The sequence below is a fragment of the Oncorhynchus masou genome, unplaced genomic scaffold (genome assembly GCF_036934945.1).
Source record: "Oncorhynchus masou masou isolate Uvic2021 unplaced genomic scaffold, UVic_Omas_1.1 unplaced_scaffold_528, whole genome shotgun sequence".
Lineage (NCBI taxonomy): Eukaryota > Metazoa > Chordata > Actinopteri > Salmoniformes > Salmonidae > Oncorhynchus > Oncorhynchus masou.
The window spans coordinates 370,998-515,176 of record NW_027011687.1 but is presented as its reverse complement, the minus strand read 5'-3'; the positions used below and the strand labels follow the sequence as shown (position 1 = coordinate 515,176).

Below are 144,179 nucleotides of genomic sequence, written 5' to 3'. Positions count from 1 at the left end.
GGGCAGTATAATAGTAGTGCCCTATAGAGGGAACCCTAGGGCAGTATAATAGTAGTGCCCTATAGAGGGAGCAGGGCAGTATAATAGTAGTGCCCTATAGAGGGAGCAGGGCAGTATAATAGTAGTGCCCTATAGAGGGAACAGGGCAGTATAATAGTAGTGCCCTATAGAGGGAGCAGGGCAGTATAATAGTAGTGCCCTATAGAGGGAACAGGGCAGTATAATAGTAGTGCCCTATAGAGGGAGCAGGGCAGTATAATAGTAGTGCCCTATAGAGGGAACAGGGCAGTATAATAGTAGTGCCCTATAGAGGGAACAGGGCAGTATAATAGTAGTGCCCTATAGAGGGAACAGGGCAGTATAATAGTAGTGCCCTATAGAGGGAGCAGGGCAGTATAATAGTAGTGCCCTATAGAGGGAACAGGGCAGTATAATAGTAGTGCCCTATAGAGGGAACAGGGCAGTATAATAGTAGTGCCCTATAGAGGGAGCAGGGCAGTATAATAGTAGTGCCCTATAGAGGGAACAGGGCAGTATAATAGTAGTGCCCTATAGAGGGAACAGGGCAGTATAATAGTAAGGGATTTCACCCCCGTAGTGGACAAAAATGAATGGCAAGTTATTGGCATAGGCCAAACCATGCACACATTGGCCAATACCACCCAAAGCGGCGTTGATTCATGCAAAGTTTACTGCTATTGCCATATGGGTATTGCCAGTTGTAACACTTCAAAAATCCAACAGGTGGCGATTGCACTCCACCATGGTTTTTCATATTGGTATTGGACTCCAAGTCAACATCCAAAAGCCAAATTTTTTGAAAAAAACGTATCACCCCTTAAAAAAGTGCTTTCTGGACCGTTTTTCGAAATTCTTTCGCTTTTTTTGACAATTACACATGTATAAGAACTGTATGAAAATACTTTTGTCCAATTTTATTAACATAATTTTTTTAATTTTTTTACTTGCGCATATTGCATATGTTTTGTCCATTTGCAATATGATTTCATAGGAAGTCAGAAGTCAAAAGTCAAAAATTCTTAAATTTCATAAAAAACTTCACACACCCCTAAAAAAGTGCTTTCTGGACCGTTTTTCGAAATTTTTTCGCATTTTGTGTCAGTTACACACGTATAAGAACTGTATCAACATACTTTAGTCATATTTTATTATCATAATTTTTATTTATTTTTTTACTTGCGCATATTGCATGTGTTTTGTCCATCTGCAATATGATTTCATAGGAAGTCAGAAGTCAAAAGTCAAAAATTATTAAATTTCATATAAAACTTCACACACCCCTAAAAAAGTGCTTTCTGGACCGTTTTTCGAAATTTTTTCGAATTTTGTGTCAGTTACACACGTATAAGAACTGTATCAACATACTTTAGTCATATTTTATTATTATAATGTTTTGTTTTTTTTTTTGCTTGTGCATAAGGCATATGTTTTGTGGGGGCCAAATGTCATAAGAAATTTGACATGCTCAAAAATCCTTCAGAAATGCAAAATTGACTGGCCTGATGAACTCGGGATGGCCGGGCAGTGATTGTTGTTCCTTTCAATCACTCGTGGTGTTGATTGCATCATGTCCATTTGTTTATGTTTTCTCACTTTTGCAAAGTCACTGTGCATTTGCCATATGGTTAACTGGGCATTCACCATCACCAATTTGTCATGCCATAAAAATCATGCAGGAATGCCAAATTGACTGGCCCGATGAACTCGGGATGGCTGGGCAGTGATTCTGGTACCTCTCCATCGCTCGTTTGGGTTGATTTCAGAATGTCGCTTTTGGTGATGGTACCTCACTGTTAAAACATATTGCAAATGTTCCTTACTTTTGCAAAGTCACTGAAAATTTTGCAGGAATGCCAAATTGACTGGCCCGATGACCTCGGGATGGCTGGGCAGTGATACTGGTACCTCTCCATGGCTCGTTTGGGTTGATTTCAGAATGTCGCTTTTGGTGATGGTACCTCACTGTTAAAACATATTGCAAATGTTCCTTACTTTTTCAAAGTCACTGAAAATTTTTGCAGGAATGCCAAATTGACTGGCCCGATGACCTCGGGATGGCTGGGCAGTGATACTGGTACCTCTCCATGGCTCGTTTGGGTTGATTTCAGAATGTCGCTTTTGGTGATGGTACCTCACTGTTAAAACATATTGCAAATGTTCCTTACTTTTGCAAAGTCACTGAAAATTTTGCAGGAATGCCAAATTGACTGGCCCGATGACCTCGGGATGGCTGGGCAGTGATACTGGTACCTCTCCATCGCTCATTTGGGCTGATTTCAGAATGTCCATTTGGTGATTTTTCTCACTCTTTCAAAGTCACTGTGCATTTGCCATATGGTTAACTGGGCAGTCACCATCACCAATTTGTCATGCCATAAAAATCATGCAGGAATGCCAAATTGACTGGCCCGATGACCTCAGGATGGCTGGGCAGTGATTTTGGTACCTCTCCATCGCTCGTTTGGGTTGATTTCAGAATGTCGCTTTTGGTGATGGTACCTCACTGTTAAAACATATTGCAAATGTTCCTTACTTTTGCAAAGTCACTGAAATTTTTGCAGGAATGCCAAATTGACTGGCCCGATGACCTCGGGATGGCTGGGCAGTGATACTGGTACCTCTCCATGGCTCGTTTGGGTTGATTTCAGAATGTCGCTTTTGGTGATGGTACCTCACTGTTAAAACATATTGCAAATGTTCCTTACTTTTGCAAAGTCACTGAAAATTTTTGCAGGAATGCCAAATTGACTGGCCCGATGAAATCGGGATGGCTTGGCAGTGATTCTTGTACCTCTCCATCACTCGTTAGGGTTGATTTCAGAATGTCCATTTGGTCATGTTCTCACTTTTGCAAAGTCACTGTGCATTTGCCATATGGTTAACTGGGCAGTCACCATCACCAATTTGTCATGCCATAAAAATCATGCAGGAATGCCAAATTGACTGGCCCGATGACCTCAGGATGGCTGGGCAGTGATTTTGGTACCTCTCCATGGCTCGTTTGGGTTGATTTCAGAATGTCGCTTTTGGTGATGGTACCTCACTGTTAAAACATATTGCAAATGTTCCTTACTTTTGCAAAGTCACTGAAAATTTTTGCAGGAATGCCAAATTGACTGGCCCGATGAACTCGGGATGGCTTGGCAGTGATACTGGTACCTCTCCATCGCTCGTTTGGGTTGATTTCAGAATGTCGCTTTTGGTGATGGTACCTCACTGTTAAAACATATTGCAAATGTTCCTTACTTTTTCAAAGTCACTGAAAATTTTTGCAGGAATGCCAAATTGACTGGCCCGATGACCTCGGGATGGCTGGGCAGTGATACTGGTACCTCTCCATGGCTCGTTTGGGTTGATTTCAGAATGTCGCTTTTGGTGATGGTACCTCACCGCTTAAACATATTGCTAATGGACAAGACAAGAGTCACCTGCAAGTCACTGTCCATCAGTCAATTTGATATCATTCAAAGCTAACTATTGGAGGCACTGTCAGTCTCTACGCACCCCAATGATACGTCCCTCCATCCATGTTGTGTATCTGTGTGATTTAGTTTTCCTTTGAATTTTTATGGGAAAAATGACTGATTTACAGTTCATGGGGGTTGCCTAATCATATATATGAAGTTTTGGAAAGATCTGATATTTTTAACCCCTCCAAACAGCCCATGAGAGACCAATTATGGCACTTCCGGTTGGCACAGGAAGCTGTAACTCAACATACATCCTCATTGGGCTATTCCATTAGAGAATCCTGAGTTTTAAGTCTTTACCATGAAAACTGACTGATTTACACAGGGTTCAATGCACTATGTCCATCAAATTGCAGGCAGTGTATGGGTACACACTTTTAGGGCGATTTGGACCACTTCCGGTTGGTCCAGGAAGCTTAGAATCGACACAGGTAGACCTTATAGTGGTCTGATGGACTGGTACCAAAGACAGGTTCATACAACATTCATAACCCATATAGACTCCAGGTTGTATTTAGTGGAGCAGCCAATATATTCCTATGGGGAGAGAAGTCAATGAACACTGTTTTTATGTAAACACCTTCTTTTGACTGTGAAGGGTTAATGTCACACGGTCAAGGATAGGCTTGGACAGATCAGGAGGACCTTAGGAACAGTCCTGTGGTTGAATTGTCTTTCTAAACCTAACGGTTCCGCCGCTGTCACCCAAAATCAAATGACGTACTGGTGAAGGCTTCATATTGGGCCTATTTTTCTCATGGTCGCTGCGCTCAGACCGAGCGAGCTACGGTCAAGCGGGGCACCTCGTTGGACTCGGCACAGTCTGGACACTATGGTCATGCCATTGTTTGTGTTGATTTCAGAATGTCCATTTGGTCATGTTTTCTCACTTTTGCAAAGTCACTGTGCATTTGCCATATGGTTAACTGGGCAGTCACCATCACCAATTTGTCATGCCATAAAAATCATGCAGGAATGCCAAAATGACTGGCCCGATGACATAGGGATGGCTGGGCAGTGATTTTGGTACCTCTCCATCGCTCGTTTGGGTTGATTTCAGAATGTCGCTTTTGGTGATGGTAACTCACCGCTTAAACATATTGCAAATGTTCCTTACTTTTGCAAAGTCACAAAAAAATTCTTGCAGGAATGCCAAATTGACTGGCCCGATGACCTCGGGATGGCTGGGCAGTGATTTTGGTACCTCTCCATCGCTCGTTTGGGTTGATTTCAGAATGTCGCTTTTGGTGATGGTACCTCACTGTTAAAACATATTGCAAATGTTCCTTACTTTTGCAAAGTCACTAAAAATTCTTGCAGGAATGCCAAATTGACTGGCCCGATGACCTCGGGATGGCTGGGCAGTGATACTGGTACCTCTCCATCGCTCGTTTGGGTTGATTTCAGAATGTCGCTTTTGGTGATGGTACCTCACTGTTAAAACATATTGCAAATGTTCCTTACTTTTGCAAAGTCACTGAAAATTTTTGCAGGAATGCCAAATTGACTGGCCCGATGACCTCGGGATGTCTGGGCAGTGATTCTGGTACCTCTCCATCGCTCGTTAGGGTTGATTCCAGAATGTCCATTTGGTGATTTTTCTCACTCTTTCAAAGTCACTGTGCATTTGCCATATGGTTAACTGGGCAGTCACCATCACCAATTTGTCATGCTATAAAAATCATGCAGGAATGCCAAATTGACTGGCCCGATGACCTCAGGATGGCTGGGCAGTGATACTGGTACCTCTCCATGGCTCGTTTGGGTTGATTTCAGAATGTCGCTTTTGGTGATGGTACCTCACTGTTAAAACATATTGCAAATGTTCCTTACTTTTTCAAAGTCACTGAAAATTTTTGCAGGAATGCCAAATTGACTGGCCCGATGACCTCGGGATGGCTGGGCAGTGATACTGGTACCTCTCCATGGCTCGTTTGGGTTGATTTCAGAATGTCGCTTTTGGTGATGGTACCTCACTGTTAAAACATATTGCATATGTTCCTTACTTTTGCAAAGTCACTGAAAATTTTTGCAGGAATGCCAAATTGACTGGCCCGATGACCTCGGGATGGCTTGGCAGTGATTCTGGTACCTCTCCATTACTCGTTTGGGTTGATTTCAGAATGTCCATTTGGTCATGTTTTCTCACTTTTGCAAAGTCACTGTGCATTTGCCATATGGTTAACTGGGCAGTCACCATCACCAATTTGTCATGCCATAAAAATCATGCAGGAATGCCAAATTGACTGGCCCGATGACCTCAGGATGGCTGGGCAGTGATTTTGGTACCTCTCCATCGCTCGTTTGGGTTGATTTCAGAATGTCGCTTTTGGTGATGGTACCTCACTGTTAAAACATATTGCAAATGTTCCTTACTTTTGCAAAGTCACTGAAAATTTTTGCAGGAATGCCAAATTGACTGGCCCGATGACCTCGGGATGGCTGGGCAGTGATACTGGTACCTCTCCATGGCTCGTTTGGGTTGATTTCAGAATGTCGCTTTTGGTGATGGTACCTCACTGTTAAAACATATTGCAAATGTTCCTTACTTTTGCAAAGTCACTGAAAATTTGTGCAGGAATGCCAAATTGACTGGCCCGATGAACTCGGGATGGCTTGGCAGTGATTCTGGTACCTCTCCATCACTCGTTAGGGTTGATTTCAGAATGTCCATTTGGTGATTTTTCTCACTCTTTCAAAGTCACTGTGCATTTGCCATATGGTTAACTGGGCAGTCACCATTACCAATTTGTCATGCTATAAAAATCATGCAGGAATGCCAAATTGACTGGCCCGATGAACTCGGGATGGCTGGGCAGTGATACTGGTACCTCTCCATCGCTCGTTTGGGTTGATTTCAGAATGTCGCTTTTGGTGATGGTACCTCACCGCTTAAACATATTGCTAATGGACAAGAGTCACCTGCAAGTCACCGTCCATCAGTCAATTTGATATCATTCTGACACCAAACTGATACAAACTGACACCAAACCCACTTTTCCCAACTCATTTAGGAGCCAAGTATAACATACTTCAGAGCTGGCCCAAAATTCACAAGGCCTTCGGTACAAAACATTAAAAAACCATAAAACACATAGTTACTTTCTAGCTGCGGGGCCAGTTCGGACATTATGTGTAGTCCTATGTGAGGCGACCCCGAATCCCGAGTTTCGGCCCGATAGGTCATTTGGTGTCCGAGTAAAAGCCTAATTGGTGCTGAAAATCCACTTTTTCAATGCCTTGCTACGGGGTCCTTGAATGAGCTATCGGACCGAGATGTTGGGTTCTGTCTCTATGGGCCGAGACGGTCACAATGCACCTAGTCTTGTGTCTCTGGGACATTTCTAAATGTCGCCATTTTCGTAATGGTCAAAATGAATTGAAGTCATTGCAAATGTTCGACGCTGTTTCTCGGTCCGAGAACATTCTATAGCGCCGTAACTCACCACGCACTATCTACCTGAGGTCTAGAACAGGATTCTAAAGTTTCGGAACTCTAGGTCTGACGGTTCTTTTTTAGCTCGAACAAAGCTAACTATTGGAGGCACTGTCAGTCTCTACACACCCCAATACGTCCCTCCATCCAAGTTGTGTATCTGTGTGATTTATTTTTCCTTTGAATTTTTATGGGAAAAATGACTGATTTACAGTTCATGGGGGTTGTCTAATCACACATATGAAGTTTTGGACAGATCTGATTTTTTTAACCCTTCCAAACAGCCCCTGAGACACCAATTATGGAACTTCCGGTTGGCACAGGAAGCTATAAATACACACATGTCTTGACTGACATAGAAACCTAGGGAATCCTGAGTTTTAAGTCTTTAAGTTGAGAATTGACTGATCTACACAGGGTTGAAAAATGCAGAGGCCTCGGCACCTTTCGAGGTGATGTACATCCAAATACCTTTTGGGTCAATTTAACCACTTCCGGTTGCTCCAGGAAGCTTAGAATCGACAGAGGTAGACCTCATAGTGGTCTGATGGAATGTCATAGAAGACAGGTTCATACAGCATTCATAACCCATAAAGACCCCAGGTTGTATTTAGGGGAGCAGGCAATGTATTCCTATGGGGAGAGAAGTCAATGCACACTGTTTTTTTGTAAACACCTTCTTTTAACTGTGAAAGGTTAATGCCACACAGTCAAGGTTAGGCTTGCACAGATCGGGAGGACCTTAGGAACAGTCCTGTGTTTGAATTGTCCTTCTAAACCTAACGGTTCCGCCGCTGTCACCCAAAATCAAATGACATTGTGGTGCAGGCTTCATTGTGGGCCTATTTTTCTCATGGTCGCTGCGCTCAGACCGAGTGAGCTACGGTCAAGCGGGGCACCTCGTTGGACTCGGCCCTGCCTTGGGATTATGTTTATGCCATTGCCTGCTCTCTGTGTCTTTAAACACCACGCTTTGTCACTCCATCCTTGCTGTGTGTGTGTGTGAGAGCTTTTCTTTGACATCTGTTGGGAAAAATGACTGATTTACAGTTCATGGGGGTTGTCTAATCACACATATGAAGTTTTGGACAGATCTGATTTTTTTAACCCTTCCAAACAGCCCCTGAGTCACCAATTATGGCACTTCCGGTTGGCACAGGAAGCTATAAATACACACATGTCTTGACTGACATAGAAACCTAGGGAATCCTGAGTTTTAAGTCTTTAAGTTGAGAATTGACTGATCTACACAGGGTTGAATAATGCAGAGGCCTCGGCACCTTTCGAGGTGATGTACATCCAAATACCTTTTGGGTCAATTTAACCACTTCCGGTTGCTCCAGGAAGCTTAGAATCGACACAGGTAGACCTCATAGTGGTCTGATGGAATGTCATAGAAGACAGGTTCATACAGCATTCATAACCCATAAAGACCCCAGGTTGTATTTAGGGGAGCAGGCAATGTATTCCTATGGGGAGAGAAGTCAATGCACACTGTTTTTTTGTAAACACCTTCTTTTAACTGTGAAAGGTTAATGCCACACAGTCAAGGTTAGGCTTGCACAGATCGGGAGGACCTTAGGAACAGTCCTGTGTTTGAATTGTCCTTCTAAACCTAACGGTTCCGCCGCTGTCACCCAAAATCAAATGACATTGTGGTGCAGGCTTCATTGTGGGCCTATTTTTCTCATGGTCGCTGCGCTCAGACCGAGTGAGCTACGGTCAAGCGGGGCACCTCGTTGGACTCGGCCCTGCCTTGGGATTATGTTTATGCCATTGCCTGCTCTCTGTGTCTTTAAACACCACGCTTTGTCACTCCATCCTTGCTGTGTGTGTGTGTGTGAGAGCTTTTCTTTGACATCTGTTGGGAAAAATGACTGATTTACAGTTCATGGGGGTTGTCTAATCACACATATGAAGTTTTGGACAGATCTGATTTTTTTAACCCTTCCAAACAGCCCCTGAGACACCAATTATGGCACTTCCGGTTGGCACAGGAAGCTATAAATAAACTCATATCCTCATTGGGGTATGCCTTTACAGAATCCTGAGTTTTAAGTCTTTACGTTAAGAACTGAGTTATTTACGGAGGGTTTAGTGAGTGTGTGTTATTTCAGAAAATCATAGAAAATCACAGAAATGTCGCAGAGCTCCGCAGCACATTTTAAAAATACTCGTATGAACACCCTGCAACTGGATCTGTAACCGTTGAAAAAAAAAAACACCTATATCTGAACATCACGATCTGGTCAACGTACGATTTCTCGTAAATGACGATAGATAAATGGCCGATTTTTTTTATTGACACCGGAGGCTCCTTGACTTTGACGTGAAGTGAAAAAATCTTTTCTCTATTTTCATTTTGGACCTTTAATCCCAGAAATATGGCCATAACTCAAAAACCGTTGAGGCCTAGACGCCATCTTGTTCGGGGCCATCTTCCCATAATGCCAAACCTACGCTCACCAAGTTTCGGCTTCGAAATATTTTCGGTTTCCGAGATATGGCACGTCGTGATTCGTGATGTTTTGTCCAATAGCAATATGATTGCTTATGCCCTCTTGTGGGATATTTCGGCATTGCGCAAAAATGGGCTAAAATTTGTTTATTTTATTAAACGAAAACCGAATGTCCGACAAAGTTCATTTGATGACTTCCCGGTAGGTCTGGCCCTACCGCTCGGCCCGACGCCGTCCCGAATTTCTAAAATGTTTTCGGACGTCTAGTAAGGGACCGTACAGTTCCAATAGGGACTTTCTCACTAACTATACGGTGATTGTCGAAATGTTCCCTTAAGGTATGTAGTGCCCTATAGAGGGAACAGGGCAGTATAATAGTAGTGCCCTATAGAGGGAGCAGGGCAGTATAATAGTAGTGCCCTATAGAGGGAACAGGGTAGTATAATAGTAGTGCCCTATAGAGGGAGCAGGGCAGTATAATAGTAGTGCCCTATAGAGGGAACAGGGCAGTATAATAGTAGTGCCCTATAGAGGGAACAGGGCAGTATAATAGTAGTGCCCTATAGAGGGAACAGGGCAGTATAATAGTAGTGCCCTATAGAGGGAGCAGGGCAGTATAATAGTAGTGCCCTATAGAGGGAACAGGGCAGTATAATAGTAGTGCCCTATAGAGGGAACAGGGCAGTATAATAGTAGTGCCCTATAGAGGGAGCAGGGCAGTATAATAGTAGTGCCCTATAGAGGGAACAGGGCACCACTAAAGTAGTGCCCTATAGAGGGAACAGGGCAGTATAATAGTAGTGCCCTATAGATGGAGCAGGGCAGTATAATAGTAGTGCCCTATAGAGGGAGCAGGGCAGTATAATAGTAGTGCCCTATAGAGGGAGCAGGGCAGTATAATAGTAGTGCCCTATAGAGGGAACAGGGCAGTATAATAGTAGTGCCCTATAGAGGGAGCAGGGCAGTATAATAGTAGTGCCCTATAGAGGGAACAGGGCAGTATAATAGTAGTGCCCTATAGAGGGAGCAGGGCAGTATAATAGTAGTGCCCTATAGAGGGAGTAGAGGCAGGGCAGTATAATAGTAGTGCCCTATAGAGGGAACAGGGCAGTATAATAGTAGTGCCCTATAGAGGGAGCAGGGCAGTATAATAGTAGTGCCCTATAGAGGGAGCAGGGCAGTATAATAGTAGTGCCCTATATAGGGAGCAGGGCAGTATAATAGTAGTGCCCTATAGAGGGAACAGGGCAGTATAATAGTAGTGCCCTATAGAGGGAGCAGGGCAGTATAATAGTAGTGCCCTATAGAGGGAGCAGGGCAGTTTAATAGTAGTGCCCTATAGAGGGAACAGGGCAGTATAATAGTAGTGCCCTATAGAGGGAACAGGGCAGTATAATAGTAGTGCCCTATAGAGGGAACAGGGCAGTATAATAGTAGTGCCCTATAGAGGGAGCAGGGCAGTATAATAGTAGTGCCCTATAGAGGGAGCAGGGCAGTATAATAGTAGTGCCCTATAGAGGGAGCAGGGCAGTATAATAGTAGTGCCCTATAGAGGGAGCAGGGCAGTATAATAGTAGTGCCCTATAGAGGGAGCAGGGCAGTATAATAGTAGTGCCCTATAGAGGGAGCAGGGCAGTATAATAGTAGTGCCCTATAGAGGGAGCAGGGCAGTATAATAGTAGTGCCCTATAGAGGGGGCAGTATAATAGTAGTGCCCTATAGAGGGAGCAGGGTGCCATCTGGGACCTATCCTCTGTTAAATCATAGCTGTTCACTATCCCACATTCAACTTGATTTAATCTTGTTCAGATTTCAGGGTGGACGAGTGGTTCATTGACCAAGAGGTTCTCTCATCCCACAGAGAGGCTGTGTATCGATCTCAGCCTCTGGGAAATTAGACAGGCATTTTGGGTTTTTTTAAAGTTCAGAACAGTCAAAGTCACGTCGTTCACATGAAATTGGATAAAACCAGATCAAAGTACGACGACCAACGTTTGAAAACGGACTGTTGCCCCTCCATCGATAAAGTTAAATCAGAAAGTTCCTGACTCAGATCCCAGACTGTTACCAACAGACAGAGACCCCAGACTGTTACCAACAGACAGAGACCCCACACTGTTACCACCAGACAGAGACCCCACACTGTTACCACCAGACAGAGACCCCACACTGTTACCACCAGACAGAGACCCCAGACTGTTACCACCAGACAGAGACCCCAGACTGTTACCAACAGACAGAGACCCCACACTGTTACCAACAGACAGAGACCCCAGACTGTTACCACCAGACAGAGACCCCAGACTGTTACCACCAGACAGAGACCCCAGACTGTTACCAACAGACAGAGACCCCAGACTGTTACCAACAGACAGAGACCCCAGACTGTTACCAACAGACAGAGACCCCAGACTGTTACCAACAGACAGAGACCCCACACTGTTACCAACAGACAGAGACCCCAGACTGTTACCACCAGACAGAGACTCAGACCCCAGACTGTTACCAACAGACAGAGACCCCAGACTGTTACCAACAGACAGAGACCCCAGACTGTTACCAACAGACAGAGACCCCAGACTGTTACCACCAGACAGAGACCCCAGACTGTTACCAACAGACAGAGACTCAGACCCCAGACTGTTACCAACAGACAGAGACCCCAGACTGTTACCAACAGACAGAGAGACTCAGACCCCAGACTGTTACCACCAGACAGAGACCCCAGACTGTTACCACCAGACAGAGAGACTCAGACCCCAGACTGTTACCAACAGACAAAGACCCCAGACTGTTACCACCAGACAGAGACCCCAGACTGTTACCAACAGACAGAGACCCCAGACTGTTACCACCAGACAGAGACCCCACACTGTTACCAACAGACAGAGACCCCACACTGTTACCAACAGACTCAGACCCCAGACTGTTACCAACAGACTCAGACCCCAGACTGTTACCAACAGACTCAGACCCCAGACTGTTACCAACAGACTCAGACCCCAGACTGTTACCAACAGACTCAGACCCCACACTGTTACCAACAGACAGAGACCCCAGACTGTTACCAACAGACAGAGACCCCAGACTGTTACCAACAGACAAAGACCCCAGACTGTTACCACCAGACAGAGACCCCAGACTGTTACCACCAGACAGAGACCCCAGACTGTTACCAACAGACTCAGACCCCAGACTGTTACCAACAGACAGAGACCCCAGACTGTTACCAACAGACAGAGAGACTCAGACCCCAGACTGTTACCACCAGACAGAGAGCCCAGACTGTTACCAACAGACAGAGAGACTCAGACCCCAGACTGTTACCAACAGACAGAGACCCCACACTGTTACCACCAGACAGAGAGCCCAGACTGTTACCAACAGACAGAGACCCCAGACTGTTACCAACAGACAGAGACCCCAGACTGTTACCACCAGACAGAGACCCCAGACTGTTACCAACAGACAGAGACCCCAGACTGTTACCAACAGACAGAGACCCCACACTGTTACCAACAGACAGAGACCCCAGACTGTTACCACCAGACAGAGACCCCAGACTGTTACCAACAGACAGAGACCCCAGACTGTTACCAACAGACAGAGACCCCAGACTGTTACCAACAGACAGAGACCCCACACTGTTACCAACAGACAGAGACCCCAGACTGTTACCACCAGACAGAGACCCCAGACTGTTACCAACAGACAGAGACCCAGACTGTTACCAACAGACAGAGAGACTCAGACCCCAGACTGTTACCAACAGACAGAGACCCCAGACTGTTACCAACAGACAGAGACCCCACACTGTTACCAACAGACAGAGACCCCAGACTGTTACCAACAGACAGAGACCCCAGACTGTTACCACCAGACAGAGACCCCAGACTGTTACCAACAGACAGAGACCCAGACTGTTACCAACAGACAGAGAGACTCAGACCCCAGACTGTTACCAACAGACAGAGACCCCAGACTGTTACCAACAGACAGAGACCCCAGACTGTTACCAACAGACAGAGACCCCACACTGTTACCAACAGACAGAGACCCCAGACGAGACCCCAGACTGTTACCAACAGACAGAGACTCAGACCCCTGACTGTTACCAACAGACAGAGACCCAGACTGTTACCAACAGACAGAGACCCCACACTGTTACCAACAGACAGAGACCCCACACTGTTACCAACAGACAGAGACCCCACACTGTTACCAACAGACAGAGACCCCAGACTGTTACCAACAGACAGAGACCCCACACTGTTACCAACAGACAGAGACCCCAGACTGTTACCAACAGACAGAGACCCCAGACTGTTACCAACAGACAGAGACCCCAGACTGTTACCAACAGACAGAGACCCCAGACTGTTACCAACAGACAGAGACCCCAGACTGTTACCAACAGACAGAGAGACTCAGACCCCAGACTGTTACCAACAGACAGAGACCCCAGACTGTTACCAACAGACAGAGACCCCAGACTGTTACCAACAGACAGAGACCCCAGACTGTTACCAACAGACAGAGACCCCAGACTGTTACCAACAGACAGAGACCCCACACTGTTACCAACAGACAGAGACCCCAGACTGTTACCAACAGACAGAGACCCCACACTGTTACCAACAGACAGAGACCCCAGACTGTTACCAACAGACAGAGACCCCAGACTGTTACCAACAGACAGAGAGCCCAGACTGTTACCACCAGACAGAGACCCCAGACTGTTACCAACAGACAGAGACCCCTGACTGTTACCAACAGACAGAGACTCAGACCCCAGACTGTTACCAACAGACAGAGACCCCAGACTGTTACCAACAGACAGAGACCCCAGACTGTTACCAACAGACAGAGACCCCACACTGTTACCAACAGACAGAGACCCCAGACTGTTACCACCAGACAGAGAGACTCAGACCCCAGACTGTTACCACCAGACAGAGACTCAGACCCCAGACTGTTACCAACAGACAGAGACCCCAGACTGTTACCACCAGACAGAGACCCCAGACTGTTACCAACAGACAGAGACCCAGACTGTTACCAACAGACAGAGAGACTCAGACCCCAGACTGTTACCAACAGACAGAGAGACTCAGACCCCAGACTGTTACCAACAGACAGAGACCCCAGACTGTTACCAACAGACAGAGACCCCAGACTGTTACCAACAGACAGAGAGACTCAGACCCCAGACTGTTACCAACAGACAGAGACTCAGACCCCAGACTGTTACCAACAGACAGAGACCCCACACTGTTACCAACAGACAGAGACCCCAGACTGTTACCAACAGACAGAGACCCAGACTGTTACCAACAGACAGAGATCCCAGACTGTTACCAACAGACAGAGACCCCAGACTGTTACCAACAGACAGAGACCCCAGACTGTTACCACCAGACAGAGACCCCAGACTGTTACCAACAGACAGAGACCCCACACTGTTACCAACAGACAGAGACCCCACACTGTTACCAACAGACAGAGACCCCAGACTGTAACCAACAGACAGAGACCCCAGACTGTTACCAACAGACAGAGACCCCAGACTGTTACCAACAGACAGAGAGACTCAGACGCCAGACTGTTACCAACAGACAGAGACTCAGACCCCAGACTGTTACCAACAGACAGAGACCCCACACTGTTACCAACAGACAGAGACCCCAGACTGTTACCAACAGACAGAGACCCCACACTGTTACCAACAGACAGAGACCCCAGACTGTTACCAACAGACAGAGACCCCACACTGTTACCAACAGACAGAGACCCCACACTGTTACCAACAGACAGAGACCCCAGACTGTTACCAACAGACAGAGACCCCACACTGTTACCAACAGACAGAGACCCCACACTGTTACCAACAGACAGAGACCCCAGACTGTTACCAACAGACAGAGAGACTCAGACCCCAGACTGTTACCAACAGACAGAGACCCCAGACTGTTACCACCAGACAGAGAGACTCAGACCCCAGACTGTTACCAACAGACAGAGACTCAGACCCCAGACTGTTACCAACAGACAGAGACTCAGACCCCAGACTGTTACCAACAGACAGAGACCCCAGACTGTTACCAACAGACAGAGACCCCAGACTGTTACCAACAGACAGAGACCCCAGACTGTTACCAACAGACAGAGACCCCAGACTGTTACCAACAGACAGAGACCCCAGACTGTTACCAACAGACAGAGACCCCACACTGTTACCAACAGACAGAGACCCCAGACTGTTACCAACAGACAGAGACCCCAGACTGTTACCAACAGACAGAGAGACTCAGACCCCAGACTGTTACCACCAGACAGAGAGACTCAGACCCCAGACTGTTACCACCAGACAGAGACTCAGACCCCAGACTGTTACCAACAGACAGAGACCCCACACTGTTACCAACAGACAGAGACCCCACACTGTTACCAACAGACAGAGACCCCAGACTGTTACCAACAGACAGAGACCCAGACTGTTACCAACAGACAGAGACCCCAGACTGTTACCAACAGACAGAGACCCCAGACTGTTACCAACAGACAGAGACCCCAGACTGTTACCAACAGACAGAGACCCCAGACTGTTACCACCAGACAGAGAGACCCCAGACTGTTACCAACAGACAGAGACCCCACACTGTTACCAACAGACAGAGACCCCAGACTGTTACCACCAGACAGAGACTCAGACCCCAGACTGTTACCACCAGACAGAGAGACTCAGACCCCAGACTGTTACCAACAGACAGAGACCCCAGACTGTTACCACCAGACAGAGAGACTCAGACCCCAGACTGTTACCAACAGACAGAGACCCCAGACTGTTACCACCAGACAGAGAGACTCAGACCCCAGACTGTTACCAACAGACAGAGACTCAGACCCCAGACTGTTACCAACAGACAGAGACTCAGACCCCAGACTGTTACCAACAGACAGAGACCCCAGACTGTTACCAACAGACAGAGACCCCAGACTGTTACCAACAGACAGAGACCACAGACTGTTACCAACAGACAGAGACCCCACACTGTTACCAACAGACAGAGACCCCAGACTGTTACCACCAGACAGAGACCCCACACTGTTACCAACAGACTCAGACCCCAGACTGTTACCAACAGACAGAGAGACTCAGACCCCAGACTGTTACCACCAGACAGAGAGACTCAGACCCCAGACTGTTACCACCAGACAGAGACTCAGACCCCAGACTGTTACCAACAGACAGAGACCCCACACTGTTACCAACAGACAGAGACCCCAGACTGTTACCAACAGACAGAGACCCCAGACTGTTACCAACAGACAGAGACCCAGACTGTTACCAACAGACAGAGAGACTCAGACTGTTACCAACAGACAGAGACCCCAGACTGTTACCAACAGACAGAGACCCCAGACTGTTACCAACAGACAAAGACCCCAGACTGTTACCACCAGACAGAGAGACTCAGACCCCAGACTGTTACCAACAGACAGAGACCCCAGACTGTTACCAACAGACAGAGACCCCAGACTGTTACCACCAGACAGAGACTCAGACCCCAGACTGTTACCACCAGACAGAGAGACTCAGACCCCAGACTGTTACCAACAGACAGAGACCCCAGACTGTTACCACCAGACAGAGAGACTCAGACCCCAGACTGTTACCACCAGACAGAGAGACTCAGACCCCAGACTGTTACCAACAGACAGAGACCCCAGACTGTTACCACCAGACAGAGAGACTCAGACCCCAGACTGTTACCACCAGACAGAGAGACTCAGACCCCAGACTGTTACCAACAGACAGAGACCCCAGACTGTTACCAACAGACAGAGACCCCAGACTGTTACCAACAGACAGAGACCCCAGACTGTTACCAACAGACAGAGACCCCAGACTGTTACCAACAGACAGAGACCCAGACTGTTACCAACAGACAGAGACCCCAGACTGTTACCAACAGACAGAGAGACTCAGACCCCACACTGTTACCAACAGACAGAGAGACTCAGACCCCAGACTGTTACCAACAGACAGAGACCCCAGACTGTTACCAACAGACAGAGACCCCACACTGTTACCAACAGACAACAGAACCACACAGAGACGACACAGAAAACCACACACACACACAGAAAAGCACACACACACACAGAACGGCAGTCGCTCGGTTCTAAGTATTCTTGTCTGAGCCAGAACGGCCACAGGGCAGGAGCCCATGGTCCTGTAGTGTGAGGCAGCTTGATGATCACCCTCTGGACCAGACACTAGTCTACGGCAGGAGGTCACTAGGTCAAAGTGCTGTTTAAACAACCAGACACTAGTCTACGGCAGGAGATCACTAGGTCAAAGTGCTGGTTAAACAACCAGACACTAGTCTACGGCAGGAGGTCACTAGGTCAAAGTGCTGTTTAAACAACCAGACACTAGTCTACGGCAGGAGATCACTAGGTCAAAGTGCTGGTTAAACAACCAGACACTAGTCTACGGCAGGAGGTCACTAGGTCAAAGTGCTGGTTAAATAACCAGGCACTAGTCTACGGCAGGAGGTCACTAGGTCAAAGTGCTGGTTAAATAACCAGACACTAGTCTACTGCAGGAGGTCACTAGGTCAAAGTGCTGTTTAAACAACCAGACACTAGTCTATGGCAGGAGGTCACTAGGTCAAAGTGCTGTTTAAACAACCAGACACTAGTCTACGGCAGGAGGTCACTAGGTCAAAGTGCTGGTTAAATAACCAGGCACTAGTCTACGGCAGGAGGTCACTAGGTCAAAGTGCTGGTTAAATAACCAGACACTAGTCTATGGCAGGAGGTCACTAGGTCAAAGTGCTGTTTAAACAACCAGACACTAGTCTACGGCAGGAGATCTCACTAGGTCAAAGTGCTGTTTAAACAACCAGACACTAGTCTACGGCAGGAGGTCACTAGGTCAAAGTGCTGTTTAAACAACCAGACACTAGTCTACGGCAGGAGGTCACTAGGTCAAAGTGCTGGTTAAATAACCAGGCACTAGTCTACGGCAGGAGGTCACTAGGTCAAAGTGCTGTTTAAACAACCAGACACTAGTCTACGGCAGGAGGTCACTAGGTCAAAGTGCTGTTTAAACAACCAGACACTAGTCTACGGCAGGAGGTCACTAGGTCAAAGTGCAGTTTAAACAACCAGACACTAGTCTACGGCAGGAGGTCACTAGGTCAAAGTGCTGTTTAAACAACCAGACACTAGTCTACGGCAGGAGGTCACTAGGTCAAAGTGCTGGTTAAACAACCAGACACTAGTCTACGGCAGGAGGTCACTAGGTCAAAGCGTTGCTGAGAATAAACAAGTTGGGAGGTACAGAACTCTTATTATAATTCAGTGCACACAGTTACAGTCCAAATATGTTCTGACTCGCTATACTGTCTCCGGAACATTCTCAGGGAAAGAGAGAGAACCTACCGCCAACAAGGAAGTCCACACTCCGGAATCCTCCAGCATGACATAACCATGGCAACACCACAGTTGACTTTGACTTCTTTTGTTTAATTCCCTCCAACAATGTCACAGGGATCTCTGGCCTTCAAGAAAACCCCACCCCAACTGAACATTCGGGGGGGGGTTGCATCCCAAATAGAAACTTGTTTCCTATACTGTGCACTTCACGCCATAGTACATAGGGTCCAATTTGGGAGTCAGATCCATTCAGGCGAAACGGGTACATTATCACAATCTGTTCAGCTGATTTCCTGTTCTACACTCCCTGTGTCAATCCCTCCATTCCAAATCTCTGAAATGTCTCTAGAAAAAAAAAAAAAAAAAAACATTTTACCGCCCAGATTGAGCTAAACGAGTGTGTGTGTTTGAGTGTCACATTACCAAGGTACTTAACAGATTGGAAGAGGACCCAGGGACCTCAGGAGAACACTCTCATAATGATTAAAACTGTAATCTAGGGGCAGCAGTGTAATAGACTGTCAGCAATTCCATTTGAAAAGGTAGCATAACCTATTTCCATAGGGCTTTGGTCCAAAGTAGTGCACTATGTAGGGAATAGGGTTCTATAGGGCTCTGGTCTAAAGTAGTGCACTATGTAGGGAATAGGGTTCTATAGGGCTCTGGTCTAAAGTAGTGCACTATATAGGGAATAGGGTTCTATAGGGCTCTGGTCTAAAGTAGTGCACTATATAGGGAATAGGGTTCTATAGGGCTCTGGTCTAAAGTAGTGCACTATATAGGGAATAGGGTTCTGTAGGGCTCTGGTCTAAAGTAGTGCATTATATAGGGAATAGGGTTCTGTAGGGCTCTGGTCTAAAGTAGTGCACTATATAGGGAATATGGTTCTATAGGGCTCTGGTCTAAAGTAGTGCACTATATAGGGTATATGTCGCCGTTTGGAACACAGGCCTTATTTCCAACTTCTGCAGTCGTTTGCTGCATATTTGCATTGGATTAGAATTAAAAAGTCAGAGAAGAGAGAGAGAGAGAGACAGAGAGGAGATACTCCATTAGTTTTGTGTCACTCATAAAATGTCATTAACATTTGTTGGCCGTGATCTGCTGCCTAAAGAGGAAAGAACCGTTTCTCTAAGATGAAAGAAGCTCTTATAAAAAAAAAAAAGTTCCTAAGACAAGCATCAATGCTTCTCTTCAATACTGGCACAGGTGACAACGCAAATGAATAAAAGTGTTGTTGGGTTTTTTTAAATGTTAAACCTGGCTGCAGAATAAACTGAAACATTGTTGCTAAAAAATAAACAAACAAAGCTGAAGCAATGAAAAAGGAATGTGTGGAAGCCGGAACCCTTGAATTAGAATCATCATTAGACTGGTTCTAATTCTAGAAGTGGAACATCTGAAAGACTCGACTGATGTCTGGTGTGGCCGGAACAAACTCACAGTACGGAGTCTCAAATGGCCCCCTATTCCCTATGCAGAACACTACTTCTGACCAGTCAGCCCAAGGAGAGGTCAAACCTTATTTGTCCCCACGTGGTGTCGAGAAAGAGGGACCAGAGCAGACAGACAACATCGGTCGGTAGAGTACAGAGGCAGTGGGATTACAACTAGCTACTTATCCCCTGGCTAATTTGACCTGTTGATACAGCCCAGCTTGTCTGGGGCAAAGCAACTACAACCACCACAACGTAATGCTGGACTGTAGGCCTGTATCTGGGATATCAACAATACTTCTATGTCCTGAACTGACTGAATATCCTACATTGTTATTTTAACATTAGTCAGCTACCACTCCCTTAGTAAAGTACCTCAACTTCTCCACCGACTAGAGTTTTTCAAATGAACCTCTGACTCACTATGCATCGACACTTATAAGGGTTTAAGAATGTAAACAATGTTGTGTTTGTTCTCTGGTGTTGCATGCCCGTCTTAGTTTGCTGAAATCCAAACAACGTTTTGTAAAGGTAACCTGTAATGTCCAGTAATGGATACCACAAATCTCAGGTATACAATCTGTAGCTATGTTTGACTGTATGATATATTACAGACGACCATTATAAAAAGGGGAGACAAATGTCCCTTTCATTTGAAGAGAGAGAGAGTGGGCTTTGCAGCATTTGGCACAGAGCAAATCCTTGTCAAATGATTAATGTCAACGTTTACATTTTCAGTGGGAGAGGAAAAAAACAGATTTAGCACAATGTGAGTGCAGACAAGACAGATTGACTCTCAAAACAAAATCAGTACATGGCATTGTACTGGAATGTCCATTATTAGCAGGTTTACGGGAACAAGTATTTAACTACCAAGCCTGAATCATTGCATAGTGGATGGTGTGCAAAAAACGCATTGTCAAACCGTCACGTTAGCTCGTCCTGTTCATTTACAATCCAGGGTGGGTTGTTTCACTTGAGTTAAACTGTGTCGAGTCAGTGACACTTTCAGTGATCGATTTTTAGAAAAGGCCTACTTACAAACTTTGGTTTACGGTCTCCATCCTCGCCTCCAGACGATCCACCTTGTCCTGCGGTGAATCCCTTCTTTCGCTGTTTGTCTCGTCCACTGGATTGAAGATTACTCCAATGGTTCTCCATGATAACTACAGTAGCTTAGTTTAGCTGGGCTACTCACTGTCACTACTGTACCCGACCTTTGCAACAAAAAAAACGGCGAAACATGCAATACGGTTTGTTAACAAAAGAGAATATTGGTGGAAAAGTTCCTTAAACCTGATATCGGGTACAAACAGACAATGTGATAACGAGGACAGAGAGAGAGAAAATAGACTCCTTCAAAGATGCTAACGAGCTAGCTAACTACCACGGTCGGATTTCCTTAATCCTATTTGTGGCTTTTCAGGTAGTTTGCCTTCCAAGACGTATAGAAAAGTATGATAACTGTAGTTTTTCTTGAATACAATTGTTGAAATATTTGCAAAACGACGTTGACAACGTTTGTTAAGATATCAGACAACGTTAAAGCGAGTTGATATTTTTACAGCTCAAACTTCTGACTGTAAAAAAAATGTTCAGTCCGAAAACCGCGCCACCGGAAGATGTCAGTGTAACGTTGTTTCATTCCAGCCAATTGTTTTTGCCGACAACGGAAACGCCTTTAATTTTGAGATAAATGATTGGCCGTTCGTCATGTCACTCATTCCATTCCATTGACGAAATAGCCTGATAAAAAACGACGCGGGGAAAAAGCACGTTGATTATTAATCAACAAAGGCTGTTTTGACAAAAATGTTGACAGTTTTACCTTGTAGACTAAAACATTTTCCCTGAATCAAACTCTTACAAAATCTTACTCTGTGTAGTCTGTCGGAATCATCAAACTTTTCTTTGGATATTTTACATTTATTTAGTGGTTGCTTGTAGAGGACTGTATTGCTAGTAGCCGGTCCCGACATAGATCATTGAGGCGCGGTCGGTCGGACAGACATGACATTTTGGGATGAAAATATTTTCGTTGTCCCTGAAATTATTTATAAACGGTTGTCTTTCTGCTTTGTATGCTTTAGCCTAATTTTACATATTGTATTAAAATCACATATTTGACTTTTTTCTGAGTCGTTTACCTCTCCTCGTTGAGCTTGCGAGTTCATGTGCCCCTTACATGCATGTTGTACATGTGTGTCTGGCCTCATTGGAATAGAGTCAATCAAATTTTATTTGTCACATAAACATGGTTAGCAGATGTTTATGCGAGTATAGTGAAATGCTTGTGCTTCTAGTTCCGACAATGCAGTAATAACCAACGAGTAATCTCACCTAACAATTCCTCAACTACTACCTTATACACACATGTGTAAATTAATAAGAACATGGACATAAAGATATATGAGTGAGCGATGGTACAGAACGGCATAGGCAAGATGCAGTAGATGGTATCGAGTACAGTATATACATATGAGATTAGTAATGTAGGGTATGTAAACATAAAAGTGGCATAGTTTAAAGTGGCTAGTGATACATGTATTACATAAAGATGGCAAGATGCAGTAGATGGTATAGAGGACAGTATATACATATGAGATGAGTAATGTAGGGTATGTAAATATATTAAGTGGCATTGTTTAAAGTGGCTAGTGATACATTTTTTACATCAATTTCGATTATTAAAGTGGCTGGAGTTGAGTCAGTATGTTGGCAGCAGCCACTCAATGTGAGTGGTGGCTGTTTAACAGTCTGATGGCCTTGAGATAGAAGCTGTTTTTCAGTCTCTCGGTCCCTGCTTTGATGCACCTGTACTGACCTCGCCTTCTGGATGATAGCGGGGTGAACAGGCAGTGGCTTGGGTGGTTGTTGTCCTTGACGATTTATGGCGATTTATGGCCTTCCTGTGACATCGGGTGGTGTAGGTGTCCTGGAGGGCAGGTAGTTTGCCCCCGGGGGTGATGCGTTGTGCAGACCTCACCACCCTCTGGAGAGCCTTACGGTTGTGGGCGGAGCAGTTGCCGTACCAGGCGGTGATACAGCCTGACAGGATGCTCTCGATTGTGCATCTGTAGAAGTTTGTGAGGGTTTTAGGTGACAATTGGTGAGTATGCTGCCTACACAGTTTACTACAGTGTCTGTAAAATACATATTGACAATGGCTAAAGAAGTGGATGGTGCTCAACCAAAGTGAGTTGAGATTTAATCAGAAGATAATTGAAAAGGAACAGGAAGGGTTATAGTACAGTATTTGATTATGCATTTATTTTGTCTCTGACTGTAAACCGTCCTCCTAAAAGGTATATCCAATATGCAAAACGTTTAGCAAGTGTTGCTGTCATCTTCCTTCATGCTTCAAGTTCAGTAGGACCTGCAAGCAATGGCGATCCATCATTCAGGGCAGGTGGGGCCCCACATTTTTAGAAAATAAATAAATACAAATACAGATTATATATATATATATATATATATATATATATTTTTTTTTTTTGGGGGGGAGTTGAGTCAGCCTGTTTTTTTGCATGTTATTTTGGCATTAATATGTGTCCCATATCAGTTTGCAAACAATGTAAAAAAAAAAATATATATATATATAATTGAGTAAATAAAGTCACATACACACATGTTCTCTCTTTTGTTTTCTTGAGTAAGGCATCTCCAAAACGCAGGTGTTTCAGTCTAGCTCAGTGCTTTCCTGTGGTGGTGGTGGGAGCGAGCCAGCAAAAAATAGGAGCATTGCGCCGTGATTGGCTCAGTGTTTTGTCACTCATGGAGACACTACGTCATCGTCAAGTTTAAGTCCTTAGTAAGGGTAGTCATGCAAAATTTCTTGCCCTTTGGGTCCTGCCATAGAGTTATATTACAAGTGTCCTTCCAAGAAGGCTGAAGGTCATTGGCCACAGATAGAATGATGTCATATCATGTGATATCTACAGTAGTTTTGATTGGACTGTTCATGTCAGCGTCATACTTTCAAAGTCTTAGCTAGCAGTCATCATCATGAATCAAGTCGACAATCTACTGGCAAATCATGTTTATTCCTTGTCGTATGAAGAGAAATAATGAAGAGGAAATTATAGCTAAAATGTATCGGTGCTCATAATGAATAGAAATTATAGATAAAACGTATCGGTGCTCATCGGCCATTGGACATAAAGATTACACAACAAGTTGGAAAATCGTAAAATTCAACAATGAATCGTTTGGAAGGAATCAGTGGCTAACTGCAAGCATTGCAAAGCAACCAGTAGCCTGCTATTCAATGGAGTGGCTGTGTGGTTTTGTTCTCCTAGAGTTCCCACCATACATCCAGAGAATGCCAGACTTTGATGACAAAGTTTGATGACAAAATATGCCCACGAATTACTGCAGCGCCACCTTCCTGTTCAAGTGAGCACAACAAGGTGAGTCCAACAATGTCTTGTCTGCTGCTGCATAAATGATGTAATATGCCAGTGAGATATGTACAGTAAACTGTAGCTAAGAAATCAATACTAAGTGTATGTTGTGTAGTGAGCTGTTAGTAGCCCACGTGCCTCACCCTAATAATTTGGTTTATTTTCACCTCTTAATTTCGCCCAACGTTACTGTTCTGACTTGGTGGTGCTGTACATGAAGCCTATAACATGTTTTTGAGAAATGTCATCATCTAATATTGTAAGAGGTTTCATTGTCTTGCTTATATGCCTCCTTTATTTATCCTACGGTTCTGACTTGGTGTACAGGGAAAATACTGTACGAGCGGCCCATGTTCTGCATTCTGTCACAGTACTTTTCAAAAGTGCTAAACACAGTAGTTAAATTTACTACGTCAGTCTTACTGTAGCTCGCTCATTAATGTCTTAATCGAAATGACGGATTGCCTCTGCTCATCTTTCCCTTATGCAATAGTTTGTCCATCTCACTTGTCAGTAGAAACCACATTTGTTTAATTAAGCAAGTCAACAACAACAAAAACTAGGCTGAATGAATTGTTTCGCTGCCAGACAAGGCTCAGCTGATAACCAGGTGTAGCGGTGGTAAGGATTCACTCCATGGTGCTGAACAGACAGCTCTGCTGATGAGACAGCTTTATATTGGCCCTAACAGATTGTGGGCACCGTTTGTCGCCGTTATAGTGCAATTAATGCATTGTTTAGTGTTGTGTTGTGTCTATGCTGGCATGCATCTAAAAAAAATGTTTTAGAGTTTGCCACACCAAGATTTTTATTTACATGCTAAAATCATCACTGGCTGCGAGATCAGGTGCGCGTGAGGTCTCAATTGAATAGAATAGGCTGTGGCCTATGCATGGATGGAGAAGCGCGGGGTAGTTACCTTCCCAAGGAAATACACTTCCTAAATAGGCCTATGATTAGGCTATAGTTTACAAAATTGCCTAGAAAATAAATAATGGTCACCCATATTTCTCCTTCTGAAAAAATCCTCCCATTCCTCAACGGTAGGATATAAAAATAGCTCAAGAAAAGTGCTCAATCTCTCCAACTCTGATCTCTTCAAACTACATCTACCATAGTGGCTGATAGAGCCCAGTAATACAGACAGCCTTCTATAATAATCTGTCATAGTGGCTGATATTGCCCAGCAATACAGATAGCCTAATATAATGTGCCACGTGAAAATCTCTCGTATTTTAACCTATTTCTTCAGTTATTTTTTGCGCATTTGATATTGCCTATAAAGGGCGCAAAAATGCTGTGACCATGGCTGGAAAGTGAGCTTCGTCACACACACCTAAAATAACATTGCTGGACTGCGGTTGGGTTTGTGACCAGTTCTTGCGGTACCGGGTTGGAGTCGGGACATAAAGCCAGCGGGTGCGCTATGAAATGCTGTGGGTGCGGGTGGGAGCTGGATGAAGAAATCAGTCCCGGGCAGACCACGAGTTAGTTGCTTGTCGCTACCTTGTGGTGCCAATTGAAATGACACTTTTATCACGCATTATAACGGCACGGCATTAGGTCCCATTCAAATCTGCCGATAGGCCCAAACTAACTGAATTCCTCGTGGATATGAAATGACTGGATATAGGTTAAAACAGTTCAACACAATCTCACGACAAAAAGGGCCTTTCTGACTGCAAATTCACCAGTATCCCAAAGTATTAAGCGAAATCAAGCATAGAAAACCACATTGGTATAATAAAACACATTTTTCCCACAAATTAAGTAGCACGTAAAAATGTGTGTCTTTTCTCGCAAATTCTGTCCAGAAAGTATTGTGTGTTGCCTACTGGTAAAATGTGTGTCTTTTCACACGAATTAAGTAGCACATAAATTCGTGTCTTATCTCACGAAATAATCACGAATTAATCCGCACAAAAACGCACGAAATCTGCGGAAATACATTATGTACATTTATGCACGAATTCGATGTGAGATTGTGTTGAACAGTTCCCCCTAGGATATAAGAGCTTCTGCCAAATGACTAAATTGTTCATGTAAATGAGGGTGTAACAGAACAAGTGTGCTGTTGTAGCCAAATATGTTCACCGTCTCTGTCTCGTGCAGCCGTGCGTTATTCAGAGACCGGTTAATAATCCAGCCTAAAACCATCTGTCACTCAAACCGCTGGACCGGAGGCGAACCCCAAATCAAACACTTCACTACCAAACCATACAAGGATATCAAGAATCAATGATTTGTGTATCAGTAATGTTTTGTCACAGAACAGGACATTCGTTTTTGGGGAGGCGAGAGTTTTAGAATTGATGAGTGAATGATTCTTCCGCTCCGGTGTTCCGCGAAGTGCCGGAACTGTCACATGAGTTGACGCTGGAGAGACGAAGCAGGTACGGGGAGTAAAACATTTAATCATAACGGACAGAGACGAGACCGGAACAGCGTCACAAACACATTCAAAAGACAAAAACAATACAATGCAGCAGCTGGGAACAGAGCAGGGAACTGACAACTATAGGGGAGGAAAAGAACAGACAAATATAGGGGAGGAAAAGAACAGACAAATATAGGGGAGGAAAAGAACAGACAAATATAGGGGAGGAAAAGAACATGCAAATATAGGGGAGGAAAAGAACAGACAAATATAGGGGAGGAAAAGAACAGACAAATATAGGGGAGGAAAAGAACAGACAAATATAGGGGAGGAAAAGAACAGACAAATAAAGGGGAGGAAAAGAACAGACAAATATAGGGGAGGAAAAGAACAGACAAATATAGGGGAAGAAAAGAACATGCAAATATAGGGGAGGAAAAGAACAGACAAATATAGGGGAGGAAAAGAACAGACAAATATAGGGGAGGAAAAGAACAGACAAATATAGGGGAGGAAAAGAACAGACAAATATAGGGGAGGAAAAGAACAGACAAATATAGGGGAGGAAAATAACATGCAAATATAGGGGAGGAAAAGAACAGACCAAATATAGGGGAGGAAAATAACATGCAAATATAGGGGAGGAAAAGAACAGACAAATATAGGGGAGGAAAAGAACAGACAAATATAGGGGAGGAAATGAACAGACAAATATAGGGGAGGAAAAGAACAGACAAATATAGGGGAGGAAAAGAACAGACAAATATGGGGAGGAAATGAACAGACAAATATAGGGGAGGAAAAGAACAGACAAATATAGGGGAGGAAAAGAACAGACAAATATAGGGGAGGAAAAGAACAGACAAATATAGGGGAGGAAAAGAACAGACAAATATAGGGGAGGAAAAGAACAGACAAATATAGGGGAGGAAAAGAACAGACAAATATAGGGGAGGAAAAGAACATGCAAATATAGGGGAGGAAAAGAACAGACAAATATAGGGGAGGAAAAGAACAGACAAATATAGGGGAGGAAAAGAACAGACAAATATAGGGGAGGAAAATAACATGCAAATATAGGGGAGGAAAAGAACAGACAAATATAGGGGAGGAAAAGAACAGACAAATATAGGGAGGAAAAGAACATGCAAATATAGGGGAGGAAAAGAACAGACAAATATAGGGGAGGAAAAGAACAGACAAATATAGGGGAAGAAAAGAACAGACAAATATAGGGGAGGAAAAGAACAGACAAATATAGGGGAGGAAAAGAACAGACAAATATAGGGGAGGAAAAGAACAGACAAATATAGGGGAAGAAAAGAACAGACAAATATAGGGGAGGAAAAGAACATGTGATAAGTGAGTCCAGGTGAGTCCAATAACGCAGATGCGAGTGAAGAGGGAGGGCAGGTGTGAGTGATGGAGGGCAGGAGTGAGTGATGGATGGCAGGTGTGAGTGATGGATAGCAGGTGTGAGTGATGGATGGCAGGTGTGAGTGATGGAGGGCAGGAGTGAGTGATGGAGGGTAATCTGGCGCCCTCAAGCGCCAGAGGGAGGGAAGAGCGGGAGCAGACGTGACAGGAACAGGAAGTGAGCGTGAGAGAGGGATGACTTGGGGAACTCTGAGGTAAAAAAATATATTTAAAAAACACATTTAGAATAAAGCAGTATAGATATATCATTGTATTTGCGTATTGGCCTCGAGTAGTAGACAAGAGGCGGTTATAGAAGTTGCAAACATGGCGATTTTTTTTTTGTAGCCTCGGGTCCGAAAAAAACAATATTTTATTTATTTATTAAAGCATTTTATGCAATTCTATATACTTTTACATGACTGGAGACTTTGTCAGAATCTTTTTTTTAATACTGAACAAATGATCGAAATGTCAGGCAGGACACTGACAAACTGACAATCTGAGACGAAATGTCAGGCAGGACACTGACAAACTGACAATCTGAGACGAAATGTCAGGCAGGACACTGACAAACTGACAATCTGAGACGAAATGTCAGGCAGGACACTGACAAACTGACAATCTGAGACGAAATGTCAGGCAGGACACTGACAAACTGACAATCTGAGACGAAATGTCAGGCAGGACACTGACAAACTGACAATCTGAGACCAATAAAAAACGACCGTGTCTTGAACCCATCAAATCAAATCAAATCAAAGTTTATTTGTCACGTGCGCCGAATACAACAAGTGTAGGCAGACCTTACAGTGAAAATGCTTACTTACAGGCCAATAGTGTGAAAAAAAGGTGTGTATGTGTGTGTGTGTGTGCGTGCGTGCGTGCGTGCATGCGTGCGTGTGTGTGTCTGTGTGTGTGTGTGTGTGTGTGTGCATGCATGCGTGCGTGCGTGTGTGTCTGTGTGTGTGTGCGCGTGTGTGTGTGTGTGTGTGTGTGTGCATGCGTGTGCATGTGTGTGTGTGTAAAACAACAGTAAAAAGTTTGAAAAGAAGAGTAGCAAGGCTGTGCGGCTGCACAACGGGTTAGGAGGCCGTGTGTCTCCTCCAGTGCGTGTGTGGATAAACTCTAGGGTTCGTGTGTGGCTAAAGAAATCTCCAGCGCCATCAACAGCCTAAGTGTGTGGATAAACTCTAAACGTGTGGGGTTCAACAAGGGTTCTTCTAGGATCCTCAAAGTTCTTCAAAGAACCTTAGGGTTCTTGGCATTGAAAATCCCCTCCCCCCCTTCTTCCAAGAAGCCCCATAGGAGGTGGGGTTCCGCGTGGAACCTCCTTAGTGGCTTCTTGCAGGAAACAGAAGATGGCAGGAGTGGATTGCAGGTGTGATGGATGGCAGGAGTGAGTGATGGATCTCCTGTGAGTGATGGATGGCAGGAGTGAGTGATGGATGTGTGAGTGATGGATGGCAGGAGTGAGTGATGGATAGAAGGATTTGAAATTTGAAAGGACAGCAGGTGTTAACTGAAAAAAATGTAAAGATCTCCTCAATTTAAAGTGAGGTTGTTCCCTTGTATATGAGCTACATTTATATTGTTTTATGATCATACCGTCTATTTTTTAATGTTGGTGCAAATCTTTCTAAAAAACAGAAAATGGACACAATTCAATGGACAATCAATCAACAAAGAGGTAAGAATATGTAGGCTATGAGAATATGTGGCTATGAGAATATGTAGGCTATGAGAATATGTAGTGGGTAGTATGAGAATATGTAGGCTATGAGAATATGTAGGCTATGAGAATATGTGGCTATGAGAATATGTAGGCTGAGAATGTAGGCTATGAGAATGTGGTGAGAATATGTAGTGTGAGAATGTAGGCTATGAGTGTAGTGAGAATATGTAGCTATGAGAATGTGGCATGCATGAGAATGCTATGAGTGCGTGCGTATGCGTATAATAATATGTGTATAAGAATATGTGGCTATGAGAATGTAGCTATGAGTGCGTGCGTAAGAATATGTGAGAATATGTGATGAGAATATGGACGCTATGAGAATGTAGGCATAATAATATGTGTAGGCTATGAGAATATGTGTGTAATAAGTGTGGCTATGAGAATATGTAGGCTATGAGAATGTAGGCTATGAGAATATGTAGGCTATGCATGTAGTAGGTAAATGAGAATATGTAGGCTAAGAATATGTAGGCTATGAGAATATGTAGGCTAAATATGTAGGTTAAGAATATGTAACATAAGAATAAAAAGACAATATTAGGCTATGAGAATGAGAATATGTAGGCTATGAGAATATGTAGGCTATAGGCTATGAGAATATGAGGCTATGAGAATATGTAGGCTATGAGAATATGCATGAGAATATGTAGGTTAAGAATATGTAGGCTATAAGAATATGTAGGCTATAAGAATATGAAGAATATGTAGGCTATGAGAATATGTAGGCTATGAGAATATGTAGGCTATGAGAATATGATATGAGAATATGTAGGCTATGAGAATATGTAGGCTATAAGAATATGTAGGCTACAAGAATATGTAGGCTATGAGAATATGTAGGCTATGAGAATATGTAGGCTATGAGAATATGTAGGCTATGAGTGTGAATATGGTATGAGAATATGTAGGCTATAATAATATGTAGGCTATGAGAATATCTAGGATGAGAATATGTAGGCTATGAGAATATGTAGGCTATCAATATGTAGGCTATGAGAATATGTAGGCTATGAGAATATGATGAGAATATGTAGGCTATGAGAATATGTAGGCTATGAGAATATGATGAGAATATGTAGGCTATGAGAATATGTAGGCTATAAGAATATGCTATGAGAATATGTAGGCTGAGAATATGTAGGCTATGAAATATGTAGGCTATAAGTAGGCTATAAGAATATGTAGGCTATGAGAATATGTAGGCTATGAGAATATGTAGGCTATGAGAATATGTAGGCTATGAGAATATGTAGGCTATAAGAATATGTAGGTTATAAGAATATGTAGGCTATAAGAATATGTAGGCTTAAGAATATGATCATATGTAGGCTATGAGAATATGTAGGCTATGAGAATATGTGGCTATGAGAATATGTAATGAGAATATGTAGGCTATGAGAATATGTAGGCTATGGATGAGAATATGTCTATGGAATATCAATCATAAGAATAAAGAGGCTATAAGAATATGTAGGCTATGAGAATATGTAGGCTATGAGAATATGTAGGCTATGAGAATATGTAGGCTATGAGAATATGTAGGCTATAAGAATATGTAGGCTATAAGAATATGTAGGCTATGAGAATATGTAGGCTATGAGAATATGTAGGCTATGAGAATATGTAGGCTATGAGAATATGTAGGCTATGAGAATATGTAGGCTATGAGAATATGTAGGCTATGAGAATATGTAGGCTATAAGAATATGTAGAGAATATGAGAATATGTAGGCTATGAGAATATGTAGGCTATGAGAATATGTAGGCTATAAGAATATGTAGGCTATAAGAATATGTAGGCTATGAATGATGAATATGTAGGCTATGAGAATATGAGAATATGATGCTATGAGAATATGTAGGCTATAAGAATATGTAGGCTATGAGAATATGTAGGCTATGAGAATATGTAGGCTATAAGAATATGTAGGCTATAAGAATATGTAGGCTATGAGAATATGTAGGCTATGAGAATATGTAGGCTATGAGAATATGTAGGCTATGAGAATATGTAGGCTATGAGAATATGTAGGCTATGAGAATATGTAGGCTATGAGAATATGTAGGCTATGAATATGAATATGTAGGCTATAAGAATATGTAGGCTATAAGAATATGTAGGCTATGAGAATATGTAGGCTGAGAATATGAGAATATGTAGGCTATGAGAATATGTAGGCTATGAGAATATGTAGGCTATGAGAATATGTAGGCTATGAGAATATGTAGGCTATGAGAATATGTAGGCTATGAGAATATGTAGGCTATGAGAATATGATGAGAATATGGCTATAAGAATATGTAGGCTATGAGAATATGTAGGCTATGAGAATATGTAGGCTATGAGAATATGTAGGCTATGAGAATATGTAGGCTATGAGAATATGTAGGCTATGAGAATATGTAGGCTATGAGAATATGTAGGCTATGAGAATATGTAGGCTATGAGAATATGTAGGCTATGAGAATATGTAGGCTATGAGAATATGTAGGCTATGAATATGAATATGTAGGCTATGAGAATATGTATGTAGGCTACAAGAATATGTAGGCTATAAGAATATGTAGGCTATGAGAATATGTAGGCTATAAGAATATGTAGGCTATGAGAATATGTAGGCTATAAGAATATGTAGGCTATGAGAATATGTAGGCTATGAGAATAGACCACTATGATGACACACCAAAATGACGACCACCAATCAGAGACCACTATGATGACACACAATGGGTTTTTGTCGGCTTCAGTCCAAACGATGTCCTCCACTGTGACTGCTGTCATGTCCATCTGGAATAAATGGTTGGAGGTGAAGGATCCTGTCTGTAGTTGTCATCTACAGGAATTTCTATCACCTGTTATTGTTATCTACATAGCGCATGGATTCCCACTGCTGCTCCTGTCTATTTGTGCCTTACGGAATTGTGTTGTTGTGGATGGCTATGTTCACAAATCTGTAATGTATATTCGCCCAATCAATGGTTGAATTCTGTCCTGTCTGACATATTATGTCAAACGAAAATGTAACGGTTTGGGATGCAGCATCCCAAGTCTGACAACTATGTTCGCCGGGTGGTTTCTGTCCTGTCTGTACGGTTTCTGCCGGGCGGTTTCTGTCCTGTCTGTACGTCGCCGGGCGGTTTCTGTCCTGTCTGTACGTCGCCGGGCCTGTTTCTGTCCTGTCTGTACGTCGCCGGGTGGTTTCTGTCCTGTCTGTACGTCGCCGGGTGGTTTCTGTCCTGTCTGTACGTCGCCGGGTGGTTTCTGTCCTGTCTGTACGTCGCCGGGTGGTTTCTGTCCTGTCTGTACGTCGCCGGGTGGTTTCTGTCCTGTCTGTTCTGTCTGTACGTCGCCGGGATGGTTTCTGTCCTGTCTGTTCTGTCTGGTTTCTGTCCTGTCTGTTCGCCGGGTGGTTTCTGTTCTGTCTGTTCGTCGCCGGGTGGTTTCTGTCCTGTCTGTTCGTCGCCGGGCGGTTTCTGTCCTGTCTGTACGTCGCCGGGCGGTTTCTGTCCTGTCTGTTCGTCGCCGGGCGGTTTCTGTCCTGTCTGTACGTCGCCGGGTGGTTTCTGTCCTGTCTGTACGTCGCCGGGCGGTTTCTGTCCTGTCTGTACGTCGCCGGGTGGTTTCTGTCCTGTCTGTACGTCGCCGGGTGGTTTCTGTCCTGTCTGTACGTCGCCGGGTGGTTTCTGTCCTGTCTGTACGTCGCCGGGCGGTTTCTGTCCTGTCTGTTCGTCGCCGGGCGGTTTCTGTCCTGTCTGTACGTCGCCGGGTGGTTTCTGTCCTGTCTGTTCTGTCTGTACGTCGCCGGGCGGTTTCTGTCCTGTCTGTTCGTCGCCGGGTGGTTTCTGTCCTGTCTGTTCTGTCTGTCCTGTCTGTACGTCGCCGGGCGGTTTCTGTCCTGTCTGTACGTCGCCGGGCGGTTTCTGTCCTGTCTGTTCTGTCTGTACGTCGCCGGGCGGTTTCTGTCCTGTCTGTACGTCGCCGGGCGGTTTCTGTCCTGTCTGTACGTCGCCGGGCGGTTTCTGTCCTGTCTGTACGTCGCCGGGTGGTTTCTGTCCTGTCTGTACGTCGCCGGGTGGTTTCTGTCCTGTCTGTACGTCGCCGGGTGGTTTCTGTCCTGTCTGTTCGTCGCCGGGTGGTTTCTGTCCTGTCTGTTCGTCGCCACCTGGAGGTTTCTGTCCTGTCTGTCATACGCCGGGGGTTTCTGTCCTGTCTGTATGCATGATTTCTGTCCTGTCTGTATGAGCTAAGCATGTCTGAATCGCCGGGCGGGTCTCTAGAACTCTCCTGTCTGTTCTGTCTGTACAGCCGGGTGGTTTCTGTCCTGTCTTTCTGTCTGTACGTCACACAGAGCAGTAAGTTCTAAATCACACAGACTGATACGTTCTAAATCACACAGAGCGATAAGTTATAAATCACACAGAGAGATATGTTCTAAATCACACAGAGAGATATGTTCTAAATCACACAGAGCGATACGTTCTAAATCACACAGAGCGATAAGTTACTAAATCACACAGAGTGATACGTTCTAATTCACACAGAGCGATAAGTTATAAATCACACAGAGTGATACGTTCTAATTCACACAGAGCGGTAAGTTCTAAATCACACAGAGCGGTAAGTTCTAAATCACACAGAGAGATATGTTCTAAATCACACAGAGAGATATGTTCTAAATCACACAAACTGATACGTTCTAAATCACACAGAGAGATACGTTCTAAATCACACAGAGAGATATGTTCTAAATCACACAGACTGATATGTTCTAAATCACACAGAGAGATACGTTCTAAATCACACAGACTGATATGTTCTAAATCACACAGAGAGATAAGTTCTAAATCACACAGACTGATATGTTCTAAATCACACAGACTGATATGTTCTAAATCACACAGACTGATATGTTCTAAATCACACAGACTGATATGTTATAAATCACACAGAGCGGTAAGTTATAAATCACACAGACTGATATGTTCTAAATCACACAGACTGATATGTTCTAAATCACACAGAGAGATACGTTCTAAATCACACACAGAGATAAGTTCTAAATCACACAGAGAGATACGTTCTAAATCACACAGAGCGATATGTTCTAAATCACACAGAGCGATAAGTTCTAAATCACACAGATCGATAAGTTCTAAATCACACAGACTGATATGTTCTAAATCACACAGAGAGATAAGTTCTAAATCACACAGACTGATATGTTCTAAATCACACAGACTGATATGTTCTAAATCACACAGACTGATATGTTATAAATCACACAGAGCGGTAAGTTATAAATCACACAGACTGATATGTTCTAAATCACACAGACTGATATGTTCTAAATCACACAGAGCGATAAGTTCTAAATCACACAGAGCGATAAGTTCTAAATCACACAGAGAGATATGTTCTAAATCACACAGAAGTATGATATGTTCTAAATCACACAGAGAGATATGTTCTAAATCACACAGAGATATGTTCTAAATCACACAGAGAGATATGTTCTAAATCACACAGAGAGATATGTTCTAAATCACACAAACTGATACGTTCTAAATCACACAGAGAGATACGTTCTAAATCACACAGAGAGATATGTTCTAAATCACACAAACTGATATGTTCTAAATCACACAGGCGACTGATATGTTCTAAATCTGTCACAGAGAGATATGTTCTAAATCACACAGACTGATATGTTCTAAATCACACAGAGAGATATGTTCTAAATCACACAGACTGATATGTTCTAAATCACACAGAGGTTTCTGTCCTGATATGTTCTAAATCACACAGAGAGATGGTTTCTATCACACAGTTATGTTCTAAATCACACAGAGATAATTTCTAAATCACACAGACTGATATGTTCTAAATCACACAGACTGATAAGTTTTCTGTCACACAGAGAGATACGTTCTATACCTGGAGAAATCACACAGAGATATGTTCTAAATCACACAGAGGGATATGTTCTAAATCACACAGACTGATATGTTCTAAATCACACAGACTGATATGTTCTAAATCACACAGACTGATAAGTTCTAAATCACACAGAGCGATAAGTTCTAAATCACACAGACTGATATGTTCTAAATCACACAGAGAGATATGTTCTAAATCACACAGAGAGATATGTTCTAAATCACACAGACTGATATGTTCTAAATCACACAGAGAGATATGTTCTAAATCACACAGACTGATATGTTCTAAATCACACAGAGATACGTTCTAAATCACACAGAGAGATATGTTCTAAATCACACAGACTGATATGTTCTAAATCACACAGAGAGATACGTTCTAAATCACACAGAGAGATATGTTCTAAATCACACAGACTGATATGTTCTAAATCACACAGACTGATATGTTCTAAATCACACAGACTGATATGTTCTAAATCACACAGACTGATATGTTCTAAATCACACAGACTAATATGTTCTAAATCACACAGACTGATATGTTCTAAATCACACAGAGAGATACGTTCTAAATCACACAGACTGATATGTTCTAAATCACACAGAGAGATAAGTTCTAAATCACACAGACTGATATGTTCTAAATCACACAGACTGATATGTTCTAAATCACACAGACTGATATGTTCTAAATCACACAGACTGATATGTTCTAAATCACACAGACTGATATGTTCTAAATCACACAGACTGATATGTTCTAAATCACACAGACTGATATGTTCTAAATCACACAGACTGATATGTTATAAATCACACAGAGCGGTAAGTTATAAATCACACAGACTGATATGTTCTAAATCACACAGACTGATATGTTCTAAATCACACAGAGCGATAAGTTCTAAATCACACAGATCGATAAGTTCTAAATCACACAGACTGATATGTTCTAAATCACACAGACTGATATGTTCTAAATCACACAGACTGATATGTTCTAAATCACACAGACTGATATGTTCTAAATCACACACAGAGATAAGTTCTAAATCACACAGAGAGATACGTTCTAAATCACACAGAGCGATATGTTCTAAATCACACAGAGCGATAAGTTCTAAATCACACAGATCGATAAGTTCTAAATCACACAGACTGATATGTTCTAAATCACACAGACTGATATGTTCTAAATCACACAGACTGATATGTTCTAAATCACACAGACTGATATGTTCTAAATCACACAGACTGATATGTTATAAATCACACAGAGCGGTAAGTTATAAATCACACAGACTGATATGTTCTAAATCACACAGACTGATATGTTCTAAATCACACAGACTGATATGTTCTAAATCACACAGAGTGATATGTTCTAAATCACACAGAGCGATACGTTCTAAATCACACAGACTGATAAGTTCTAAATCACACAGACTGATAAGTTCTAAATCACACAGAGCGATAAGTTCTAAATCACACAGAGAGATAAGTTCTAAATCACACAGAGCGATAAGTTCTAAATCACACAGAGCGATAAGTTCTAAATCACACAGAGCGATAAGTTCTAAATCACACAGAGCGATAAGTTCTAAATCACACAGAGAGATAAGTTCCTTCAAGGAAAGTTCAGGAGAGAAGTATGCAGAGGCTTTGAAAGCACAAAAAAGAGTGGCGAGTATCTGTCAATAACCTTATAAACAAAGACAAAACAAACAAACAAAGCTCAAGTCAATCAATGCGGGTCAGTTCTTATCAAAGCGCTTACAAATTGGTGAATTCACCTTCTGACAGCCACGGGAGTGGAACAGAAAGTGCTTAAATAGTGCCTTATTGAGGGATTAAATCAAATCAAAGACCTCAGGATATTCATTTTTTTGATTTTTCGTGATTTATTTCACCATTATTTAACCAGGTAGGCTTTTGACTTGAGAACAAGTTCCTCATTTAGGGACTGCGACCTGGCCAAGATAAAGCCCTTGCTTGGGTGTAGTGTGATCAGACAACTGCAGAGTTACACATGGAGTAAACAATAAACAAGTCAATGGAAGCCAGTAGAAAAAAAGGAGTCTATATACATTGTGTGCAAAGACGGCATGATGAGGTAGGCGAATAATTGAATGTAGCCCAGCCAACACTGGAATGATAAATGATCAGATGGTCCTGGACAGGTGCGAGATATTGTGTGTGCAAAAAGGCAGAAAAGTAAATAAACATAAACAGTATGGGCCACCGATGATGTAGGTAAAACAGGGGTGGGCTATTTACCGATAGACTATGTACAGCTGCAGCGATCGGTTAGCTGCTCAGATAGCAGATGTTTGAAGTTGGTGAGGGAGATAAAAGTCTCCAAACCCCAACATCCGCCATGGTGAAGCAGAAGTAAGACTTCTGTGCAAAGGGTTTTAACCAATCACTGAACAGGATAGGGCCCTGACCGTGAGGCCACCTCAATCTGCCTGTGAACAGTGTGAAACCATTCCCTGTCAGCGCAGAGGAGTGTGGGAGGAACCAAGTGACTTGGTGTAACAATATCAGCACTGAACAGAAGGGCCACCCAGTGTGCCCACAAACATAGACAACTTCACGATGAGTAACATGTCAATGTTGGCCCCCCCGTGTTGGCCCTCTGCTTTGGAAGGGTTAGACTGTGCAGTGTGATCGACCCAGCCGATAGGTCTAGAAGGATGAGAGTCTGTCCGAATAAACTGTGATGTTGCAAAGGCAAAAAATAGTTTGTAACAAATCAAATGTTATTGGTCACATACACACGGTTAGCAGATGTTAGTTCAAGAGTTGGAGAGAAATGAAAGTACTTCTAGTTCCAACAGTGCAGTAATATCTAACAAATTTACAAGAACTACCCCAAAATGACATGACATCTAAGTAAAGGAATGGAATTAAGAAAATATAAATATAGGGTCGTGGGCAATGTCAGAGGCGACATAGAAGCTGAGATACACTAGATAGTATAGGTCAATACAGTATATACATATTTTACCTTTATTTAACTAGGCAAGTCAGTTAATTAAGAACAAATTCTTATTTCTCACCTGGAACCCAAAAGGGTTCTTCTATGGAGGACAAGGTGGCAAGGAGCCCTTCTGGAACACTTTCTTTCTAAGGATGGTAGAACTCAGAGAGACATAAGAACACAGATGGAGGTTTACACATGCGGGACTAAGCTGACACTGAGCCAAGCCAAGCCCAGATGAGTTGGCCTGGACTAAGCTGAGCACTGAGCGGGAGGGGAGCCGAGCCCAGATGAGGGGACATGGCCTGGATGCAGAAAGGGAACTGAGCCAAGGAGGCAAGCCCAGGATGAAAGGCCTGGACTAAGCTGACACTGAGCCAAGCCAAGCCCAGATGAGTTGGCCTGGACTAAGCTGACACTGAGCCAAGCCAAGCCCAGATGAGTTGGCCTGGACTAAAGCTGACACTGGCCAAGCCAAGCCCAGATGAGTTGGCCTGGACTAAGCTGACACTGAGTAGGCAAGCCAAGTGTCCAGATGAGTCGAGCCTGGACTAAACTGAGTGGTCGGAGAGCCAAGTCCAGTTGAGTGAGGCCTGGAAGAACAAACTGTAAACAAAGCTCAAGTCAATCATGCCAAGTTCCAGATGAGTTGGCCTGGACTTAGCTGAGGATTAAAGCCATGCCAAGTCCAGATATTCATTTTTTAATTGGCCTGGATTTATTTCTTTATTTAACCAGGTAGGCTACTGAGCCAAGTTCCAAGCCCAGATGAGTTGGCCTGGATAAAGTGTACAGTGAGCAACCAAGTCCAGATGAGTTACACATGGAGTGGACTAAACTGAGTCAATGAACACAGTAGTCCAGATGAGTCTATATACCTGGACAAAAATGACACTGGCCAAGTTACAATGTAGCAGATTAACTGGACATGATCAACATAATGGTTTGTAACAGGTAGAGATGTTGGTGTGAAAAATCAGAACAGTATAAACATAAACAGGCCAGCCCAGGATACAGCTTGGGGTTGGCCTTGTCCTGAATGTGAAAGATCGCTCAGATAGCAGATGGATTTAACATTTTAGATAAATTCAAATCCCAACAGTGGTGAAGCACTAAGACTTTGTGCAAAGGGTTTTAAAATGAGCAAAATGGATGTTTGCCTTTTGAGTATTTTAACCTCAAAAATGCCTTGAACAGTGTGAAACCATTCCCTGTCAGTAAAGGATGTTGGAAGAAAAATGTATGTGAAATATTAACTGAATATTTTTTCTCTAAAAACATGTTCACGATGAGTAACATCAATGTTGGCACCCCCGTGTTGGCCCTCTGCTTTGTGTTTTAGACTGTGCAGTATGAAGACCATTCATATTTGTCCGAACAACTGTGATGTTGCAAAGGCAAAAACTTTTGTTTCACAAATCAAATGTTATTGGTCACATACACGGTTAGCAGATGTTAGTGCGGTTGTAGAGAAATGCTTGTGCTTCTAGTTCCAACAGTGCAGTAATATCTAACAAATTTACAACAACTACCCCAAAACACACACAAGTAAAGGAATGGAATTAAGAAAATATAAATATATGGACGAGCAATGTCAGAGAAAATAGCTCAACTATGTTGAAAATGTCCATTTTTACTATCAGGCAATAATGAAGAAGTTTAAAGCAACTGGAGATGCTAACTCTCGGCCTGGAACCCAAAACGTGTCTTCTATATTGACCCCAAGCACAGTGAGGAACATTTCTTTCTAAGTGGCCAACAAAAACACAATGGCGGTTTACACACTGACTGGAGACACTGCCAAGCCAAGCCCAGATGAGTTGGCCTGGACTAAGCTGGCACTGAAAGTCTCCAGATGAGTTGATGGACTAAGCACACTGAGCCATGCCAAGCCCAGATGAGTTGGCCTGGACTAAGCTGGCACTGAGCCATGTCAAGCACAGATGAGTTGGCCTGGACTAAGCTGACACTGAGCCATGCCAAGTCCAGATGAGTTTGACTGGACTAAGCTGGCACTTGTCAAGCACAGATGAGTTGGCCTGGACTAAGCTGACACTGAGCCACCAAGTCCAGATGAGTTGGCCTGGACTAAGCTGGCATTGAGCCAAGGTCCAGATGAGACCCTGGACATGCATCAACATAATGGTTTTGAACCATGCTAGAAATGTTCTGTGAAGAACATATCCAGGCCAGCCCTGAATACAGCTTGGGGTTGGCCTTGTCCTGAAAGTGAAAGATCGATAGGGGATTTATACATTTTAGGTCATTCAGAGAACAGTGCCCTCCACTAATATTGGCACCAATATAGAGTTTCAAAATGGCTGTTTGTCCTTTTGGTATTTTATTCAAAAATATTCACAAAAATCAAATCATTATTGGGACCCCCCAGAAGTTCTATGGTCAGATGAGACCAATATAGAGTTTCAATGGGACCGGGTTCTATGGTCAGATGAGACCAACATATAGTTTCAATGGGACCGGGTTCTATGGTCAGATGAGACCAATATAGAGTTTCAATGGGACCGGGTTCTATGGTCAGATGAGACCAATATAGAGTTTCAATGGGACCGGGTTCTATGGTCAGATGAGACCAACATAGAGTTTCAATGGGACCGGGTTCTATGGTCAGATGAGACCAATATAGAGTTTCAATGGGACCGGGTTCTATGGTCAGATGAGACCATTATAGAGTTTCAATGGGACCGAGTTCTATGGTCAGATGAGACCAATATAGAGTTTCAATGGGACCGGGTTCTATGGTCAGAAGAGACCTTTATAGTTTCAATGGGACCGGGTCCTATGTTCAGATGAGACCAATATAGAGTTTCAATGGGACCGGGTTCTATGGTCAGATGAGACCAAAATGGAGCTTTTAGTTAACAAACACCAGAGGTGTGTTTGGCGAAGACAGACAGAAAGAAAGCCTTGCAGAAAAGTACCTCATCCCCACTGTGAAGCATGGTGGTGGATCTTTGATGTTGTGGGGCTGTTTTTCTTCCAAAAACCCTGGACAACTTGTTAGGATACATGTTATCGGGGACTATCATCAAGTACCAGCAGATATATATATTTTTGTGAATTTTTACCCCTTTTTCATGGTGACCAATTGTTAGTAGCTACTATCTTGTCTCATCGCTGCAACTCCCGTACGGGCTCGGGAGAGACGAAGGTTGAAAGTCAGGCGTCTTCCAATACACAACCCAACCAGCCACACTGCTTCTTAACACAACCCAACCAAGCCGCACTGCTTCTTAACACAGCGACATCCAACCCGGAAGCCAGCCGCACCAATGTGTCAGAGGAAACACCGTGTACCTGGCAACCTTGGCTAGCGCGATGAGACAAGGACGTCCCTACCGACCAAGCCCTCCCTAACCCGGACGACGCTGGGCCAATTGTGCATCGCCCCATGGACCTCCCGGTCGCGGCCGGTTACAACAGAGCCTGGGCTCAAACCCAGAGTCTCTGATGGCACAGCTGGCGCTGCAGTACAGCACCCTTAACCACTGCACCACCCGGGAGGCGCACCAGCAGATATTAAATCAAAACCCGACTGCCTCTGCTAGGAAGTTTAAAACTGGGCCGTGGTTGGATCATCCAGCAGGACAACGATCCAAAGCACACCTCAAAATCAACACAAAAAATGATTCACTGACCACAGAATCAAGGTGTTACCATGGCCTTCCTAGTCCCCTGACCCAAACCCCATAGAAAACCCATGGAATGATCTGAAGAGGAGAGTCCACAAGCGTGGACCTGGGAGTCTGAAGGATCTGGATGGATTCTGTATGGAGGAATGGTCTCAGATCCCTTGCCATGTGTTCTTCAACCCCATTACTCATTACAGGAGAAGACTCAGAGCTGCTATCTTGGCAAAGGGAAGTTGCACAAAGTATTGAATGAAGGGGTGCCAATAATTGTGGCACACATATATTTGAGAAAAATATTTGTTTTATGATAAGGATTAATTTTTTTCTTAAAATTATTTTACTTTAATTAAAGGTTAGATTTTTGTAAATATTTTGAATGAAAGACCAATTGGACAAACAATAAATATAAACAATTCACAGCCCGTTTTGCTCATATTTACCAAGGATGTGTCACACCCTGACCATAGTTTGCTTTGTATGTTTCTATGTTTTGGTTGGTCAGGGTGTGAGCTGAGTGGGCATTCTATGTTTCATGTCTAGTTTGTCTAGTTCTATGTTTGGCCTGATATGGTTCTCAATCAGAGGCCAATATTAATGGAGGGCACTGTGCATGTCACTGGGTGCTAATATTAATGGAGGGCACTGTGCATGTCACTGGGTGCCAATATTAATGGAGGGCACTGTACATGTCACTGGGTGCCAATATTAATGGAGGGCACTGTGCATGTCACTGTTTCTGGAATTTATTAAAATAAGGGCGCTTCATGTCCTTTACTGGGACTGTGCAATGGTTTACATTTAAGTCATTTAGGAGGGCACTGTACATTATCCAGAGCGACATGTCACAAATTGGTGGAGGGCACTTGCATGTCACTGCCATTGCCACTGGGTGCCAATTTTGGATGATGTCACTGGGTTAAAAATGGAGGGCAACATGTCACTGGGTGCTAATATTAATGGAGGGCACTGTGCATGTCACTGGGTGCCAATATTAGTGGAGGGCACTGTACATGTCACACAATGGACACTGTGCATGTCACTGGGTGCCAATATTAATGGACACTGTGCATGTCACTGGGTGCCAATACACAGGGCACTGTGCATGTCACTGGGTGCCAATATTAATGGAGGGCACTGTGCACACTGTTTCTCGTGGAATTTATTAAAATAAGGGCACTGGGACAATGGTTTGGGGTATATAGTATACCCACTTCTCACACTATGCCACTGCTTTTATGAGGTTGAAAAACAATGGCAAAGTCACACACACACACACACACACACACACACACACACACACACACACACTCCAGGTATCCCAAAAGCAATGCTATAGTCACTAGGACTTTACCATTCTTGGTATGGTGTGTTGTCTGAACACAATGGAGTTTATCCTCTTGGTACTGTCGCTGAATGTGAACACATGGAGTTTATCCTCTTGGTACTGTCGCTGAATGTGAACACATGGAGTTTATCCTCTTGGTACTGTCGCTGAATGTGAACACATGGAGTTCATCCTCTTGGTACTGTAGCTGAATGTGAACACATGGAGTTTATCCTCTTGGTACTGTCGCTGAATGTGAACACATGGAGTTTATCCTCTTGGTACTGTCGCTGAATGTGAACACATGGAGTTTATCCTCTTGGTACTGTCGCTGAATGTGAACACATGGAGTTTATCCTCTTGGTACTGTCGCTGAATGTGAACACATGGAGTTTATCCTCTTGGTACTGTTGCTGAATGTGAACACATGGAGTTGCATACATCATCCCTGTCAGGCTGCCCTTCAAATGAGCTACGATGTTATATCCTCAATTCCCTGTGTATGCCAACACCTTGCATGTTATAAAGAGTCCACAGCTGGGCCGAGCCTCTATGTCCAAACGGAAGGTTCATTTACAAATCTGTGTGTAGCGGCATGGTGTTTTATGTAGGCTTACACTTCCTTCACTTCCATACACTTCCTTCACTTCCTACACTTCCTTCCTTCATCCATACACTTCCTTCACTTCCTACACTTCCTACACTTCCATACACTTCCTTCACTTCCTACACTTCCTTCACTTCCTTCACTTCCTACACTTCCATACACTTCCTTCACTTCCTACACTTCCTACACTTCCTTCACTTCCTACACTTCCTACACTTCCTTCACTTCCTTCACACTTCCTACACTTCCATACACTTCCTTCACTTCCTACACTTCCTACACTTCCATACACTTCCTTCACTTCCTACACTTCCTACACTTCCTTTCCTTCCTACTTCCTACACACTTCCTACACTTCCTTCACTTCCTACACTTCCTACACTTCCTTCACCCTTCACACTTCCTTCACTTCCTTACACTTCCTTCCTTCACTTCCTTCACTTCCTTCACTTCCTACACTTCCTTCACTTCCTTCACTTCCTTCACTTCCTACTTCCTTCCTTCACTTCCTACACTTCCTTCACTTCCTACACTTCCTTCACTTCCTTCACTTCCTACACTTCCTTCACTTCCTACACTTCCTTCACTTCCTTCCTACACTTCCTTCACTTCCTACACTTCCTCACTTCCTACACTTCCTACACCTTCCATACTTCCACTTCCTACACTTCCATACACTTCCTACATTTCCTTCACTTCCTACATTTCCTACACACTTCCATACACTTCCTTCACTTCCTACACTTCCTTCACTTCCCACAATTCCTACACTTCCCACTCTTCCCACACTTCCTACACTTCCCACTCTTCCTACACTTCCATACACTTCCCACTCTTCCTACTCTTCCTACACTTCCCACTCTTCCTACACTTCCATACACTTCCTACACTTCCCACTCTTCCTACACTTCCATACACTTCCTACACTTCCTACTCTTCCTACACTTCCATACACTTCCCACTCTTCCTACTCATCATACACTTCCCACTCTTCCCACTCTTCCTACACTTCCCACTCTTCCTACACTTCCTACTCTTCCTACACTTCCCACTCTTCCTACACTTCCCACTCTTCCTACACTTCCTACATTTCCTTCATTTCCTTCACTTCCTTCACTTCCTACACTTCCATACACTTCCTTCACTTCCCACTCTTCCTACACTTCATACACGCCCTACACTTCCTACTCTTCCACATGCCTAGCATTATTAGTGTGTGAATGTAGCCTAACGCACGGATTGAGTCGAGGAGGCTGTCGGGCTCACCGGCTGCCCCCGAACCCCTGTGATTGACCCCTTGCATAGCCAGGGGGGCAGGGAGCGTGTGTTCGGGTAAAGCCTCATCTGAGACAGCAACGTTACGTCCTTTGTTAACCTGTTACAGGTCTAACCACAAGCCTCCGTCTATAGACGATGAAGGTCATTATACAAGAATGCTGTCTTTCTTGTCCGGCCACACCTCAACTATTATATTTTATTTTATTTCACCTTTATTTAACCAGGTAGGCTAGTTGAGAACAAGTTCTCATTTGCAACTGCGACCTGGCCAAGATAAAGCTTAGCAGTGTGAACAGACAACACAGAGTTACACATGGAGTAAACAATTAACAAGTCAATAACACAGTACAAAAAAAGGCGAGTCTATATACATTGTGTGCAAAAGGCATGAGGCAGGAGAAAACACCTAGAAACATTAAATAATGACACAATACATGTTTTACTTTTAATTTAAGTGTTTTATTGTTAATAAAACGTATTTGTAAGACAGTTATATTGCAATTTTTTTTTTTTAAATATATCTTAGGCGGGCTGTTTTGAAAAGCACATCGTGAGTCTGCACTTTTCGTCATATGTTTAAGCAATTTGACTACTAATTTGGTAATGACATGCGAAGCTTTTAAGACGTGTCTCTGGTGTTACACAGTTTATAGTAAAAGGTGAAAAGGAAATTTTAGATATTCTATATTCGCTGAAGATTTGTCACTGGTGTTACCGGTACTGATGTTATTATAGACAAATATGTTAAAAGTCAATTATTACTAATGAATACAAAATATAGATATTTATATTAAGATTAACCTTTTCTCTCTCTTTGATTTTATATGCAAAGTAAAGAGTGACATTTACATTCTGGAATGCCTGAATTGTCATTAAAAGGTTATAGAGGCATATGATCTAACAGGTTATAGAGGCAAGGCATATGATCTAACAGGTTATAGAGGCATATGAACTAACAGGTTATAGAGGCATATGAACTAACAGGTTATAGAGGCATATGAACTAACAGGATATACAGGCATATGAACTAACAGGTTATAGAGGCATATGAACTAACAGGTTATAGAGGTAAGGCATATGAACTAACAGGTTATAGAGGCATATGAACTAACAGGTTATAGAGGCATATGAACTAACACCTAGAAACATTAAATAATGAACAATAGGTTATAGAGGCAAGGCATATGAACTAACAGGTTATAGAGGCATATGAACTAACAGGTTATAGAGGCATATGAACTAACAGGTTATAGAGGCATATGATCTAACAGGTTATAGAGGCATATGAACTAACAGGTTATAGAGGCATATGAACTAACAGGTTATAGAGGCATATGAACTAACAGGTTATAGAGGCATATGAACTAACAGGTTATAGAGGCATATGAACTAACAGGTTATAGAGGCATATGAACTAACAGGTTATAGAGGCATATGATCTAACAGGTTATAGAGGCAAGGCATATGAACTAACAGGTTATAGAGGCATATGAACTAACAGGTTATAGAGGCATATGAACTAACAGGTTTTAGAGGCATATGATCAAACAGGTTATAGAGGCATATGAACTAACAGGTTATAGAGGCATATGATCTAACAGGTTATAGAGGCATATGAACTAACAGGTTATAGAGACATATGAACTAACAGGTTATAGAGGCAAGGCATATGAACTAACAGGTTATAGAGGCATATGAACTAACAGGTTATAGAGGCATATGAACTAACAGGTTATAGAGGCATATGAACTAAAAGGTTATAGAGGTAAGGCATATGAACTAACAGGTTATAGAGGCATATGAACTAACAGGTTCTAGAGACATAAGAACTAACATGTTATAGAGGCAAGGCATATGAACTAACAGGTTATAGAGACATATGAACTAACAGGTTATAGAGGCATATGATCTAACAGGTTATAGAGGCATATGAACTAACAGGTTATAGAGGCATATGATCTAACAGGTTATAGAGGCATATGAACTAACAGGTTATAGAGGCATATGATCTAACAGGTTATAGAGGCATATGAACTAACAGGTTATAGAGGCATATGAACTAACAGGTTATAGAGGCAAGGCATATGAACTAACAGGTTATAGAGGCATATGAACTAACAGGTTATAGAGGCATATGAACTAACAGGTTATAGAGGCATATGAACTAACAGGTTATAGAGGCATATGAACTAACAGGTTATAGAGACATATGAACTAACAGGTTATAGAGGTAAGGCATATGAACTAACAGGTTATAGAGGCATATGAACTAACAGGTTATAGAGGCATATGAACTAACAGGTTATAGAGGCATATGAACTAACAGGTTATAGAGACATATGAACTAACAGGTTATAGAGGCATATGAACTAACAGGTTATAGAGGCATATGATTTAACAGGTTATAGAGGCATATGAACTAACAAGTTATAGAGGCATATGAACTAACAGATTGTAGAGGAAACAAAGCAATTATCACAACACACAGGTTGTAATGTGTCTTTTTTTCTGGCTTGGCTTCCCCAGTGATTTTAGCCATGCATTCTTCTGGATTTTTAGTTACCCCCTAATTCTAAAATTATCTTTAGTTATATAGGCCTAGCTGTTAGACTTCCTAAACTAGGCTATGCAAGGTGTTCGACCTAAATTATGCAGAAGAACGTTGTAGCTAATTCTGGGTGCAGACCGACCGACCCGGGACTCAACCCCAGGCCTCTTTGCAGTCAGTCACCATAGACATTAAAACCAGTCTTATTGACTTGTGTGTTTGTTTTACTCCATGTGTAACTCTGTGTTGCTGTATACGTCCAACTGCATTGCTTTATCTTGCCCAGGTCACAATTGTAAATGAGAACTTGTTCTCAACTTGCCTCCCTGGTTAAATAAAAGTGAAATAAAAATGTGCTTGTGCTCGTAACGGGGTAGCCTTGTGGTTAGAGCGTTGGACTAGTAACCGGAAGGTTGCAAGTTCAAACCCCTGAGCTGACAAGGTATAAATCTGTCGTTCTGCCCCGGAACAGTCAGTTAATCCTAGGCCGTCATTGAAAATAAGAATGTGTTCTTAACTGACTTGCCTAGTTAAATAAAGGTAAAATAAATAAATGACGGTTCTAAGAGTGTATGTGCCTGGTCGGCAGTTGTAAAGGGGGGAGAGAAAACAATGTTGATATTGAAACATTGAAACTAATATTATTATATTTGACAGAGTGTAGTAGATAGGTCATTGGATTGATAAAAGCACCGTAGATGCAGTGTCTGTCTTTGCCACCGGAGCTGCTGTGTTTCTTCCTTTCCTCTTTGCCGACAAGCATCAGATTCAACTTTGACGTCTCTTCCAACGGGAGGTCATTTGTTTTTAGTCCGGCAAAACGCTAAAAATATCCGGCTAAACTCATTGATTATCGGATTAATTATTAAAGATATAAAAAAACAAACAATGGATATTCCACAAATTAAATAGTTCATCGACTATATTTGCATTTGATACTTTATTTTTTTATTTGAAAGAAAATGGCTGAAATCAACTTAGCCCTCACGAAAGAAGGCTGGTGGGTAGCTTGTGTAGCTAGCTAGCTACATTACACGTTCACTTTGCTAGCATAGCTTTAGCTTTTCTAGTTAACACCTCATTTAGGATCTCACATACTGTGATGCCTGTGATAATGTAGATAGATATATGACATTTCTGGCCTACGGACTGGTAACAGTAGCTAATAATTATTATTTTGGTAGTTGATGTTGTGAATTTGTCTAGCAAATTGCTGTCAATTATTTTAGCATGTTTAGCTTTGATATGCTAACTAACAAGGCCGTGTATGTTCATTTGAAGCTAAGTAGCTACCTAGCAATACATTACTGTACTGTAGCTAGCTCTACACTACTGTACTGTAGCTAGCTCTACACTACTGTATTGTAGCTAGATCTACACTACTGTACTGTAGCTAGCTCTACACTACTGTACTGTAGCTAGCTAGCAATACATTACTGTACTGTAGCTAGCTAGCAATACATTACTGTACTGTAGCTAACTAGCAATACATTACATTACTGTAGCTAGCTAGCAATACATTACATTACTGTAGCTAGCTCTACATAACTGTACTGTAGCTAGCTAGCAATACATTACTGTACTGTAGCTAGCTTGCTCTACATTACTGTACTGTAGCAAGCTAGCAATACATTACTGTACTGGAGCTAGCTAGCTCTACATTACTGTACTGTAGCTAGCTCTACATTACTGTACTGTAGCTAGCTAAATACATTACTGTACTATAGCTAGCTTGCTCTACATTACATTACTGTAGCTTGCTCTACATTACTGTAGCTAGCTATTAATATATCTTCAAAGTTGATCTGCTAGTCAGTTGTTAGCTAAGTTATTTAAGTACACTTAGTGATATGCGAGTTGGCTGGCTAGCTTTTGATTTTCAATGTGTTTGTTCACGGTGGCTAGCTGGAGTGTTGTTGTTGTTTAATAACCACCGTGCATTGGTTACGCCATTGATATGTGAGCCCTTTCTTTTGGTTGACCTCCTACACAGGTACCTTACAGATGAAGGAATAGAGGAGTTGAAAGGCACTTCTGAGAAACCCTCAGCTCCTTACATTATTCGCATTGCACTCAATGTAAGTAGCTAGTATTCTCACATCTCTCTACTGTATACCAACAAACAAACAAAAACGTTTTCCCCTTTCACCTGTGTAGATGTACATTTAACTGACCCCAGGGGGGTTTGAATAGAAAAGAGATGTTGTGCTTTCAGTCAACCTCATTTAAAAAAAAAAATCAATCAAGCTTTTTACAAAAACAGGTTTGTGTAAAACAGATTCCTCTACATTGCTTTGAATATTCGTTATTGAATGTTTTGCCGGTATGTCAGATAAATGAAAGTCACACAAATATGGCTGCATTCCAATTCTCCACCCTTGTTTGATCTTGCACACTTCCCCCTGTCCCTCAAGCCAATGCTTTACGACAATCTGGGGCGGCAGGGTAGCCTATTAGAGTGGAGGGGCAGCAGGGTAGCCTAGTGGTTAGAGTGGAGGGGCGGCTAGCCTTGTGGTTAGAGTGGAGGGCAATGTGTTTAAGTGGAGGGGCGGCAGGTTGTTGTAGCCTAGTGGTTAGAGTAACCCTGCCGCCCCTCCACTCTAACCACTAGGCCCTCCACTTTTGATTTCCACTCTAATAGGCCTCCCCTAGGCTGCCCTGCCGCCCCTCCACTCTAACCCCTAGGCTACCCTGCCCCTCCACTCTAACCCCTAGGCTACCCTGCCGCCCCTCCACTCTAACCCCATTGGCTACCCTGCCCCTCCACTCTAACCCCTAGGCTTGCCGCCCCTCCACTCTAACCCCTAGGCTACCCTGCCCCTCCACTCTAACCCCTGAGGCTACCCTGCCGCCCCTCCACTCTAACCACTAGGCTACCCTGCCGCCCCTCCACTCTAACCACTAGGCTACCCTGCAGCCCCTCCTCTAACCCCTAGGCTACCCTGCCGCCCCTCCACTCTAACCCCTAGGCTACCCTGCCGCCCCTCCACTCTAACCACTAGGCTACCCTACCAACCCCTCCACTCTAACCACTAGTCTACCCTGTGCCCCTCCACTCTTTCAGTCAACCACTAGGCTACCCTGCCGCCCCTCCACCCTAACCACTAGGCTACCCTGCCGCCCTCCACTCTAACCACTAGGCTACCCTGCCGCCCCTCCACTCTAACCACTCGGCTACCCTGCCGCCCCTCCACTCTATCCAAGGCTACCCTGCCCCTCCACTCTAACCACTAGGCTTGCCGCCCCTCCACTCTAACCACTAGGCTACCCTGCATTGCCCCTCCACTCTAACCCCTAGGCTTGCGTTCCATCTAAACTGTTTACCCTGCCCCTCCACTCTCCCCTAGATAAATGAAAGTCCACTCTAACCACTATACCCTGCCCCTCCATCTAACCACTAGGCTACCCTGCCCCCCTCCATCTAACCACTAGGCTACCCTGCCCCTCCACTCTAACCACTAGGCTACCTGCAGCCCCTCCACTCTAACCACTAGGCTACCCTGCCCCTCCACTCTAACCCCTAGGCTACCCTGCCGCCCCTCCACTCTAACCACTAGGCTACCCTGCCCCTCCACTCTAACCACTAGGCTACCCTGCCCCTCCACTCTAACCACTAGGCTACCCTGCCGCCCCTCCACTCTAACCACTAGGCTACCCTGCCCCTCCACTCTAACCACTAGGCTACCCTGCCGCCCCTCCACTCTAACCACTAGGCTACCCTGCCCCTCCACTCTAACCACTAGGCTACCCTGCCGCCCCTCCACTCTAACCACTAGGCTACCCTGCCCCTCCACTCTAACCACTAGGCTACCCTGCCGCCCCTCCACTCTAACCACTAGGCTACCCTGCCGCCCCTCCACTCTAACCACTAGGCTACCCTGCCGCCCCTCCACTCTAACCACTAGGCTACCCTGCCGCCCCTCCACTCTAACCCCTAGGCTACCCTGCCGCCCCTCCACTCTAACCACTAGGCTACCCTGCCCCTCCACTCTAACCACTAGGCTACCCTGCCGCCCCTCCACTCTAACCCCTAGGCTACCCTGCCCCTCCACTCTAACCACTAGGCTACCCTGCCGCCCCTCCACTCTAACCACTAGGCTACCCTGCCGCCCCTCCACTCTAACCACTAGGCTACCCTGCCGCCCCTCCACTCTAACCCCTAGGCTACCCTGCCGCCCCTCCACTCTAACCACTAGGCTACCCTGCCGCCCCTCCACTCTAACCACTAGGCTACCCTGCCGCCCCTCCACTCTAACCACTAGGCTACCCTGCCGCCCCTCCACTCTATCCACTAGGCTACCCTGCCGTCCCAATCAGACTAATCAGACCGACACCAATCCAATAGTGTTTGAAGTCCGTGACAAGGGGTGTGCTCTTGCCCACTCTGAGAGACGTGTGGAGAATCAAGATTCAAGCCAATATTTGCCAGTGCTTTCAAAACAGGTTTCTCTACATTGCTTTCAATTATTGATCTGGAGGTTTACTACATGTCATCTCATTGTCAGCCTAATATGTTGGTGGGGATAAGTGTTGCTCATCTCTCCGCCCTGTCTCTGTGACTGTCTCTACAGAGTGACCTGAGGCCTATTGGCAGGGCGTTTCTCCCTGCGGACATCAACAGTGGCCGGGTGGAGAAGGTGAGGCGTGTGTGTGTGTGTGTGTGTGTGTGTGTGTGTGTGTGTGTGTGTGTGTGTGTGTGCGTGTGTGTGTGTGCGTGTGTGTGTGTGTGTCTTAGCACAGATATGTGTACGCCAAAGGGTAAGAGAAACTGTCAAAGATCCTATCATAATGATTCGATACAGAAGAAAAACTAAGATTGGATTGGGGGTTAGTCAAGCTCGAATGCTATGGTGAGTAAACATGTTGAAGACACATGGCAACATAGAAAGCTAATTCCTAGGCTTTAGCTCAGTGGGCTATTTATCTCAGCCTTGAAAACAACATGCACCTGACCCGGGCTTGATACCCTGTTGGTTACACTGTCCTGTGCACGTTTGAGAAATACAGAAATGCACTACTTCCAAAGGCCACTAGATGTCTCTGTCACACCAGCTTTAAAATGCCTTCATTCCTCATTTCTCAGTTCAACTGAGAAAAAGCCACAGATGATGACGAGGGAGATAATTAATTAATTTGTATGTGAGCTAATAACCCACGGTCTTTATAAAGCAAAGAGAGCTAATAACCCACGGTCCTCAGAGATCTAATAACCCACGGTCCTCCTAAGGCTCAGAGAGCTAATAACCCACGGTCCTCCTAAAGCTCAGAGAGCTAATAACCCACGGTCCTCCTAAGGCTCAGAGAGCTAATAACCCACGGTCCTCATAAAGCTCAGAGAGCTAATAATCCACGGTCCTCATAAAGCTCAGAGAGCTAATAACCCACGGTCCTCAGAGAGCTAATAACCCACGGTCCTCAGAGAGCTAATAACCCATGGTCCTCAGAGAGCTAATAACCCACGGTCCTCAGAGAGCTAATAACCCACGGTCCTCCTAAAGCTCAGAGAGCTAATAACCCACGGTCCTCTTAAAGCTCAGAGAGCTAATAACCCACGGTCCTCAGAGAGCTAATAACCCACGGTCCTCTTAAAGCTCAGAGAGCTAATAACCCACGGTCCTCAGAGAGCTTATAACCCACGGTCCTCTTAAAGCTCAGAGAGCTAATAACCCACAGTCCTCCTAAAGCTCAGAGAGCTAATAACCCACGGTCCTCCTAAAGCTCAGAGAGCTAATTAACCACGGTCCTCCTAAAGCTCAGAGAGATAATAACCCACGGTCCTCAGAGAGCTAATAACCCACGGTCCTCAGAGAGCTAATAACCCACGGTCCTCAGAGAGCTAATAACCCACGGTCCTCAGAGAGCTAATAACCCACGGTCCTCAGAGAGCTAATAACCCACAGTCCTCAGAGAGCTAAAACCCACGCCTCCTAAAGCTCAGAGAGCTAATAACCCACGGTCCTCCTAAAGCTCAGAGAGCTAATATCCCACGGTCCTCCTAAAGCTCAGAGAGCTAATAACCCACGGTCCTCCTAAAGCTCAGAGAGCTAATAACCCACGGTCCTCAGAGAGCTAATAACCCACGGTCCTCCTAAAGCTCAGAGAGCTAATAACCCACGGTCCTCCTAAAGCTCAGAGAGCTAATAACCCACAGTCCTCCGAAAGCTCAGAGAGCTAATAACCCACGGTCCTCCTAAAGCTCAGAGAGCTAATAACCCACGGTCCTCCTAAAGCTCAGAGAGCTAATAACCCACGGTCCTCCTAAAGCTCAGAGAGCTAATAACCCACAGTCCTCCGAAAGCTCAGAGAGCTAGTAACCCACGGTCCTCCTAAAGCTCAGAGAGCTAATAACCCACGGTCCTCCTAAAGCTCAGTGAGCTAATAACCCACGGTCCTCCTAAAGCTCAGAGAGCTAATAACCCACGGTCCTCAGAGAGCTAATAACCCACGGTCCTCCTAAAGCTCAGAGAGCTAATAACCCACGGTCCTCCTAAAGCTCAGAGAGCTAATAACCCACAGTCCTCCTAAAGCTCCGAGAGCTAATAACCCACGGTCCTCAGAGAGCTAATAACCCACAGTCCTCCTAAAGCTCAGAGAGCTAATAACCCACGGTCCTCAGAGATCTAATAACCCACGGTCCTCAGAGAGCTAATAACCCACGGTCCTCCTAAAGCTCAGAGAGCTAATAACCCACGGTCCTCCTAAAGCTCAGAGAGCTAATAACCCACAGTCCTCCTAAAGCTCAGAGAGCTAATAACCCACGGTCCTCCTAAAGCTCAGAGAGCTAATTAACCACGGTCCTCCTAAAGCTCAGAGAGATAATAACCCACGGTCCTCAGAGAGCTAATAACCCACGGTCCTCAGAGAGCTAATAACCCACGGTCCTCAGAGAGCTAATAACCCACGGTCCTCAGAGAGCTAATAACCCACGGTCCTCAGAGAGCTAATAACCCACGGTCCTCCTAAAGCTCAGAGAGCTAATAACCCACAGTCCTCCTAAAGCTCAGAGAGCTAATAACCCACGGTCCTCCTAAAGCTCAGAGAGCTAATAACCCACGGTCCTCCTAAAGCTCAGAGAGCTAATAACCCACGGTCCTCAGAGAGCTAATAACCCACGGTCCTCCTAAAGCTCAGAGAGCTAATAACCCACGGTCCTCCTAAAGCTCAGAGAGCTAATAACCCACAGTCCTCCGAAAGCTCAGAGTAATAACCTCCTCCTAAAGCTCAGAGAGCTAATAACCCACGGTCCTCCTAAAGCTCAGAGAGCTAATAACCCACGGTCCTCAGAGAGCTAATAACCCACGGTCCTCCTAAAGCTCAGAGAGCTAATAACCCACGGTCCTCCTAAAGCTCAGAGAGCTAATAACCCACAGTCCTCCTAAAGCTCAGAGAGCTAATAACCCACGGTCCTCAGAGAGCTAATAACCCACAGTCCTCCTAAAGCTCAGAGAGCTAATAACCCACGGTCCTCAGAGATCTAATAACCCACGGTCCTCAGAGAGCTAATAACCCACAGTCCTCAGAGATCTAATAACCCACGGTCCTCAGAGAGCTAATAACCCACGGTCCTCCTAAAGCTCAGAGAGCTAATAACCCACGGTCCTCCTAAAGCTCAGAGAGCTAATAACCCACAGTCCTCCGAAAGCTCAGAGAGCTAATAACCCACGGTCCTCCTAAAGCTCAGAGAGCTAATAACCCACGGTCCTCCTAAAGCTCAGAGAGCTAATAACCCACGGTCCTCCTAAAGCTCAGAGAGCTAATAACCCACGGTCCTCCGAAAGCTCAGAGCTAATAACCCACGGTCCTCCTAAAGCTCAGAGAGCTAATAACCCACGGTCCTCCTAAAGCTCAGAGAGCTAATAACCCACGTCCTCCTAAAGCTCAGAGAGCTAATAACCCACGGTCCTCAGAGAGCTAATAACCCACGGTCCTCCTAAAGCTCAGAGAGCTAATAACCCACGGTCCTCCTAAAGCTCAGAGAGCTAATAACCCACAGTCCTCCTAAAGCTCAGAGAGCTAATAACCCACGGTCCTCAGAGAGCTAATAACCCACAGTCCTCCTAAAGCTCAGAGAGCTAATAACCCACGGTCCTCAGAGATCTAATAACCCACGGTCCTCAGAGAGCTAATAACCCACAGTCCTCAGAGATCTAATAACCCACGGTCCTCAGAGATCTAATAACCCACGGTCCTCAGAGATCTAATAACCCATGGTCCTCCTAAAGCTCAGAGAGCTAATAACCCACGGTCCTCAGAGAGCTAACAACCCACGGTCCTCCTAAAGCTCAGAGCTAATAACCCACGGTCCTCCTAAAGCTCAGAGAGCTAATAACCCACGGTCCTCAGAGAGCTAATAACCCACAGTCCTCAGAGATCTAATAACCCACGGTCCTCAGAGATCTAATAACCCACGGTCCTCCTAAAGCTCAGAGAGCTAATAACCCATGGTCCTCCTAAAGCTCAGAGAGCTAATAACCCACGGTCCTCAGAGATCTAATAACCCACGGTCCTCCTAAGGCTCTGTATAAGATATTGCACTCCTTTCAGGTAAGTACAACTCCCACTCTGCATTAGTCTAACAGGGGAAGCGCCATCAATGCTGGTGATTCAGAATTTCTCAGTCTGTCTGCATTACGATATTATTATTTTTGCTTGGCACTTTTCCCAGAGTTGGTTATCACTAGACTGCAATTAATATGTACTGCATTTACAAAGAGGTGATTGAATATGCCGTAGAATGCCAGCTCTTGGAGCTCAGAAACTATTTTAATTGGAACGTGTAAACCTCAGTTGAATGTAAAGGAGGGAACCAGAACCAGAGCTGTGAAAAGAACCATCTGAGTTGTGTTATTTCTTTATGGCTCTTTAGTTGCCACTTCTCTGTTTACAGCATGGACCTGAAGAACAAACACACTCTGTTTAACGGTACATCAGCGTTAAGGGAGGTCCGGTACATGGCCGTTAAGGAAGGTCAGGTACTTAAGTGTTAAGGAAGGTCAGGTACATGACCGTTAAGGAAGGTCAGGTACTTAAGTGTTAAGGAAGGTCAGGTACATGGCCGTTAAGGAAGGTCAGGTACATGACCGTTAAGGAAGGTCAGGTACATGACCGTTAAGGAAGGTCAGGTACATGACCGTTAAGGAAGGTCAGGTACTTGACCGTGTTAAGGAAGGTCAGGTACATGACCGTTAAGGAAGGTCAGATACATGACCGTTAAGGAAGGTCAGGTACTTAAGTGTTAAGGAAGGTCAGGTACATGGCTGTTATGGAAGGTCAGGTACATGACCGTTAAGGAAGGTCAGGTACATGACCGTTAAGGAAGGTCAGATACATGACCGTTAAGGAAGGTCAGGTACATGACCGTTAAGGAAGGTCCGGTACATGACCGTTAAGGAAGGTCCGGTACATGACCGTTAAGGAAGGTCAAGTACATGCCCGTTAAGGAGGGTCAGGTACATGGCTGTTAAGGAAGGTCCGGTACATAAGTTTTAAGGAAGGTCAGGTACATGACCGTTAAGGAAGGTCAGGTACATGACCGTTAAGGAAGGTCAGATACATGCCCGTTAAGGAAGGTCAGGTACATGACCGTTAAGGAAGGTCAGGTACATGGCCGTTAAGGAAGGTCAGGTACATGCCCGTTAAGGAAGGTCAGGTACATGACCGTTAAGGAAGGTCAGATACATGCCCGTTAAGGAAGGTCAGGTACATGACCGTTAAGGAAGGTCCGGTACATGACCGTTAAGGAAGGTCCGGTACATGACCATTAAGGAGGGTCAGGTACATGGCTGTTAAGGAAGGTCCGGTACATAAGTTTTAAGGAAGGTCAGGTACATGACCGTTAAGGAAGGTCAGGTACATGACCGTTAAGGAAGGTCAGGTACATGACCGTTAAGGAAGGTCAGATACATGCCCGTTAAGGAAGGTCAGGTACATGCCCGTTAAGGAAGGTCAGGTACATGACCGTTAAGGAAGGTCCGGTACATGACCGTTAAGGAAGGTCCGGTACATGACCATTAAGGAAGATCCGGTACATGACCGTTAAGGAAGGTCAGGTACTTACAGTTGAAGTCAGAAGTTTACATACACCTTAGCCAAATACATTTAAACTCAGTTTTTCACAATTCCTGACATTTAATCCTAGCAAAAATTCCCTGTCTTCGGTCAGTTAGGATCACCACTTTTATTTTAAGAATGTGAAATGTCAGAATACTAGTAGAGAAAATTATTTATTTCAGTTTTTATTTTTTTCCATCACATTCCCAGTGGGTCAGACATTTATATACACCCAATTAGTATTTGATAGCATTGCCTTTACATTGTCTAACTTGGGTGAAACATTTTGGGTAGCCTTCCACAAGCTTCCCACAATAAGTTGGGTGAATTTTGGCCCATTCCTCCTGACAAAGCTGGTGTAACAGAGTCAGGTTTGTAGGCCTCCTTGCTCGCACACGCTTTTTCAGTTCTGCCACACAGATTTTCAATATGATTGAGGTCAGGGCTTTGTGATGGCCACTCCAATACCTTGACTTTGTTGTCCTTAAGCCATTTTGACACAACTTTGGATGTATGCTTGGGGTCATTGTCCATTTGGAAGACACATTTGCAACCAGCTTTAACTTCCTGACTGATGTCTTGAGATGTTGCTTCAATATATCCACATAATTTTCTTTTCCTCATGATGCCATCTATTTTGTGAAGTGCACCAGTCCCTCCTGCAGCAAAGCACCCCACAACATGATGCTGCCACCCCGTGCTTCACGGTTGGGATGGTTTTCTTCGGCTTGCAAGCCTCACGCTTTTTCTCCAAACGTAACGATGGTCATTTTGGCCAAACAGATCTATTTTTGTTTCATCAGACCAGAGGACATTTCTCCAAAAAGTATGATCTTTGTCCCCATGTGCAGTAGCAAACTGTAGTCTGGCTTTTTTATGGTGGTTTTGGAGCAGTGGCTTCTTCCTTGCTGAGAGGCCTTTCAGGTTATGTTGATATAGGACTCGTTATACTGTGGATCTAGATACTTTTGTACCTGTTTCCTCCAGAATCTTCACAAGGTCCGTTGCTGTTGTTCTGGGATTGATTTGCACTTTTCGCACCAAAGTACGTTCATCTCTAGGAGACAGAACGCGTCTCCTTCCTGAGCGGTATGATGTCTGCGTGGTGTTTATACTTGCGTACTATAGTTTGTACAGATTAACGTGGTACCTTCAGGCGTTTGGAAATTGCTCCCAAGGATGAACCAGACTTGTGGAGGTCTACAATTATTTTTCTGATTTCTTTTGATTTTCCCATGATGACAAGCAAAGAGGCACTGAGTTTGAAGGTAGGCCTTGAAATACATCCACAGGTACACCTCCAATTGACTCAAATGATGTCAATTAGCCTATCAGAAACTTCTAAAGCCATGACATCATTTTCTGGAATTTTCCAAGCTGTTTAGAGGCACAGTCAACTTAGTGTATGTAAACTTCTGACCCACTGGAATTGTGATACAGTGAATTATAAGTGAAATAATCCGTTTGAAAACAATTGTTGGAAACATTAATTGTGTCACGCACAAAGTAGATGTCCAAACCGACTTTCCTAAACTGTAGTTAGTTAACAGGAAATGTGTGGAGGGTTGAAAAAGGAGTTTTAATGACTCCAACCTAAGTGTATGTAAACTAGTTTTAATGACTCCAACCAAGTGTATGTAAACTAGTTTTAATGACTCCAACCTAAGTGTATGTAAACTAGTTTTAATGACTCCAACCTAAGTGTATGTAAACTAGTTTTAATGACTCCAACCAAGTGTATGTACACTAGTTTTAATGACTCCAACCTAAGTGTATGTAAACTAGTTTTAATGACTCCAACCTAAGTGTATGTAAACTAGTTTTAATGACTCCAACCTAAGTGTATGTAAACTAGTTTTAATGACTCCAACCTGAGTGTATGTAAACTAGTTTTAATGACTCCACCCTAAGTGTATGTAAACTAGTTTTAATGACTCCAACCTAAGTGGATGTAAAGTAGTTTTAATGACTCCAACCTAAGTGTATGTAAACTAGTTTTAATGACTCCAACCTAAGTGTGTGTAACTAGTTTTAATGACTCCAACCTAAGTGTATGTAAACTAGTTTTAATGACCCCAACCTAAGTGTATGTAAACTAGTTTTAATGACTCCAACCTAAGTGTATGTAAACTAGTTTTAATGACCCCAACCTAAGTGTATGTAAACTAGTTTTAATGACTCCAACCTAAGTGTGTGTAAACTAGTTTTAATGACTCCAACCTAAGTGTGTGTAAACTAGTTTTAATGACTCCAACCTAAGTGTATGTAAACTAGTTTTAATGACTCCAACCTAAGTGTGTGTAACTAGTTTTAATGACTCCAACCGAAGTGTATGTAAACTAGTTTTAATGACTCCAACCTAAGTGTATGTAAACTAGTTTTAAAGACTCCAACCTAAGTGTATGTAAACTAGTTTTAATGACTCCAACCTAAGTGTATGTAAACTAGTTTTAATGACTCCAACCTAAGTGTATGTAAACTAGTTTTAATGACTCCAACCTAAGTGTATGTAAACTAGTTTTAATGACTCCAACCGAAGTGTATGTAAACTAGTTTTAATGACTCCAACCTAAGTGTATGTAAACTAGTTTTAAAGACTCCAACCTAAGTGTGTGTAAACTAGTTTTAATGACTCCAACCTAAGTGTGTGTAAACTTCCCGACTTCAACTGTAAAAGCAGTAAGGTCAATTTGAGCGAGGAGACGGCGAGGGGAGCTCAATTCAATAAACTTTATTCGTCCCAGAGGAGCAGTTATTGAAGCTGGAACCATCTGGTGAAGTTGTTTGCCAGTTCGTGGTTACAAATGTCTTTACTGCAACAATCCCTGGCATTAGGACACACCGGAGCGAAAAAAAACCGTCCTTATTGGACAAGTTCAGCTCCCCTCTCGCTTTGTCGGTTTTGATCCGTTTGGTGCCTGATGAATACGGACCCCTAACTCAGTCTCTGGCTGTAACAAAAAGGTTTTTGCTACAGTGTGCCCTAATTAACACGACCGCTGTCCTTCGTCTTTTCCTCACCCGTACCCGCCCTCAGTTGGAGGGTCCGTGTGTGCTGCAGGTTCAGAAGGTGAGGAACGTGTCGGCCCCCAAGGACAACGAGGAGTCTCAGGGAGCCCCCAGGATGCTGAGGCTGCAGATGACAGACGGACACACCAACGCTGTGGGCCTCGAGTTCACACACCTGTCCCAGATCAGGTAGAGAACAACTAGTTCAGACACCTGTCCCAGATCAGGTAGAGAACAACTAGTTCACCTACCTGTCCCAGATCAGGTAGAGAACAACTACTCCAGACACCTGTCCCAGATCAGGTAGAGAACAACTAGTTCACACACCTGTCCCAGATCAGGTAGAGAACAACTAGTTCAGACACCTGTCCCAGATCAGGTAGAGAACAACTAGTTCACACACCTGTCCCAGATCAGGTAGAGAACAACTAGTTCACACACCTGTCCCAGATCAGGTAGAGAACAACTAGTTCACACACCTGTCCCAGATCAGGTAGAGAACAACTAGTTCAGACACCTGTCCCAGATCAGGTAGAGAACAACTAGTTCAGATACCTGTCCCAGATCAGGTAGAGAACAACTAGTTCACACACCTGTCCCAGATCAGGTAGAGAACAACTAGTTCACACACCTGTCCCAGATCAGGTAGAGAACAACTAGTTCAGACACCTGTCCCAGATCAGGTAGAGAACAACTAGTCCAGACACCTGTCCCAGATCAGGTAGAGAACAACTAGTTCACACACCTGTCCCAGATCAGGTAGAGAACAACTAGTTCAGACACCTGTCCCAGATCAGGTAGAGAACAACTAGTTCACACACCTGTCCCAGATCAGGTAGAGAACAACTACTAGTTTAAACACCTGTCCCAGATCAGGTAGAGAACAACTACTAGTTCACACACCTGTCCCAGATCAGGTAGAGAACAACTAGTTCACACACCTGTCCCAGATCAGGTAGAGAACAACTACTAGTTCAGACACCTGTCCCAGATCAGGTAGAGAACAACTAGTTCAGACACCTGTCCCAGATTAGGTAGAGAACAACTAGTTCAGACACCTGTCCCAGATCAGGTAGAGAACAACTACTAGTTCACACACCTGTCCCAGATCAGGTAGAGAACAACTAGTTCAGACACCTGTCCCAGATCAGGTAGAGAACAACTACTAGTTCACACACCTGTCCCAGATCAGGTAGAGAACAACTAGTTCAGACACCTGTCCCAGATCAGGTAGAGAACAACTACTAGTTCACACACCTGTCCCAGATCAGGTAGAGAACAACTAGTTCAGACGCCTGTCCCAGATCAGGTAGAGAACAACTAGTTCACACACCTGTCCCAGATCAGGTAAAGAACAACTAGTTCAGACACCTGTCCCAGATCAGGTAGAGAACAACTAGTTCACACACCTGTCCCAGATCAGGTAGAGAACAACTACTAGTTTAAACACCTGTCCCAGATCAGGTAGAGAACAACTACTACTAGTTCACACACCTGTCCCAGATCAGGTAGAGAACAACTACTAGTTCACACACCTGTCCCAGATCAGGTAGAGAACAACTACTGGTTTAAACACCTGTCCCAGATCAGGTAGAGAACAACTAGTTCAGACACCTGTCCCAGATCAGGTAGAGAACAACTAGTTCAGACACCTGTCCCAGATCAGGTAGAGAACAACTAGTTCACACACCTGTCCCAGATCAGGTAGAGAACAACTACTAGTTCACACACCTGTCCCAGATCAGGTAGAGAACAACTACTGGTTTAAACACCTGTCCTAGATCAGGTAGAGAACAACTACTAGTTCAAACACTTGTCCCAGATCAATTCATTAATCGGTTTGATTGATTAGCTACTTTAAACACCAGGCTAATCGGTTTGATTGATTAGCTACTTTAAACACCAGGCTAATCTGTTTGATCTATTAGCTACTTTAAACACCAGGCTATTCTGTTTGATTAGCTACTTTAAACACCAGGCTAATCTGATTGATTAGCCACTTTAAACACCAGGCTAATCTGTTTGATTAGCTACTTTACACACCAGGCTAATCTGATTGATTAGCAACTTTAAACACCAGGCTAATCTGTTTGATTAGCTACTTTAAACACCAGGCTAATCTGATTGATTAGCTACTTTAAACACCAGACTAATCTGATTGATTAGCAACTTTAAACACCAGGCTAATCTGTTTGATTAGCTACTTTAAACACCAGGCTAATCTGATTGATTAGCTACTTTAAACACCAGGCTAATCTGATTGATTAGCAACTTTAAACACCAGGCTAATCTGATTGATTGATCAGGTAAGGAACAGCTACTTCTTAAACACCAGGCTAAACTCAGAGGTCGCTTGTATCAATCTTCATAGAATAGGAGGTGCTGATTTCAGATCAGTTTATTTGTCTTTTAAATCTCCATGAATAAGAGTAAATAGACAGGGGTGACCTGACCCTAGATCAGCACTGCTACTCTGAGATACTTGATGAGTACGGCCACAGGAACAAGATCAGCTTCTGAAACTCTCTCTCGATCATCACCGTCGCGACCAGTTGGAACAGAGTAGCGCGTTAGCATCAAAAGGCTATCCGCGTCTTCTCCGAAGGCACAGAAACAAAACCCTAGTAAATAATTTGGTTTTTCTGGACTGCATTCCAGCGTAGGAGTTTTACCACCCAGGAAAAGTACCGTACGGTGCCAGGAACGGAGAAAACAACAACAACAACAACAACAAATATATGTACAGTGCATTCAGAAAGACCCCTTGATTTTCCCCCCACATTTTGTTTTACGTTACAGCCTCATTCTAAAATGGATTACATTGTCCCCCCCCCCCCCCCCACTGATCAATCTACACACAATACCCGAAGCAAAAACAGGGTTTTGGACAAAAAATTGGACTCCTTGATAGGGCCTTCCATCTGAATATCTAGTCATCAATTAATTACTCCTAGATAGGGCCTTCCATACGTACGTTTATAGGTACGTTCCCCTGACAGAGGCCTTAGATCCCCATTTCAGATGTCTCTGATGATTCTGTCTATTCCCTACGTAGAGCATTACTTATGACCAGAGCCCTATGGGTCTCCCTATGGGTCTCTCCCTATGGGTCTCCCTATGGGTCTCACTATGGGTCTCCCTATGGGTCTCCCTATGGGTCTCCCTATGGGTCTCCCTATGGGTCTCCCTATGGGTCTCCCTATGGGTCTCCCTATGGGTCTCCCTATGGGTCTCTCTATGGGTCTCCCTATGGGTCTCTCCCTATGGGTCTCTCCCTATGGGTCTCCCTATGGGCCTCCCTATGGGTCTCTCTATGGGTCTCTCTATGGGCCTCCCTATGGGCCTCCCTATGGGTCTCCCTATGGGCCTCCCTATGGGTCTCTCTATGGGTCTCCCTATGGGCCTCCCTATGGGTCTCCCTATGGGCCTCCCTATGGGCCTCCCTATGGGTCTCTCTATGGGTCTCCCTATGGGCCTCCCTATGGGCCTCCCTATGGGTCTCTCTATGGGCCTCCCTATGGGTCTCTCTATGGGTCTCTCTATGGGCCTCCCTATGGGCCTCCCTATGGGTCTCCCTATGGGCCTCCCTATGGGTCTCTCTATGGGTCTCCCTATGGGTCTCTCTATGGGTCTCCCTATGGGTCTCTCTATGGGTCTCCCTATGGGTCTCTCCCTATGGGTCTCCCTATGGGTCTCCCTGTGGGTCTCTCCCTATGGGTCTCTCTATGGGTCTCTCTATGGGTCTCTCTATGGGTCTCCCTATGGGCCTCCCTATGGGTCTCTCTATGGGTCTCCCTATGGGTCTCTCCCTATGGGTCTCTCTATGGGTCTCCCTATGGGTCTCCCTGTGGGTCTCCCTATGGGTCTCCCTGTGGGTCTCCCTATGGGTCTCCTATGGGTCTCCTATGGGTCTCCCTATGGGTCTCTCTATGGGTCTCCCTCCTCCCTATGGGCCTCCCTATGGGCCTCCCTATGGGCCTCCCTATGGGTCTCCCTATGGGTCTCCCTATGGGTCTCCCTATGGGTCTCCCTATGGGTCTCCCTATGGGCTCCCTATGGGTCTCCCTATGGGCCTCCCTATGGGTCTCCCCTATGGGTCTCTCTATGGGTCTCCCTATGGACCTCCCTATGGGTCTCTCTATGGGTCTCCCTATGGGTCTCTCACTATGGGTCTCCCTATGGGTCTCTCTATGGGTCTCCCTATGGGTCTCCCTGTGGGTCTCCCTGTGGGTCTCCCTGTGGGTCTCCCTATGGGTCTCCCTATGGGTCTCCCTATGGGTCTCCCTATGGGTCTCCCTATGGGCCTCCCTATGGGTCTCCCTATGGGTCTCCCTATGGGTCTCCCTATGGGTCTCCCTATGGGTCTCCCTATGGGTCTCCCTGTGGGCTCCCTATGGGTCTCCCTATGGGCCTCCCTATGGGCCTCCCTATGGGTCTCCCTGTGGGCTCCCTATGGGTCTCTCTATGGGCCTCCCTATGGGTCTCCCTATGGGTCTCCCTATGGGTCTCCCTATGGGCCTCCCTATGGGTCTCCCTATGGGTCTCCCTATGGGTCTCCCTATGGGTCTCCCTATGGGTCTCTCTATGGGTCTCCCTATGGGCCTCTCCCTGTGGGTCTCCCTATGGGTCTCCCTATGGGTCTCTCCCTATGGGTCTCTCCTATGGGTCTCCCTATGGGTCTCCCTATAGGTCCTGGTCTAAGGCCATTTGGGATGCAGCTTCCATCTAACAGGCTGATGAAATAACACGTCTCCTGTCTACAAATCACTTCCTGTTGACTGTATAGACCTGTAGACTGACCTGTGGACTGACCTGTAGACTGACCTGTAGACTGACCTGTAGACTGACCTGTGGACTGACCTGTAGACTGACCTGTAGACCGACCTGTAGACTGACCTGTAGACTGACCTGTAGACTGACCTGTAGACCCACCTGTAGACTGACCTGTAGACTGACCTGTAGACTGACCTGTAGACTGACCTATAGACTGACCTGTAGACTGACCTGTAGACTGACCTGTAGACTGACCTGTAGACCCACCTGTAGACTGACCTGTAGACTGACCTGTAGACTGACCTGTAGACCCACCTGTAGACTGACCTGTAGACTGACCTGTAGACTGACCTGTAGACCCACCTGTAGACTGACCTGTAGACTGACCTGTAGACCCACCTGTAGACTGACCTGTAGACCCACCTGTAGACTGACCTGTAGACTGACCTGTAGACTGACCTGTGGACTGACCTGTAGACTGACCTGTAGACTGACCTGTAGACTGACCTGTAGACCCACCTGTAGACTGACCTGTAGACTGACCTGTAGACCCACCTGTAGACTGACCTGTAGACTGACCTGTAGACTGACCTGTAGACTGACCTATAGACTGACCTGTAGACTGACCTGTGGACTGACCTGTAGACTGACCTGTAGACTGACCTGTAGACTGACCTGTAGACTGACCTATAGACTGACCTGTAGACTGACCTGTGGACTGACCTGTAGACTGACCTGTAGACTGACCTGTAGACTGATGCTGCTTCACACCGGTCTACAAATTACCTCCTGTTGACTGTATAGACCTGTAGACTGACCTGTAGACTGACCTGTGGACTGACCTGTAGACTGACCTATAGACTGACCTGTGGACTGACCTGTAGACTGACCTGTGGACTGACCTGTAGACTGACCTGTAGACTGACCTGTAGACTGACCTGTAGACTGGTGCTGCTTCACACCGGTCTACAAATCACCTCCTGTTGACTGTATAGACCTGTAGACTGACCTGTGGACTGACCTGTAGACTGACCTGTAGACTGACCTGTAGACTGACCTGTAGACCCACCTGTAGACTGACCTGTAGACTGACCTGTAGACCCACCTGTAGACTGACCTGTAGACTGACCTGTAGACTGACCTGTAGACTGACCTATAGACTGACCTGTAGACTGACCTGTGGACTGACCTGTAGACTGACCTGTAGACTGACCTGTAGACTGACCTGTGGACTGACCTGTAGACTGACCTGTAGACTGACCTGTAGACTGATGCTGCTTCACACCGGTCTACAAATTACCTCCTGTTGACTGTATAGACCTGTAGACTGACCTGTAGACTGACCTGTGGACTGACCTGTAGACTGACCTATAGACTGACCTGTGGACTGACCTGTAGACTGACCTGTAGACTGACCTGTAGACTGACATGTAGACTGACCTGTAGACTGACCTGTAGACTGACCTGTAGACTGACCTCTAGACTGACCTATAGACTGACCTGTAGACTGACATGTAGACTGGTGCTGCTTCACACCGGTCTACAAATCACCTCCTGTTGACTGTATAGACCTGTAGACTGACCTGTGGACTGACCTGTAGACTGACCTGTAGACTGACCTATAGACTGACCTGTGGACTGACCTGTAGACTGACCTGTAGACTGACCTGTAGACTGACATGTAGACTGACCTGTAGACTGACCTGTAGACTGACCTGTAGACTGACCTCTAGACTGACCTATAGACTGACCTGTAGACTGACATGTAGACTGGTGCTGCTTCACACCGGTCTACAAATCACCTCCTGTTGACTGTATAGACCTGTAGACTGACCTGTGGACTGACCTGTAGACTGACCTGTAGACTGACCTGTAGACTGACCTGTGGACTGACCTGTAGACTGACCTGTAGACTGACCTGTAGACTGACCTGTAGACTGACCTGTAGACTGACCTGTAGACTGACCTGTGGACTGACCTGTAGACTGACCTGTAGACTGACCTGTAGACTGGTGCTGCTTCACTCCTGTCTACCAATCAGCCAGTATCGTAGATCCTCATTTTCAACCAAAACTCTCGTCTTTCTTTTGGAATGGAAGCACAGACCGATGTTGGTGACTTTCTGAACTCCCTCAGCCTCCCTCCCTCCCTCCCTCCCTCCCTCCCTGCACCCTCCCTCCATCCCTGCACTCCCTCCCTCCCTCCCTGCACTCCCTCCCTCCCTCCCTGCACCCTCCCTCCCTGCACTCCCTCCCTCCCTCCCTCCCTCCCTCCCTCCCTCCCTCCCTCCCTCCCTCCCTCTCTCTCTCTCTCTTCCTCCCTCCCTCCCCCCGGTCTCCATCTCTCTCGCTTTCTTCTCCTCCCTCTGTAATTTCCACTCGTCAGTGGCTGATCCGCTACCAATCCGTTTCCTTAATTACAACTCCATCCAAGCAGCGGCGACGGCTGCCGTGGCGACCAGCCAGCCCCTACAGGTGGAGTGGCCAGAGAGGAACGCTGAGTCCCACATGGTTCCTATTATCTCTGGACTCAAAACGATGTAGTGCACTACGAAGGGGAATTAGGGTCCCATTTGGGACGGAGAGCTTGCCCGGAATCTATCCGCGAGGAGAGAACAGTACAACCCTTTTATTATGACAACACTAACTAGTGTCTGTTCTGTTGATATCAGCTAGCTCTGATAGTGGAGGGAGGGAGGGAGGGAGAGAGAAGAGGGAGGGAGGGAGAGAGAGGAGAGAGGGAGGGAGAGAGGAGAGAGGGAGGGAGAGAGAGAGGAGAGATGGAGGGAGGGAGAGGAAGAAGAGAGGGAGGGAGGGAGAGGGAGGGAGAGAAAAGGAGAGGGGAGGGAGAGGGAGGGAGGGAGAGAGAAGGAGAGGGGAGGGAGAGAGAGGGAGAGAGATGGAGGGAGGGAGAGAGAAGGAGAGAGGGAGGGAGAGGGAGGGAGGGAGAGAAAAGGAGAGGGAGGGAGAGGGAGGGAGGGAGGGAGAGGGAGGGAGGAAGAGAGGGGAGGGAGAGAGGGAGGGAGAGAGGGAGGGAGAGAGGGAGAGAGGGAGGGAGAGAGGGAGGGAGGGAGGGAGGGAGGGAGGGAGAGGGAGGGAGGAAGAGAGAAGGAGAGAGGGAGAGAGAGGGAGGGAGAGAGGAGGGAGGGAGAGAGGGAGGGAGGGAGAGGGAGGGAGGAAGAGAGAAGGAGGAGAGAGAGAGGGAGAGAGAGGGAGGGAGAGGTGGGAGGGAGGGAGGGGGAGGGAGAGAAAAGGAAACAGGACGAGATGGATGAGAGTGTGGATAGAAGGAAACAGAAAGAGGTTAGTTTGTATTGGCGTGCAGATCCGTTCCACAGTGTCATTATGAGACAGTACCCTGAGAGAGGACCCTGCTCCAGTCCCAGCTAGCTCTGATAGTGGAGAGAGGGAGGGAGGGAGAGACGACCCTGCTCCAGTCCCAGCTAGCTCTGATAGTGGAGAGAGAGAGAGAGGGAGGAGGGAGGGAGGGAGAGAGAGAGAGAGAGAGGACCCTGCTCCAGTCCCAGCTAGCTCTGATAGTGGAGGGAGGGAGGGAGAGAGAGAGGGACCCTGCTCCAGTCCCAGCTAGCTCTGATAGTGGAGGGAGGGAGAGAGAGAGGACCCTGCTCCAGTCCCAGCTAGCTCTGATAGTGGAGGGAGAGAGGACCCTGCTCCAGTCCCAGCTAGCTCTGATAGTGGAGAGAGGGAGGGAGGGAGGGAGGGAGGGGACCCTGCTCCAGTCCCAGCTAGCTCTGATAGTGGAGGGAGGGAGAGGACCCTGCTCCAGTCCCACCTAGCTCTGATAGTGGAGGGAGGGAGGGAGGGAGGGAGGGAGGGAGGGAGGGAGGGAGGGAGGGAGGGAGGGGAGGGACCCGTACTGGGCCATTGGGTTGGACGTACTGGGCCATTGGGTTGGACGTACTGGGCCATTGGGTTGGACGTACTGGACGTACTGGGCCATTGGGTTTGGAAGTAAAATCCCTAATTGCTGTATCAGCAGCTGGACATCCCTCTAAGTCCCTGTGCTTTTTAATGAGAGGACTAGGCAGGCTGAATTCCAAATGGCACCTTATTCCCTATAGGGCCCTGGTCAAAAGTAGTGCACTACATAGGGAATAGGATCCCGTTTGGGACGCGGCCCGGGGGGCTCAGAGGTGGTGGTGATCAGAACTGGGCTGTTAATTTAAAATGAGAACGGCCTGAACCAGCGGATGGGATTATTCCTAGGGTCTGTCCCAATTTGGGCCCCCCTATTCCCTATATAGTGCACTACTTTTGGCCACAGGCCATGCCCTATCCAGACCACTTTTCTAAATGACACATCTGTGTTTCTATAGGGTGCTATTTTAGGACACAATCCCTCATCATCCCTTGTCTCACCATCCTACTGCAACACAGCGTGTCATTTAGAAGAGTGGTCTGGATAGGGCATGGTCTGACAGGACAGAGAGGGGAGAGGGTTTGTGGGTAACGTAAGCTAAGCTGTTCTTTTGGCATGGCTAGCCCTTGTTGGACATTAGCCATCACAGGCATAGCTGGCTGGATGAAGAGTTTTAGGACGGGAAAATGAATCGTGATGATTTGCTGTTTCTCTTTTCTAATTAAAGCTGCCCCCCCCCCCCCCCCCCCCCAAAAAAAAAACTGCTTTCATACCAAGACACTGTTTGTTCTGTCTGTTGTTTGTGCCGTTGTTACAGAGATTGATAAACAATAGATTTCTATCTTTTGTTTTTGTCCTATCCAATATTAGGTTAACATATGACCTGTGCTTCCATTCCATTACTGTAGCCAGTCTGTATTAAATGTACCTGTAAACATGTTCCATGTAAACCTATTATAGTCAATCTCCCTGTTTGTTTGTTTGTTTGTTTGTTTTGGCATTGGTTTAAGCTTCCTTTAACCGCTTAATTGATTTGATCTACTTAGAGCTCTCCGTTTAATACAATATGGGTTATCTATGGAGCTGTCCTCTGGCCTCCCTAATTCACCCCCCTCCTCCTGTATTTTTTTTTTAGCCTGAACACCCCTCCAGGAACCAAGGTGAAGGTCCTTGGTACGGTCCAGGTGAAGAATGGCATTCTGCTTCTGGACGACTCCAAGATATCCGTCCTGGGAGGGGAGGTCGACCACATGATGGAGAAATGGGAACTGCAAAGGGTGAGGAAGAGGAGGTGTTTTACCCTTCGCTTTACAGCAGACTGTCTCTGTGACTGTGTTCCAAACAGTACCTTATTCCCTACATAGGGCGTGCACTTCAAAAGTAGTGCACTAGACTCTTTATACTATACGGGGAATAGAGAGCTTGCACCTCAAGTGGTAGTGTTTATTACGCTGTTACTGGACAGTTGTTTGTCCTGTCTGGTTCAAAGGACCATGAAAAAGGTTGTCCTGAAGGGCGTTCAAAAGGCCTGGGTAAAGGGCGTTGTAAAGGGCGTACTAAAGGGCGTACTAAAGGGCGTTGTAAAGGGCGTACTAAAGGGGCGTTGTAAAGGGCGTACTAAAGGGCGTTGTAAAGGGCGTACTAAAGGGCGTTGTAAAGGGCGTTGTAAAGGGCGTTGTAAAGGGCGTACTAAAGGGCGTTGTAAAGGGCGTACTAAAGGCGTTGTAAAGGCGTTGTAAAGGGCGTACTAAAGGCGTTGTAAAGGCGTACTAAAGGGCGTTGTAAAGAAGCGTTCAAAAAGCGTTCAAAAGGGCGTTGTAAAGGGCGTTGTAAAAGCGTTCAAAGGGCATTCTAAAGGCCTGGGTAAAGGGCGTTCTAAAGGCGTTGTAAAACCGTACTAAAAACGTTGTAAAGGGCGTACTAAAGGGCGTACTAAAGGGCGTTGTAAAGGGGCGTACTAAAGGGCGTTGTAAAGGTGTACTAAAGGGCGTTCTAAAGGGCGTTGTAAAGGGCGTGCTAAAGGGCGTACTAAAGGCGTTGTAAAGCGTTGTAAAGGGCTGTAAAGGGCGTTGTAAAGGCGTTGTATAGGTGTACTAAAGGGCGTTCTAAAGGGCGTTGTATAGGGTGTACTAAAGGGCGTTCTAAAGGGCGTTCTAAAGGTTTTGTATAGGTGTACTAAAGGCGTTGTAAAGGGCGTTGTAAAGGGTGTTGTATAGGGTGTACTAAAGAAGCGTTCTAAAGCGTTGTAAAGGTGTTGTATCGGGTGTTGTATAGGGTGTACTAAAGGGCGTTCTAAAGTGTGTACTAAAGGGCGTTCTAAAGGGCGTTCTAAAGGGAGCTGTAAAGGGCGTTCTAAAGGGCGTTGTAAAGGCCATTGTAAAGGGCGCTATAAAGGGCTAACTGAAGGCCGTTCTAAAGGCGTAGTACTAAAGGGGGTTTTAGATTTTTACATCAGCAAATAACCTTCAATTCATTACATTTTATCTGTTATCAAAATTATTAAATTTATTCAATGACATTATTCAATGACATTATTCAATGACATTATTCAATGACATTTAAAAAAATATAATAAAATCTTTCTCAAAAACATTTGTATATTGTCCCATACAATAATCTGTTCTCTTAATGATTAAAAAAATAAATATCTAATCTAATTTTATTGGTCACGTAAACATGTTTAACAGATGTTATTGGTCAGGTAGACATGTTTAACAGATGTTATTGGTCAGGTAAACATGTTTAGCAGATGTTATTGGTCAGGTAAACATGTTTAGCAGATGTTATTGGTCAGGTAAACATGTTTAACAGATGTTATTGGTCAGGTAGACATGTTTAACAGATGTTATTGGTCAGGTAAACATGTTTAACAGATGTTATTGGTCAGATAAACATGTTTAACAGATGTTATTGGTCAGGTAAACATGTTTAGCAGATGTTATTGGTCAGGTAAACATGTTTAACAGATGTTATTGGTCAGGTAAACGTGTTTAACAGATGTTATTGGTCAGGTAAACGTGTTTAACAGATGTTATTGGTCAGGTAAACATGTTTAACAGGTGTTATTGGTCAGGTAAACGTGTTTAACAGATGTTATTGGTCAGGTAAGCGTGTTTAACAGATGTTATTGGTCAGGTAGACATGTTTAACAGATGTTATTGGTCAGGTAAACATGTTTAACAGATGTTATTGGTCAGGTAAACATGTTTAGCAGATGTTATTGGTCAGGTAAACATGTTTAACAGATGTTATTGGTCAGGTAAACGTGTTTAACAGATGTTATTGGTCAGGTAAACGTGTTTAACAGATGTTATTGGTCAGGTAAACATGTTTAACAGGTGTTATTGGTCAGGTAAACGTGTTTAACAGATGTTATTGGTCAGGTAAGCGTGTTTAACAGATGTTATTGGTCAGGTAAACGTGTTTAACAGATGTTATTGGTCAGGTAAACATGTTTAACAGATGTTATTGGTCAGGTAAACATGTTTAGCAGATGTTATTGGTCAGGTAAACGTGTTTAACAGATGTTATTGGTCAGGTAAACGTGTTTAACAGATGTTATTGGTCAGGTAAACATGTTTAACAGATGTTATTGGTCAGGTAAACATGTTTAGCAGATGTTATTAGTCAGGTAAACGTGTTTAACATATGTTATTGGTCAGGTAAACATGTTTAACAGATGTTATTGGTCAGGTAAACATGTTTAGCAGATATTATTGGTCAGGTAAACATGTTTAGCAGGTGTTATTGCGGGTGCAACGAAATGCTTGTGTTTCTACTTCCGACAGGGCAGCAATACCGAACAAATTACACCAACATATACCCAATACACACATATCTACACAACATATACCCAATACACACACATCTACACAACATATACCCAATACACACACATCTACACAACATATACCCAATACACACACATCTAATTACACAAAATATACCCAATACACACACATCTACACAACATATACCCAATACACACACATCTAGTTACACAACATATACCCAATACACACACATCTACACAACATATACCCAATACACACATATCTACACAACATATACCCAATACACACACATCTACACAACATATACCCAATACACACACATCTACACAACATATACCCAATTCACACACATCTAATTACACAACATATACCCAATACACACACATCTACACAACATATACCCAATACACGCACATCTAATTACACAACATATACCCAATACACACACATCTAATTACACAACATATACCCAATACACACACATCTAATTACACAACATATACCCAATACACACACATCTAATTACACAACATATACCCAATACACACACATCTAATTACACAACATATACCCAATAGACACACATCTAATTACACAACATATACCCAATACACACACATCTAATTACACAACATATACCCAATACACACACACATCTAATTACACAACATATACCCAATACACACACACATCTAATTACACAACATATCCCCAATACACACACATCTACACAACATATACCCAATACACACACACATCTAATTACACAACACATACCCAATACACACACACATCTAATTACACAACACATACCCAATACACACACACATCTATTTCCACAACATATACCCAATACACAAACACATCTAATTACACAACATATCCCCAATACACACACATCTACACAACATATACCCAATACACACACACATCTAATTACACAACACATACCCAATACACACACACATCTAATTACACAACACATACCCAATACACACACACATCTAATTACACAACACATACCCAATACACACACACATCTAATTACACAACATATACCTAATACACACACATCTACACAACATATACCCAATACACACACATCTAATTACACAACATATACCCAATACACACACATCTAATTACACAACATATACCCAATACACACACACATCTAATTACACAACATATACCCAATACACACACATCTAATTACACAACATATACCCAATACAGACACATCTACACAACTTATACCCAATACACACACATCTACACAACATATACCCAATACACACACATCTACACAACATATACCCAATACACACACATCTACACAACATATACTAAATACACACACATCTAATTACATAACATATACCCAATACACACACATCTACACAACATATACCCAATACACACACTTCTAGTTACACAACATATACCCAATACACACACATCTACACAACATATACCCAATTCACACACACATCTATTTCCACAACATATACCCAATACACACACACATCTAATTACACAACATATCCCCAATACACACACATCTACACAACATATACCCAATACACACACATCTAATTACACAACACATACCCAATACACACACACATCTAATTACACAACACATACCCAATACACACACACATCTAATTACACAACACATACCCAATACACACACACATCTAATTACACAACATATACCTAATACACACACATCTACACAACATATACCCAATACACACACATCTAATTACACAACATATACCCAATACACACACATCTAATTACACAACATATACCCAATACACACACACATCTAATTACACAACATATACCCAATACACACACATCTAATTACACAACATATACCCAATACACACACATCTAATTACACAACACATACACACAAATCTAAATAAAGGAATGGAATTAAGAATGTCTAAATATATACTCAAGGGCGTTCTAAGTTCTTCTCCCCTTTGACCTCCAGAGCTTGGCCAAACACAGCAGGAGTAACATCGGAAGAGAAGGTGGAGCCCCTCCCTTCGTGCCCTTCGGACAGGTACGACCTGCCAATATTTAACTGGTTCCATGCACAGCCAATCAGACTGATTCTCTCTCTGACTAACCAATCAGACTGATTCTCTCTCCGTTGACTAGCCAATCAGACTGATTCTGTCTCCGTTGACTAGCCAATCAGACTGATTCTCTCTCCGTTGACTAGCCAATCAGACTGATTCTCTCTCCGTTGACTAGCCAATCAGACTGATTCTGTCTCCGTTGACTAACCAATCAGACTGATTCTCTCTCTGTTGACTAACCAATCAGACTGATTCTCTCTGTTAACTACCCAATCAGACTGATTCTGTCTCCGTTGACTAGCCAATCAGACTGATTCTCTCTCCGTTGACTAACCAATCAGACTGATTCTCTCTCCGTTGACTAACCAATCAGACTGATTCTCTCTCCGTTGACTAACCAATCAGACTGATTCTCCGTTGACTAACCAATCAGACTGATTCTGTCTCCGTTGACTAACCAATCAGACTGATTCTCTCTTTGTTGACTAACCAATCAGACTGATTCTCTCTTTGTTGACTAACCAATCAGACTGATTCTCCGTTGACTAACCAATCAGACTGATTCTCTCTCCGTTGACTAACCAATCAGACTGATTCTCTCTCTGTTCACTAGCCAATCAGACTGATTCTCTCTCCGTTGACTAACCAATCAGACTGATTCTCCGTTGACTAACCAATCAGACTGATTCTCCGTTGACTAACCAATCAGACTGATTCTGTCTCCGTTGACTAACCAATCAGACTGATTCTCTCTTTGTTGACTAACCAATCAGACTGATTCTCTCTTTGTTGACTAACCAATCAGACTGATTCTCTCTCCGTTAACTAACCAATCAGACTGATTCTCTCTCTGTTGACTAACCAATCAGACTGATTCTCTCTCCGTTGACTAACCAATCAGACTGATTCTCTCTCCGTTGACTAACCAATCAGACTGATTCTGTCTCCGTTGACTAACCAATCAGACTGATTCTCTCTCCGTTGACTAACCAATCAGACTGATTCTCTCTCCGTTAACTAACCAATCAGACTGATTCTCTCTCCGTTGACTAACCAATCAGACTGATTCTCTCTCCGTTGACTAACCAATCAGACTGATTCTCTCTCCGTTGACTAACCAATCAGACTGATTCTCTCTCTGTTGACTAACCAATCAGACTGATTCTCTCTCCGTTGACTAACCAATCAGACTGATTCTCTCTCTGACTAACCAATCAGACTGATTCTCTCTCTGACTAACCAATCAGACTGATTCTCTCTCCGTTGACTAACCAATCAGACTGATTCTCTCTCCGTTGACTAACCAATCAGACTGATTCTCTCTCTGTTGACTAACCAATCAGACTGATTCTCTCTCCGTTGACTAACCAATCAGACTGATTCTCTCTCCGTTGACTAACCAATCAGACTGATTCTCTCTCCGTTAACTAACCAATCAGACTGATTCTCTCTCCGTTGACTAACCAATCAGACTGATTCTCTCTCCGTTGACTAACCAATCAGACTGATTCTCTCTCCGTTGACTAACCAATTAGACTGATTCTCTCTCCGTTGACTAACCAATCAGACTGATTCTCTCTCTGTTGACTAACCAATCAGACTGATTCTCTCTCCGTTGACTAACCAATCAGACTGATTCTCTCTCTGTTGACTAACCAATCAGACTGATTCTCTCTCCGTTAACTAACCAATTAGACTGATTCTCTCTCCGTTGACTAACCAATCAGACTGATTCTCTCTCTGTTGACTAACCAATCAGACTGATTCTCTCTCCGTTGACTAACCAATCAGACTGATTCTCTCTCTGTTGACTAACCAATCAGACTGATTCTGTCTCCGTTGACTAACCAATCAGACTGATTCTCTCTCCGTTGACTAACCAATCAGACTGATTCTCTCTCTGTTGACTAACCAATCAGACTGATTCTCTCTCCGTTGACTAACCAATCAGACTGATTCTCTCTCTGTTGACTAACCAATCAGACTGATTCTGTCTCCGTTGACTAACCAATCAGACTGATTCTCTCTCCGTTGACTAACCAATCAGACTGATTCTCTCTCTGTTGACTAACCAATCAGACTGATTCTGTCTCCGTTGACTAACCAATCAGACTGATTCTCTCTCCGTTGACTAACCAATCAGACGGATGAAATTGTCGTCTCTCTGTGCTCCTCAGAAGTGTGTAAGGAATGAGGAAGTGGACTCCAGAGAGCTGGACACCAGGAAGACTCTGGTCAGCACCAGTGTGGTGAAGACGGCTGACGAGAACGAAGAGTTTGAGAAGCAGAGGCTAGCAGCCATCGCTGAAGTGGCCAAAAACAAAGAGGTGTGTGTGTGTGTGTGTGTGTGCGCGTGTGTGTGTTTGGTTTTATCCCTGTTGTCATAGCTATAGTAACTGGACCACTCATGTCTGTGAAACTCTGTCCGTGTCCCACTGTGTGAGTTGGTTCTGTTTCTACTGGCTTGTTGTATCTTAAGGGCCAGTTTCCCAGACACAGATTCTCCATTGTAAAACAGCTGTTTAGTCCAGGAAGAGACTTTGTCTGTCTGCTCCGTGGGAATCCAGCTCTGAGTGTCTTTTGACCTCCTCTGAAGGGAACTCGGACGTTTGGCGGCGGAGGCAATGCTGGCGGGAACCTCGTTAATACTGGCGGTCGGGACCGGCGAGGAGGAGGAGACCGAGGAGACAGGGACTCGTACCGGCAGAGACGAGAGGAGAGGACGGAGGAGTCCAGCCGTCCAGAGGGAAACTACAGAGAGCTCGGGAGTTACCGGGAACAACCAAACTACCGGGAACGAGGCAATTACCGCGAGCTGGTGAGGGCTTTGACCTTTTGACCCAGTGTTTCCCTTAGCTCTGTGTAGGCGGGTGGGTCTCTTTCCCTCTGTCTAAAAGCCCCCAAACCCCTGGCTCCTTTCAGTTTTAATTGAAAATGTTTGAGATCTTTGTGGTCAGGAGAATAACTCTGGTAAAATATGCCTTGGCTCTCTGGTTCTGGGCTTCACAACAACAACAAGAAGTCAGCTTAATTAATGTGTTTAATCTAGATTCCTGGTTTGCAGTGTCTCTGCTTTAGGTTTTTATTGAGCCGTTTTGGTGTCAGAGTCAGATGATGGTTTAGGGTCTGATTGTGAAATAATGTCAGGGACCCTCATCGGTTTCAGACGATGTGGGACTGGGCCTCAACAACAACGAGTCTTTCATTCAGTTGTGTAATGTAGACTCCTGGCTTGCAGTAAGACCCCTCCCTTCCCCCATTAGGCCGTCTCCCAAAGGGCACCATATTCCCTCTATAGTGCACTACTTTAGACCTGATTCCCCATATAGTGCACTACTTTAGACCCTATTTCCTCTATAGTGCACTACTTTAGACCCTATTCCCTCTATAGTGCTCTACTTTAGACCCTATTCCCTCTATAGTGCACTACTTTAGACCCTATTCCCTATACAGTGCACTAGTTTTGCAAGTAGGGAATAGAATGCCATTTGGGACATGGGCTATGTTTCCTCCTCAGTGCGTCTTGACGGGAGGGGTGGGGGGAGAGGAGGGAGCGAGGTGGAGGGGGAGGGGGAGGATGGGGGAGGAGGGGACAGGAGAGGTGGAGGGTGGAGGGGGAGAGGGGGAGGATGGGGGAGGGGGGGGACAGGAGAGGGTAACAGATTAAGGAGATAATCTGAGGAGTCTCAGTAGAATAGAAAGGCTGTTAATCTTGAGCAGACGACAGTAGAAGTGGTGATGAACTGTGGATGGAGTTTTATGGGGTGAATGAAGACCTGAGAGAGGGAAGATCAAATGGGGGGGGGGGGTGAATGAAGACCAGAGAGAGAGAAGTTAAAATGTGTGTGTGGGGGGGGGGGTCAATGAAAACCAGAGAGAGAGAGGGAAGTTCAAATGGGGGGGTTAATGAAGACCAGAGAGGGAGGACTTCAAATATGTGTGGGGGGGTTAATGAAGACCAGAGAGGGAGGACTTCAAATATGTGTGGGGGTTAATGAAGACCAGAGAGGGAGGAGTTCAAATATGTGTTGGGGGGGGGTTAATGAAGACCAGAGAGGGAGGAGTTCAAATATGTGTGGGGGGGGGGGTTAATGAAGACCAGAGAGGGAGGAGTTCAAATATGTGTGGGGGGGGGGGGGTTAATGAAGACCAGAGAGAGAGGAGTTCAAATATGTGTGGGTGGGGGGGGTTAATGAAGACCAGAGAGGGAGGAGTTCAAATATGTGTGGGGGGGGTTAATGTAGACCAGAGAGGGAGGAGTTCAAATATGTGTGGGTGGGGGGGTTAATGAAGACCAGAGAGGGAGGAGTTCAAATATGTGTGGGGGGGTTAATGTAGACCAGAGAGGGAGGAGTTCAAATATGTGTGGTGGGGGGGGGGGGGGTTAATGAAGACCAGAGAGGGAGGAGTTCAAATATGTGTGTGGGGGGGTAATGAAGACCAGAGAGGGAGGAGTTCAAATATGTGTGTGGGGGGTAATGAAGACCAGAGAGGGAGGAGTTCAAATATGTGTGGGGGGGTTAATGAAGACCAGAGAGAGAGGAGTTCAAATATGTGTGTGGGGGGGTTAATGAAGACCAGAGAGGGAGGAGTTCAAATATGTGTGGGGGGGTTAATGAAGACCAGAGAGGGAGGAGTTCAAATATGTGTGTGGGGGGGTTAATGAAGACCAGAGAGGGAGGAGTTCAAATATGTGTGTGGGGGGGGTTAATGAAGACCAGAGAGGGAGGAGTTCAAATATGTGTGTGGGGGGGGGGTTAATGAAGACCAGAGAGGGAGGGGTTCAAATATGTGTGGGGGTTAATGAAGACCAGAGAGGGAGGGGTTCAAATATGTGTGGGTGGGGGGGTTAATGAAGACCAGAGAGGGAGGTGTCCAAATATGTGTGGTGGGGGGGTTAATGAAGACCAGAGCACTGTATTTATACATGACATTTGAAATGTCTTTATTCTTTTGGAGCTTCTGTGAGTGTAATGTTTACTGTTCATTTTAGTTGTTTATTTCACTTCTGTTTATCTATTCCACTTGCTTTGGCAACGTTAATGTATGTTTTCCATGCCAGTAAAGCCCAGAAAATTGAATTAAGCGAAGTGTCACCTCTCCTAAGTTCCAACATAATAAAGACATTTCAAATGTCATGTTATGTCAATATACTCCCCATTTGAACTCCCCTCCCCCATTTGAACGCCCCTCCCATCCCTCCATCCCCCCTCCCTCCATCCCTCCATCCTCCCTCCCATCCCTCCATCCCCCTCCCATCCCTCCATCCTCCCTCCCATCCCTCCATCCCCCCTCCCATCCCTCCATCCCCCTCCCACCCCTCCATCCTCCCTCCCATCCCTCCCTCCCATCCCTCCATCCCCCTCTCTCTAGGTGGATGAGCGGGCCCTAAGGGACATTATGGAGATGGGGTTTGATAAGGAGGATGCTCGTCAGGCCCTGATGGACAACAACAACAACATGGAGGTGGCTCTCAACAGTCTACTGACGGGGACCTTCAAACCCCCCCCACCCCCCGAGGAACCCAGCAGACCCCCACCCAGAGGTAAGCCCTACTCCCCCCCCCCATCCAGAGGTAAGCCCTGCCCCCCCCCCCCCCATCCAGAGGTAAGCCCCCCACCCAGAAGTAAGCCCTGCTCCCCCCACCCAGAGGTAAGCCCCCCCCCACCCAGAGGTAAGCCCCCCCACCCAGAAGTAAGCCCTGCTCCCACCCCCCCACCCAGAGGTAAGCCCCCCACCCCACCCAGAGGTAAGCCCCCCCCCACCCAGAAGTAAGCCCTGCTCCCATCCCCCCCACCCAGAGGTAAGCCCTGCTCCCCCCCCCCACCCAGAGGTAAGCCCTGCTCCCCCCCCACCCAGAGGTAAGCCCCCCCCACCCAGAAGTAAGCCCTGCTCCCACCCAGAGGTAAGCCCCCCCCCCACCCAGAGGTAAGCCCTGCTCCCCCCCCCCACCCAGAGGTAAGCCCTGCTCCCCCCCCCCCCACCCAGAGGTAAGCCCTGCTCCCCCCCCCGCCCGGAGGTAAGCCCCCCCACCCAGAAGTAAGCCCCCCCCACCCAGAGGTAAGCCTACAACATGACCTACTACGTAATAACTATAGAATCCCACTGTGACGTTTCTGCTGCGTCTGTTTCCTCCATGCAGCAGACAGAGGAAGGGGTCGTGGTCGGGGTCGGTCCAGTAGGTTTGGGGGTGAGGATGAGGAGGAGGGAGCAGGAGGAAGACCGTCAGGACCCAGCACTCTGTTCGACTTCCTGGAATCCAAGATGGGGAGCTTCTCCCTACAAGGTACAGTCCTGTCCTTTACCAATAGTCTTCTCCCTACAAGGTACAGTCCTGTCCTTTACCAATAGTCTTCTCCCTACAAGGTACAGTCCTGTTCTTTACCAATAGTCTTCTCCCTACAAGGTACAGTCCTGTCCTTTACCAATAGTCTTCTCCCTACAAGGTACAGTCCTGTCCTTTACCAATAGTCTTCTCCCTACAAGGTACAGTTAGGAGTCCTGTCCTTTACCAATAGTCTTCTCCCTACAAGGTACAGTCCTGTTCTTTACCAATAGTCTTCTCCCTACAAGGTACAGTTAGGAGTCCTGTCCTTTACCAATAGTCTTCTCCCTACAAGGTACAGTCCTGTTCTTTACCAATAGTCTTCTCCCTACAAGGTACAGTCCTGTCCTTTACCAATAGTCTTCTCCCTACAAGGTACAGTTAGGAGTCCTGTCCTTTACCAATAGTCTTCTCCCTACAAGGTACAGTCCTGTCCTTTACCAATAGTCTTCTCCCTACAAGGTACAGTTAGGAGTCCTGTTCTTTACCAATAGTCTTCTCCCTACAAGGTACAGTCCTGTCCTTTACCAATAGTCTTCTCCCTACAAGGTACAGTTAGGAGTCCTGTCCTTTACCAATAGTCTTCTCCCTACAAGGTACAGTCCTGTCCTTTACCAATAGTCTTCTCCCTACAAGGTACAGTTAGGAGTCCTGTCCTTTACCAATAGTCTTCTCCCTACAAGGTACAGTCCTGTTCTTTACCAATAGTCTTCTCCCTACAAGGTACAGTTAAGAGTCCTGTCCTTTACCAATAGTCTTCTCCCTACAAGGTACAGTCCTGTTCTTTACCAATAGTCTTCTCCCTACAAGGTACAGTTAGGAGTCCTGTCCTTTACCAATAGTCTTCTCCCTACAAGGTACAGTTAGGGAGTCCTGTCCTTTACCAATAGTCTTCTCCCTACAAGGTACAGTTAGGGAGTCCTGTCCTTTACCAATAGTCTTCTCTCTACAAGGTACAGTTAGGAGTCCTGTTCTTTACCAATAGTCTTCTCCCTACAAGGTACAGTTAGGAGTCCTGTCCTTTACCAATAGTCTTCTCCCTACAAGGTACAGTTAGGGAGTCCTGTCCTTTACCAATAGTGTCTTCTCCCTACAAGGTACAGTCCTGTCCTTTACCAATAGTCTTCTCACTACAAGGTACAGTCCTGTCCTTTACCAATAGTCTTCTCCCTACAAGGTACAGTCCTGTCCTTTACCAATAGTCTTCTCACTACAAGGTACAGTCCTGTCCTTTACCAATAGTCTTCTCTCTACAAGGTACAGTTAGGAGTCCTGTCCTTTACCAATAGTCTTCTCCCTACAAGGTACAGTCCTGTTCTTTACCAATAGTCTTCTCCCTACAAGGTACAGTTAGGAGTCCTGTCCTTTACCAATAGTCTTCTCCCTACAAGGTACAGTTAGGAGTCCTGTCCTTTACCAATAGTCTTCTCCCTACAAGGTACAGTTAGGGAGTCCTGTCCTTTACCAATAGTCTTCTCTCTACAAGGTACAGTTAGGAGTCCTGTCCTTTACCAATAGTCTTCTCCCTACAAGGTACAGTCCTGTCCTTTTACCAATAGTCTTCTTCCTACAAGGTACAGTTAGGAGTCCTGTCCTTTACCAATAGTCTTCTCTCTACAAGGTACAGTTAGGAGTCCTGTCCTTTACCAATAGTCTTCTCCCTACAAGGTACAGTCCTGTCCTTTACCAATAGTCTTCTCCCTACAAGGTACAGTTAGGAGTCCTGTCCTTTACCAATAGTCTTCTCCCTACAAGGTACAGTCCTGTCCTTTACCAATAGTCTTCTCCCTACAAGGTACAGTTAGGAGTCCTGTCCTTTACCAATAGTCTTCTCCCTAGAAGGTACAATTAGGGAGTCCTGTCCTTTACCAATAGTCTTCTCCCTACAAGGTACAGTTAGGAGTCCTGTCCTTTACCAATAGTCTTCTCCCTACAAGGTACAGTTAGGAGTCCTGTCCTTTACCAATAGTCTTCTCCCTACAAGGTACAGTTAGGAGTCCTGTCCTTTACCAATAGTCTTCTCCCTACAAGGTACAGTTAGGAGTCCTGTCCTTTACCAATAGTCTTCTCCCTACAAGGTACAGTTAGGAGTCCTGTCCTTTACCAATAGTCTGCTTCCTTCCTGGGGAAGTTTGCATCCTCAAACATTTGTTTGGCGCTTATTTGTTCAGCTTCAGTTGATGGGAACTTGATTCGTCTTTGCACTTTGACGACATAGTGCATCACGCACTGCACTAACCACCCGGCTCACAGAGGACTAGCTCCCCCTGTCCCTGCAAGCAAAAGGCTTGAAAGGTTCCCGATGCTTGGCATCTCAGGGCTATCATGATTTGTAGGATGATTGGAAGAGGGCTTGATCTCATGGTCTTTTTTAAGTTTTAATTTAGAATGTCAGCCAAGTACATGATAGAGTGTGGTGGTCGTCGATATTTCCTCATTAGAACATGGTCAGGGACATGTAGAGGATCCATCCGATCTTTTAAGAGGTCTCTGTGGGTTCTCCCTCTCGAGCAGCTACCCAAAGATCTTCCATCCTTTTTAATGTACAGTGTCATAGTAAGCTTTGAATCACTACATATACCTGTTTGATTATTCTGTTTTTGACTATTGTTATTTTATTAGCAATACATTTAGCTTTGTCATCATTTGATTTTAAATGACCATTTCAACAATTATTATTATTATTATTTTAATATTCATTATTTAGTCAAATATGTCAAAAGCTTTTCAAGTGAAGGTTTACATTGATGTTTTTAGTTATAATGTGTTTTTTAAAATGCTCACGGCCTGGGCCCGGTCTGCACAAGACAAGGGTTCAGCTGTCCTAAAGTTAAGTACATTTCCAAGAAGAAATCCTAAAGCATTATTTTCAAGAATCCCATTTCTTCGTTTTTCTTAGAGGAAGAAACATAGCAACAAAAAAAAGCGCAAGAACATTTCCAATAACTTTATTGAGGAATAGCAACTTTGCTTAACTTTTTTCAGAAGTCTAGTTAAGGAAAAAAAATGACAGTTAAGAAGAAATTTCTTAAAGAAGGATTTGTAAATCTGAGTCCTTTAGCAATAGTGTTCATCAGGGGTTTTTGGCTACAGTTTAAACGCATATTGGTTTTAACAATAAAGAAGCAATTTTATCTACTTCCATTGTCTTCCAAGAGTTGCTGAATCTCCGGTCTCTACTTTACTTTGCTCCTGAGTTCATGCACATTGATGGGAGAGCGAGGTCCCAGCAGGGATCGCTCCCTTCCTCTACTTTTATCCCGCTGTGACGCCTGCTTTCAACCTGACATTTTGTTTCTACAAAGCACATAGCAGTTTGTTACAGCTATTTGTGACATATTTTGAAAAGGGTAGTTTTCTCTTCCAGGTAGATAATACCTTTCTTTCTGTTCCTGTTTTTCTTTCTGATTCAAACTCCAGCATCAAAGATGAACTGTCATTCAAAACTCCTTCAAGTATTGTACATTTTTATAAGAAATATAGACTTTTGTAAGAAACGATGTACTGTGTAAATCTGTGTTGAAGTGGCTCCATGAACATGTACCGTTCTCCTCTGGAGACCAGGGTTCATAGTCTCTAGTCCTGTAGTCCTGTCTCTGGTGTTATAGTCTCTGGTGTTATAGTCTCTAGTCCTGTAGTCCTGTCTCTGGTGTTATAGTCTCTAGTCCTGTAGTCCTGTCTCTGGTGTTATAGTCTCTGGTGTTATAGTCTCTGGTGTTAGTCTCTAGTCCTGTCTCTGGTGTTATAGTCTCTGGTGTTATAGTCTCTAGTCCTGTCTCTGGTGTTATAGTCTCTGGTGTTATAGTCTCTAGTCCTGTCTCTGGTGTTATAGTCTCTGGTGTTATAGTCTCTAGTCCTGTAGTCCTGTCTCTGGTGTTATAGTCTCTGGATGTCAGAAAGTGAATTCACCAATTTGTAAGTCGCTCTGGATAAGAGCGTCTGCTAAATGACTTAAATGTAAATGTAAATGTAGTCCTGTAGTCCTGTCTCTGGTGTTATAGTCTCTAGTCCTGTCTCTGGAGTTATAGTGTATGGTGTATATCTGTGTTGAAGTGGCTCCATGAACATGTACCGTTCTCCTCTGGAGACCAGGGTTCATAGTCTCTAGTCCTGTAGTCCTGTCTCTGGTGTTATAGTCTCTGGTGTTATAGTCTCTAGTCCTGTAGCCCTGTCTCTGGTGTTATAGTCTCTAGTCCTGTAGTCCTGTCTCTGGTGTTATAGTCTCTAGTCCTGTCTCTGGTGTTATAGTCTCTAGTCCTGTAGTCCTGTCTCTGGTGTTATAGTCTCTGGTGTTATAGTCTCTAGTCCTGTAGTCCTGTCTCTGGTGTTATAGTCTCTAGTCCTGTCTCTGGTGTTATAGTGTATGGTGTATATCTGTGTTGAAGTGGCTCCATGAACATGTACCGTTCTCCTCTGGAGACCAGGGTTCATAGTCTCTAGTCCTGTAGTCCTGTCTCTGGTGTTATAGTCTCTGGTGTTATAGTCTCTAGTCCTGTAGTCCTGTCTCTGGTGTTATAGTCTCTAGTCCTGTAGTCCTGTCTCTGGTGTTATAGTCTCTGGTGTTATAGTCTCTGGTGTTAGTCTCTAGTCCTGTCTCTGGTGTTATAGTCTCTGGTGTTATAGTCTCTAGTCCTGTCTCTGGTGTTATAGTCTCTGGTGTTATAGTCTCTAGTCCTGTCTCTGGTGTTATAGTCTCTGGTGTTATAGTCTCTAGTCCTGTAGTCCTGTCTCTGGTGTTTTAGTCTCTGGATGTCAGAAAGTGAATTCACCAATTTGTAAGTCGCTCTGGATAAGAGCGTCTGCTAAATGACTTAAATGTAAATGTAAATGTAGTCCTGTAGTCCTGTCTCTGGTGTTATAGTCTCTAGTCCTGTCTCTGGTGTTATAGTGTATGGTGTATATCTGTGTTGAAGTGGCTCCATGAACATGTACCGTTCTCCTCTGGAGACCAGGGTTCATAGTCTCTAGTCCTGTAGTCCTGTCTCTGGTGTTATAGTCTCTGGTGTTATAGTCTCTAGTCCTGTAGTCCTGTCTCTGGTGTTATAGTCTCTAGTCCTGTAGTCCTGTCTCTGGTGCTATAGTCTCTTGTCCTGTAGTCCTGTCTCTGGTGTTATAGTCTCTGGTGCTGTAGTCCTGTCTCTGGTGTTATAGTCTCTGGTGTTATTGTCTCTGGTGTTATAGTCTCTGGTGTTAGAGTCTCTAGTCCTGTAGTCCTGTCTCTGGTGTTATAGTCTCTGGTGTTATAGTCTCTCGTGTTATAGTCTCTGGTGTTATAGTCTCTGGTGCTGTTGTCCTGTCTCTGGTGTTATAGTCTCTGGTGTTATAGTCTCTAGTCCTGTCTCTGGTTTTATAGTCTCTGGTGTTATAGTCTCTAGTCCTGTCTCTGGTGTTATAGTCTGTGGTGTTATAGTCTCTAGTCCTGTCTCTGGTTTTATAGTCTGTGGTGTTATAGTCTCTAGTCCTGTCTCTGGTGTTATTGTCTCTGGTGTTGTAGTCTCTAGTCCTGTCTCTGGTGCTGTATTCCTGTCTCTGGTGTTATAGTCTCTAGTCCTGTCTCTGGTGTTATAGTCTCTGGTGTTATAGTCTCTGGTAGTATAGTCTCTGGTGTTATAGTCTCTGGTGCTGTAGTCTCTCATGCTGTAGTCCTGTCTCTGGTGCTGTAGTCTCTGGTTCTGTAGTCCTGTCTCTGGTTCTGTAGTCCTGTCTCTGGTGCTGTAGTCCTGTCTCTGGTGCTGTAGTCCTGTCTCTGGTGCTGTAGTCTCTGGTGCTGTAGTCCTGTCTCTGGTGCCGTAGTCCTGACTCTGGTGCTGTTGTCCTGTCTCTAGTCCTGTCTCTGGTGTAATAGTCTCTGGTGTTATAGTCTCTAGTGTTATAGTCTCTGGTGTTATAGTCTCTGGTGTTAGAGTCTCTGGTGTTAGAGTCTCTAGTCCTGTAGTCCTGTCTCTGGTGTTATAGTCTCTGGTGTTATAGTCTCTGGTGTTAGAGTCTCTGGTGTTAGAGTCTCTAGTCCTGTAGTCATGTCTCTGGTGTTATAGTCTCTGGTGTTATAGTCTCTGGTGTTAGAGTCTCTGGTGTTATAGTCTCTGGTGTAATAGTCTCTGGTGTTATAGTCTCTGGTGTAATAGTCTCTGGTGTTATATTCTCTAGTGTTATAGTCTCTGGTGTGATAGTCTCTAGTGTTATAGTCTCTGGTGCTGTAGTCCTGTCTCTGGTGTTATAGTCTCTGGTGTTATAGTCTCTAGTCCTGTCTCTGGTGTTACAGTCTCTGGTGTTATAGTCTCTGGTGTTATAGTCTCTGGTGTTATAGTCTCTGGTGTTATAGTCTCTCGTCCTGTCTCTGGTGCTGTAGTCCTGTCTCTGGTGTTATAGTCTCTGGTGTTATAGTCCCTAGTCCTGTCTCTGGTGTTATAGTCTCTGGTGTTATTGTCTCTGGTGCTGTAGTCTCTTATGCTGTAGTCCTGTCTCTGGTGCTGTAGTCTCTGGTGCTGTAGTCTCTGGTGCTGTAGTCCTGTCTCTGGTGTTATAGTCTCTGGTGTTATAGTCTCTGGTGGTATTGTCTCTGGTGCTGCAGTCCTGTCTCTGGTGCTTTAGTCTCTGGTGCTGTAGTCCTGTCTCTGGTGCTGTAGTCCTGTCTCTGGTGCTGTCATCCTGTCTCTGGTGCTGTAGTCCTGTCTCTGGTGTTATAGTCTCTGGTGCTGTAGTCCTGTCTCTGGTGCTGTAGTCTCCGGTGCTGTAGTCCTGTCTCTGGTGCTGTAGTCCTGTCTCTGGTGCTGTAGTCCTGTCTCTGGTGCTGTAGTCTCTGGTGCCGTCGTCCTGTCTCCGGTGCTGTAGTCTCCGGTGCTGTAGTCCTGTCTCTGGTGCTGTAGTCTCCGGTGCTGTAGTCCTGTCTCTGGTGCTGTAGTCTCTGGTGCCGTCGTCCTGTCTCTGGTGCTGTAGTCTCTGGTGCTGTAGTCTCTGGTGCTGTAGTCTCTGGTGCTGTAGTCTCTGGTGCTGTAGTCTCTGGTGCTGTAGTCTCTGGTGCTGTAGTCTCTGGTGCTGTAGTCCTGTCTCTGGTTCTGTAGTCCTGTCTCTGGTGCTGTAGTCCTGTCTCTGCTGCTGTAGTCCTGTCTCTGGTGCTGTAGTCCTGTCTCTGGTGCTGTAGTCTCTGGTGCTGTAGTCCTGTCTCTGGTGCTGTAGTCTCTGGTGCTGTAGTCTCTGGTGCTGTAGTCTCTGGTGCTGTAGTCTCTGGTGCTGTATTCCTGTCTCTGGTGCTGTAGTCTCTGGTGCCGTAGTGCTGTCCTCTCCTCTGGTGGTTACAGTGAGGAGCCAGGCCAGATGGTCTGTGTCTCTCTACAGAGGGTATTAATCTGTATAAACCAGTGCTGCCGTTAGTTAAGTCTCTGACATCAGTGTGTCGGCATGGCGACAAACTGACATATGGTTCACCACAGAGGGGAAGTGGACACAGTCAACAGAGAGGGTTGGGTTTCATTTCCTGCCTTTCATGAGGAGACATTACTGTTTGATGTTTGGGCTCATTTCAAGTGTTTAGATGTTTGAAACCAGAGTTTGGGATCATTTTTTACTGAACTCTGGCAATGACTTTAGTTTCTGCCTTCTTTGTTTAAAAAAAAAAGTATCTAATGATGTTTGTTTCGATTTGATTTGTTTCTCAGGTCTCCAATTAAAAGACCGTATCTAGAACTTATTAAGCATGTTTGTGTGTGTACACGTTAGGGATGTGACCAATGGGATGTGACCAATGGGACGTGACCAATGGGACGTGACCAATGGGATGTGACCAATCGACAATTTTGCTTAACGTTTAATCTGCATTTTTTTGCAAATAATTTTCTGTTAACGCTATACAAAAAAATCTGAAAATTCCACGTCAATTTACAATGCAGAATAATGATCCTATTAATTCACAATGCTGAATAATTAATTCACCCTGCAGAATAATTAATTCATGATGCAGAATAATTAATTCACCCTGCAGAATAATTAATTCACCCTGCAGAATAATTAATTCACCCTGCAGAATAATTAATTCACCCTGCAGAATAATTAATTCACCCTGCAGAATAATTAATTCACCCTGCAGAATAATTAATTCACAATGCAGAATAATTAATTCACCCTGCAGAATAATTAATTCACAATGCAGAATAATTAATTCACCCTGCTGAATAATTAATTCACCCTGCAGAATAATTAATTCACCCTGCAGAATAATTAATTCACCCTGCAGAATAATTCATTCACGATGCAGAATAATTAATTCACAATGCAGAATAATTAATTCACCCTGCAGAATAATTAATTCACAATGCAGAATAATTAATTCACAATGCAGAATAATTAATTCACCCTGCAGAATAATTAATTCACAATGCAGAATAATTAATTCACAATGCAGAATAATTAATTCATGATGCAGAATAATTAATTCACCTGGCTGAATAATTAATTCATGATGCAGAATAATTAATTCTCGATGCAGAATAATGGTCCTATTAATTCACAATGCAGAATAATTAATTCACAATGCAGAATAATTAATTCACAATGCAGAATAATTAATTCATGATGCAGAATAATTAATTCACCTTGCTGAATAATTAATTCATGATGCAGAATAATTAATTCTCGATGCAGAATAATGGTCCTAATAAGGACCTCTAGGGACAGACAGTGAAATCTCCCTCAGTCAGACAGTGAAGTAAAATCTCCCTCAGTCAGACAGTGAAATCTCCCTCAGTCAGACAGTGAAATCTCCCTCAGTCAGACAGTGAAATCTCCCTCGGTCAGACAGTGAAATCTCCCTCAGTCAGACAGTGAAATCTCCCTCGGTCAGACAGTGAAATCTCCCTCGGTCAGACAGTGAAATCTCCCTCAGTCAGACAGTGAAATCTCCCTCAGTCAGACAGTGAAATCTCCCTCAGTCAGACAGTGAAATCTCCCTCAGTCAGACAGTGAAATCTCCCTCAGTCAGACAGTAAAATCTCCCTCAGTCAGACAGTGATATCTCCCTCGGTCAGACAGTGAAATCTCCCTCAGTCAGACAGTGAAATCTCCCCAGTCATATCCCCTGGAAAGCACCTCTTGCTTCGGTATGTTTGTCTGTAAAGTGTACACGACAGCTTTTTAAATGCCAAAACCAAAAGTTCTCTGGAGAGTCGGCGCCCGCTGAACGGGTATTCTACTTGTCTTTCAAGGAAGGTCGCTTCTGAGGTGGGACGAACGTCCATCACGAGGTGTCCAGAACTGTCCATCAAATTAATCTTGAGCTGCCTGTGGGATAAACAATCGTACAGCCTGCCGACCTGCTCACAGACCCATCTTTACATCTTGTTAAATACCATGACTTGCCAATTTTATTTCACCTTTATTTCACCTTTATTTCACCAGGTTGGCCAGTTGAGAACAAGTTCTCATTTACAACTGCGACCCTGACCAAGATAAAGCAAAGCAGTGCGACACAAACAACAACAACAGAGTGACACATGGAGTAAACAAACGTACAGTCACTGACACAAAATAAAACTCTGTTATTCACTGTGTTCAAATGTAGTTAGGAGACATTTAGTAGACCGAACATACATCTTCCTTGAGGAATTGCCTCCTGAGATTCAGGATTTTAGAAAACGGAGACAGGATTTGTTCCCGTAGACAGACAGAACCGGGCACTAGGTCTATCTATCAGTATAGGCAGGTCAGACACCAGACAGAACCGGGCACTAGGTCTATCTATCAGTATAGGCAGGTCAGACACCAGACAGACAGAACCGTGCACTAGGTCTATCTATCAGTATAGGCAGGTCAGACACCAGACAGACAGAACCGTGCACTAGGTCTATCTATCAGTATAGGCAGGTCAGACACCAGACAGAACCGTGCACTAGGTCTATCTATCAGTATAGGCAGGTCAGACACCAGACAGACAGAACCGTGCACTAGGTCTATCTATCAGTATAGGCAGGTCAGACACCAGACAGACAGAACCGTGCACTAGGTCTATCTATCAGTATAGGCAGGTCAGACACCAGACAGAACCGTGCACTAGGTCTATCTATCAGTATAGGCAGGTCAGACACCAGACAGACAGAACCGTGCACTAGGTCTATCTATCAGTATAGGCAGGTCAGACACCAGACAGACAGAACCGTGCACTAGGTCTATCTATCAGTATAGGCAGGTCAGACACCAGACAGACAGAACCGTGCACTAGGTCTATCTATCAGTATAGGCAGGTCAGACACCAGACAGACAGACAGAACCGTGCACTAGGTCTATCTATCAGTATAGGCAGGTCAGTCACCAGACAGACAGAACCGTGCACTAGGTCTATCTATCAGTATAGGCAGGTGAGCCACCAGACAGAACCGTGCACTAGGTCTATCTATCAGTATAGGCAGGTCAGACACCAGACAGACAGACAGAACCGTGCACTAGGTCTATCTATCAGTATAGGCAGGTCAGACACCAGACAGACAGAACCGTGCACTAGGTCTATCTATCAGTATAGGCAGACAGACACCAGACAGACAGACAGAACCGTGCACTAGGTCTATCTATCAGTATAGGCAGGTCAGACACCAGACAGACAGACAGAACCGTGCACTAGGTCTATCTATAGGTATAGGCAGGTCAGACACCAGACAGACAGACAGACAGACAGAACCGTGCACTAGGTCTATCTATCAGTATAGGCAGGTCAGACACCAGACAGACAGAACCGTGCACTAGGTCTATCTATCAGTATAGGCAGGTCAGTCACCAGACAGACAGACAGACAGAACCGTGCACTAGGTCTATCTATCAGTATAGGCAGGTCAGTCACCAGACAGACAGACAGACAGAACCGTGCACTAGGTCTATCTATCAGTATAGGCAGGTCAGTCACCAGACAGACTGTGTGGCTCAGTCGGTAGAGCATGGCGCTTGCAACGCCAAGCGTCGTGGGTTCGATTCCCGCTGGGGCCACCCATATGTAAAAGTAGTGGCCCCAGCCGACTTGTAAGTCGCTTTGGACAAAAGCGTCTGCTAAATGGGATATATTATATATATTTAGACAGAACCGTGCACTAGGTCTATCTATCAGTATAGGCAGGTCAGACACAGTCACAGACAGACAGAACCGTGCACTAGGTCTATCTATCAGTATAGGCAGGTCAGACACCAGACAGACAGAACCGGGCACTAGGTCTATCTATCAGTATAGGCAGGTCAGACACCAGACAGACAGAACCGTGCACTAGGTCTATCTATCAGTATAGGCAGGTCAGTCACCAGACAGACAGACAGAACCGTGCACTAGGTCTATCTATCAGTATAGGCAGGTCAGACACCAGACAGACAGACAGAACTGTGCACTAGGTCTATCTATCAGTATAGGCAGGTCAGACACCAGACAGACAGACAGAACCGTGCACTAGGTCTATCTATCAGTATAGGCAGACAGACACCAGACAGACAGACAGAACCGTGCACTAGGTCTATCTATCAGTATAGGCAGGTCAGACACCAGACAGAACCGTGCACTAGGTCTATCTATCAGTATAGGCAGGTCAGACACCAGACAGACAGACAGAACCGTGCACTAGGTCTATCTATCAGTATAGGCAGGTCAGACACCAGACAGACAGACAGAACCGTGCACTAGGTCTATCTATCAGTATAGGCAGGTCAGACACCAGACAGAACCGTGCACTAGGTCTATCTATCAGTATAGGCAGGTCAGACACCAGACAGACAGACAGAACCGTGCACTAGGTCTATCTATCAGTATAGGCAGGTCAGTCACCAGACAGACAGACAGAACCGTGCACTAGGTCTATCTATCAGTATAGGCAGGTCAGACACCAGACAGAACCGTGCACTAGGTCTATCTATCAGTATAGACAGGTCAGACACCAGACAGACAGAACCGTGCACTAGGTCTATCTATCAGTATAGACAGGTCAGACACCAGACAGACAGACAGAACCGTGCACTAGGTCTATCTATCAGTATAGACAGGTCAGACACCAGACAGACAGACAGAACCGTGCACTAGGTCTATCTATCAGTATAGACAGGTCAGACACCAGACAGACAGACAGAACCGTGCACTAGGTCTATCTATCAGTATAGGCAGGTCAGTCACCAGACAGACAGAACCGTGCACTAGGTCTATCTATCAGTATAGGCAGGTCAGACACCAGACAGACAGACAGAACTGTGCACTAGGTCTATCTATCAGTATAGGCAGGTCAGACACCAGACAGACAGACAGAACCGTGCACTAGGTCTATCTATCAGTATAGGCAGGTCAGACACCAGACAGACAGAACCGTGCACTAGGTCTATCTATCAGTATAGGCAGGTCAGAGACCAGACAGACAGACAGAACCGTGCACTAGGTCTATCTATCAGTATAGGCAGGTCAGACACCAGACAGAACCGTGCACTAGGTCTATCTATCAGTATAGGCAGGTCAGACACCAGACAGACAGAACTGTGCACTAGGTCTATCTATCAGTATAGGCAGGTCAGACACCAGACAGACAGAACCGTGCACTAGGTCTATCTATCAGTATAGGCAGGTCAGACACCAGACAGACAGACAGAACCGTGCACTAGGTCTATCTATCAGTATAGGCAGGTCAGTCACCAGACAGACAGAACCGTGCACTAGGTCTATCTATCAGTATAGGCAGGTCAGCCACCAGACAGACAGTCAGAACCGTGCACTAGGTCTATCTATCAGTATAGGCAGGTCAGACACCAGACAGACAGAACCGGGCACTAGGTCTATCTATCAGTATAGGCAGGTGAGCCACCAGACAGAACCGTGCACTAGGTCTATCTATCAGTATAGGCAGGTCAGACACCAGACAGACAGAACCGGGCACTAGGTCTATCTATCAGTATAGGCAGGTCAGACACCAGACAGACAGACAGACAGAACCGTGCACTAGGTCTATCTATCAGTATAGGCAGGTCAGACACCAGACAGACAGAACCGTGCACTAGGTCTATCTATCAGTATAGGCAGGTCAGTCACCAGACAGACAGAACCGTGCACTAGGTCTATCTATCAGTATAGGCAGGTCAGACACCAGACAGACAGACAGACAGAACCGTGCACTAGGTCTATCTATCAGTATAGGCAGGTGAGCCACCAGACAGAACCGTGCACTAGGTCTATCTATCAGTATAGGCAGGTCAGACACCAGACAGACAGAACCGTGCACTAGGTCTATCTATCAGTATAGGCAGGTGAGCCACCAGACAGAACCGGGCACTAGGTCTATCTATCAGTATAGGCAGGTCAGACACCAGACAGAACCGTGCACTAGGTCTATCTATCAGTATAGGCAGGTCAGACACCAGACAGACAGACAGAACCGTGCACTAGGTCTATCTATCAGTATAGGCAGGTCAGTCACCAGACAGACAGACAGAACCGTGCACTAGGTCTATCTATCAGTATAGGCAGGTCAGACACCAGACAGACAGACAGAACCGTGCACTAGGTCTATCTATCAGTATAGGCAGACAGACACCAGACAGACAGACAGAACCGTGCACTAGGTCTATCTATCAGTATAGGCAGGTCAGACACCAGACAGACAGAACCGGGCACTAGGTCTATCTATCAGTATAGGCAGGTGAGCCACCAGACAGAACCGGGCACTAGGTCTATCTATCAGTATAGGCAGGTCAGACACCAGACAGACAGACAGAACCGGGCACTAGGTCTATCTATCAGTATAGGCAGGTCAGACACCAGACAGACAGACAGAACCGTGCACTAGGTCTATCTATCAGTATAGGCAGGTCAGACACCAGACAGACAGAACCGTGCACTAGGTCTATCTATCAGTATAGGCAGGTCAGACACCAGACAGACAGAACCGTGCACTAGGTCTATCTATCAGTATAGGCAGGTCAGACACCAGACAGACAGAACCGTGCACTAGGTCTATCTATCAGTATAGGCAGGTCAGACACCAGACAGAACCGTGCACTAGGTCTATCTATCAGTATAGGCAGGTCAGACACCAGACAGACACCAGACAGAACCGTGCACTAGGTCTATCTATCAGTATAGGCAGGTCAGACACCAGACTGACAGAACCGTGCACTAGGTCTATCTATCAGTATAGGCAGGTCAGACACCAGACTGACAGAACCGTGCACTAGGTCTATCTATCAGTATAGGCAGGTCAGACACCAGACAGACACCAGACAGAACTGTGCACTAGGTCTATCTATCAGTATAGGCAGGTCAGACACCAGACAGACACCAGACAGAACTGTGCACTAGGTCTATCTATCAGTATAGGCAGGTCAGACACCAGACAGACAGAACCGTGCACTAGGTCTATCTATCAGTATAGGCAGGTCAGACACCAGACAGAACCGTGCACTAGGTCTATCTATCAGTATAGGCAGGTCAGACACCAGACAGAACCGGGCACTAGGTCTATCTATCAGTATAGGCAGGTCAGACACCAGACAGACAGACAGAACCGGGCACTAGGTCTATCTATCAGTATAGGCAGGTCAGACACCAGACAGACAGACAGAACCGTGCACTAGGTCTATCTATCAGTATAGGCAGGTCAGACACCAGACAGACAGAACCGTGCACTAGGTCTATCTATCAGTATAGGCAGGTCAGACACCAGACAGACAGAACCGTGCACTAGGTCTATCTATCAGTATAGGCAGGTCAGACACCAGACAGACAGAACCGTGCACTAGGTCTATCTATCAGTATAGGCAGGTCAGACACCAGACAGAACCGTGCACTAGGTCTATCTATCAGTATAGGCAGGTCAGACACCAGACAGACACCAGACAGAACCGTGCACTAGGTCTATCTATCAGTATAGGCAGGTCAGACACCAGACTGACAGAACCGTGCACTAGGTCTATCTATCAGTATAGGCAGGTCAGACACCAGACTGACAGAACCGCACTAGGTCTATCTATCAGTATAGGCAGGTCAGACACCAGACAGACACCAGACAGAACTGTGCACTAGGTCTATCTATCAGTATAGGCAGGTCAGACACCAGACAGACACCAGACAGAACTGTGCACTAGGTCTATCTATCAGTATAGGCAGGTCAGACACCAGACAGACAGAACCGTGCACTAGGTCTATCTATCAGTATAGGCAGGTCAGACACCAGACAGAACCGTGCACTAGGTCTATCTATCAGTATAGGCAGGTCAGACACCAGACAGAACCGTGCACTAGGTCTAATCTATCAGTATAGGCAGGTCAGACACCAGACAGACACCAGACAGAACCGTGCACTAGGTCTATCTATCAGTATAGGCAGGTCAGACACCAGACAGACAGACAGACAGAACCGTGCACTAGGTCTATCTATCAGTATAGGCAGGTCAGACACCAGACAGACAGACAGACAGACAGAACCGTGCACTAGGTCTATCTATCAGTATAGGCAGGTCAGACACCAGACAGACAGACAGAACCGTGCACTAGGTCTATCTATCAGTATAGGCAGGTCAGACACCAGACAGACAGACAGACAGAACCGTGCACTAGGTCTATCTATCAGTATAGGCAGGTCAGACACCAGACAGACAGACAGAACCGGGCACTAGGTCTATCTATCAGTATAGGCAGGTCAGACACCAGACAGACAGACAGACAGAACCGTGCACTAGGTCTATCTATCAGTATAGGCAGGTCAGACACCAGACAGACAGAACCGTGCACTAGGTCTATCTATCAGTATAGGCAGGTCAGACACCAGACAGACAGAACCGTGCACTAGGTCTATCTATCAGTATAGGCAGGTCAGACACCAGACAGACAGACAGAACTGTGCACTAGGTCTATCTATCAGTATAGGCAGGTCAGACACCAGACAGACAGACAGAACCGTGCACTAGGTCTATCTATCAGTATAGGCAGGTCAGACACCAGACAGACAGACAGAACCGTGCACTAGGTCTATCTATCAGTATAGGCAGGTCAGACACCAGACAGACAGACAGAACCGTGCACTAGGTCTATCTATCTGTATAGGCAGGTCAGACACCAGACAGACAGAACCGTGCACTAGGTCTATCTATCTGTATAGGCAGGTCAGACACCAGACAGACAGACAGAACCGTGCACTAGGTCTATCTATCAGTATAGGCAGGTCAGACACCAGACAGACAGAACCGTGCACTAGGTCTATCTATCAGTATAGGCAGGTCAGAAACCAGACAGACAGACAGAACCGTGCACGAGGTCTATCTATCAGTATAGGCAGGTCAGACACCAGACAGACAGACAGAACCGGGCACTAGGTCTATCTATCAGTATAGGCAGGTGAGCCACCAGACAGACAGACAGACAGAACCGTGCACTAGGTCTATCTATCAGTATAGGCAGGTCAGACACCAGACAGACAGACAGAACCGGGCACTAGGTCTATCTATCAGTATAGGCAGGTGAGCCACCAGACAGACAGACAGACAGAACCGTGCACTAGGTCTATCTATCAGTATAGGCAGGTCAGACACCAGACAGACAGAACCGTGCACTAGGTCTATCTATCAGTATAGGCAGGTCAGACACCAGACACAGACAGAACCGTGCACTAGGTCTATCTATCAGTATAGGCAGGTCAGACACCAGACAGACAGACAGAACTGTGCACTAGGTCTATCTATCAGTATAGGCAGGTCAGACACCAGACAGACAGAACCGTGCACTAGGTCTATCTATCAGTCTAGGCAGGTCAGACACCAGACAGAACCGTGCACTAGGTCTATCTATCAGTATAGGCAGGTCAGACACCAGACAGACAGAACCGTGCACTAGGTCTATCTATCAGTATAGGCAGGTCAGACACCAGACAGACAGACAGAACCGTGCACTAGGTCTATCTATCAGTATAGGCAGGTCAGACACCAGACAGACAGAACCGTGCACTAGGTCTATCTATCAGTATAGGCAGGTCAGACACCAGACAGACAGAACCGTGCACTAGGTCTATCTATCAGTCTAGGCAGGTCAGACACCAGACAGAACCGTGCACTAGGTCTATCTATCAGTATAGGCAGGTCAGACACCAGACAGACAGAACCGTGCACTAGGTCTATCTATCAGTATAGGCAGGTCAGACACCAGACAGACAGACAGAACTGTGCACTAGGTCTATCTATCAGTATAGGCAGGTCAGACACCAGACAGACAGACAGAACTGTGCACTAGGTCTATCTATCAGTATAGGCAGGTCAGACACCAGACAGACAGAACCGTGCACTAGGTCTATCTATCAGTCTAGGCAGGTCAGACACCAGACAGAACCGTGCACTAGGTCTATCTATCAGTATAGGCAGGTCAGACACCAGACAGACAGACAGACAGAACCGGGCACTAGGTCTATCTATCAGTATAGGCAGGTCAGACACCAGACAGACAGACAGACAGAACCGTGCACTAGGTCTATCTATCAGTATAGGCAGGTCAGACACCAGACAGACAGAACCGTGCACTAGGTCTATCTATCAGTATAGGCAGGTCAGACACCAGACAGACAGAACCGTGCACTAGGTCTATCTATCAGTATAGGCAGGTCAGTCACCAGACAGACAGACAGAACCGTGCACTAGGTCTATCTATCAGTATAGGCAGGTCAGCCACCAGACAGACAGACAGAACCGTGCACTAGGTCTATCTATCAGTATAGGCAGGTCAGCCACCAGACAGACAGACAGAACCGTGCACTAGGTCTATCTATCAGTATAGGCAGGTCAGACACCAGACAGACAGACAGAACCGTGCACTAGGTCTATCTATCAGTATAGGCAGGTGAGCCACCAGACAGAACCGTGCACTAGGTCTATCTATCAGTATAGACAGGTCAGACACCAGACAGACAGAACCGTGCACTAGGTCTATCTATCAGTATAGGCAGGTCAGACACCAGACAGACAGACAGACAGAACCGGGCACTAGGTCTATCTATCAGTATAGGCAGGTCAGACACCAGACAGACAGAACCGTGCACTAGGTCTATCTATCAGTATAGGCAGGTCAGTCACCAGACAGACAGACAGAACCGTGCACTAGGTCTATCTATCAGTATAGGCAGGTCAGTCACCAGACAGACAGAACCGTGCACTAGGTCTATCTATCAGTATAGGCAGGTCAGACACCAGACAGACAGAACCGTGCACTAGGTCTATCTATCAGTATAGGCAGGTCAGACACCAGACAGACAGAACCGTGCACTAGGTCTATCTATCAGTATAGGCAGACAGACACCAGACAGACAGACAGAACTGTGCACTAGGTCTATCTATCAGTATAGGCAGGTCAGACACCAGACAGACAGACAGAACCGTGCACTAGGTCTATCTATCAGTATAGGCAGGTCAGACACCAGACAGAACCGTGCACTAGGTCTATCTATCAGTATAGGCAGGTCAGACACCAGACAGACAGACAGAACCGTGCACTAGGTCTATCTATCAGTATAGGCAGGTCAGACACCAGACAGACACCAGACAGAACCGTGCACTAGGTCTATCTATCAGTATAGGCAGGTCAGACACCAGACAGACAGACAGAACCGTGCACTAGGTCTATCTATCAGTATAGGCAGGTCAGCCACCAGACAGACAGAACCGTGCACTAGGTCTATCTATCAGTATAGGCAGGTCAGACACCAGACAGACAGAACCGTGCACTAGGTCTATCTATCAGTATAGGCAGGTCAGCCACCAGACAGACAGAACCGTGCACTAGGTCTATCTATCAGTATAGGCAGGTCAGACACCAGACAGACAGAACCGTGCACTAGGTCTATCTATCAGTATAGGCAGGTCAGACACCAGACAGACAGAACCGTGCACTAGGTCTATCTATCAGTATAGGCAGGTCAGACACCAGACAGACAGACAGAACCGTGCACTAGGTCTATCTATCAGTATAGGCAGGTGAGCCACCAGACAGACAGAACCGTGCACTAGGTCTATCTATCAGTATAGGCAGGTCAGACACCAGACAGACAGACAGAACCGTGCACTAGGTCTATCTATCAGTATAGGCAGGTCAGACACCAGACAGAACCGTGCACTAGGTCTATCTATCAGTATAGGCAGGTCAGACACCAGACAGACACCAGACAGAACCGTGCACTAGGTCTATCTATCAGTATAGGCAGGTCAGACACCAGACAGACAGAACCGTGCACTAGGTCTATCTACCAGTATAGGCAGGTCAGACACCAGACAGAACCGTGCACTAGGTCTATCTATCAGTATAGGCAGGTCAGACACCAGACAGACAGAACCGTGCACTAGGTCTATCTATCAGTATAGGCAGGTCAGACACCAGACAGACAGAACCGTGCACTAGGTCCATCTATCAGTATAGGCAGGTCAGACACCAGACAGACAGACAGAACCGTGCACTAGGTCTATCTATCAGTATAGGCAGGTCAGACACCAGACAGAACCGTGCACTAGGTCTATCTATCAGTATAGGCAGGTCAGACACCAGACAGACAGAACCGTGCACTAGGTCTATCTATCAGTATAGGCAGGTCAGCCACCAGACAGACAGACAGAACCGTGCACTAGGTCTATCTATCAGTATAGGCAGGTCAGACACCAGACAGACAGACAGACAGACAGAACTGTGCACTAGGCCTGCCTATCGGCAAACAAAAACTACCTTTTGTGTATCCAATTTGGTTGAAATGTTTTAACGTTTAAATATTCACACGTGTGTGTGTGTGTTTCTCTCTGGGTTTCTCCTCCAGAGCCAAAGAGCCAGTCCTCCCAGAGGCATCACGAGGGTAAGATGGCGTTCCCTCCTAACAGCCAGTCCCAGGACAGGTACCCCCAACGCAGCGACAGGTCAGACGGGAGGAACGACTGGTCCAGGAACGACAGATCACGGAAGGAGAGAAACGAGAGGAACGACAGATCAGACTTCAGGAACGACAGGAACGACCGACCACCTCGTTTCCAGAGGGATAGTGACAAGGATTTCCCTAAACCTGGCCACGACCCCTCGATCGCCACATCCAACCCTTCCCCAGCCCCAGCTCCAGCAGGGGGCCGGCAGGGCCAGGAGAGAGCCCAGGACAGAGGCCAGGAAAGGGGCCAGACACAGGAGAAGGCCCCTTCTGGAGGTGGAGGAGGGTCAGAGAGGTGGAGAGAGGCCCAGCATGAGAGACAAACAGCCAGGGAGGCCAGAGGACAGACATCAGTGTTCTGCCCTGCTGCTACGTACCCCGCCCCCGGCCAGCGGAACAGAGAACCCAGAGACGGAACCCAGGGGGATTCTTCTGGTTCTAGAACCTTCCAGCAGGGAATCAGAGTAGGTTCTAGTTCTGGTTCCGGAGGGTTCCAGAACCAAAGTCGGCGAGAGCAGCACTCGGTACCCGATCTGTCGTTTAATAAGAGAGGAGGAGGAGGAGGAGGGATGAAGCAGGACAACGGACCTGCACCAGCTGCCTCTAAACCAGGCCAGCACCAGACAGAGTCCAGTTCTAACTGTGTATCAGAACCTAAAGGGGTCCAGAGATCTGACAGCGGAACAGACAACAGGTATGAATACTGGATTAGACTTGATTGGGAACGTCGTCTCATCAAATCACATTGTTATTGATCACATACACATGGTTATCAGATGTTATTGATCACATACACATGGTTAGTTAGCAGATGTTATTGATCACATACACATGGTTAGAAGATGTTATTGGTCACATGGTTAGCAGATGTTAGAGGAGACAGGACTAGAGACTATAACACCAGAGACTATAACACCAGAGACAGGGGGTGGGCCTTGGACATTCTCAATTATGGTTAGCAGATGTTAATGGTCACATACACATGGTTAGCAGATGTTAATGGTCACATACACATGGTTAGCAGATGTTAATGGTCACATACACATGGTTAGCAGATGTTATTGATCACATACACATGGTTAGCAGATGCTAATGCGAGTGTAGCGAAATGCTTGTGCTTCTAGTTCCAACAATGCAGTAATAACCAACGAGTAATCTAACCTCACAATTCCACAACTACTACCTAATAGACACACGTGTAAAGGAATGAATAAGAATATGTACATATAAATATATGAATGAGCGATGGTACAGAACGGCACAGGCAAGATGCAGTAGATGGTATAGAGTACAGTATATACATATGAGATGAGTAATGTAGGGTATGTTAACATTATATAAAGTAGCATAGTTTAAAGTGGGTAGTGATACATTTATTACATAAAGATGCAGTAGATGGTATAGAGTACAGTATATACATATGAGATGAGTAATGTAGGGTATGGAAACATTATATAAAGTAGCATAGTTTAAAGTGGCTAGTGATACATGTATTACATAAAGATGCAGTGGATGATATAGAGTACAGTATATACATATGAGATGAGTCATGTAGGGTGTGTTAACATTATTTAAAGTAGCATAGTTTAAAGTGGCTAGTGATACATGTATTACATAAAGATGCAGTGGATGATATAGAGTACAGTATATACATATGAGATGAGTCATGTAGGGTGTGTTAACATTATTTAAAGTAGCATAGTTTAAAGTGGCTAGTGATAAATGTATTACATAAAGATGCAGTAGATGATATAGAGTACAGTATATACATATGAGATGAGTCATGTAGGGTGTGTTAACATTATTTAAAGTAGCATAGTTTAAAGTGGCTAGTGATATATGTATTACATAAAGATGCAGTAGATGATATAGAGGACAGTATATACATATGAGATGAGTAATGTAGGGTATGGAAACATTATATAAAGTAGCATAGTTTAAAGTGGGTAGTGATACATTTATTACATAAAGATGCAGTAGATGGTATAGAGTACAGTATATACATATGAGATGAGTAATGTAGGGTATGGAAACATTATATAAAGTAGCATAGTTTAAAGTGGGTAGTGATACATTTATTACATAAAGATGCAGTAGATGGTATAGAGGACAGTATATACATATGAGATGAGTAATGTAGGGTATGGAAACATTATATAAAGTAGCATAGTTTAAAGTGGGTAGTGATACATTTATTACATAAAGATGCAGTAGATGGTATAGAGTACAGTATATACATATGAGATGAGTAATGTAGGGTATGGAAACATTATATAAAGTAGCATAGTTTAAAGTGGGTAGTGATACATTTATTACATAAAGATGCAGTAGATGGTATAGAGTACAGTATATACATATGAGATGAGTAATGTAGGATATGGAAACATTATATAAAGTAGCATAGTTTAAAGTGGGTAGTGATACATTTATTACATAAAGATGCAGTAGATGGTATAGAGTACAGTATATACATATGAGATGAGTAATGTAGGATATGTTAACATTATATAAAGTAGCATAGTTTAAAGTGGTTAGTGATATATGTATTACATAAAGATACAGTAGATGATATAGAGTACAGTATGAGATGAGTAATGTAGGGTATGTAAACATTATATTAAGTGGCATAGTTTGTATGGATACTTGATGAGACTTGACTATGAATGTCGTCTCGTTGTCGATGTCATCCGTGTTTATGAATACAACGTGCGAGAGTGGACTGTTTTCTAATGTGTGTGCAGTGCTTTTCATTCTCGGGACACGGCGACGCCAATGAAGAAAGGTGCATTCTGGGATGTGCAGTAACGTTGTGTTGTATTGTAGAGCTGAGCCCAACAGCAGACGGAGAGGAGGGGGAAGTCCCACAGGGAAAGGCCCAACTCTGACAACTTTGACCGTTACCGGGACAACGGACCGTCGAACTCCTCTACGTCGTGGGCGGGGCAAGAGAAGGACTGTAGCGCCGGGACGCAGGACTGGGGAGTGTCCCGTGGTGAGTCTCGTCCAGTGAAAGGCCAAGTGGGCAGCGGCCCTGGCACGGGGCCACACCTCCAAAACGGTGACTCGTCAACGGAACACCGGACAGGGCCAATCAAACAACAGAACTACTCTTCTGGTCCCGCCCCAGGGAGAGGGAGGAGCCACACAACAGGAACAGCACTAACCCCGCCCATAACAACTCCAACACCGCCCCTAAGAAGAGAACGGGGCAGGTCAAAGGGCAGAGGTCAGACCAGAGGTCAGACCAGGGGCAGGTTGGGACCATGGAGCCTGCAGTGGCTCAAGGCCTGGGGAACTTGAAACCAGGAGACCAGGTTCTCGCGCTCTACTGGGAAGACAACAAGGTACAACTATATTAACACTGGAGTCATGGTTAGGTAGATGGGAGTCATGGTTAGATAGATGGGAGTCATGGTTAGATGTGAGTCATGGTTAGATAGATGGGAGTCATGGTTAGATAGATGGGAGTCATGGTTAGATAGATGGGAGTCATGGTTAGATAGATGGGAGTCATGGTTTGGTAGATGGGAGTCATGGTTTGGTAGATGGGAGTCATGGTTAGATAGATGGGAGTCATGGTTAGATAGATGGGAGTCATGGTTAGATAGATGGGAGTCATAGTTAGATAGATGGGAGTCATGGTTAGATAGATGGGAGTCACGGTTAGATAGATGGGAGTCATGGTTAGATAGATGGGAGTCACGGTTAGATAGATGGGAGTCATGGCTAGATAGATGGGAGGTAGATGGGAGTCGTGGTTAGATAGATGGGAGTCACGGTTAGATAGATGTGAGTCACGGTTAGATAGATGTGAGTCACAGTTAGATAGATGGGAGTCAGGGTTAGATAGATGGGAGTCAGGGTTAGATAGATGGGAGTCACGGTTAGATAGATGTGAGTCACAGTTAGATAGATGGGAGTCACAGTTAGATAGATGGGAGTCAGGGTTAGATAGATGGGAGTCACGGTTAGATAGATGGGTGTCAGGGTTAGATAGATGGGAGTCACGGTTAGATAGATGTGAGTCACAGTTAGATAGATGGGAGTCACGGTTAGATAGATGGGAGTCAGGGTTAGAAAGATGGGAGTCACGGTTAGATAGATGGGAGTCATAGTTAGATAGATGGGAGTCACGGTTAGATAGATGGGAGTCATGGCTAGATAGATGGGAGGTAGATGCGAGTCGTGGTTAGATAGATGGGAGTCATGGCTAGATAGATGGGAGTCATAGTTAGATAGATGGGAGTCGTGGTTAGATAGATGGGAGTCATAGTTAGATAGATGGGAGTCACGGTTAGATAGATGGGAGTCACAGTTAGATAGATGGGAGTCGTGGTCAGATAGATGGGAGTCATAGTTAGATAGATGGGAGTCATGGTTAGATAGATGGGAGTCGTGGTTAGATAGATGGGAGTCATAGTTAGATAGATGGGAGTCATAGTTAGATAGATGGGAGTCATAGTTAGATAGATGGGAGTCATAGTTAGATAGATGGGAGTCATAGTTAGATAGATGGGAGTCATAGTTAGATAGATGGGAGTCATGGTTAGATAGATGGGAGTCACGGTTAGGTAGATGGGAGTCGCGGTTAGGTAGATGGGAGTCGTGGTTAGGTAGATGGGAGTCGTGGTTAGATAGTTTGGAGTCATGGTTAGATAGATGGGAGTCATGGTTAGATAGATGGGAGTCATGGTTAGATAGATGGGAGTCATGGTTAGGTAGATGGGAGTCGTGGTTAGATAGATGGGAGTCATGGTTAGATAGATGGGAGTCATGGTTAGGTAGAAGGGAGTCATGGTTAGGTAGATGGGAGTCATAGTTAGATAGATGGGAGTCATAGTTAGGTAGATGGGAGTCATAGTTAGGTAGATGGGAGTCATGGTTAGGTAGATGGGAGTCATGGTTAGATGGATGGGAGTCGTGGTTAGATGGATGGGAGTCGTGGTTAGATAGAGGGGAGTCACAGTTAGATAGATGGGAGTCACGGTTAGATAGATGGGAGTCACGGTTAGATAGATGGGAGTCATGTTAGATAGATGGGAGTCATGTTAGATAGATGGGAGTCATGGTTAGATAGATGGGAGTCATGGTTAGATAGATGGGAGTCAGAGTTAGATAGATGGGAGTCACGGTTAGATAGATGGGTGTCAGGGTTAGATAGATGTGAGTCACAGTTAGATAGATGGGAGTCACGGTTAGATAGATGGGAGTCAGGGTTAGAAAGATGGGAGTCACGGTTAGATAGATGGGAGTCATAGTTAGATAGATGGGAGTCACGGTTAGATAGATGGGAGTCATGGCTAGATAGATGGGAGGTAGATGGGAGTCGTGGTTAGATAGATGGGAGTCATGGCTAGATAGATGGGAGTCATAGTTAGATAGATGGGAGTCGTGGTTAGATAGATGGGAGTCATAGTTAGATAGATGGGAGTCATAGTTAGATAGATGGGAGTCATAGTTAGATAGATGGGAGTCACAGTTAGATAGATGGGAGTCGTGGTTAGGTAGATGGGAGTCGTGGTTAGGTAGATGGAAGTCGTGGTTAGGTAGTTTGGAGTCGTGGTTAGATAGATGGGAGTCATGGTTAGATAGATGGGAGTCATGGTTAGATAGATGGGAGTCATGTTTAGATAGATGGGAGTCACGGTTAGATAGATGGGAGTCACAGTTAGATAGATGGGAGTCACGGTTAGATAGATGGGAGTCAGGGTTAGAAAGATGGGAGTCACGGTTAGATAGATGGGAGTCATAGTTAGATAGATGGGAGGTAGATGGGAGTCGTGGTTAGATAGATGGGAGTCACGGTTAGATAGATGGGTGTCAGGGTTAGATAGATGGGAGTCACGGTTAGATAGATGTGAGTCACAGTTAGATAGATGGGAGTCACGGTTAGATAGATGGGAGTCAGGGTTAGAAAGATGGGAGTCACGGTTAGATAGATGGGAGTCATAGTTAGATAGATGGGAGTCACGGTTAGATAGATGGGAGTCATGGCTAGATAGATGGGAGGTAGATGGGAGTCGTGGTTAGATAGATGGGAGTCATGGCTAGATAGATGGGAGTCATAGTTAGATAGATGGGAGTCGTGGTTAGATAGATGGGAGTCATAGTTAGATAGATGGGAGTCACGGTTAGATAGATGGGAGTCACAGTTAGATAGATGGGAGTCGTGGTCAGATAGATGGGAGTCATGGTTAGATAGATGGGAGTCGTGGTTAGATAGATGGGAGTCGTGGTTAGATAGATGGGAGTCATAGTTAGATAGATGGGAGTCATAGTTAGATAGATGGGAGTCATAGTTAGATAGATGGGAGTCATAGTTAGATAGATGGGAGTCATAGTTAGATAGATGGGAGTCATAGTTAGATAGATGGGAGTCATGGTTAGATAGATGGGAGTCACGGTTTGGTAGATGCGAGTCGTGGTTAGGTAGATGGGAGTCGTGGTTAGGTAGATGGGAGTCGTGGTTAGATAGTTTGGAGTCGTGGTTAGATAGATGGGAGTCATGGTTAGATAGATGGGAGTCATGGTTAGATAGATGGGAGTCATGGTTAGGTAGATGGGAGTCATGGTTAGGTAGATGGGAGTCGTGGTTAGATAGATGGGAGTCATGGTTAGATAGATGGGAGTCATGGTTAGGTAGAAGGGAGTCATGGTTAGGTAGATGGGAGTCATAGTTAGATAGATGGGAGTCATAGTTAGGTAGATGGGAGTCATAGTTAGGTAGATGGGAGTCATGGTTAGGTAGATGGGAGTCATGGTTAGATGGATGGGAGTCGTGGTTAGATAGAGGGGAGTCACGGTTAGATAGAGGGGAGTCACAGTTAGATAGATGGGAGTCATGGTTAGATAGATGGGAGTCACGGTTAGATAGATGGGAGTCATGTTAGATAGATGGGAGTCATGGTTAGATAGATGGGAGTCATGGTTAGATAGATGGGAGTCAGGGTTAGATAGATGGGAGTCACGGTTAGATAGATGGGTGTCAGGGTTAGATAGATGTGAGTCACAGTTAGATAGATGGGAGTCACGGTTAGATAGATGGGAGTCAGGGTTTGAAAGATGGGAGTCACGGTTAGATAGATGGGAGTCATAGTTAGATAGATCGGAGTCACGGTTAGATAGATGGGAGTCATGGCTAGATAGATGGGAGGTAGATGGGAGTCGTGGTTAGATAGATGGGAGTCATGGCTAGATAGATGGGAGTCATAGTTAGATAGATGGGAGTCGTGGTTAGATAGATGGGAGTCATAGTTAGATAGATGGGAGTCACGGTTAGATAGATGGGAGTCACAGTTAGATAGATGGGAGTCACGGTTAGATAGATGGGAGTCATAGTTAGATAGATGGGAGTCATGGTTAGATAGATGAGAGTCGTGGTTAGATAGATGGGAGTCATAGTTAGATAGATGGGAGTCATAGTTAGATAGATGGGAGTCATAGTTAGATAGATGGGAGTCATAGTTAGATAGATGGGAGTAATAGTTAGATAGATGGGAGTCACAGTTAGATAGATGGGAGTCGTGGTTAGGTAGATGGGAGTCGTGGTTAGGTAGATGGGAGTCGTGGTTAGATAGTTTGGAGTCATGGTTAGATAGATGGGAGTCATGGTTAGATAGATGGGAGTCATGGTTAGATAGATGGGAGTCATGGTTAGATAGATGGGAGTCATGGTTAGGTAGATGGGAGTCGTGGTTAGGTAGATGGGAGTCGTGGTTAGATAGATGGGAGTCATGGTTAGATAGATGGGAGTCATGGTTAGGTAGATGGGAGTCATAGTTAGATAGATGGGAGTCATAGTTAGGTAGATGGGAGTCATGGTTAGGTAGATGGGAGTCATGGTTAGGTAGATGGGAGTCATGGTTAGGTAGATGGGAGTCATGGTTAGATAGATGGGAGTCATGGTTAGATGGATGGGAGTCGTGGTTAGATAGAGGGGAGTCACAGTTAGATAGATGGGAGTCATGGTTAGATAGATGGGAGTCACGGTTAGATAGATGGGAGTCATAGTTAGATAGATGGGAGTCATAGTTAGGTAGATGGGAGTCATAGTTAGGTAGATGGGAGTCATGGTTAGGTAGATGGGAGTCATGGTTAGATGGATGGGAGTCGTGGTTAGATGGATGGGAGTCGTGGTTAGATAGAGGGGAGTCACAGTTAGATAGATGGGAGTCATGGTTAGATAGATGGGAGTCACGGTTAGATAGATGGGAGTCATGTTAGATAGATGGGAGTCATGGTTAGATAGATGGGAGTCATGGTTAGATAGATGGGAGTCAGGGTTAGATAGATGGGAGTCACGGTTAGATAGATGGGTGTCAGGGTTAGATAGATGTGAGTCACAGTTAGATAGATGGGAGTCACGGTTAGATAGATGGGAGTCAGGGTTTGAAAGATGGGAGTCACGGTTAGATAGATGGGAGTCATAGTTAGATAGATCGGAGTCACGGTTAGATAGATGGGAGTCATAGTTAGATAGATGGGAGTCATAGTTAGATAGATGGGAGTAATAGTTAGATAGATGGGAGTCACAGTTAGATAGATGGGAGTCGTGGTTAGGTAGATGGGAGTCGTGGTTAGGTAGATGGGAGTCGTGGTTAGATAGTTTGGAGTCATGGTTAGATAGATGGGAGTCATGGTTAGATAGATGGGAGTCATGGTTAGATAGATGGGAGTCATGGTTAGGTAGATGGGAGTCGTGGTTAGGTAGATGGGAGTCGTGGTTAGATAGATGGGAGTCATGGTTAGATAGATGGGAGTCATGGTTAGGTAGATGGGAGTCATAGTTAGATAGATGGGAGTCATAGTTAGGTAGATGGGAGTCATGGTTAGGTAGATGGGAGTCATGGTTAGGTAGATGGGAGTCATGGTTAGGTAGATGGGAGTCATGGTTAGGTAGATGGGAGTCATGGTTAGATGGATGGGAGTCGTGGTTAGATAGAGGGGAGTCACAGTTAGATAGATGGGAGTCATGGTTAGATAGATGGGAGTCACGGTTAGATAGATGGGAGTCACAGTTAGATAGATGGGAGTCACGGTTAGATAGATGGGAGTCAGGGTTAGAAAGATGGGAGTCACGGTTAGATAGATGGGAGTCATAGTTAGATAGATGGGAGGTAGATGGGAGTCGTGGTTAGATAGATGGGAGTCACGGTTAGATAGATGGGTGTCAGGGTTAGATAGATGGGAGTCACGGTTAGATAGATGTGAGTCACAGTTAGATAGATGGGAGTCACGGTTAGATAGATGGGAGTCAGGGTTAGAAAGATGGGAGTCACGGTTAGATAGATGGGAGTCATAGTTAGATAGATGGGAGTCACGGTTAGATAGATGGGAGTCATGGCTAGATAGATGGGAGGTAGATGGGAGTCGTGGTTAGATAGATGGGAGTCATGGCTAGATAGATGGGAGTCATAGTTAGATAGATGGGAGTCGTGGTTAGATAGATGGGAGTCATAGTTAGATAGATGGGAGTCACGGTTAGATAGATGGGAGTCACAGTTAGATAGATGGGAGTCGTGGTCAGATAGATGGGAGTCATGGTTAGATAGATGGGAGTCGTGGTTAGATAGATGGGAGTCGTGGTTAGATAGATGGGAGTCACGGTTAGATAGATGGGTGTCAGGGTTAGATAGATGGGAGTCACGGTTAGATAGATGGGAGTCATGGCTAGATAGATGGGAGGTAGATGGGAGTCGTGGTTAGATAGATGGGAGTCATGGCTAGATAGATGGGAGTCATAGTTAGATAGATGGGAGTCATAGTTAGATAGATGGGAGTCGTGGTTAGATAGATGGGAGTCATAGTTAGATAGATGGGAGTCACGGTTAGATAGATGGGAGTCACAGTTAGATAGATGGGAGTCGTGGTCAGATAGATGGGAGTCATGGTTAGATAGATGGGAGTCGTGGTTAGATAGATGGGAGTCGTGGTTAGATAGATGGGAGTCGTGGTTAGATAGATGGGAGTCATAGTTAGATAGATGGGAGTCATAGTTAGATAGATGGGAGTCATAGTTAGATAGATGGGAGTCACAGTTAGATAGATGGGAGTCACGGTTAGATAGATGGGAGTCGTGGTTAGGTAGATGGGAGTCGTGGTTAGGTAGATGGGAGTCGTGGTTAGGTAGATGGGAGTCGTGGTTAGATAGTTTGGAGTCATGGTTAGATAGATGGGAGTCATGGTTAGGTAGATGTGAGTCATGGTTAGATAGATGGGAGTCATAGTTAGGTAGATGGGAGTCATAGTTAGGTAGATGGGAGTCATGGTTAGATAGATGGGAGTCATAGTTAGATAGATGGGAGTCACGGTTAGATAGATGGGAGTCACAGTTAGATAGATGGGAGTCACGGTTAGATAGATGGGAGTCGTGGTTAGATAGATGGGAGTCATAGTTAGATAGATGGGAGTCATAGTTAGATAGATGGGAGTCATAGTTAGATAGATGGGAGTAATAGTTAGATAGATGGGAGTCACAGTTAGATAGATGGGAGTCGTGGTTAGGTAGATGGGAGTCGTGGTTAGGTAGATGGGAGTCGTGGTTAGATAGTTTGGAGTCATGGTTAGATAGATGGGAGTCATGGTTAGATAGATGGGAGTCATGGTTAGATAGATGGGAGTCATGGTTAGGTAGATGGGAGTCGTGGTTAGGTAGATGGGAGTCGTGGTTAGATAGATGGGAGTCATGGTTAGATAGATGGGAGTCATGGTTAGGTAGATGGGAGTCATAGTTAGATAGATGGGAGTCATAGTTAGGTAGATGGGAGTCATGGTTAGGTAGATGGGAGTCATGGTTAGGTAGATGGGAGTCATGGTTAGGTAGATGGGAGTCATGGTTAGGTAGATGGGAGTCATGGTTAGATGGATGGGAGTCGTGGTTAGATAGAGGGGAGTCACAGTTAGATAGATGGGAGTCATGGTTAGATAGATGGGAGTCACGGTTAGATAGATGGGAGTCACAGTTAGATAGATGGGAGTCACGGTTAGATAGATGGGAGTCAGGGTTAGAAAGATGGGAGTCACGGTTAGATAGATGGGAGTCATAGTTAGATAGATGGGAGGTAGATGGGAGTCGTGGTTAGATAGATGGGAGTCACGGTTAGATAGATGGGTGTCAGGGTTAGATAGATGGGAGTCACGGTTAGATAGATGTGAGTCACAGTTAGATAGATGGGAGTCACGGTTAGATAGATGGGAGTCAGGGTTAGAAAGATGGGAGTCACGGTTAGATAGATGGGAGTCATAGTTAGATAGATGGGAGTCACGGTTAGATAGATGGGAGTCATGGCTAGATAGATGGGAGGTAGTTGGGAGTCGTGGTTAGATAGATGGGAGTCATGGCTAGATAGATGGGAGTCATAGTTAGATAGATGGGAGTCGTGGTTAGATAGATGGGAGTCATAGTTAGATAGATGGGAGTCACGGTTAGATAGATGGGAGTCACAGTTAGATAGATGGGAGTCGTGGTCAGATAGATGGGAGTCATGGTTAGATAGATGGGAGTCGTGGTTAGATAGATGGGAGTCGTGGTTAGATAGATGGGAGTCACGGTTAGATAGATGGGTGTCAGGGTTAGATAGATGGGAGTCACGGTTAGATAGATGGGAGTCAGGGTTAGAAAGATGGGAGTCACGGTTCGATAGATGGGAGTCATAGTTAGATAGATGGGAGTCACGGTTAGATAGATGGGAGTCATGGCTAGATAGATGGGAGGTAGATGGGAGTCGTGGTTAGATAGATGGGAGTCATGGCTAGATAGATGGGAGTCATAGTTAGATAGATGGGAGTCATAGTTAGATAGATGGGAGTCGTGGTTAGATAGATGGGAGTCATAGTTAGATAGATGGGAGTCACGGTTAGATAGATGGGAGTCACAGTTAGATAGATGGGAGTCGTGGTCAGATAGATGGGAGTCATGGTTAGATAGATGGGAGTCGTGGTTAGATAGATGGGAGTCGTGGTTAGATAGATGGGAGTCACGGTTAGATAGATGGGTGTCAGGGTTAGATAGATGGGAGTCACGGTTAGATAGATGGGAGTCAGGGTTAGAAAGATGGGAGTCACGGTTCGATAGATGGGAGTCATAGTTAGATAGATGGGAGTCACGGTTAGATAGATGGGAGTCATGGCTAGATAGATGGGAGGTAGATGGGAGTCGTGGTTAGATAGATGGGAGTCATGGCTAGATAGATGGGAGTCATAGTTAGATAGATGGGAGTCATAGTTAGATAGATGGGAGTCGTGGTTAGATAGATGGGAGTCATAGTTAGATAGATGGGAGTCACGGTTAGATAGATGGGAGTCACAGTTAGATAGATGGGAGTCGTGGTCAGATAGATGGGAGTCATGGTTAGATAGATGGGAGTCGTGGTTAGATAGATGGGAGTCGTGGTTAGATAGATGGGAGTCGTGGTTAGATAGATGGGAGTCATAGTTAGATAGATGGGAGTCATAGTTAGATAGATGGGAGTCATAGTTAGATAGATGGGAGTCACAGTTAGATAGATGGGAGTCACGGTTAGATAGATGGGAGTCATGGTTAGGTAGATGTGAGTCATGGTTAGATAGATGGGAGTCATAGTTAGGTAGATGGGAGTCATAGTTAGGTAGATGGGAGTCATGGTTAGGTAGATGGGAGTCATGGTTAGATGGATGGGAGTCACGGTTAGATAGAGGGGAGTCACAGTTAGATAGATGGGAGTCACGGTTAGATAGATGGGAGTCACGGTTAGATAGATGGGAGTCATGTTAGATAGATGGGAGTCATGGTTAGATAGATGGGAGTCATGGTTAGATAGATGGGAGTCAGGGTTAGATAGATGGGAGTCACGGTTAGATAGATGGGTGTCAGGGTTAGATAGATGGGTGTCAGGGTTAGATAGATGTGAGTCACGGTTAGATAGATGGGAGTCAGGGTTAGAAAGATGGGAGTCACGGTTAGATAGATGGGAGTCATAGTTAGATAGATGGGAGTCACGGTTAGATAGATGGGAGTCATGGCTAGATAGATGGAAGGTAGATGGGAGTCGTGGTTAGATAGATGGGAGTCATGGCTAGATAGATGGGAGTCATAGTTAGATAGATGGGAGTCGTGGTTAGATAGATGGGAGTCATAGTTAGATAGATGGGAGTCACGGTTAGATAGATGGGAGTCACAGTTAGATAGATGGGAGTCGTGGTTAGATAGATGGGAGTCATAGTTAGATAGATGGGAGTCATGGTTAGATAGATGGGAGTCGTGGTTAGATATATGGGAGTCATAGTTAGATAGATGGGAGTCATAGTTAGATAGATGGGAGTCATAGTTAGATAGATGGGAGTCATAGTTAGATAGATGGGAGTCACAGTTAGATAGATGGGAGTCGTGGTTAGGTAGATGGGAGTCGTGGTTAGGTAGATGGGAGTCGTGGTTAGATAGTTTGGAGTCATGGTTAGATAGATGGGAGTCATGGTTAGATAGATGGGAGTCATGGTTAGATAGATGGGAGTCATGGTTAGATAGATGGGAGTCATGGTTAGGTAGATGGGAGTCATAGTTAGGTAGATGGGAGTCATGGTTAGGTAGATGGGAGTCATGGTTAGGTAGATGGGAGTCATGGTTAGATAGATGGGAGTCGTGGTTAGATGGATGGGAGTCGTGGTTAGATGGATGGGAGTCGTGGTTAGATAGAGGGGAGTCACAGTTAGATAGAGGGGAGTCACGGTTAGATAGATGGGAGTCGTGGTTAGATAGATGGGAGTCATAGTTAGATAGATGGGAGTCGTGGTTAGATAGATGGGAGTCGTGGTTAGATAGATGGGAGTCATGGTTAGATAGATGGGAGTCATGGTTAGGTAGATGGGAGTCGTGGTTAGGTAGATGGGAGTCGTGGTTAGATAGATGGGAGTCATGGTTAGATAGATGGGAGTCATGGTTAGGTAGAAGGGAGTCATGGTTAGGTAGATGGGAGTCATAGTTAGATAGATGGGAGTCATAGTTAGGTAGATGGGAGTCATGGTTAGGTAGATGGGAGTCATGGTTAGGTAGATGGGAGTCATAGTTAGATAGATGGGAGTCATAGTTAGGTAGATGGGAGTCATGGTTAGGTAGATGGGAGTCATGGTTAGGTAGATGGGAGTCATGGTTAGATAGATGGGAGTCATGGTTAGATGGATGGGAGTCGTGGTTAGATAGAGGGGAGTCACAGTTAGATAGAGGGGAGTCACAGTTAGATAGATGGGAGTCATGGTTAGATAGATGGGAGTCATGGTTAGATAGATGGGAGTCACGGTTAGATAGATGGGAGTCACGGTTAGATAGATGGGAGTCACGGTTAGATAGATGGGAGTCACGGTTAGATAGATGGGAGTCACGGTTAGATAGATGGGAGTCACGGTTAGATAGATGGGAGTCACGGTTAGATAGATGGGAGTCACGGTTAGATAGATGGGAGTCATGTTAGATAGATGGGAGTCATGGTTAGATAGATGGGAGTCACAGTTAGATAGATGGGAGTCACGGTTAGATAGATGGGAGTCACGGTTAGATAGATGGGATTCATGGTTAGATAGATGGGAGTCATGGCTGTGTATAATGACACCTCTGTGTGTAGTTCTCACAGGTCCAGTGTAATGACACCTCTGTGTGTAGTTCTACAGGTCCAGGATAGATGCTGTGTGTAATGACACCTCTGTGTGTAGTTCTATAGGTCCAGTGTAATGACACCTCTGTGTGTAGTTCTATAGATCCAGTGTAATGACACCTCTGTGTGTAGTTCCACAGGGCCAGGATAGATGCTGTGTGTAATGACACCTCTGTTTGTAGTTCTACAGGTCCAGGATAGATGCTGTTCATCCCTCCGGTCTCACGGCCGTCGTGGTCTTCACTGAGTATGGAAACTGTGAGGAGGTCCTTCTACACAACATCAGACCGGTCAGCACGGACTTCTGGGTAAGCATCTATGGGACTACAGTTGCTCTGTCTCGACTCACCTTTCCACGATCCCTCACGTCCTCTCTCCTCTCCAGCTTCTCAAACCATATTGGAGGAGAATGTCCAAGGCCCCCCCCACCCCTAGTCCGTCTCCTCCAATTGGTTTTAGAGAAGGAGGAGAGGAAAAGAGGATGTGAGGAAACGAGGAAAGACTCATTGAGAATGAGCCTTCGTTCTGCCTAATAGAAAGTCCTAAGATGGCGCCTCATATTCAGGTGTGAAGACACAGACTGACACAACGTGGTTTAGCCTTCAGGAAGGTCTGCTGCTCTCATATCAGCTCTTAAACCAGCGCAGTGCATTCACAGTGTCTTTAGTCCAGAGTGCAGATCTAGGATCAGGTCAGAACGGCGGAGGGAGGGAGGGACGGAAGGAGGGGGAGGGAGGGAGGGACGGAAGGAGGGGGGAGGGAGGGAGGGACGGAAGGAGGGGGGAGGGGGAGGGACGGAAGGAGGGGGAGGGACGGAAGGAGGGAGGGAGGGAGGGACGGAAGGAGGGGGGAGGGGGGACGGAAGGAGGGGGGAGGGAGGGAGGGACGGAAGGAGGGGGGAGGGAGGGAGGGGGAGGGAGGGACGGAAGGAGGGGGGAGGGAGGGACGGAAGGAGGGGGAGGGAGGGAGGGACGGAAGGAGGGGGAGGGAGGGACGGAAGGAGGGGGAGGGAGGGAGGGGGGAGGGAGGAGGGAGGGAGGGACGGAAGGAGGGGGGAGGGAGGGAGGGAGGTAGGTAGGTCGGTTGGGAGGGAGGGAGGGAGGGAGGGAGGGTGGCATGGTAGCTTAGTGGTTAGAGCGTTGGACTAGTAACGGTTGCAAGGTTGCAAGTTCAAACCCCCGAGCTGACAAGGTACAAATCCGTCGTTCTGCCCCTGAACAGGCAGTTAACCCACTGTTCCTAGTCCGTCAATGAAAATAAGAAGTTTTTCTCAACTGACTTGCCTAGTTAAATAAAGATAAATAAATAAAAAAAGAATAGAATCGTATTCAGTATGATTTAAATAAACAAACTGATGGTAGGTCTGTATGTGTGGCGGCAGAAGGAAGAGGAGGGGCTAGAGTACCGGCGCGGGGGAGATGGGCAGCCTCGGACCACCACGAGGACGCGGCCCACGGTCCAGTATTACCAGCCGCCCAGGGCCAGGGACTGACTGACCACATCATGACTGAGTTACGGTACGGACACAACACCTGGACACTACATGACTGAGTTACGGTACGGACACAACACCTGGACACTACATGTCTGAGTTACGGTACAGACAGGTTACACCTGGACACTACATGACTGAGTTACGGTACGGACACAACACCTGGACACTACATGACTGAGTTACTGTACAGACACAACACCTGGACACTACATGACTGAGTTACGGTACAGACACAACACCTGGACACTACATGACTGAGTTACTGTACAGACACAACACCTGGACACTACATGACTGAGTTACGGTACAGACACAACACCTGGACACTACATGACTGAGTTACGGTGCGGACAGGTTACACCTGGACACTACATGACTGAGTTACTGTACAGACACAACACCTGGACACTACATGACTGAGTTACGGTACAGACACAACACCTGGACACTACATGACTGAGTTACGGTACAGACAGGTTACACCTGGACACTACATGACTGAGTTACGGTACAGACACAACACCTGGACACTACATGACTGAGTTACGGTGCGGACAGGTTACACCTGGACACTACATGACTGAGTTACGGTACAGACAGGCTACACCTGGACACTACATGACTGAGTTACGGTACAGACACAACACCTGGACACTACATGACTGAGTTACGGGACAGACACAACACCTGGACACTACATGACTGAGTTACGGTGCGGACACAACACCTGGACACTACATGACTGAGTTACGGTACAGACAGGTTACACCTGGACACTACATGACTGAGTTACGGTACAGACAGGTGACACCTGGACACTACATGACTGAGTTACGGTACAGACAGGTTACACCTGGACACTACATGACTGAGTTACAGTACAGACAGGTTACACCTGGACACTACATGACTGAGTTACGGTACAGACAGGTAACACCTGGACACTACATGACTGAGTTACGGTACGGACAGGTGACACCTGGACACTACATGACTGAGTTACGGTACGGACAGGTGACACCTGGACACTACATGACTGAGTTACGGTGCGGACAGGTTACACCTGGACACTACATGACTGAGTTACGGTACAGACAGGTTACACCTGGACACTACATGACTGAGTTACAGTACAGACACAACACCTGGACACTACATGACTGAGTTACTGGTGCGGACACAACACCGGTTTACTACATGACTGAGTTACGGTACAGACAGGTGACACCTGGACACTACATGACTGAGTTACGGTGCGGACACAACACCTGGACACTACATGACTGAGTTACGGTACAGACAGGTTACACCTGGACACTACATGACTGAGTTACGGTACAGACAGGTTACACCTGGACACTACATGACTGAGTTACGGATGCGGACAGGTTACACCTGGACACTACATGACTGAGTTACGGTACAGACAGGTGACACCTGGACACTACATGACTGAGTTACGGTACGGACAGGTTACACCTGGACACTACATGACTGAGTTACGGTATGGACACAACACCTGGACACTACATGACTGAGTTACGGTACGGACAGGTTACACCTGGACACTACATGACTGAGTTACGGTACAGACAGGTGACACCTGGACACTACATGACTGAGTTACGGTACAGACAGGTTACACCTGGACACTACATGACTGAGTTACGGTACAGACAGGTTACACCTGGACACTACATGACTGAGTTACGGTACAGACAGGTTACACCTGGACACTACATGACTGAGTTACGGTACAGACAGGTTACACCTGGACACTACATGACTGAGTTACGGTACAGACACAACACCTGGACACTACATGACTGAGTTACGGTGCGGACAGGTTACACCTGGACACTACATGACTGAGTTACGGTACAGACAGGCTACACCTGGACACTACATGACTGAGTTACGGTACAGACACAACACCTGGACACTACATGACTGAGTTACGGGACAGACACAACACCTGGACACTACATGACTGAGTTACGGCACGGACACAACACCTGGACACTACATGACTGAGTTACGGTACAGACAGGTTACACCTGGACACTACATGACTGAGTTACGGTACAGACAGGTGACACCTGGACACTACATGACTGAGTTACGGTACAGACAGGTTACACCTGGACACTACATGACTGAGTTACAGTACAGACAGGTTACACCTGGACACTACATGACTGAGTTACGGTACAGACAGGTAACACCTGGACACTACATGACTGAGTTACGGTGCGGACAGGTGACACCTGGACACTACATGACTGAGTTACGGTGCGGACAGGTGACACCTGGACACTACATGACTGAGTTACGGTGCGGACAGGTTACACCTGGACACTACATGACTGAGTTACGGTACAGACAGGTTACACCTGGACACTACATGACTGAGTTACAGTACAGACACAACACCTGGACACTACATGACTGAGTTACGGTACGGACACAACACCGGTTTACTACATGACTGAGTTACGGTACAGACAGGTGACACCTGGACACTACATGACTGAGTTACGGTACGGACACAACACCTGGACACTACATGACTGAGTTACGGTACAGACAGGTTACACCTGGACACTACATGACTGAGTTACGGTACGGACAGGTTACACCTGGACACTACATGACTGAGTTACGGTACGGACAGGTTACACCTGGACACTACATGACTGAGTTACGGTACAGACAGGTGACACCTGGACACTACATGACTGAGTTACGGTACGGACAGGTTACACCTGGACACTACATGACTGAGTTACGGTATGGACACAACACCTGGACACTACATGACTGAGTTACGGTACGGACAGGTTACACCTGGACACTACATGACTGAGTTACGGTACAGACAGGTGACACCTGGACACTACATGACTGAGTTACGGTACAGACAGGTTACACCTGGACACTACATGACTGAGTTACGGTACAGACAGGTTACACCTGGACACTACATGACTGAGTTACGGTACAGACAGGTTACACCTGGACACTACATGACTGAGTTACGGTACAGACAGGTTACACCTGGACACTACATGACTGAGTTACGGTACAGACAGGTTACACCTGGACACTACATGACTGAGTTACGGTACAGACACAACACCTGGACACTACATGACTGAGTTACGGTACAGACAGGTTACACCTGGACACTACATGACTGAGTTACGGTACGGACACAACACCTGGACACTACATGACTGAGTTACGGTACGGACAGGTGACACCTGGACACTACATGACTGAGTTACAGTACAGACACAACACCTGGACACTACATGACTGAGTTACGGTACAGACACAACACCTGGACACTACATGACTGAGTTACTGTACAGACAGGTTACACCTGGACACTACATGACTGAGTTACGGTACGGACAGGTGACACCTGGACACTACATGACTGAGTTACGGTACAGACACAACACCTGGACACTACATGACTGAGTTACGGTACGGACAGGTTACACCTGGACACTACATGACTGAGTTACAGTACAGACACAACACCTGGACACTACATGACTGAGTTACGGTACAGACACAACACCTGGACACTACATGACTGAGTTACGGTACAGACAGGTTACACCTGGACACTACATGACTGAGTTACGGTGCGGACAGGTGACACCTGGACACTACATGACTGAGTTACAGTACAGACAGGTTACACCTGGACACTACATGACTGAGTTACGGTACGGACACAACACCTGGACACTACATGACTGAGTTACGGTACGGACAGGTGACACCTGGACACTACATGACTGAGTTACAGTACAGACAGGTGACACCTGGACACTACATGACTGAGTTACTGTACAGACACAACACCTGGACACTACATGACTGAGTTACGGTGCGGACACAACACCTGGACACTACATGACTGAGTTACGGCGGACACAACACCTGGACACTACATGACTGAGTTACGGTGCGGACAGGTTACACCTGGACACTACATGACTGAGTTACGGTACAGACACAACACCTGGACACTACATGACTGAGTTACGGTGCGGACAGGTTACACCTGGACACTACATGACTGAGTTACAGTACAGACAGGTGACACCTGGACACTACATGACTGAGTTACTGTACAGACACAACACCTGGACACTACATGACTGAGTTACGGTACAGACACAACACCTGGACACTACATGACTGAGTTACGGTGCGGACAGGTTACACCTGGACACTACATGACTGAGTTACGGTGCGGACAGGTTACACCTGGACACTACATGACTGAGTTACGGTACAGACAGGTTACACCTGGACACTACATGACTGAGTTACTGTACGGACACAACACCTGGACACTACATGACTGAGTTACGGTACAGACAGGTTACACCTGGACACTACATGACTGAGTTACGGTACGGACACAACACCTGGACACTACATGACTGAGTTACGGTGCGGACACAACACCTGGACACTACATGACTGAGTTACGGTACGGACAGGTTACACCTGGACACTACATGACTGAGTTACGGTACAGACAGGTTACACCTGGACACTACATGACTGAGTTACGGTACAGACAGGTTACACCTGGACACTACATGACTGAGTTACGGTACGGACCGGTGACACCTGGACACTACATGACTGAGTTACGGTACAGACACAACACCTGGACACTACATGACTGAGTTACGGTACGGACAGGTGACACCTGGACACTACATGACTGAGTTACGGTACAGACAGGTGACACCTGGACACTACATGACTGAGTTACTGTACAGACACAACACCTGGACACTACATGACTGAGTTACGGTACGGACAGGTGACACCTGGACACTACATGACTGAGTTACGGTACAGACAGGTTACACCTGGACACTACATGACTGAGTTACGGTACGGACAGGTGACACCTGGACACTACATGACTGAGTTACGGTACAGACAGGTTACACCTGGACACTACATGACTGAGTTACGGTACAGACACAACACCTGGACACTACATGACTGAGTTACGGTACGGACACAACACCTGGACACTACATGACTGAGTTACGGTACAGACAGGTTACACCTGGACACTACATGACTGAGTTACGGCACGGACACAACACCTGGACACTACATGACTGAGTTACAGTACAGACAGGTTACACCTGGACACTACATGACTGAGTTACGGTACGGACACAACACCTGGACACTACATGACTGAGTTACGGTACGGACAGGTGACACCTGGACACTACATGACTGAGTTACAGTACAGACAGGTGACACCTGGACACTACATGACTGAGTTACTGTACAGACACAACACCTGGACACTACATGACTGAGTTACGGTGCGGACACAACACCTGGACACTACATGACTGAGTTACGGTGCGGACAGGTTACACCTGGACACTACATGACTGAGTTACGGTACAGACAGGTTACACCTGGACACTACATGACTGAGTTACGGTACGGACACAACACCTGGACACTACATGACTGAGTTACGGTACGGACAGGTTACACCTGGACACTACATGACTGAGTTACGGTACAGACAGGTTACACCTGGACACTACATGACTGAGTTACGGTACGGACACAACACCTGGACACTACATGACTGAGTTACGGTGCGGACAGGTTACACCTGGACACTACATGACTGAGTTACGGTACAGACAGGTTACACCTGGACACTACATGACTGAGTTACGGTACAGACACAACACCTGGACACTACATGACTGAGTTACGGTACGGACAGGTTACACCTGGACACTACATGACTGAGTTACAGTACAGACAGGTGACACCTGGACACTACATGACTGAGTTACTGTACAGACACAACACCTGGACACTACATGACTGAGTTACGGTACAGACACAACACCTGGACACTACATGACTGAGTTACGGTGCGGACAGGTTACACCTGGACACTACATGACTGAGTTACGGTGCGGACAGGTTACACCTGGACACTACATGACTGAGTTACGGTACAGACAGGTTACACCTGGACACTACATGACTGAGTTACTGTACGGACACAACACCTGGACACTACATGACTGAGTTACGGTACAGACAGGTTACACCTGGACACTACATGACTGAGTTACGGTGCGGACACAACACCTGGACACTACATGACTGAGTTACGGCACGGACACAACACCTGGACACTACATGACTGAGTTACGGTACGGACACAACACCTGGACACTACATGACTGAGTTACGGTGCGGACAGGTTACACCTGGACACTACATGACTGAGTTACGGTACAGACAGGTTACACCTGGACACTACATGACTGAGTTACGGTACAGACAGGTTACACCTGGACACTACATGACTGAGTTACGGTACGGACCGGTGACACCTGGACACTACATGACTGAGTTACGGTACAGACACAACACCTGGACACTACATGACTGAGTTACGGTACGGACAGGTGACACCTGGACACTACATGACTGAGTTACGGTACAGACAGGTGACACCTGGACACTACATGACTGAGTTACTGTACAGACACAACACCTGGACACTACATGACTGAGTTACGGTACGGACAGGTGACACCTGGACACTACATGACTGAGTTACGGTACAGACAGGTTACACCTGGACACTACATGACTGAGTTACGGTGCGGACAGGTGACACCTGGACACTACATGACTGAGTTACGGTACAGACAGGTTACACCTGGACACTACATGACTGAGTTACGGTACAGACACAACACCTGGACACTACATGACTGAGTTACGGTGCGGACAGGTTACACCTGGACACTACATGACTGAGTTACGGTGCGGACAGGTTACACCTGGACACTACATGACTGAGTTACGGTACAGACACAACACCTGGACACTACATGACTGAGTTACGGTGCGGACACAACACCTGGACACTACATGACTGAGTTACGGTACAGACAGGTTACACCTGGACACTACATGACTGAGTTACGGTACGGACACAACACCTGGACACTACATGACTGAGTTACGGTATAGACAGGTTACACCTGGACACTACATGACTGAGTTACTGTACGGACACAACACCTGAACCCCTGGCCAGGTAAACACTATAGCAGTTTAGTCCCAAATGGCTCTCTGTTCCCTTGATAGTGCGCTACTGTTGACCAGATTGCTATGGGTTAGTCCTACGGGCCCTGGTCTATGGGTTAGTCCTACGGGCCCTGTTCTATGGGTTAGTCCTACGGGCCCTGGTCTATGGGTTAGTCCTACGGGCCCTGGTGTATGGGTTAGTCCTACGGGCCCTGGTCTATGGGTTAGTCCTACGGGTCCTGGTGTATGGGTTAGTCCTACGGGTCCTGGTGTATGGGTTAGTCCTACGGGCCCTGGTCTTTGGGTTAGTCCTACGGGTCCTGGTCTATGGGTTAGTCCTACGGGTCCTGGTCTATGGGTTAGTCCTACGGGCCCTGGTCTATGGGTTAGTCCTTCTGGCCCTGGTGTATGGGTTAGTCCTACGGGCCCTGGTGTATGGGTTAGTCCTACGGGCCCTGGTGTATGGGTTAGTCCTACGGGCCCTGGTGTATGGGTTAGTCCTACGGGTCCTGGTGTATGGGTTAGTCCTACGGGCCCTGGTGTATGGGTTAGTCCTACGGGCCCTGGTCTCTGGGTTAGTCCTACGGGTCCTGGTCTATGGGTTAGTCCTACAGGCCCTGGTGTATGGGTTAGTCCTACGGGCCCTGGTCTATGGGTTAGTCCTACGGGCCCTGGTGTATGGGTTAGTCCTACGGGCCCTGGTCTATGGGTTAGTCCTACGGGTCCTGGTCTATGGGTTAGTCCTACGGGCCCTGGTGTATGGGTTAGTCCTACGGGCCCTGGTCTATGGGTTAGTCCTACGGGCCCTGGTCTATGGGTTAGTCCTTCGGGCCCTGGTCTATGGGCTAATCCTACAGTTCCTGGTCTATAGGTTAGTCCTACGGGCCCTGGTGTATGGGTTAGTCCTACGGGCCCTGGTCTATGGGTTAGTCCTACGGGCCCTGGTCTATGGGTTAGTCCTACGGGTCCTGGTCTATGGGTTAGTCCTATGGGCCCTGGTCTATGGGTTAGTCCTACGGGCCCTGGTCTATGGGTTAGTCCTACGGGTCCTGGTCTATAGGTTAGTCCTAAGGGCCCTGGTGTATGGGTTAGTCCTACGGGCCCTGGTCTATGGGTTAGTCCTACGGGCCCTGGTCTATGGGTTAGTCCTACGGGTCCTGGTCTATGGGTTAGTCCTACGGGCCCTGGTCTATGGGTTAGTCCTACAGGCCCTGGTCTATGGGTTAGTCCTACGGGTCCTGGTCTATGGGTCAGTCCTACGGGCCCTGGTGTATGGGTTAGTCCTACGGGCCCTGTTATATGGGTTAGTCCTATGGGCCCTGGTCTATGGGTTAGTCCTATGGGCCCTGGTCTATGGGTTAGTCCTACGGGCCCTGGTCTATGGGTTAGTCCTACGGGCCCTGGTGTATGGGTTAGTCCTACGGGCCCTGGTGTATGGGTTAGTCCTATGGGCCCTGGTCTATGGGTTAGTCCTACGGGTCCTGGTCTATGGGTTAGTCCTACGGGCCCTGGTCTATGGGTTAGTCCTACGGGCCCTGGTCTATGGGTTAGTCCTACGGGCCCTGGTCTATGGTTTAGTCCTACAGGCCCTGGTCTATGGGTTAGTCCTACGGGCCCTGGTCTATGGGTTAGTCCTACAGGCCCTGGTCTATGGGTTAGTCTACAGGCCCTGGTCTATGGGTTAGTCTTACGGGCCCTGGTCTATGGGTTAATCCTACGGGCCCTGGTGTATGGGTTAGTCCTACGGGTCCTGGTCTATGGGTTAGTCCTACGGGTCCTGGTCTATGGGTTAGTCCTACGGGTCCTGGTCTATGGGTTAGTCCTACGGGTCCTGGTCTATAGGTTAGTCGTATACAGGGTTGATGGTGGTTTGATGAGGTGATCTGATGAACTGAACACAGGGTTGATGGTCGTTTGATGAGGTGATCTGATGCACTGAACACAGGGTTGATGGTGGTTTGATGAGGTGATCTGATGAACTGAACACAGGGTTGATGAGGTGATCTGATGAACTGAACACAGGGTTGATGGTCGTTTGATGAGGTGATCTGATGAGCTGAACACAGGGTTGATGGTCGTTTGATGAGGTGATCTGATGAGCTGAACACAGGGTTGATGGTCGTTTGATGAGGTGATCTGATGAGCTGAACACAGGGTTGATGGTCGTTTGATGAGGTGATCTGATGAACTGAACACGTTTGATGAGGTGATCTGATGAACTGAACACAGTGTTGATGGTGGTTTGATGAGGTGATCTGATGCACTGAACACAGGGTTGATGGTGGGTTGATGAGGTGATCTGATGAGCTGAACACAGGGTTGATGGTGGGTTGATGAGGTGATCTGATGAGCTGAACACAGGGTTGATGGTGGTTTGATGAGGTGATCTGATGAACTGAACACAGGGTTGATGCTGGTTTGATGAGGTGATCTGATGAACTGAACACAGGGTTGATGGTGGTTTGATGAGGTGATCTGATGAACTGAACACAGGGTTGATGGTGGTTTGATGAGGTGAACACAGGTTTGATGAGGTGATCTGATGCACTGAACACAGGGTTGATGGTGGTTTGATGAGGTGATCTGATGAACTGAACACAGGGTTGATGGTGGTTTGATGAGGTGAACACAGGTTTGATGAGGTGATCTGATGAACTGAACACAGGGTTGATGGTGGTTTGATGAGGTGAACACAGGGTTGATGAGGTGATCTGATGAACTGAACACAGGGTTGATGCTGGTTTGATGAGGTGATCTGATGAACTGAACACGGTTGATGCTGGTTTGATGAGGTGATCTGATGAGCTGAACACAGGGTTGATGCTGGTTTGATGAGGTGATCTGATGCACTGACAGTCTGTCTGTTTCCTTTTCCCCCTCAGACGGAATCCACAAATGATCCCAGAGGTCGACGGATCTGACCTCAAAAAACCCACATCTTTCTTCTCTCGGGGTTTGCAAAATTCCCGCGACTTTCCCAGGTTTTTTCCCAGAAATCCCTGTTTTGGAGGATTCCACATCCTTATTGTTCCCTCCCGATTCCACAGAATCTTTCAACTGTGGATTTCTGAAAAACTGAGTTTTGGGAAAGTTAGTGGTATTTCTTTGCAGGCCTTCTCTCCTCTTCACCAAATACACGATGACCGACTCTTCCTCTGTGTCTTCCTCTGTGTTCACTTTGTGTCTCCATATCAAGAAGTGTGAAACATTCAGGAAAAGGGCTTGTTGCTCTAAAAGAGGCTGACAACGAGGACTCTCTAGCTAACAAACTTTGTAAAGCGCACAGCCACTGTACACGTGGGAAGATTTGTAAAATAGTTTATTATTAGACAAATAAAAATACTGGCTCCTGTATTTCTCTGGTTTTTATTTGTCTGATTTGAAATCTCTTATCCAATGAAATGTCTCATGTTGCACCATTAATGTCTCAGTCCGTGTGTTCCTGTCTGACGGCTCGGTCTGTTACTACAGTCCGTGTGTTCCTGTCTGACGGCTCGGTCTGTTACTACAGTCCGTGTGTTCCTGTCTGACAGCTCGGTCTGTTACTACAGTCCATGTGTTCCTGTCTGACGGCTCGGTCTGCTACTACAGTCCGTGTGTTCCTGTCTGACGGCTCGGTCTGTTACTACAGTCCATGTGTTCCTGTCTGACAGCTCGGTCTGTTACTACAGTCCATGTGTTCCTGTCTGACAGCTCGGTCTGTTACTACAGTCCGTGTGTTCCTGTCTGACAGCTCGGTCTGTTACTACAGTCCGTGTGTTCCTGTCTGACAGCTCGGTCTGTTACTACAGTCCATGTGTTCCTGTCTGACAGCTCGGTCTGTTACTACAGTCCGTGTGTTCCTGTCTGACAGCTCGGTCTGCTACTACAGTCCGTGTGTTCCTGTCTGACGGCTCGGTCTGCTACTACAGTCCGTGTGTTCCTGTCTGACAGCTCAGTCTGTTACTACAGTCCATGTGTTCCTGTCTGACAGCTCGGTCTGTTACTACAGTCCGTGTGTTCCTGTCTGACAGCTCGGTCTGTTACTACAGTCCATGTGTTCCTGTCTGACAGCTCGGTCTGTTACTACAGTCCATGTGTTCCTGTCTGACAGCTCGGTCTGTTACTACAGTCCATGTGTTCCTGTCTGACAGCTCAGTCTGTTACTACAGTCCATGTGTTCCTGTCTGACAGCTCGGTCTGTTACTACAGTCCGTGTGTTCCTGTCTGACGGCTCGGTCTGTTACTACAGTCCATGTGTTCCTCTCCTTTCTCAGGCAGCTCAAGGTTAATGTTTGTTTCCGTCTGTCTGTCTGTCTGTCTGTCTTGTCTGTCTGTCTTGTCTGTCTGTCTGTCTGTCTGTCTGTCTGTCTGTCTTGTCTGTCTTGTCTGTCTGTCTGTCTGTCTGTCTGTCTGTCTGTCTGTCTATCTGTCCATCCATCTATCTGTCCATCCATCCTGCTAGATAGGTTTCTATATTACTGTCCATCCATCTATCTGTCCATCCATCCTGCTAGATAGGTTTCTATATTACTGTCCATCCATCCTGCTAGATAGGTTTCTATATTACTGTCCATCCATCTATCTGTCCATCCTGCTAGATAGGTTTCTATATTACTGTCCATCCATCTATCTGTCCATCCTGCTAGATAGGTTTCTATATTACTGTCCATCCATCTATCTATCCATCCATCCTGCTAGATAGGTTTCTATATTACTGTCCATCCATCTATCCATCCATCCTGCTAGATAGGTTTCTATATTACTGTCCATCCATCTATCTGTCCATCCATCCTGCTAGATAGGTTTCTATATTACTGTCCATCCATCTATCCATCCATCCATCCTGCTAGATAGGTTTCTATATTACTGTCCATCCATCTATCTGTCCATCCATCTATCTATCCATCCATCCTGCTAGATAGGTTTCTATATTACTGTCCATCCATCCATCTATCTGTCCATCCTGCTAGATAGGTTTCTATATTACTGTCCATCCATCTATCCATCCATCCATCCTGCTAGATAGGTTTCTATATTACTGTCCATCCATCTATCTGTCCATCCATCCTGCTAGATAGGTTTCTATATTACTGTCCATCCATCTATCTGTCCATCCATCCTGCTAGATAGGTTTCTATATTACTGTCCATCCATCTATCTGTCCATCCTGCTAGATAGGTTTCTATATTACTGTCCATCCATCTATCTGTCCATCCTGCTAGATAGATGGATGGACAGTAATATAGAAACCTATCTGTCCATCCATCCTGCTAGATAGGTTTCCATATTACTGCCCATCTATTATTTATCTATGCTCTGATGGAGCTGCATTGAGCTGGGGAATATAGAATAACAGGTGTCCTCTCAGACCCTAACCTCCTCTGTCCAGTGGACCTCTCAGACCCTAACCTCCTCTGTCCAGTGGACCTCTCAAACCCTAACCTCGTCTGTCCAGTGGACCTCTCAGACCCTAACCTCGTCTGTCCAGTGGACCTCTCAAACCCTAACCTCGTCTGTCCAGTGGACCTCTCAGACCCTAACCTCCTCTGTCCAGTGGACCTCTCAGACCCTAACCTCCTCTATCCAGTGGACCTCTCAGACCCTAACCTCGTCTGTCCAGTGGACCTCTCAGACCCTAACCTCGTCTGTCCAGTGGACCTGGTGGGTGACCTCTCGATCCCTAACCTCCTCTGTCCAGTGGACCTCTCAGACCCTAACCTCCTCTGTCCAGTGGACCTCTCAGACCCTAACCTCGTCTGTCCAGTGGACCTCTCAGACCCTAACCTCGTCTGTCCAGTGGACCTCTCAGACCCTAACCTCCTCTGTCCAGTGGACCTCTCAAACCCTAACCTCCTCTGTCCACTGGACCTCTCAGACCCTAACCTCGTCTGTCCAGTGGACCTCTCAGACCCTAACCTCGTCTGTCCAGTGGACCTCTCAGACCCTAACCTCGTCTGTCCAGTGGACCTCTCAGACCCTAACCTCGTCTGTCCAGTGGACCTCTCAGACCCTAACCTCCTCTGTCCAGTGGACCTCTCGAACCCTAACCTCGTCTGTCCAGTGGACCTCTCAGACCCTAACCTCCTCTGTCCAGTGGACCTCTCAGACCCTAACCTCCTCTATCCAGTGGACCTCTCAGACCCTAACCTCGTCTGTCCAGTGGACCTCTCAGACCCTAACCTCGTCTGTCCAGTGGACCTGGTGGGTGACCTCTCGATCCCTAACCTCCTCTGTCCAGTGGACCTCTCAGACCCTAACCTCCTCTGTCCAGTGGACCTCTCAGACCCTAACCTCGTCTGTCCAGTGGACCTCTCAGACCCTAACCTCCTCTGTCCAGTGGACCTCTCAAACCCTAACCTCCTCTGTCCAGTGGACCTCTCAGACCCTAACCTCGTCTGTCCAGTGGACCTCTCAGACCCTAACCTCGTCTGTCCAGTGGACCTCTCAGACCCTAACCTCGTCTGTCCAGTGGACCTCTCAGATCCTAACCTCGTCTGTCCAGTGGACCTCTCAGACCCTAACCTCCTCTGTCCAGTGGACCTCTCGAACCCTAACCTCGTCTGTCCAGTGGACCTCTCAGACCCTAACCTCCTCTGTCCAGTGGACCTCTCAGACCCTAACCTCGTCTGTCCAGTGGACCTCTCAGACCCTAACCTCCTCTGTCCAGTGGACCTCTCAGACCCTAACCTCCTCTGTCCAGTGGACCTCTCAGACCCTAACCTCGTCTGTCCAGTGGACCTGGTGGGTGACCTCTCGAACCCTAACCTCCTCTGTCCAATGGACCTCTCAGACCCTAACCTCCTCTGTCCAGTGGACCTCTCAGACCCTAACCTCCTCTGTCCAGTGGACCTCTCAGACCCTAACCTCCTCTGTCCAGTGGACCTCTCAGACCCTAACCTCATCTGTCCAGTGGACCTCTCAGACCCTAACCTCCTCTGTCCAGTGGACCTCTCAAACCTTCACCTCCTCTGTCCAGTGGACCTCTCGAACCCTAACCTCCTCTGTCCAGTGGACCTCTCAGACCTTCACCTCCTCTGTCCAGTGGACCTGTCAAACCTTCACCTCCTCTGTCCAGTGGACCTCTCAAACCTTCACCTCCTCTGTCCAGTGGACCTGTCAAACCTTCACCTCCTCTGTCCAGTGGACCTCTCAGACCCTAACCTCCTCTGTCCAGTGGACCTGGTGGGTGACCTCTCGAACCCTAACCTCGTCTGTCCAGTGGACCTGGTGGGTGACCTCTCGAACCCTAACCTCCTCTGTCCAGTGGACCTCTCAGACCCTAACCTCGTCTGTCCAGTGGACCTCTCAGACCCTAACCTCCTCTATCCAGTGGACCTCTCAGACCCTAACCTCGTCTGTCCAGTGGACCTCTCAGACCCTAACCTCCTCTGTCCAGTGGACCTCTCAGACCCTAACCTCCTCTGTCCAGTGGACCTCTCAGACCCTAACCTCCTCTGTCCAGTGGACCTGGTGGGTGACCTCTCGAACCCTAACCTCGTCTGTCCAGTGGACCTGGTGGGTGACCTCTCGAACCCTAACCTCCTCTGTCCAGTGGACTTGGTGGGTGACCTCTCGAACCCTAACCTCCTCTGTCCAGTGGACCTCTCAGACCCTAACCTCGTCTGTCCAGTGGACCTCTCAGACCCTAACCTCCTCTGTCCAGTGGACCTGGTGGGTGACCTCTCGAACCCTAACCTCGTCTGTCCAGTGGACCTCTCAGACCCTAACCTCCTCTGTCCAGTGGACCTGGTGGGTGACCTCTCGAACCCTAACCTCTTCTGTCCAGTGGACCTCTCAAACCTTCACCTCGTCTGTCCAGTGGACCTCTCAGACCCTAACCTCGTCTGTCCAGTGGACCTCTCAGACCCTAACCTCGTCTGTCCAGTGGACCTGGTGGGTGACCTCTCGAACCCTAACCTCGTCTGTCCAGTGGATCTGGTGGGTGACCTCTCAGACCCTAACCTCGTCTGTCCAGTGGACCTCTCAGACCCTAACCTCATCTGTCCAGTGGACCTGGTGGGTGACCTCTCGAACCCTAACCTCGTCTGTCCAGTGGATCTGGTGGGTGACCTCTCGAACCCTAACCTCCTCTGTCCAGTGGACCTCTCAGACCCTAACCTCCTCTGTCCAGTGGACCTGGTGGTTGACCTCTCGAACCCTAACCTCCTCTGTCCAGTGGACCTCTCAAACCCTAACCTCCTCTATCCAGTGGACCTCTCAGACCCTAACCACCTCTGTCCAGTGGACCTCTCGAACCCTAACCTCCTCTGTCCAGTGGACCTCTCGAACCCTAACCTCCTCTGTCCAGTGGACCTCTCGATCCCTAACCTCCTCTGTCCAGTGGACCTCTCAGACCCTAACCTCCTCTGTCCAGTGGACCCTGGTCGGGCAAATTGAAATGAGAGTGGAGGTGAGGAGATTGGGATACAGACATTGAAACAAATGGCACCCTATTCTTATGGACTCTGGTCAACGGTGTACTTTACAAGGCATACGGTAACATTTGAGACGCACAAAATCTGTAAAACGCACGAGGATTCGTGTCCATGGTGGGGCCCGTATAAATAGCCCTGTGTCCAATCATGGCCGAAGAGCTGCGGTGTCCAATCATGGTCAAAGAGCTGCGGTGTCCAATCATGACTGAAGAGCTGCGGTGTCCAATCATGACTGAAGAGCTGCGGTGTCCAATCATGGTTGAAGAGCTGCGGTGTCCAATCATGATCAAAGAGCTGCGGTGTCCAATCATGGTCAAAGAGCTGCGGTGTCCAATCATGGTTGAAGAGCTGCGGTGTCCAATCATGACTGAAGAGCTGCGGTGTCCAATCATGGTTGAAGCGCTGCGGTGTCCAATCATGACTGAAGAGCTGCGGTGTCCAATCATGGTTGAAGCGCTGCGGTGTCCAATCATGATCAAAGAGCTGCGGTGTCCAATCATGACTGAAGAGCTGCGGTGTCCAATCATGGTTGAAGAGCTGCGGTGTCCAATCATGGTTGAAGAGCTGCGGTGTCCAATCATGGCTGACAAGCTGCGGTGTCCAATCATGGTTGAAGAGCTGCGGTGTCCAATCATGGTTGAAGAGCTGCGGTGTCCAATCATGGTCAAAGAGCTGCGGTGTCAATCATGACTGAAGAGCTGCGGTGTCCAATCATGGTTGAAGAGCTGCGGTGTCCAATCATGGCCGAAGAGCTGCGGGGGCCAATCATGGTCAAAGAGCTGCAGTGTCCAATCATGGTTGAAGAGCTGCGGTGTCTAATCATGGTCAAAGAGCTGCGGTGTCCAATCATGGCTGACAAGCTGCGGTGTCCAATCATGGTCAAAGAGCTGCGGGGGCCAATCATGACTGAAGAGCTGTGGTGCAGGTCCACTGGACTGGCGCTCGCTTCCTTTGTAATCTGCAAAATAACATCTCTCCTCCAGCGGTCTCTATTACAGGAGGAAGGATCGTCTTCCTCTTCTGAGCCGCTTCGCTGAACGCTACAAATGAGCTGTCTGTCTGTCTGTCTGTCTGTCTGTCTGGACGGACGGACGTACGGACGGACGGACAGAGATAGACAGAGACATTCAGGTGGACAGACATTCAGACAGATAGATAGACAGACAGACAGGCAGACAGACAGACATTCAGACAGATAGATAGACAGACAGACAGACAGACAAAGACAGACAGAGACAGACAGGCAGAGACAGACAGGCAGAGACAGACAGACAGACAGGCAGAGACAGACAGACAGGCAGAGACAGACAGACAGACATGCAGAGACAGACGGACAGACAGACAGGCAGAGACAGACAGACATGCAGAGACAGACAGACAGACAGACAGGCAGAGACAGACAGACAGTGCTGAAAGTGGAGTGGCGTGGTCAGAGCTGGCAGAAATCCACTGTTACAGATGAGCTGTTTAAAAGGCAGAAGGCTTGGTTGGTTGGAGACTGTATTGAGTTGGGAGGAATTGATCCCTCTTGTCATTGAACGCAGGGCCCTAGTGACCTACTCTACGAACCTTTTAGAACTTGGGCAGGGCAGGGAGCAGTCGTGTTGTGAAATACAATAGTGAACAGTAGCCTTGATTGAATTTGATACTATGACTCATAGAATTAGGAATTAGCATACTAGAATGGATTTGAAAGGTACTATGACTCATAGAATTAGGAATTAGCATATTAGAATGGACATGAAAGGTACTATGACTCATAGAATTAGGAATTAGCATATTAGAATGGATTTGAAAGGTACTATGACTCATAGAATTAGGAATTAGCATATTAGAATGGACATGAAAGGTACTATGACTCATAGAATTAGGAATTAGCATATTAGAATGGATTTGAAAGGTACTATGACTCATAGAATTAGCATACTAGAATGGACATGAAAGGGACTATGACTCATAGAATTAGGAATTAGAATACTAGAATGGACATGAAAGGGACTATGACTCATAGAATTAGGAATTAGAATACTAGAATGGACATGAAAGGTACTATGACTCATAGAATTAGGAATTAAAATGGACATGAAAGGTACTATGACTCATAGAATTAGGAATTAGAATGCTAGAATGTCAGTGCAAAAACCAGGCCATTAGGTGGAAGGAATTGTCCGTAGAGCTCCGAGACAGGATTGTGTGGATTTCTGTAGCATTGAAGGTCCCCAAGAACACAGTGGCCTCCTCCATTCTTAAATGGAAGAAGTTTGGAACCACCAAGACTCTTCCTAGAGCTGGCCGCCCAGCCAAACTGAGCAATCAGGGGAGGAGGGCCTTGGTCAGGGAGGTGGCCAAGAACCCAATGTTCACTCTGTCAGAGCTCCAGAGTTCCTCTGTGGAGATGAGAGAATCTTCCAGAAGGACAATCATCTCGGCAGGACTCCACTAATCAGGCCTTTATGGTAGAGTGCCCAGACGGAAGCCACTCCTCAGTAAAAGGCACATGACAGCCCACTTGGAGTTTGCCAAAAGGCACCTAAAGGACTCTCACACAATGAGAAACAAGATTCTCTGGTCTGATAAAACCAAGATTAAACTCTTTGGCCTGAATGCCAAGCGTCACATATGGAGGAAACCTGGTACCATTAATACGCTGAAGGATGGTGGTGGCAGCATCATGCTGTGGGGGACTGGGAGACTAGTCAGGATCGAGGGAAAGATGAACGGAGCAAAGTGCAGAAAAATCCTTGATAAAAATCTGCTCCACTGCGCTCAGGACCTCAGACTGGGGCGAAGATTTACCTTCAAACAGGACCACGACCCTCGGGACACAGCCAAGACAACGCAGGAGCGGCTTCTGAATGCCCTTGAGTGGCCCCAGCCAGAGCCCGGACTTGAACCCGATCGAACATCTCTGGAGAGACCTGAAAATAGCTGTGCAGCGACGCTCCCCATCCAACCTGACAGAGCTTGAGAGGATCTGCAGAGAAGAATGCTCACAGTGTTCCAGAAGGACAACAATCTCTGCTTCACTTTATGGTAGAATGGTAGATGTTTATTTTATGTTCCTGCATCAGTTAAAGACAGGAAATGCATCTCCTTGTGTCTGGTACTGCCATTCAATCCAATTAGAACTGGTTTGGATTTCCCCCTTCAACACAATGGCTGTCATTTTCATACCGTTCTGGAACTATGAGGGTTTATGACATAGCCTCTCTGGCAATTCTATAGGATCTCTATGGGGAGAATAACATCTGTGTGGAATCAACCTCCAACCCCAGATTTGAGGTTTCAGAACAGCTGATTCTTGAGACCATTGTCTTTGGGTGTTTTATGTGACACAGTTTAAACTCAAATTGGATGTTTTGACTAACAAATCCTCTTGTCCAGCTAACAGGTAAATACATGAACGGTTTTCTGTAAACAAAGTGGTTTATATCAGACTCTTTTTCACAGATGTCAAAAGACTTGATTTCCTGAGAAAGACTTTGTTCTCTCAACGTCACGGTAGCCAGTAAATAAACTGATAAACACCTTCACAGTAGAAGGTAAATACACTAACAAACACTGTCACAGTAGAAGGTAAATAAACTGATAAACACTGTCACAGTAGAAGGTAAATAAACACTGTCACAGTAGAAGGTAAATACACTGATAAACACCTTCACAATAGCCAGTAAATAAATGGATAAACACTTGGGGGTGGAAACATCATGCTTTGGGGCTGTTTTTCTGCAAAGGGACCAGGACGACTGATCCGTGTAAAGGAAAGAATGGCCATGTATCGTGAGATTTTGAGTGAAAACCTCCTTCCTTCAGCAAGGGCATTGAAGATGAAACGTGGCTGGGTCTTTCAGCATGACAATGATCCCAAACACACCGCCCGGGCAACGAAGGAGTGGCTTTGTAAGAAGCATTTCAAGGTCCTGGAAATGGCCTAGCCAATCTCCAGATCTCAACCCCATAGAAAATCTTTGGAGGGAATTGAAAGTCTGTGTTGCCCAGCAACAGCCCCAAAACATCACTGCTCTAGAGGAGATCTGCATGGAAGAATGGGCCAAAATACCAGCAACAGTGTGAAGACTTACAGAAAACGTTTGACCTCTGTCATTGCCAACAAAGGGTATATAACAAAGTATTGAGATAAACTTTTGTTATTGTCAAAATACTTATATTCCACCATCATTTGCAAATAAATTACTTGAAAATTCTACAATGTGATTTTCTGGATTGTTTTTTCTAATTTTGTCTGTCATAGTTGAAGTGTACCTATGATGAAAATTACAGGCCTCTCATCTTTTTAAGTGGGAGAACTTGCACAATTGGTGGCTGACTAAATACTTTTTTGCCCCACTGTACGTGTTTCTGTTTCCTGGGAAATGCTCCTGAAACGTCCTCTTGGGTGTTATCAAGGTGTTTCCCAAATGGCACCCTATACAGGGCACTACCACAGTCCATGCCATAGGGCCCTGGTCAAAAGTAGTGCACTATATAGGGAATAGGGTTCTATAGGGCTCTGGTCTAAAGTAGTGCACTATATAGGGAATAGGGTTCTATAGGGCTCTGGTCTAAAGTAGTGCACTATATAGGGAATAGGGTTCTATAGGGCTCTGGTCTAAAGTAGTGCACTACATAGGGGATAGGGTTCTATAGGGCTCTGGTATAAAGTAGTGCACTATATAGGGAATAGGGCTTAGGATTCCATTTGATGTTTCATTTTACTCTGGATGAGAAATAGGAACCAGTATGTTCCCAGGGTCAGTTGGGATTTAATTTACTCTGGGTGAGAAACAGGAACCAGTATGTTCCCAGGGTCAGTTGGGATTTAATTTACTCTGGGTGAGAAACAGGAACCAGTATGTTCTCAGGGTCAGTTGGGATTTAATTTACTCTGGGTGAGAAATAGGAACCAGTATGTTCCCAGGGTCAGTTGGGATTTAATTTACTCTGGGTGAGAAACAGGAACCAGTATGTTCTCAGGGTCAGTTGGGATTTAATTTACCCTTGGTGAGAAGCATTGGAGATCCTCCGAGGCCTTGGCCTCTAGTCTGTCTCTGCTCTCGTCTCCCAGCTGGCGACGGCCCAGTCAAGCTTCTGTCTGGCGACGTCCCAGTCAAGCTTCTGTCTTTGTCTGGCGACGTCCCAGTCAAAGCTTCTTACTTTGTCTGGCTGCGTCCCAGTCAAGCTTCTGTCTGGCGACGTCCCAGTCAAGCTTCTGTCTTTGTCTGGCGACGTCCCAGTCAAGCTTCTGTCTTTGTCTGGCTGCGTTCCAGTCAAGCTTCTGTCTTTGTCTGGCGACGTCCCAGTCAAGCTTCTGTCTTTGTCTGGCGACGTCCCAGTCAAGCTTCTGTCTTTGTCTGGCGACGTCCCAGTCAAGCTTCTGTCTGGCTGCGTCCCATCAAGCTTCTGTCTTTGTCTGGCTGCGTCCCAGTCAAGCTTCTGTCTGGCTGCGTCCCAGTCAAGCTTCTGTCTGGCTGCGTCCCAGTCAAGCTTCTGTCTGGCTGCGTTCCAGTCAAGCTTCTGTCTTTGTCTGGCGACGTCCCAGTCAAGCTTCTGTCTGGCTGCGTTCCAGTCAAGCTTCTGTCTTTGTCTGGCGACGTCCCAGTCAAGCTTCTGTCTGGCTGCGTTCCAGTCAAGCTTCTGTCTTTGTCTGGCGACGTCCCAGTCAAGCTTCTGTCTGGCTGCGTCCCAGTCAAGCTTCTGTCTGGCTGCGTCCCAGTCAAGCTTCTGTCTGGCTGCGTCCCAGTCAAGCTTCTGTCTGGCTGCGTCCCAGTCAAGCTTCTGTCTGGCTGCGTCCCAGTCAAGCTTCTGTCTTTGTCTGGCTGCGTCCCAGTCAAGCTTCTGTCTGGCGACGTCCCAGTCAAGCTTCTGTCTTTGTCTGGCGACGTCCCAGTCAAGCTTCTGTCATTGTCTGGCTGTGTCCCGGGCAAGGTTCTGTCTGGCTGCGTCCCAGTCAAGCTTCTGTCTTTGTCTGGCGACGTCCCAGTCAAGCTTCTGTCTTTGTCTGGCGACGTCCCAGTCAAGCTTCTGTCTTTGTCTGGCGACGTCCCAGTCAAGCTTCTGTCTTTGTCTGGCGACGTCCCAGTCAAGCTTCTGTCTGGCGACGTCCCAGTCAAGCTTCTGTCTGGCTGCGTCCCAGTCAAGCTTCTGTCTGGCGACGTCCCAGTCAAGCTTCTGTCTTTGTCTGGCGGCATCCTAGTCAAGCTTCTGTCTTTGTCTGGCGACGTCCCAGTTAAGCTTCTGTCTTTGTCTGGCGACGTCCCAGTCAAGCTTCTGTCTTTGTCTGGCGACGTCCCAGTCAAGCTTCTGTCTTTGTCTGGCGACGTCCCAGTCAAGCTTCTGTCTGGCGACGTCCCAGTCAAGCTTCTGTCTGGCTGCGTCCCAGTCAAGCTTCTGTCTGGCGATGTCCCAGTCAAGCTTCTGTCTTTGTCTGGCGGCATCCTAGTCAAGCTTCTGTCTGGCTGCGTCCCAGTCAAGCTTCTGTCTTTGTCTGGCGGCGTCCTAGTCAAGCTTCTGTCTTTGTCTGGCGGCGTCCTAGTCAAGCTTCTGTCTGGCGGCGTCCCAGTCAAGCTTCTGTCTGGCTGCGTCCCAGTCAAGCTTCTGTCTGGCTGCGTCCCAGTCAAGCTTCTGTCTGGCGACGTCCCAGTCAAGCTTCTGTCTTTGTCTGGCGGCATCCTAGTCAAGCTTCTGTCTGGCTGCGTCCCAGTCAAGCTTCTGTCTTTGTCTGGCGGTGTCCCAGTCAAGCTTCTGTCTTTGTCTGGCGGCGTCCCAGTCAAGCTTCTGTCTGGCGACGTCCCAGTCAAGCTTCTGTCTGGCTGCGTCCCAGTCAAGCTTCTGTCTGGCGACGTCCCAGTCAAGCTTCTGTCTTTGTCTGGCGACGTCCCAGTCAAGCTTCTGTCTTTGTCTGGCTGCGTTCCAGTCAAGCTTCTGTCTTTGTCTGGCGACGTCCCAGTCAAGCTTCTGTCTTTGTCTGGCGACGTCCCAGTCAAGCTTCTGTCTTTGTCTGGCGACGTCCCAGTCAAGCTTCTGTCTGGCTGCGTCCCATCAAGCTTCTGTCTTTGTCTGGCTGCGTCCCAGTCAAGCTTCTGTCTGGCTGCGTCCCAGTCAAGCTTCTGTCTGGCTGCGTCCCAGTCAAGCTTCTGTCTGGCTGCGTTCCAGTCAAGCTTCTGTCTTTGTCTGGCGACGTCCCAGTCAAGCTTCTGTCTGGCTGCGTTCCAGTCAAGCTTCTGTCTTTGTCTGGCGACGTCCCAGTCAAGCTTCTGTCTGGCTGCGTTCCAGTCAAGCTTCTGTCTTTGTCTGGCGACGTCCCAGTCAAGCTTCTGTCTGGCTGCGTCCCAGTCAAGCTTCTGTCTGGCTGCGTCCCAGTCAAGCTTCTGTCTGGCTGCGTCCCAGTCAAGCTTCTGTCTGGCTGCGTCCCAGTCAAGCTTCTGTCTGGCTGCGTTCCAGTCAAGCTTCTGTCTTTGTCTGGCTGCGTCCCAGTCAAGCTTCTGTCTGGCGACGTCCCAGTCAAGCTTCTGTCTTTGTCTGGCGACGTCCCAGTCAAGCTTCTGTCATTGTCTGGCTGTGTCCCGGGCAAGGTTCTGTCTGGCTGCGTCCCAGTCAAGCTTCTGTCTTTGTCTGGCGACGTCCCAGTCAAGCTTCTGTCTTTGTCTGGCGACGTCCCAGTCAAGCTTCTGTCTTTGTCTGGCGACGTCCCAGTCAAGCTTCTGTCTTTGTCTGGCGACGTCCCAGTCAAGCTTCTGTCTGGCGACGTCCCAGTCAAGCTTCTGTCTGGCTGCGTCCCAGTCAAGCTTCTGTCTGGCGACGTCCCAGTCAAGCTTCTGTCTTTGTCTGGCGGCATCCTAGTCAAGCTTCTGTCTTTGTCTGGCGACGTCCCAGTTAAGCTTCTGTCTTTGTCTGGCGACGTCCCAGTCAAGCTTCTGTCTTTGTCTGGCGACGTCCCAGTCAAGCTTCTGTCTTTGTCTGGCGACGTCCCAGTCAAGCTTCTGTCTGGCGACGTCCCAGTCAAGCTTCTGTCTGGCTGCGTCCCAGTCAAGCTTCTGTCTGGCGATGTCCCAGTCAAGCTTCTGTCTTTGTCTGGCGGCATCCTAGTCAAGCTTCTGTCTGGCTGCGTCCCAGTCAAGCTTCTGTCTTTGTCTGGCGGCGTCCTAGTCAAGCTTCTGTCTTTGTCTGGCGGCGTCCCAGTCAAGCTTCTGTCTGGCGACGTCCCAGTCAAGCTTCTGTCTGGCTGCGTCCCAGTCAAGCTTCTGTCTGGCTGCGTCCCAGTCAAACTTCTGTCTGGCGACGTCCCAGTCAAGCTTCTGTCTTTGTCTGGCGGCATCCTAGTCAAGCTTCTGTCTGGCTGCGTCCCAGTCAAGCTTCTGTCTTTGTCTGGCGGTGTCCCAGTCAAGCTTCTGTCTTTGTCTGGCGGCGTCCCAGTCAAGCTTCTGTCTGGCGACGTCCCAGTCAAGCTTCTGTCTGGCTGCGTCCCAGTCAAGCTTCTGTCTGGCGACGTCCCAGTCAAGCTTCTGTCTTTGTCTGGCGACGTCCCAGTCAAGCTTCTGTCTTTGTCTGGCGACGTCCCAGTCAAGCTTCTGTCTTTGTCTGGCTGCGTCCCAGTCAAGCTTCTGTCTGGCTGCGTCCCAGTCAAGCTTCTGTCTGTCTGCGTCCCAAGTGGCACCCTATTCCCTATATAGTTGTCATCGGAATGTAATAATTCCTATATGTGTTCATCAACCAATTCAATTAAAATCACTCTTGTCTGTTTCTACGAATTTGTAAGATACGTATTTGCATAAAATAGACAGAGACCAGTCTTATTTTTATTCTCGGAGCGCGCTGCCCATAGAACAATGTACAACAGTTTATATATAACATATGACGTCATAGGTTATAAAACGTCCTTCCTCCTCTCGATCAGGACAATGCAGGTTCAAAAGTTCATTCCAACTCACCAGCGCACATTCAAGACACACAATATAACTGGATTAACTCCTGAAGTCTCACCATAGTTCATTACCACTTTAGCAGACAGTTCCAGATAACGGAAAACCCTGGAGGGGCTCTCGCTGTCTTATTTAATCTCCACAGAGTTATAGTTGAGTTGGTTCAAACATAGGTGAATGACCCTCTTTGTTTACTTAACACACAGAACACATTCCTCTCCAACCTAGTTGGAATGGTGTTTATTATGTTTAATTACTCCTTGTTCATGCTACATAATCTCTTTCTTAGGAAATAACATGATTAATCTGATATTGTAAAAACAGGGTAGAGTTTAATTAGTTTATCGTTCTATTTAAATGTAGATGTTGTTTAGTCATTATTCATTAAATTCCTAACAATAGTGCATTACTGTAGACAGGAGCCTTATGGACCCTGGTCAGCAGTAGTGCACTACATAGTGTAGGTAATGGGGTGATATTTCAGCCTCACTCTCGGGAAGCTCTGACACTCTTACTCTGCACTGCTGGGTGTTCACTGGTCCCTCTGACTCTCTCTCTCTCTCTCTCTCTCTCTCTCTCTCTCTCTCTCTCTCTCTCTCTCTCTGTCTCTCTCTCTCTCTGTCTCTCTCTGTCACTCTCTGTCTCTCTCTCTCTCTCTCTGTCTCTCTCTCTCTCTCTGTCTCTGTCTCTCTCTCTCTCTGTCTCTCTTTCTCTCTCTCTGTCTCTCTTTCTCTCTCTCTCTCTCTTTTCTCTCTCTCTCTCTCTCTCTGTCTCTCTCTCTCTCTCTGTCTCTGTCTCTCTCTCTCTCTGTCTCTCTCTCTCTCTCTCTGTCTCTCTCTCTCTCTCTTTCACACACACTCACACTCACACTCTGAGTGAGTGAGTGAGTGAACAGAGGTCGGGGGCATCTAAAGTGAGGCCCTTTAGTGTTTCAGTCCTGGGGGTTCCCAGCTCGTCGAGCGTCTCCCACAGTCCCTCTCGGAACCCGATCAGCTTTAGTAACAGATGGAGGAATGCTTTCCAGGCTTGGAGAGAAAGAGGGAAATCCCCCCCACCCCTTGCAACCTCCTCCCTCTCTCTCGCCTCTTACTTTTCACCTGCTTCCTCCCTCCCTCCCTCCCTCCCTCCCTCCCTCCCTCCCTCCCTCCCTCCCTCCCTCCCTCCCTCGCTCCCTCCCTCCCTCCCTCCCTCCCTCCCTCCCTCCCTCCCTCCCTCCCTCGCTCCCTCCCTCCCTCCCTCCCTCCCTCCCTCCCTC

The 144,179-nt window shown here is 46.1% G+C and overlaps 1 protein-coding gene across 1 annotated transcript; it reads left to right on the top strand.

Moving 5' to 3' along the window:
• The first annotated feature begins 49,296 nt into the window (after positions 1-49,296).
• LOC135535889 (tudor domain-containing protein 3-like) lies at positions 49,297-128,943 on the top strand. The gene is given in 17 exon segments (XM_064962300.1): positions 49,297-49,536; positions 50,530-50,614; positions 53,108-53,173; positions 61,624-61,784; positions 71,383-71,524; positions 76,050-76,121; positions 78,318-78,467; positions 78,737-78,958; positions 81,514-81,685; positions 82,283-82,426; positions 102,238-103,030; positions 105,160-105,188; positions 105,191-105,462; positions 105,465-105,680; positions 117,140-117,265; positions 118,339-118,474; positions 128,472-128,943. Coding segments are annotated over 16 exon segments (2,799 nt in total). The 5' UTR covers positions 49,297-49,498; the 3' UTR covers positions 118,450-118,474; positions 128,472-128,943.
• Positions 128,944-144,179: the final 15,236 nt, after the last annotated feature.